This window comes from Acanthopagrus latus, chromosome 5, assembly GCF_904848185.1.
Source record: "Acanthopagrus latus isolate v.2019 chromosome 5, fAcaLat1.1, whole genome shotgun sequence".
Taxonomy (NCBI): Eukaryota; Metazoa; Chordata; class Actinopteri; order Spariformes; family Sparidae; genus Acanthopagrus; species Acanthopagrus latus.
This window is the reverse complement of record NC_051043.1, coordinates 14,204,829-14,313,975: the sequence shown is the minus strand read 5'-3', so window position 1 is coordinate 14,313,975 and position 109,147 is coordinate 14,204,829. Positions and strand designations below refer to the sequence as shown.

At 41.6% G+C, this 109,147-nt stretch overlaps 9 protein-coding genes and 4 long non-coding RNA genes across 17 annotated transcripts in view; 5 read left to right on the top strand and 8 right to left on the bottom strand.

The window, feature by feature from the left end:
- Positions 1-20,476: 20,476 nt before the first annotated feature.
- Positions 20,477-21,600, top strand: LOC119019905. Its single transcript, XR_005075184.1, has 3 exons — positions 20,477-20,577; positions 20,719-20,796; positions 21,323-21,600. It is a non-coding gene; the product is annotated as an uncharacterized LOC119019905 (long non-coding RNA).
- Positions 21,601-23,290: 1,690 nt separating this feature from the next.
- On the bottom strand, positions 23,291-28,158 carry ptrh1 (peptidyl-tRNA hydrolase 1 homolog; the record flags this gene model as incomplete). Its single annotated transcript, XM_037097729.1, has 6 exons — positions 23,291-24,752; positions 25,139-25,184; positions 25,460-25,559; positions 26,298-26,517; positions 27,711-27,839; positions 28,141-28,158. Coding segments are annotated over 6 exons (792 nt in total), but the record flags the coding sequence as incomplete, so codon positions are not given.
- Positions 28,159-29,542: 1,384 nt separating this feature from the next.
- LOC119018928 (natterin-3-like) lies at positions 29,543-32,013 on the bottom strand. 2 transcript variants are annotated; one of them, XM_037096962.1, is made up of 3 exons: positions 31,986-32,013; positions 30,827-30,935; positions 29,543-30,712 (listed from the first exon to the last, which is right to left on the bottom strand). In XM_037096962.1, the coding sequence occupies exons 2-3, from the start codon at positions 30,933-30,935 to the stop codon at positions 29,622-29,624; spliced, it is 1,200 nt and encodes a 399-aa protein (XP_036952857.1). In that variant the 5' UTR covers positions 31,986-32,013; the 3' UTR covers positions 29,543-29,621. The 2 variants fall into 2 exon arrangements, with proteins under 2 accessions (XP_036952857.1, XP_036952855.1); XM_037096960.1 differs by lacking the exon at positions 31,986-32,013 and having other exon boundaries at positions 30,827-30,987.
- Positions 32,014-34,735: 2,722 nt separating this feature from the next.
- Positions 34,736-37,359, bottom strand: LOC119019557 (natterin-3-like). The gene is made up of 3 exons (XM_037098286.1): positions 37,326-37,359; positions 36,521-36,614; positions 34,736-35,942 (listed from the first exon to the last, which is right to left on the bottom strand). Exons 2-3 carry the CDS (start codon positions 36,612-36,614, stop codon positions 34,858-34,860), a joined length of 1,179 nt encoding a protein of 392 aa, XP_036954181.1. The 5' UTR covers positions 37,326-37,359; the 3' UTR covers positions 34,736-34,857.
- A 2,021-nt stretch (positions 37,360-39,380) lies between these two features.
- Positions 39,381-43,654, bottom strand: LOC119019688 (natterin-3-like). Its single transcript, XM_037098483.1, has 3 exons — positions 43,370-43,654; positions 42,916-43,006; positions 39,381-41,646 (listed from the first exon to the last, which is right to left on the bottom strand). Exons 1-3 carry the CDS (start codon positions 43,379-43,381, stop codon positions 40,496-40,498), a joined length of 1,254 nt encoding a protein of 417 aa, XP_036954378.1. The 5' UTR covers positions 43,382-43,654; the 3' UTR covers positions 39,381-40,495.
- Positions 43,655-46,209: 2,555 nt separating this feature from the next.
- On the top strand, positions 46,210-49,085 carry LOC119020324 (natterin-3-like). The gene is made up of 3 exons (XM_037099595.1): positions 46,210-46,317; positions 46,628-46,718; positions 47,508-49,085. Exons 1-3 carry the CDS (start codon positions 46,303-46,305, stop codon positions 48,572-48,574), a joined length of 1,173 nt encoding a protein of 390 aa, XP_036955490.1. The 5' UTR covers positions 46,210-46,302; the 3' UTR covers positions 48,575-49,085.
- Positions 49,086-55,555: 6,470 nt separating this feature from the next.
- On the top strand, positions 55,556-58,666 carry LOC119020325 (natterin-3-like). Of its 2 annotated transcripts, XM_037099597.1 has the most exons (4): positions 55,556-55,753; positions 56,127-56,217; positions 57,236-57,312; positions 57,526-58,666. In XM_037099597.1, exons 1-4 carry the CDS (start codon positions 55,751-55,753, stop codon positions 58,288-58,290), a joined length of 936 nt encoding a protein of 311 aa, XP_036955492.1. In that variant the 5' UTR covers positions 55,556-55,750; the 3' UTR covers positions 58,291-58,666. The 2 variants fall into 2 exon arrangements, with proteins under 2 accessions (XP_036955492.1, XP_036955491.1); XM_037099596.1 differs by having other exon boundaries at positions 57,236-58,666.
- Positions 55,985-59,824, bottom strand: LOC119020328. The gene is made up of 3 exons (XR_005075286.1): positions 59,709-59,824; positions 56,350-56,392; positions 55,985-56,189 (listed from the first exon to the last, which is right to left on the bottom strand). It is a non-coding gene; the product is annotated as an uncharacterized LOC119020328 (long non-coding RNA).
- Positions 59,825-62,506: 2,682 nt separating this feature from the next.
- On the top strand, positions 62,507-66,490 carry LOC119020323 (natterin-3-like). The gene is made up of 3 exons (XM_037099594.1): positions 62,507-64,083; positions 64,440-64,530; positions 64,850-66,490. The coding sequence occupies exons 1-3, from the start codon at positions 64,069-64,071 to the stop codon at positions 66,016-66,018; spliced, it is 1,275 nt and encodes a 424-aa protein (XP_036955489.1). The 5' UTR covers positions 62,507-64,068; the 3' UTR covers positions 66,019-66,490.
- LOC119020326 lies at positions 64,337-68,032 on the bottom strand. Its single transcript, XR_005075284.1, has 2 exons — positions 67,835-68,032; positions 64,337-64,496 (listed from the first exon to the last, which is right to left on the bottom strand). It is a non-coding gene; the product is annotated as an uncharacterized LOC119020326 (long non-coding RNA).
- Positions 68,033-72,537: 4,505 nt separating this feature from the next.
- Positions 72,538-76,122, bottom strand: LOC119020327. Its single transcript, XR_005075285.1, has 3 exons — positions 76,057-76,122; positions 72,804-72,846; positions 72,538-72,683 (listed from the first exon to the last, which is right to left on the bottom strand). It is a non-coding gene; the product is annotated as an uncharacterized LOC119020327 (long non-coding RNA).
- Positions 76,123-83,671: 7,549 nt separating this feature from the next.
- Positions 83,672-91,730, top strand: LOC119019799 (protein FAM163B). Of its 2 annotated transcripts, XM_037098684.1 has the most exons (3): positions 83,672-83,975; positions 89,425-89,540; positions 90,583-91,730. In XM_037098684.1, the coding sequence occupies exons 2-3, from the start codon at positions 89,448-89,450 to the stop codon at positions 91,024-91,026; spliced, it is 537 nt and encodes a 178-aa protein (XP_036954579.1). In that variant the 5' UTR covers positions 83,672-83,975; positions 89,425-89,447; the 3' UTR covers positions 91,027-91,730. The 2 variants fall into 2 exon arrangements, with proteins under 2 accessions (XP_036954579.1, XP_036954580.1); XM_037098685.1 differs by lacking the exon at positions 83,672-83,975 and having other exon boundaries at positions 89,353-89,540.
- Positions 91,731-97,466: 5,736 nt separating this feature from the next.
- The window catches only part of adamtsl2 (ADAMTS-like 2), a 20,885-nt gene continuing 9,204 nt past the window's right edge, over positions 97,467-109,147 (bottom strand). Inside the window, exons 8-20 of one of the 2 annotated variants that reach the window (XR_005074897.1) lie at positions 109,079-109,147; positions 108,778-108,953; positions 107,815-108,118; positions 105,253-105,616; positions 103,588-103,691; positions 103,106-103,232; positions 102,795-103,008; positions 102,029-102,184; positions 101,204-101,374; positions 100,677-100,853; positions 99,764-99,908; positions 98,725-98,912; positions 97,467-98,237 (exon numbers count right to left, since the gene is read on the bottom strand). The exon at positions 109,079-109,147 is cut by the window's right edge and continues 12 nt beyond it. Coding sequence is in view for 1 of the 2 variants with exons in the window: in XM_037097040.1 (XP_036952935.1) it covers positions 98,785-98,912; positions 99,764-99,908; positions 100,677-100,853; positions 101,204-101,374; positions 102,029-102,184; positions 102,795-103,008; positions 103,106-103,232; positions 103,588-103,691; positions 105,253-105,616; positions 107,815-108,118; positions 108,778-108,953; positions 109,079-109,147 (2,135 nt within the window). In the remaining variant the exon portion in view is untranslated. Of the gene's footprint in view, positions 98,913-99,763; positions 99,909-100,676; positions 100,854-101,203; positions 101,375-102,028; positions 102,185-102,794; positions 103,009-103,105; positions 103,233-103,587; positions 103,692-105,252; positions 105,617-107,814; positions 108,119-108,777; positions 108,954-109,078 lie in introns of both variants that reach the window. The other variant, XM_037097040.1, reaches the window with a different exon arrangement.

Here is a 109,147-nt window from a genome sequence, read left to right as displayed (position 1 = left end):
AGCAAAAATGTAAATCAAATCCTTGCCCCCAAGCCAAAAGAAAGAAGGGCAACCTCTCATAGTTCACACAGCTTCACATCAAAACAGTGTTGTAGCATTTTCCTTAGTTTAAAGATTCTTTGTTCATTCATTTGTTTGTGCTGAAAACCTCTAGAAACACGGGGGAAAGACTCTCCGACTGAGTTACATTTGTGACAGCTATTGTTGTGTCTTATGTATTTGTATGCATTTGTGTATTCATTAGATTGAAAAAGCTTGGAAGCCCTTTGAACATGAGGAACTAGCTGCTAACAAACATCTCCTAGCTTGCCAGCATGAGCCATCGAGGCAGTCACCGTCGGTGTATGTGTTCATGGGTTTGGGATGATTGGCTGTACAGGGAGGAATGAGCTGAGGTGTGTGATTTTTTTTTTTCTTTTTAGAAAAAATAGAACTTAAAAACACAGATTTCATGTCCTGTTAAAGCCCGAAACAACAGAATATTTACTTTACGTGTCCAGGCTGATCAAAACACATCCCGTCATAAATATTCTGTATTTCAAAGCTTTTCCACTGATGTTTTATCAGGACTTAAAGGGGTATTGAAGCCTGAAAACTGGTGAAGTATTGATTCATGTTTAACTCCACCTGTCACAGATGGAAAATGAGTGCAGCTGCTGTTTGTCACCTACTCTGAGCTCAGAGCAGGAAGCAGAGGAGATGTGATCTCTCTGACAGAGACGTAGCTCTGCTATCGGCTTCAGCTGGAAATTAATAGATTCTCTATCGGAAATGAACAGGTGTCAGAGGTCTTCAGTATTCTGGATATAAATGAAGAGCTGAACAGAAGCTTGAAATGCTTCCTCCAGAGTCGCCCCCCCCCCCAAAAAAAAGAAAAAAAAGTTGTACCTTGGACTGCTGACAGAAAATTGTTGTTGTGTTCAAGATTCATAGTATATCTTTAAGGATCTTCTAAACGGTTTGTGTCTAAACCCTCAACTTCTTGGCACCCTAAAGCTAAAAATGTTGTAGGAAGATGCTCTCAGGCAGGAAGATCTCAGTGATGGGGAACAGGAACAGATTTGGTCACTTGCTGTGATTCAATCTGCCCAGCTAGAACTTAACTGTGTGAGTTTTTTTTTTTTTTTTAAGCTCAGCCTAGAAAGTAATTTTAATACCATATGGAAATAATAGGAAACCTACAGAGCAGCATTCGGGTCAGAGTAAGGTTTTCCCTACTTTCCCTCTCACAATACGTTTTGCACCCCCTTCCGATCCATGATGGAGTCAGAGGACAGAGATGGCTGGCCAACTCGTGAAAACTCATGAGGACAGAGTTGAGCTGCTATATGTATGTATGTGTGTTTGGGAATAATGAGTACAACCAGCTTAACAAATGTTATGTGACATTATGTTATCTCATACCAAATTACATTATATTGCATAACAGCAGTTTACCATAACCATGAATAATGTCATGTTTTGCACTCCATTAATAGATAAGTTTACCCAAAATGACAATTCTGTCATTATCTACTCATACAACACTGACAAAGTCGGGTGAGATTTCATAATCCATGAAACATTCCCGGATCTTCGCAGTTTAACAATTTTGCAGCTTTCTCCTAAACAACTCAAGTAGCCTAGGTGGGGCACTTAAACAATAAAATATCTCCATAAAGCTTGACCAGCATATTCCTCTAAAAGCTCCCAAACCAATTTAAAAAGATATTATTTACTTTTTAAAGCTGAAATCCTCACTGTGTCTGCTGAGATAAAAGCGCAGTGGAATCCTGTCTGAAGTCGGTGCTGAGCTCAACCGTGTGTCCAGGTATAAATAATGTCTTTTCAAATCAATTGGGGACAATGCATAACACAAAAGTGTCTGCCATGAAATCATGATTAGGATTTTTGTGACACTCATCACAAGTTTCAGGTGGATCCATGTACATGGATCCTAAAGATTCGAGATGATATCATGATCTTAACCAAGGTAAATCCTGTATATTACATTTTTTGACTGTTTTTTGAACTGAAAATATATTTTCCTTACCTCAACCTAAGTACTTTTCTTGCCTAAACCTAACCGCTGACTGGATGGTGTGATTGTCTTGGACTTCGATTGCCCACCATCCACTCTGTCCAACTCCCTGTGACTCCAGCAAAGTGAAGTTCATTCAATCAAAGAAACATAATGCCGATACCGAGCGTAGTTGTGCTGAGAGTAACAGCGCCAATTGAAAATCCATGTACAGGAATCCTACAGATTATAATTTCTGGCAATTTCACAGACTGCCGAGATACGACATTGAGAGTTAATACATCTGCCACATTAATCCATTATGATGAAACTTTGCAGCATGTGACTTAATTACATCACATGATGTAGCACTAATCTGCATGACACAAGTGTCAAGTGAATGTAATGTAGTGTTATATACATTACTTTGTTTTCCCTAAGTCAGTCGTTCTGCTGATTAGGGTCTGGGGAAAGGAAGTGCTGTTGGTTTTTTCAACTTGAATCTTAAGAATGAAGGATTTGTAGTTTAAAGGCTATGACAGGCAGAAACAGGGGCGTCCTGGTGGCCTCGAGGTGTAAGACACTGACCATGTAATTGAAACACCCCCCCAGGGACCTGAGAAATTCTCCCTTCTGGAAAACTTGTCAGAGTTTGTTGCTTATTCACAACAGGTCATTTGCAGCTTTACACACCTTTAGCAAACCGCTGACAAACTTCATCAGCTACATTGACACAGTTCTCTCCGCCAGCTCCTTTTGTTTGTTGAGGTCAAAATGTTGACTTGTTACCTGCCGGATGAGTCCGACCGACCAACAGTTTTGGAAGCGTCTCCTCATCCTCCGACGGCACCCCGTCGTCTCCTATATATGCCACAACTTGCCGTGATCCCGCCGTGATGACTTCATTAACGCTCCCTCAAACCCACCCACCACCACCACCACCACACGGGCGCTGCGAGGAAGAGGAGGGGTTCGAAGGTCAGCTTAGAGGCCTCTTCACCCCAGCTGCTGTATCGTCATCTCCATGCTCCAGGACAATGAGACACCCACATGCATAATAATGCCACGATGACCACCACACACACATACACACACACACATACGAACACACCTCTTCTGACCTCTGAGCCTATTTTCACACGCTCCGGGCTGAACAGCTGGACCGGCCCCTCCTTTCTGCTATAGGAGAGAGTGAGCGAAGGATAGCTGAAAATGGGGAGAGAGAGAGAGAGAGAGAGAGAGAGAGGGGAAGTTGAGGGATGATAGCAGAACGAGGTGTTGGTCCAACTGTCTACTTCATCCACTTTATTTTCTTCTTCTTCTCCTTCTCCTCCTCCTTCTTCTTCTCCTCCCTCTTTCCTCCCATCTCCTCCTCCATCACAAATCGGGTGTAAAAAGCCACTTTCACCTCCTGCTTTACCTCCTCACCCCTTCCCAGCCCTCCCTTCCTCCTCCCCTATACTGGGGGTGGAGGGGGAGCAACAATGGGACGCTGCTCCTTCTCCCCCCTCCCCCCCTCCCCTCCTCCCTCTCCACCCACCTCCACATCTGTGAGTGCCCCTCTGTCTCGTCATTCTTCTCCCTAACCGCTCCATTATTGGGCCTCTTTCACTTGTAAATGTGGCCAGCGATACTTCTGATGGGTCTTTTATGCACGCGGCCGGGGTCAGGAGAAAGGTAGGGGCAGGGGTGGAGGGGGGGTGTATACAATGAGGGGGTGGGTCAGGGTTGAGGGTGGTGAGGGGAGGAGGGTGGTTGGTTTAGGGAGTCTTGTGCTGTGTTTGCTCGCAGGCCGGAGTGTGAGGGGACAATTGTGACAAAGAGTTAAATCCTTTTTTGTGTGTGCAGTCATTTGGGACGGTTGGGACGGGCCCAGCTCTCGCCTCACATTCCTGCTGCCAGCCGTCCCCCCGGCAGGACGGAGGGAGCAGGCAGGCCTGAGGTGGAGCGATGACCGGAGTGAAGGCTCAACAGTCAGAAGTTGTGTATGCACCCCAGAAAAGGCGGATGTGTCATATTTTAAACAAATTAGCGCGTGCAGAGGCGATAGCATAGCATAACGAAGCATAACAATGTAATCCATAGCATGCAAAATTGAGGAGCCATTACAACAGGTGCTCCGGCAGTATGTTGACGGTTTTGGGGTGTTTTATGATAATTTGAGTCTGTCTCTGAAGTCGTGCTGTACTAAGCCAGAGCAATGCCTTTAGCTAAATGCTAACGTCAGCATGCTCACAATGGCATTATCAACATTAACAACCTTAAATATATTTAGTTTTATTTTCCATCAAAATCCATGCATTATTCCCTGAGAACTGTATGAAAATGTCGATAGACACTCTATCTCACAATGCTAAAGTGCTGCTATGTAGCTGTGGGAGAAGAAATTCAAAGTCAGAACTTAAGTATTTATAGTATTAATGAGGTAAAAATAAGGTCCCCAGAACACTGCTTGAAGCTAGAAAGGTGGCAGGGTCTGGCACACATGAGCAAAGTAAAACCGTATAGAATTGCGTTGTCCTTCAATTTAATCTGTTTATTCAGTTTATTCCGTCATGACAACAAGAGTTTGTTTATTAACTTTGTTTAGGCGTAAAACAATCTGTCAATGGATATCTCTCTCTTCTGATTAGAATTTCATCCCCAAAGCTACATAATGCACCTTTAAAGAAAATGAGAAACAAGTCCTGGATCTGTTCCTTTATTCTGATCTGCACCAAAAGTTCATGAGGTCCATTCTGGGCGGAGATCCATACTCTATCAAAGTTTCTGGAAAAATATGTTCTGTAGTTTTTGTGTAAACCTGCTGACATATGTATGGATCCTACATATTCAAACAGCATTTTGACCTCACTTGAAAATAAAGAAATATTGCATACAAATCTATTCATATATTAATCTTTTGAAAGATATTTTAGCTATAAGCATCTGGTGGGTCGAATCAAACATTATGGAGAGCCAACATGGCATCCCTGCACAAGACATTCTTTGAGGGAAGTGGGGAAAGCTGATGGAAAAAGGAATAAGGGGCAGGTGTGTGAGCAGGAAGTCAGCTCAGGTGAGGAGAAGAGCTTGGGACAACTGTTGGACAGGAATCTGAATCCAAATGTTTGAACTTCCAGGTTCTTGCACACTTGCAGACTTTGCGGATGCATGGCCATGAAGTCTGCGAGTGCTGAGGGCTGTCCGAACCCTCAGCTGATCCAGTCCACATGGAGGCTCATGCGGAGAGTCCGCTTGGAGTGCAGACTTATGTCGATTTTACAGATTTATGCAATATGAATGTTATGTAGGTTTTTCCAAAAGCTGAATTGAATCATGTACAGAAATCACATCACTGTGTTACAGAAATATGTAGTGCAGACTATGGAAGTGATCACATGCACTTTATTACTGAGGTCATTAGGCTTTGTGTCTTGGTCTTATAGTCTCACACCCTCAGTCTGAAAGTCTAGCGGGGATGTCGGGGTCTGGACTGGCAAACAACAAGAATAATAATGTAGGTGGTTTCAAAATAATAATAATCGAAGGAAAAATGACAAAGTTGCTACTAATCATTTTGCAGTTACTTTCTTTTCGAACTTTGCGGATTCATTCAACTCTAAAATGTTTTTTTTAATCATGTTGATGTTGTCTTTACTGTATAATTTTTCTTTCAAAATGCTTTTGCAGGTTAGTTCATACACTTAAATTTTAGGAGATGGTGTTGTGGGAGTGACTGCTGTTTTTATGGTGATTGCATACTTGCATACTTCTTGGTTTTTTATGACTTTATAAGTATCTGAAATAAAGTGAAGCAACTAAAATACCAGTTCAAGCTAATTTGCAAACACCAAGGCTGTGTGGAGAACTGCCGTAAAACAGACTGTCACGTTCTCCTCGGGATGACTTGGAATAACTTTTGTAATCCCCTGACTTTTTAAATACAGGGCCATCATCAGGTCAAAATGTTAATTTGTCCAATGACATTCCCATCAGGCTCTTGTGTTTAGTGCTGATTAGAAAAACCAAATGGTGAACTCTGTAAACGTTATTCCTGCTTATGGTCAGCATGTTGGCATTGAGTGTTAGCGAGCCGCAGTCAGTAGCAGTTAGGTCCAAGTGTGGCTGCTTGTGGTGTGTTCCATTTAAACTGGGAAGGTAGACTATCCAAGTTCCTAGTCGACAATTTCAAATGGAACGTCCCCTGAAGTCGGACACACCTCACCATCCTCCACTTCAGTATCCAAGATGGCTGTTCTGTGCATCAACAGCTGTGAATATTTTGCAGGTTTTTTTTTTTTTTTTAGCACTTCTGTCTTTTTAATGCCTCGTGAAATCAGTCATCTACACAGTACTGTCCATCTTCTATCTGTGGACATGTTACTTCGTATGCATAAAAAAAAAACAAGTAATGCTATGTTATCAACTGATATTGCTAACAGAGGCTAACCTGAACTGTCTTCCCAACTTGTACTGGAACACGTAATGTATTACTCTACGCAGAAGGTACTACTGTAATGTAATATATCACTTTATAATGAAGGTTACTAGTAATATGTAATCTATTGCATTTTGAAAGTAACACTGCTGATAACCCATACACTAATGTTAGAATTCGACCACTTCCTAAAATCACAGATTGATTACATCCAGTGGTTCCCACTTCCCTTAAGATGCACGTTGATATAGTAGAATTAACTTACACCTCCTTATCATGTCATGTGACAATATCTTAACATTAGCTGGGGAATGTTTGAAAGCTAATGTTGGCTGTTGCCTAACAGAAGCTAACAGATTATCAAATTGACCTCCAAATGTGAACCAAGGTCCCTTCAGATCTTCACTGACAATCACCTTTTCAGTTGCTTATAAATCAGTAGGCCTTAGCGGTGAAATGCTAGATGCGTTAGATGTCTCTAAATCCCATGCAGACATTTAACGAAGACAGCAATTTAGATTCAGCCTAATTTACTGACAGGGCACCAGAGACTTTAATCTTTGACAGTGTTTCACTCCTACTCCAAAAAGTTCTGCTATTTTGTATGAAGTTACCTTAAACGATGTGTGTGATGTTATGTGACAGTATATCGTGTAATAAGTGTGAAGTTCCTTTTTGTGACTTCACGTCCGTTGTTTACTTTGTTGTTGAGTAGCCTCCATGGTGTCATGGCCTGATCAGTCTTATGTGAGATTATCTGTTATTTTAGCTTCTGTTCTGACCTTTGCCACACACACACACACACACACACACACACACAGCAGTGGTACACAGTAGAGGGGTGGTCTCAGTGGCAATCGAGTCTCCAGGACAACAGGTGAACAAAGGGGACGCGGCAGGGGGAATGTGAGGCGAGGAGGGAGGCTGAGTGGTGTTGAGGCGGGTGAGGGGTGACTCCTGGAGAGGGCTGATGGGAGATGAGAGGGTAGGGGGGTCAGGCTGACCTTGGCCTCTGTGCGGTGGTCAGATGGGGTGCGGAGGCCACCGGCCGTGAGCGAGGAGGATGAAGAGCGGGGAAGGATAAAGGCTGTGACGCCTCTCGCTCTCTTCAAACCTGAGGTGATTAATGACAACACACACACACACACACACACACACACACACACACACACACACACACACACACACACACACACACACACACAGAGCACCCAGGCTGACCCCTGTGAGCCTGCTGCTCAAACAGCGGTCCCGGGTCTTCTGCATGGTCACTTTCCCAACACTTCTGATTGATGAGCGATTCCTTTCCCACCACAAATTATGGTAATGACGCTGAAAGAGACGAGCAGCCGCAACTCTGCAGCTGCTCTGCACTCTCAGATCCCACCCAACAAACCTCAACCTCAAAAGTAGATTGAGTTAATGGCATTTTTATATTTTCAGGACTTATGATATGATATTATTGTTTGTTTGATGTTTTAGAAGTCAAAGTTTGATGAATCATTAAAAAAAAAAAAATAGTAGCAGGGTTAGGGTTAGCAGTAGCAGCTTTTCTAATTTTTCCATTTTTCTGTATCTGTACATAACAAGGTACAATAATTTAAGATAATTGGCAAGTTTCACTAAAGTTTCCAAATGATACAGTTGAATTTATATTCACTTGCTAAGCTGAGCACTTGAAACTTTGAATTCAATTGTTTTCACGACTGTAAGATCCTAAAATTGGCTTTGCCTTCAGTCTAAACACAGACAACGGAGCATTTCAAATTTGCTGTAAATATTTTTTTTAAAAATGACCACATTTTGCAATCTATATATTGCAAAGCTTTTCATTCATGAAAAAAACCTAAAATAATATTTAAATGAAATAGATTGGTTGGAGTATAATTTGTCTTTGTGGAAGAAATACATGAGGTAAGTATGGCACTCAAAGGACTAAATGAGAGATACACAGCACTTGAAGATGTTGAATATTTCTCCTCCTCACACTCCATGGTGAACCCATTTGTGTTTATACTGTACATGAACATGTTCAAACTGTCCTTTTTAATTCCTGGCCACCAAATGAAACAACAAATGAAGGGAAGTCAGGCTGGACTCGGATTCTGATTTTTTTTGCAATGTGACCTCAGTCTGAACTGTCTTATCAGAAACTCATGCAACTTTTACGTCACGTGCACGACTGTCATGAGCAACAGACTTGTGTTGAAATTTTGGATGGATAATTAGAAATGTGTCTTTCTTTCTCCTCGTTCTTGCCCTCATCATTTTCGTAAGAAATTTGCTGCCTCCACTGCAGAGCAACTCATAAATGGAACCATAAACGCTGATTTCAGTTGGTTCCATGTTTGCTTCATGACACGATAATGTTTTTTTTCGTGTATGAGGGTCAGTTCACACTGGAATGTGACACCAGTCACATTCAAAAACAGCATCACACCAGCCATGACAAACAACAACATGCTCATGCACCAACTCGTGAGTGTACAGCCGTCTTGGGTCTAAACACTTCAAACTCAGCTTTTCGTCTCAAATACACACCTGTGAAGTGTCCTGACTGCACCGTTCATGGACACATAAACACCTGACTGTGCTGTAGGGACCGGTAAAAATGTGAACAGCCAAACAAAAAGTCAGATCTCAGCCAGCACATGACCATACATGATGTGTTCATGCTGGATCTGGGGTGTTTTAGATACACTGAATCAAGACCTGGTTTTTGAGAGTGAGGAAGTCCTTCATTGTTACTGTACTCTTGTGATTTTCAAGATGTGAGAATAAGATCGACAAGTGCTAAACTGGAAGAGATCAATTTATGATGAGCCCTGAGACAAAGACCAGCTCTGGTTCACTGAGAAGGTGCAGTGAACTGGCCTCTGTTTGGACTTTCTGCTGCGAGCAGGTGAGCTGTAGAACAAATATCTCCAGTTTGTTCCTGCACTGCTGCCGCCAACCATAGCACAGAATGCCACAGAGAGATTTCTGTTTGCACTCAGTTTTGTGAGGATTTTTTTTCTCCTCACTGCAAAGAAACCTGTTGATGTTTTTCTGCGTCTCTGCTACTCGTTATGGGAAATATGGACAACAGCGGAGACATGGTGACTTCCAGCAGAACACCCAACATGTCCTCCTCTGGCCGGGCATTAAGTGTTGCTTAAAATAAATAAAGCAGGCGATTGGCTGGATGGAGGCGGTGATGTCAGAGCGCCCCTGCTGAACCGCAGCTGTGCGTCCTGCAGCTGGGGCTGAACAGTGGTGCAGTGTGGAGGGGGGTGGTGGTGGGGGGGGGGACTGGTTGCTGTTTGGTACCAATAAAAGGGGCAACGGGGGGAGCTGGGGTGACGGGACGGCAGCTCGATCAGAGACGAGTGCAGACATCCGAGGTGCAGACGGCGGCCAGGAAAGCACGCAAACTCACGCTCGCACACGTTCGAGTCATGTATGAACCGAAACGTTGTGTGTGCCATTCCAACATGGCCGCCTGTTCTGCAACACGCAGCAGAACAAACTGTGCTGGCGAGCAGAGCGCCACTGACATTTTGCAGGAGGTGATGGGTCGGTGATGATGATGCAAGTGTTTGTATGTGTGTGTGTGTGTGTGGAGGTGGGTAGGGGAGTAAGAAAAGGGGGGGGGTGCTACATCATATGGACATCTGCAGTCCCCCGCACACCCCCAGCCCCCCAAACATGAACTCATTTCAGCCTAGCTAGTGCACGGTGGCAATTCGCCTCTAATTGTACCTGTGAACAACCGACCACTGTAGACAGTGTATGATGCACGTGATCGCTGTATGCAAACATACACAGGCACACGTGCGCGCGCACACACACACACACGTATACATACAAAGCGTCACTAAGAAAGACATCACATGTCCCCGCGGAGTCACAGGAGGTCATTTCCAGCGATGGACCTTCAACATTCTTGCACGTTTCTCAGACGCCTGTGGGATGCTGCTGCTGCTGCTGCTGCTGGTGTGTGTGTGTGTGTGTGTGTGTGCGAGTGCGTGCGTGTGTGATGGGAAGGAGGGAGGGAGGGATGCTGGGAAGAAGGTCGTGATGTGACGTCACCCCTGTGATGCTCCCATACCTCCTCCTCCTCTCCTCCTCCTCCTCCGCCCACATCCGGTCCCCTCCCTTCATCTTCTTCTCCATCCTCCCTGGCTTTTTACGCTGCGGCGGTTGGAGTGTGTGTGTGTGTGTGTGAGTGTCCCAGTGATGACACAGCCTGGGTCACGTGACTGTGGAGGTGGTGGTGGTGGTGGTGTTGGGTGGGAGGAAGAAGAGGAGGAGGAACGGGGGAGGACATGAAGGAGGAAGTGAGTGACCCGGAGCAGAACACAGCAGGACGAGAGAGCTGCTCGACGGCGTCCAACATGGAGGCCGAAACCGGAAGAGGAAGCTTTTTCAAGCGCTTTAACGCTGCGCCAACGTCCGTAATCACATTTATCTTCAATGTGATCACTGACCCCCTCGTTCAACTGACATATAGACCTCTGATAGACACGAATCTGTGATTTTTGGGGCAAAGATGTCTACTTGCAACAGGGGAAATGCTTTTGGGTACCCAAATTGTTCAAATATAAAAACAAAATTGCCAGATTTTACTCTGAATACACACACAGATTCATTTTGAGCCTTTGTCATGCTGCAGAGGCTTTGTAAAGTCTTAAATCAGAGGGAAATTTAACCTCAAAGGAGGTGATTTCCTGAGACTCAGAGGAAATCTGGCAACGTGGAGACAGAAAGAGCAAGGGGTGAGGGTATATTGTACTGAGATCGTACACAAAACAACCAGGATTCATACATTTTAAGACTTTTAACGGACTGAAAAAAGCCCAGTGATCAGTCTATACCTCATCAGCAGATGCCAGCGAGGTTAAATGGCTGTAATGATCTCTCTAATCATTACACTGCTCCCCTAATTGTTTCCTCAAGATATCTTTGTCATCAATATCATCGTCGATACTGATCAATCCCTCGTCGAGGCGCCTGAAGTAACCCCCTCCCCGCTGGAGCAGAGCTTCAGCTACATCCACACTCCTGCAGCGGAGGTTTTATGATTTTGTCTGGTGTAAAACAACAAGGAATTCAGACTGTCTTTCTACTAATCGATGGGAAATAAACAGAGGGTGCGGTTCGATTATTTGAGTCCCGCTCCAAGCTGCTGGCATAATGAAATTTTGTTCCCTTGCTGAATCTTTAATCGCCCAATTCTGCTCATAATATTCACACAAATTCTCCTGAAACCCTTATTTTTTTTAGCTTTACAACTATCATCTTTTAAAACTGACGCAGTAAGAGAGTGGTTCCCAACCTCTGGTCAGGAATCCCAGCATGGAGTCACAAGACAAACCTGTGTGGTTGCAAGATTTAACAGGAAAAAACTGATATCTGTCTGCTGCACAAATTAGTTATGTTGAAAATTTTGAAGTGACTGGATGATTATAAATCACCCCCCCAAAAAAGAGACTCTCTTTGTTCAAGCTGGTGGCAATAATAATGGATGGCAAATAAGATATTGTCTTGTTTTTAAGTCAAAATGGCACATTAAAGGTGCACTATGTCATTTTGGGGAAAACATTTTAAGAGGAGAAATTTTTTTTCACACAACTGAATAAATGAACTGACCAATTTCATACTGTTTTATTGTGTTTATATGTGGCGGACCCTGCCACCTTTCTAGCTTCAAACAGTGTTCTGGGGACCTTATTTGCCTCTGAGAACAGCTTGTTTGTGCAGTTTATGTTAGTACCTTGTTCATATTGTAAATATTTAAAAAATGTCTTCTCCACAAGTCCACAGTGCCCCTTTAAGAAGAGATAAATGGTGCTTCTTCTTATTTTTATGTTTCTACAGTTTAATATTTGGTCCTTAAATTAAGACTTTACAATTCTATTTTGTTTCAGAGATCTTCTAAGTTTTTTCTGATGTTACACTTTGACACCATCAGTTACTTCCAGACTTCAGTCAAAACTTTGCCAATTTAAGACTGTTTTATACTGAAGCAAAGTTCCTGATTGGCTTCTTGTGTTTACACACACACAAAAAAAAAAAAAAATGCATACAATATATTTATGTGTGTCAAAGCAGCTTGTCACAAAGCATCAATCTAATGTTTAATACCAGCTCTCCTCATGAACCCAAATCATTCTGACACCAGTCTCCCCAGTTTTAACCCTCAGACTCAGCCATGATGGGGCGTTCAGTGGCACTCGGTCAACAGACGACCTGTGTGTTTTTCTCCTTCCAACTTGGGTGGTGGTGTTTGGACTCAGCACACACACCTCCCCGAGTTTTTAATCCACTGCTCTGAGGCCGAGCGTTGTCCTAGAGCTGCCCGGCTCCTCGGGCAACACGCTGAGAGCGGATTACAGCAGCAAATTAGTCTGAGGACACCAGACGCATCCGAGCCGGGGTGATGCTGTGGTGTGAAAATCAAACAGACCCCTGTCCCAAAACCCATGGAGGCCAGAGTCAAACTGAGCGTTTGGTTTACCCTGCTGCTGACAGCTCTTCACATCCCCGTCATGACACAGCTCAGACACTGACACACAGTGAATCTCTCTAGAGGATAGTTCCTCTGATTTACACATTTAAATCTCAGTCTGGAAAAAGAGAAATTCAATCTGACACATTATCTAAAGTTTTAAACTTTCTCAGTATGTTTTTACAGTACCCACAGTGTGAAGTTAAATTATTTTTTTTTCTTTTTTACACAGTCCATCCATTGTTTGGGGACTGAAACTCATTTTTCTCTGTCATCCTACCTTTAAAAACAGACATTTTTTATTTTATTTTTTTTAAAAGGTAGAATGTTTCTATCCAATCTTCTGATACCTGATGAGTAATATCAGGATGGTCACATGACTACACATCCAGAGGAAGCTAAACATGAGGCCTGTTGGACCTAAAAAAAAGAAGGCACTTAAACCAAATAAATATATAAATAAATAAGAAAATCTGTGGGAAAAAAAATCTTTCTTTACAAGCTCTGCGTTTAAAATCTAAATTAAAGAACACATTTGTTTTTTTTGTTTTTGGAAAATCTGGATGCAGATGAGATCAAATAAACCGGGAGGGATGAGGAAAAGAAGCAGAAGAAAAAAAAAACGTGGAACAATACAAATAAAATCTGATGCCTTAGATGATCATTAATTCTTTATTATTCATCAACAGTAGAATCAGTACAAACGAATTCCGTCTTTATTGGCTTGTAATGGCATCCTTTATCAAAAGGATAAAGGGCTTGGAAAAGGTCACGGTTTGTTAAACAAAATTAAAATGATACATTCCTGAAGAATTATGCAAATTATAATCCCCAAAACGCCAACAAAAGGCGGCAACAAAAGCTCACCAGTGGAGCGACAATAAACCTTCCCTGCGAGGTTTTCAGCAGGAAAAGTACGAATAAAGAGAGGAGCTGTGGAGCTGGGCCTGCCTGGGAAATATTAGTTTCACTCCAACAACTTAGAAAAAATGTCCCAGCTTGTAAAATACTTAATCATCACTCTCTATTTTTTTTTCTCCTGCTGCAGGCCTGAAAATGAAACCAAATCTGGGAAGAAGAAAAAATAAGTGAGTGTTTGGGTTTTTTTTTCTGCTTCAGTTCATCAGTTAAAGGAGCCGCAATAAGAGCTTAAAGTTCATTTAAAATAAAAATAAAAATTAAAAAGGAAACTGGAGTCAAATTAAAGGTGGCAACATAAAAAAAGCCCCCCAAAAACATGTACCCAAAGGATCATGGAGAGGATGATCATGTGCTGAAAATAATGGATCGAATGAGCAACATGCAGAGAATGTGAAGTCAGGGTTTGTTTTTTTATCCGGTGGGAAAAAAGAGAGGATCAGAAGTGCAGGAGCGTCCAGCAACAGATGTCCAGGCACAATTCTCGGGTTTGGAATTGAAATTTCACAAGAATTGCGTTTGGACAATCAGCAGCTAGAGCTCAAAAATACCCCCAAATCAAAATCAGCTTTAAAAAAACAAAAAAAAAGCGAACATGGAGAAAAAAAAGGAGGGAGAAGCAGCACAGTGTCACATTCATAAAAAAAAGAGAAGTGAATCTTATCCTCCATCACGATTAAAAAAAAAAAAAATCCCAAGTCACCAAGCAAGCGCGTTCACACTCAGACACAGCGCGCATCACAGGCCACATCAGCCATGTTATCCAATTACAGCCGCTAATTAGCAGCAGCTCTCCAATTTATAGGACATAATTCCCCCAACAAAAAACAAAGACAAACCAGCAGCCGGAGGAAGGAAAAAAAAAATCCATTCATAAATATCACAGAGAGAACAACTTTAAGAAGAAAGAAGAAGAAAGAAAGAAGAAGAAGAGAGCAGTTTTTTGCCCAAAACTCCTGTCCGCCATATCTGCACCTGTTAAGACGCATCTCTCTCCTCCATCCTTCCTTCCTTCCTCCCCCTTGTAAAAAAAAAAAAAGAAAGAAAAAAGCTCCAAAAAATTAAGATAAAAACAAAAAACAAAAAAACAGATGCAACTACCGTTTATCACCTTTTTCCTCGCACAAACCTGCAACAAGAGAGAGGAGGGAGGGGAAGACGAAGGGGAGATGTGTCTGCAGGTTGCCTGATGCACCTGCTCCTCCGCGTGTACTTCCAGGAGAGAGATGTGGAGCGGCGCGAGGGGGCTCCTCCAGCGGCGGCGAGGAGAGGCTGCTGGACGGAGGGAGAGATGGAGGGATGGAGGGATGGAGGCAGTGCTGGATGGATGCTCCCCCCCCCACACCACCACCACCACCAGCACAGCACCACCCCGGATGGTCGCAGGGAGGACGGGGGTGCGAGGACGGTCACGCCGCCGATCCGCCGCCGCCGCCGGCTCCCGATTCCTCTGTCGCTCCTCGTTCCTCCTCCGACCTTTTTCCTCCTTCCCTCCCCTCCGCCGGCCGATTTGAGGGGGCTTTTTCTGGGGCTCCTCCAACAATAAGCCCCGGTGCGTCCGTGTCACCGAGAGAGAGCTCGGGAGTGGGGCCGGTCCGCTCTTGGTACTGAGATTTGAATAAACACACACGTTCACACACACACCGCGGGGGTTGATGATAAATGCCCATTGTGCCCGGAGGAGGAGGAGAAGAAGAGGGAGAAGAAGAAGAAGAAGAAGAAGAAGTAGTAATGGATCTGCACTGAGAGAGAGAGAGAGAGAGAGAGAGAGAGAGAGAGAGAGAGAGAGAGAGAGAGAGAGAGAGAGCAGCTGCGAATGAAGGACCAGCAAACCTCTTAAAGACACAACGGCCTTATTTTTCCTCTTTCTCTCTCTCTCTTTTGCTTTTTCTTCATTTTCCAATTACAATCAAAACACTGTTAACCCCCCCGACACACACACACACACACACACACACACACACACACACACACACACACACACACACACACACACACACACACACACAGATGACGTTTCCCTCCTCGCTGCTGGTGTACAGAGACAGTTGGAGCTCTCAGAGGTTTCCCTCACTGATGATGTTATGGTGGGAAAACAATAACAACAATATACAAAAAATGCACACCAACCCAGGCTAACGAAATCTACTTCTTCCCACGAGGAAACAAAAATCAAACATGTCCTGTTACTATTTGACTGAAAGTATTTTTCTTGAAGAGATTTCAATCTGTAAAAACAAACAAACAAACAAACAAACAAACAAAAAAACCCACAAACCTGTTTTTATTTCGTTTGATACTTTTAAGTAAAATGACAAAAATAAAATAATAAATAAATAAATAGAAATGTGAAAGGGGCATGGGTGTAGAATTTCAAACTCAGAATTTTTAGCATTTGCAATATTAATGAGGTAATAATACAAACTCAGAGATATTTAATTTGCCCATAACTGAATAAACAAGCTGTCCTCAGAGAAATAAGGTCCCAGAACACTGTTTGAAGGTGGCAGGGTCCGCCACATAAAGACAAAGTAAACTAGTATGAAATTGTGTTATATTTTATGTTTAGTCAGTTGTGAAAACAAGAGTTTGTTTTATTTAGTTTGTTTAGGCATAAACAGATATTTCTCTTCTCATTGAAATTACATCCCAAAACTACACAGTTAGTTAAGTTTTTATTTGAAATTTAGAATAAAAACATTCATTGACTGATTTCTTAATCTGAAATAATGGTACAATTAGTTTTAATGAACTTCATTCATGAGGCGATGAAGATCATGTGATATGAGTGAAAGATCCAGAAGTGCTGGATGTCGAAGTGAAACTGTGTGTCAACTGAATAAAATGTATAATCCCTCAAAAACAATATATATATATTTTTAAGTTTAATCAAATGCATAAACACATAAAGTGTGAATATGAATCAAACAAATTATGAGAAAGACTGATTATTATCCTTTATTAAAGTATTTCCTTATACTTACAGATTTTCTTTTTCTTTTCGTTTTTTTGTACAATGATTTAGATGATTACACCTCCTAAATATCTGTAACCAAATTATTTGACCAATGTTTGAATTAAAATGTAAAAGAATTATAAATAAACAAAATCGAGTGAAACTAAATATATCATTATTTTGTAATTAAAATTAAGAGCTAAGCTCTGCAGGTTATTGCCTAACAGGATTAATAAAGATTGCAATAAAAAACAACAAAACAGCTACATCAATCAAACTCCAGTTCAGGATGTTTACTTTTCTTTCTTTTTTTAATTTTTTTTTTTAAACGAAGCTAGGCTAGCAGTTTCCCACTGCTTGCAGTCTTTATGCTAAGCTAGGCTAAACGCATCCTTGACCTGTCTACCTCTGCTGAGATGAAACTGCACCGACTCCTCTGCAGCTTCCAGCCCCAGAGAAGACGGTTAGTGTTAGATTACCTTAACATGACTCATTCAAAATGACCCAGTGTGGGTAATATTAAAATACTTAATCACAGGTTCAGCTCCTCTGAACTTTTCTATCAGACGCAAAATACAAATGTGTTGAAGGTGCCCAGGGGTGAGGTGAATCCAGGGTCAAAGCCAATACTTTATTGATTTCCCTCATGAAATCAATACTGATTGCAAAGATGTCCAAGCAGATGATACAGATGAGGCCGAATGATGTTTACAGGATGTGACAGTCAAGCTGAAAAACTGTGTTTCTGAAGAATAGAGTTACATAATCAGTCAGCACAGCCTTCTTGTGCTATTCTTTTTTTTAATATTAAAATTGATTTCTATACAGAGAGTCTGTGTCTCACTCTTTTGTTCTTTTGATTTATTTGCAGCATAAATCGAAAAGAAAAAAAAAAATAAGAAAATTGAGAATGTGTCTGGAAAATGTGGAGGGGGACTCCACAGTTCAAACACTTCCAGGACTACAAACTGTCCCCCTCTGCTGAGAGGAACGTTTCACCGTCTGTTCAGTGTCATGAAGGAGGACGGAGAGCTGACCTGAACCTGCATCCTAAAGCTGTTGGATAAGTGAAGTGAAGTAAAACGTACAGTCTGCCCCTCTGAGACAGCTGAGAAGAAGCAGAGAATCGCACAAAAGAAAAAGACTAATGTCAATACAAGTACCTCAATGTGGTGCGTTACTCGAGTAAATGTACTTAGTTACATTCCATCACCAGTCAGTGGTGTTATGTCTCAGATCCATAGCGTATTGCATTGTAATTCAATTGAGTTAAAAGGTCTGAGTATGCTTCAAAGACAGTTATTGCTGGATTGTCAAAGCCTTGATGATCATGTGACCTTCCAATTACCTATTATATTGTCCTTAAGCTAACCATATTTACAGTAGAAATATCAATTTTCACATGTCTGACTGTTTTGTAGAGGTCTGTCACCCATATCAATATACTTCTTATGGAGGTAATACATATTTCTCATATTTGGCTGAGAATGGGAAAAACAACCCTATTTTTCTTTTTTTTTTTTTTTACACTACCTGTGTCTGAAAAGGCAGGTGGTGTGTACACGACACCTCCACAGCATGTTTGAGGTTTGGGAATGCAGGTGGTCACAGCTGAGTAACAGGAGCAGTGCTACATCAACTACTACTTCCTGCACTGGCGGTGGACGGACACGGTGAGCTTCAGAATTGTCCCATATGAATGCGACTTCCTGAGATGCTGTGCTTTGTGAAAATGTAGATAAAACGTATTCAGATACTGGTGTCGTAACACAGAAAAAGCTGCTCACCGTGAAAGAATTTGTCATTTGAAGCATGAACCAGTAAGATATATAAATTGTGCAATGACTGGTATCTGTGCTGGCTTTTGAGACCTCCATCATGGATCCCAGGGTGATAATCCAGCATGTGAATCTTTACCATTGCACTATTCGTGAGCCGTTCTGTGCAAAACTATCATCTTAAAGCCAAATGTAAACAGTTAGACAAGGGGTTAAAGGAGAAATTACCCAGCAGGCTTTGCCTTCAGGGCGATGGTGGACCCTTCCTTCCCCTCTCATCAGACGTGTTAGTGCTGTCCCTCTGCCCCGCTCGGCTCTGTACGGTGAGTTAACATTTCCGTTGCTGGGAACATCTTTGCACGTTGGATGCTCATTTGCCTCTTAAAGGGCCCCGCTGCTGCCTTTTCATGGCCCTGTAAGAATAATTTAGTGCGGGAGGCCCGAGATCACTGGAGATTATGGCTATGAAAGGGGAGAAGGACGCGTTATTAATGCTTGCTCATCGGAAAGAGACGAATGAGAAAAGGATCCCCAACGGGCCTGGATTCACTGTAACACACGGCTCTGCCATGGGAAACCAGGACAGCTTCAGTCCTTTCTGTGATGCAGGAGGGGGGAAGAAAAGAAAGAAGCCTCATGAAAAAAGGAGCTGTAGTGATAATGAAAGACAACTACGGGTCCCTACTGGGACATTACAGTAATACACCAAGAGATAAAATACATTAAGGTCACTATTAACTACTATTCAGTCCCTACAGAAATATTATAGGGACATCATGGGGGATACCTTAAGACCAGTGGGCATAATCATAAAATGAAGCACAGAAAGGTCATTTTTCTGGACCACAGGGACACTATGAGTGAACGGACTAGTTTGATTTAAATATAATGCAAGTGTAAGAAATAAAAATGTATTGATGGGCCAAATGCACCAAATTTCAGCCTTACACACATTGACAATTATAGGACCAAAGAAACAAATAAAAATCACACAATATGCCCACAATATGCCTTAAAAGTAACATTAATAAACTATGAGATCACAATAAAGGCCATTATTATTGGGGAACTTCGGCGAATAGTGTTGCACTTCTATAAATCTGAGGGAATTTTGGTGAGAGAATGGTTAAAACAAATAGCTAGCAGCAAAAGTTGAAACATCCTGACTTTTAGTCAAGTGGATCCAAAATGATTAATCCTACATTTACCATATTACAACTGAATCTACACTGTAGAAAAATACCAACACCGATTAAACAGTCACCTAAAAACACCAGCTGTGTTACTCTACAACCACAAGGACTCTGAGGACTCAACTGCTAGCCGAAAAAGAACTGTACAGCCTTGTCACCGTCTGGACCTTCGACTGGAGCTTGTAAAAAAGGCCATCACAGATAAGATAGCTAGATTCTGTATATGGCTTTTGCTTTATCAGTTGCCTTCACACTGATTCGACTGAATCACGTTAGTTTGAATTTGCTGAACTACATTTTTGAAAAAGTGACGCCAAAGTGTTTCGAGCTTTGAACAGTTTGTAATGCTGGACTTTTGTTGTTTGAAATTCAATTGCTTGTAACCTCTGAGCGAATATGCCAATATGAGATAAACTGTTGGATGACCGTGCTTGCAGAAACAATGTCAAGTTGAGATTAGACCAATACATCATATCTACATGCTGGTCTTTGATATCAGCCCACAAAAATCTTTTTGCCAACAGTGGAGAGAGTGAAAAGACGGTGGCGTGATTACTCTACACTCATGGGGCCCCCATGGTGCTTGGACCTCCGTTTGGGAGCCGTTGATGTCTCCAGTAAGGCTACACTTCAACTCAGACACAGGACAAGAGTCGCTTGTCTTGTCTTGTATGTCAACCACCACTAACACCACATGCCTCTGTAGCAGGCTGGTGGTGCAACGGGTTGTCAAGGTAACGACAGTAGTTAACTGTGGTCAGGAACTGGTCTCGGGACCCCGGTGCCATATGGAACCAGGATAAACCGGTAGCACGAAAGACAGGTCAGCCATGATAGTGCGAATCGCTTCAACAGATGAATACAAAGACAGGATAGCTGGGTGAGCTCATCACTACCAGGTCAAAGATTGTGTTTAAAGCTCACTGTCTGTCCCTCGCTTTGTCTCCCGTTTGATGTGGGCTAGGTAGTCTACAGTGGGGGTATTTCCTTTGTTGTTGAGAACAGCTGCCTGCTTCTGCCGGAAACATGCAACGAGACTGAAGTGAGTAAGTGCGAACGACGAGAAGATAAAAAGCTTAGCTAGGCTGGTGAGACCTCTCTCTTTCACATTAGGCATGTCTCTTGATTTAGCGTTTCTTACTTTGGAATGAGTCTCCTGCATCTACAGTAACATGATCTCGCTCCCAACTTGTCAAATAAAGCAGCTTGGTCAGTGGCCTTAAGCTTCAAGCTATGACCTCTACCTGCTCATCTGGCAGATTTGCATGTGAAAGGCTCTGCAGTCAAGATAGTAATAATATGTACTATGCAGACTTTAAAAATAAAGCTTGCTGACAAGCAGTTCACATATTACTCTTCTGTATTGTTATTGATGTTGTCAGAAAGTCACCGCTTGGTTAGGTTTACACATAAAATCACCTGGTTAGGTTTAGGAAAATATATTTTGGAGTCAGTAAATTCAGTACCCTATCTTTTGTAATTGAAGTTCTTTTGATGCATCACTCATGTACCATAAGTTATGTCATTTACGTTTGTTAACTTACATTATGTAAAACTCTTGTTTCTAGGTCAAAGCACCAACTGTGGTGTTTGGAAGAACCCATCCAACCATCCACTGACTTGGACTTTTCTCGCCCCAAGTAGATACGCTATAGGGGCTAACTACAGGGTCAAACTCTAACAGCTGAAATCAAGTATTTGATGTGTTGGGAGTGTGAATGGGCTATCTGGAGAGGAAGCAAGTCCCTCAGAGTTTGACATATTTATACATTAGCCAGGAACGGACAACACTGAATACGTCTGCATACACACTTATGTCGAGCTACGGTCATAGCTTGACTGGGCCATCCAGCTGGACTACCACCATTGTCCCAGTCTACAAGCACCAGGGGAGAATCCATTTATTGACGTGAGTATGTCCGACTTGACCACGGTAAGCGGCGATACACACAGTCTCTGCTAGTTGCTACTGGACCTTCATCCAGTTGACCCATCACATACCAAACAAGTTAAGAAGCGGCAAACGGGCTGTACAGCAAATGACCACAACATGGATGACTTTTTGCCGCTGTACATCACAAAATATACATTGTATTAATACCCTCATGGTTGTCTTCTCTTGTTTTTCCCGGCTTCCCACTATGGATTTATGCCATGTGTCTGTGGTGCAGACTTCCAAAGGTCACTTTAGGTCCGACTAAGGTCTCCGACTTTTTTTTTTTCTTTTTAACATAATGTAAATGTACTGACTGGCTCTAGAAAGAGAGCATTTTTAACATTTTAGCTGCCACTGTAGTTTCATCATCTAGTTATTTCATTCTAGAATTGTGGACCTCGCCCTCCAAGGAGCCACACCAGCAGCATGGTTAGATTATATTGACCAGAGTTTGAAGAGTGTACAAGTGTCTATGTTATACTAACATAGCTCTTTTTAATTAGCCTCCTCAGCATCTCAGTGAAGTCAGTGGGCTTGTTTTGTGTTACTGCAGAGTTAGCACATATGTGGGAAGACCCCCCACCAGGCCACTGTTAGCCCTGCTATGCCCGGCCATAGAGCATAGGGGGAGGTTGGGGGTCTCTTTCGTGAATTAAGTTAGGGTCTCCTCTAAAGACCCAGGTGTCCAGCCCCACTGCTGACCTCTGACCCCTGCAGAAGAAGTTATTGAAGCCACTGGTGAAGCCTCCTAAAGCTGACCAGCCAGGAGGGGCTGGGAAAGTGGCCTGATGAAGGCAAAGGGTGGCTCGACGGGGTCACAGCAGAGAAAGACAGGGGGTTTTAAAAGGGTAAAGGGTGAGGGGTGTTCAGGGTGTGTGTGTGTGTATGTGTGTTGGTGGGGGGGATCATGGAGTGAAGAAGTTTCCTTTGAGCCCCCCCTTCCTCCTCCTCAGGTCCACAAGTGTGTCCCTGCAGCTATTGTGACTCTGAGCTACAGCAGGACAGAAGGCCTCAAACAAACCGGGTCTAAACAATGTTTGGCCCCTTTTGTTTCTCGCCTGCCTTTCTTCTTCAGCCCTCCATCGCAATCTACTGGCCTCCTTTGTATTGATTTCCCTCATTCAGCAGCTCGTCGGCCTCTTTCCGCTGTTTTATATGCTCTTTTCTGGCTTTTTTTGTCCACCACCTCCCCCACCTCCCCCTCCCTCCTCTGGCATTCTCTGCAGTGTGAGAACGCAGTGCGCCTCTTGACTGGATGCAACTCATTAAAGACACCTAATTGATGAAGAGTGTAATTAGTGTGACAATCGGAAGGGGAAATCAATATGTTTTTAGCCAAAAGAGCCACATCAGGGAGGACAAGATGGAAGAGAGCAGCGTGTGAGGAGAACCGTATGTTTGGGTGACAGCAGCTTGAAGAGGCTCGCTTTCACTTTTAGATACAAAAGAGGAGAAATTGAGCTTCAAGAAAAGGGTTTTTGTTTTTTGTTTTTTCCCAGTTCAATTCTCGACTCTCAACTTGTTGGAAGTGCATCACACAGAAACAACCCTATTGTTTAGGCTTTGACCTTAAAATGCACACACATTAACACACGGAAGGCTTGTTTATGTTCAGTTTTATGTCATAATACAGACAAGTGGCATTTCTAGGCATTGTTCGCTTCACCCTTCAACCTTCTAACTTGCCTATAATGTTGATGATAACAGCAGCTGTTGGAGAGATGTATCCTCCAATTTTTAAAGTGAAATACAGTCAGTGTGTGAGTGTACCACCCTTGTCCCCTGATGATACATGCGAGTGTCCAACCATCATTGCTGTTGTTAACAAACTAGTGCTGCTGACGCCATCTGCTTATCACAGATCCATCAGAATCACAACACAGAAATAGTTTGTTCATCGATACCTGAAACTCTCTGATGGATAATGGCAAAAAGAAGCAGACACAGCATTGCCGCTGCTTGTTCAGATCACTGGATTAGGTACACAGTAATAACTGGCACTGATTCAGTAGGTATCAACATTTTTTTTCCACATAGATCTTCTCTCCTCTGACTCATAGTGTCTGGACAGAAATGTAAGCTCCCTAGCAGGAATTACCACCTTGTGTATGAACAAAATTTACAAGTGGTCTAGAGCCGCTGTATGAGTCATGTACTGCTGGCTTTTGAGTTTAAATGTTATTGAAATCATATCAAATCCCAAATTCTTGACATATTTCTGCACAGCAGCTTCTACAGTTCAGTATCAGCCTCTGCTGCAGCCACAGTGTAACACCACCGATCCATCCTTTGACTGTCTCAACACCCTCCAACACCATAGGTCTAATCCATCAGTGAATAAATATCAGAGGAAACATTATTTCTCTCAATTATTGATACTGGTACCAGCCTAAAAGTGAGGTATCAGTCAGATTCCACTGCAGACCTCCACCAAGTCTACACAGCCTTCTGATTTTGTGGTTGTTATCATTGTTAACATAAAAGTATAGAAATCTTTATTCTGTGTCTGTATGTGCATGACATTCGATAGAGTAAAATCATCCTTTATAAATAAATACACACAAAATGAGCTCTGCAGGTCGTGTCATACATCAATTTTGTACTTTAATCCTGTTTTGTGGTTACTCTGCTCTTGACTTCATCTTTTTGAGCTGTTATCATGCTCTGTGGAAATGTGGGTCACCTCATTTAATTTCAGCCAGAGAATAAATACAGTCATGATAATGTTCTCCTCTCTGTAATGGATCCTGTGTTCTCCTGTTTATGTTGACAAACTCGGGGCTTCATGTCTGAGCAGCAGCAGAGTCCTTGGCTGGAGAGTCTGAGCTCTCCCTCTCCTTCCTCTTCCATGCAGCCTGTCTGCCCCCTGCTGGTGAGGAGGGGGACTGGGAGTCCGGCTGAGAGTCCTGCTGGAGGAACTGGGAGAGTAGGGTATCCACACTTTGGGCAAGAACAGAGTCCAGAACCTTCCGCTCCTCTGCAGAGAACCGGCCCAGGACGTGACGCTCCACCGAAGTTTGCCCCGCTGGCCGGCCGATCCCGACCCGAAGTCTGGGCATCACCTGCAGGAGGGACATGAGAGTGTCATCATCACCTATCCTCACTACGCAATGATGTGCTTGATTATATAAATCATTATGTATTTGTTTCAGACATTTTTGTGGCAAAATTTCATCAATGTACATTCTTCAGAAAATGATGCCTAATTAGTCTGCAACACTTTTTATGCAGGGCATGTGCAATTTTAACCACCCTACACTCTACATGTATGTATGAATATATAGTACACTACACAGTATATGTATATATTATTGTTTTTTGAACCAGTTTTAAGAATTAATTAATAATAATTAATAATAAAAGATAAAAACACAGGAAAAGAGTAAAATCTGAGTGAAATCAGACAACATGCAGTGTTGTGAAGAGCTGTGTGTAAACAGTCACTTACATCAGTTTGAAGACAGTCGACACAGGAGCGGACACCATTATGACCTCTGTGAAGAAGAGAGTTCATTTTAAATTCTCTGTGATTTTAAACATGTTTTTTCTTGCACATCAAACTCTTACAGTAAATATTACATTCAGCATTTCTCTTGTTAATTTTTGCACCACCTAAGCTTCAATCATGTCTTGGAGGGGACTTGATCCACCAATAGTCAGGTCTGTTGCTTAGTGTGATACAAAGCTCGTCAAATAACATTTCTTTTACTGTTCAAGACCTTCAAACGTCCATATCAAGTTTTATCTGAGAGCCACAAATGAAACCGACCTGGCACTTCCTCCATGTTTGATGGCAATCTTCCCTAGAGGTTTGTCCAGTTCATCGTGGACCAGCATGATGTCCTCAGGCCTGATGCCGTATTTACGAGCTAGAGGAGGACGAACAGATACTTCAGAACATTCAATGTGGAACCATTTTCATCACTTGACTTTCATAAATGTCTAAATATAAAAAGGGACAGTGGAACCCAAAATCAAAAATACAAATGTATCAGTCTAGATTGTTTTAGGGCGAGTTATCTGCCTTCTTTTTAATATAGCGGAACTAGATGGCTAGTGGTTCCCATAGCACCCCAAAAATGTGAAGATATTTTTTTCCATCACTAACTGTAGTAACAATATGTGAACACTTCAGTTCAAGGGTTTCTCTTAGCTCTGCATGAAGATCTGTGTCCAGATGTTGATGTGAACACTTCATGAAAGCCATTTGTAGTTTTCAGCTTTGGCGTGCGTGTACACACACGCTATGTGACGTCAGTGTGACTCTCCTGTTGCGGATTTTATTTCTGTTTAATTAATCATTTGCCCCACAAAGGCAATTTATTGAATGGCAGACAGAAAAATAAATCAAATTTGTTAATAGAGCACTTTGAACAAAACTGATTAGTGTCACAGTGATGAGCAGAGAGGACACAAAGGTAGTTTGTTCCTGAGCTCACCTCTGTCATAAACACACAAATGAAAATAAACACACAGACAGTCTTACATATTGCGTAACACTCAAAACAAAATCAGTCTATTGACACACACACACACACACACACACACACACACACACACACACACACACACACACACACACACACACACACACACTGTGACCTCACCTGCTTTGGCCACTGACACGCCGTTGATGTTCATCAGTAGCCTGGGACGGAGCAGCACCACATGTGTGTGTTCTATCTCTGACACGATGACCTCAGCCGACACGTGCTTGTCGCTACGCCAGCAGTCAGCCAAGCTGAACCGGGTGGCGAGCGCTCCGAGCACCGCCATGCCGACGCTGTGTCTGGTACTCTCCATCCCTGGGTTACCCAGCCCCACCACCTAACACACACAAACACACATAAATACACACATCTGCAACACTGAACTCGTGCAGTGGAGCAGCTATTGGTTGTGTTTGTCATTTTGAGGATTTTAGTAATTTGATTGTTGACTGTGTTTTGTAATGACCTTTAAATTGGATCAGGTAGTTACACTGGGTTGATGACTCTTATTTTATTCCACTGTGCCATAGATTCAGTTTATTCAGATTACTGGGTCTCTTCCAATGACAGTGTTCATTATTTTTAAAACACAGGAGATGAACAGATGGATTATTGCTTGTACAATGTCAGTTCTCTGTCATAAAAAGCCAGAGAGAGTTTGATTTCAGCTGAGGAGGCTGACATAAACACACAGAACACATTCTGTATACAACCACTGCCTTGTACTGATGGTACTGATCCACTGGCAGCAGTAACAGCTCTGTGAACAGAAATACTATAGTCTACATTGTATTAAACTCTGGCTCTATGGCTGCAGACACACTGCAAACATTGTGCTGTGCCTCTGCACACTAAGCTTTAATTCCTTTTGACTTGAAACAGGACACAGTGAAAAGGCACATGTGGACATCAACAGACAAATAAGGACAATAAAAATGCCACCTTATTGTCTCTACAGTCCCATTATTAAAATAAAACATACATCTCATACTATACAATTCCTGTTTTGTACTTTACCTCAGCATCCATCAAATTCATTTTTGTTTCTAAGTTCCTTGGACCAATTTGGAATGAAGACAAACCCCCTGGTCACTTTACATTATTAGTACAGTAAACACAGAGATCTAGCTGAACCCCATTAAATTGGCCCCCCAGGGACAAATAAAGTTTTTGAATTGAATTGAAAATACAGTCAACGTAATGATGCTTTGCTTAGTGATATGGTTGAAGTTGCACAGTTCAGTATTTAATTTTGGCATTTAGCATTAATTTGAAAACAATTTATACCGAACTGAATAGTTGTTTATACTGACACAGAAATGTGTTCAAACTTAACATTATGGGACGGATACTTTGTTTAATCAGCGAATTGTCACATTTTTAAATGGAGTTTGGTAGGAGCTGTCAATCCAATGAAACTGACAAGCGAATTTAAGGTATAAGTGAACATGTGGTAGCCAAAGTTAAGTAAACATGTAGCCACAACGTAATACACAAACTGTAGATGATGTGTGAGTTTATTACACTTACCATCCTTCGCCTGCCTTCTGTGTGCATGTCTGCTTCAATGCCCATGGCTGGCGTAAACAGCTCACTCAGCAAAACTCGGTTTACGACTCGTGTTAAAAGTCCTCTCATTGTGACAAAGTTCATCAGTGTCTTTAAAAAGAGTGACAAATACCGGCACAATTTACTCAAACCTGCGACTTTCTTCAATCGGCCCATGAAACAAGACTGTCTGCTCTTGTTATTGTGTCAAATTTAACGTTTTCTCAGTGATTTAGAGTGATAAAACAGTTCCTGTGACAATAACCTGAAGGTTCATTGTTTTCCCAATGAGATTCACTGTGTCTGAACTGTTAATATAAACTGTTTCATCCCATTCATGATAAAAACTATGTGAAGGTAACTTTAACTGGTATTACATTACTATGCTAACCGTTAGCATAGGCTACCGTACCTTGTTGGCTAACTCAAGTCAGCAACACATCAACAGACGATGACAACACACGATAAAACTGTGGCTAACACGGGACACGGGTGACATTGACAGTTTGTCATTTTCAAACTGACTTATTCTCAAATATGAGATGACATTAGCCTCCCATGGTCACGCATTTCTCTCTCTGTCACACTCCAGGCAGTCAGTCAGTCAGCGAGTGTTACAAAGACAACATGACTGACCTGGCTGTATCTACTCTGTTGGGCTGCAGCGCCATCTAGCTTGGGGACTGTGAAGTACAGTATAGTTTACCCAACACCGAGGGGCAATGTACAGTAAATGTTATATCTGTTCAGAGGCTGTACTGAACACACAAAACACTGTTGTATTCAGATTGCTGTGTATTTCTAAGAGGATGCTCATCACCACAACCTCAGTTCTCCTGATTAACTCACTTTCGACTAATCAGGAGCCACCAGTGAAATCATTGGCTTTGCTTACTCAGTATTGAGGAAGACAAATATAAAAGAACAACTAAATGTGTAGGATATTTATTGAAAAACAAAACACAATATTGTATCATGATAAGTCTCATAACAAATGTCACTATTTTAACTACTCTTTAAAGAATAAGTTCACCTCAAAATGAAAATTAAGTCATTACCTGGGTAATGAAGAGTTATGGCAAAGATAGAAGTTTTGTAGTCCACAAAACATTAATAGAGCTTCACAGCACAATAGTGTCACAGTACTCTCCCAAAACAGAAGTAGATGGGGATTTGTTTTAAAAAGTATAAAAAAACAGCCTGTCTGACATAGTCCAAGTCTCCAGAAGCTTGCTGATCCCAAATTGATTTGAAAATATGTTTTTACATCCTCTGTATGAAACCTTGTTGTACTTTAAAGGTCAGTTTGTTTATTCAGTTTATTCAGTCATGAATTTAAAGAGTTTATTTAGTTGATTAAGGCATTAAAAAAATAATAAAAATCATCCAAAGAAGACCTAATGATTAACATTTCTTCACCAAAACTACATAATGCACCTTTAAATAAATATCGTATAGGATTAATCAAATGATAAACATAGATTTAACCAATCATTGTATTGTTACCTTTTTTCAAATGTAATTTAAATCCTGTGTGTTTGACCATTCCCTGTAAATATTCTTATATTTTGTGCTGCCTTTGACTCTGGTTCTAAAAGGCTGAAAAAATGTTTGGAGTAATGACAGTCAGTTATTATGAAATATTCAGGCCACACATTTCAAGTTTTTAATGCAAATGTACTTGAAGCGATTTAATATGTATAACAGTCTTGTAGCTGGACATGTAATAAGCAAATTAATTATGACTCTGCGGGCCCTGCTATCAGTACCTGGCCTCAAACTTTTCGATTAAAGGAAGACAACAAAAAGGAAAATCCTTGATAATTTCAATTGTATTTTATTTAGAAACTTTCAACATTTGCTTTTGGAGCTGTAAGTTCTGCAGACTGATCATCAGTCCTGAGGAGGGGAGCAGGGAACAGCGTCAGTCACCGGCTGACACCTCTCCACCACAGCATTGATCTCGCCGACGCTCACGCCGTCGTAGGTGCCTGTGATGTACGTCCAGTGGGTGTCTCCGTTGTGGTTGGTCCTGCTCAGCCTGCCAGTGAAGGGGATGTCAGCCGTCATCTTCCTGCCTTCCATCCTCACGGCGCAGGAGTGGTTGGGTGGGACTTCCAGATTCACAGAGACGGCATGGCTGATGGACTCCACCATTTTGGTTCCCTCTGAGAAGGTGACCGTCTGCTCCTTGGAGAAGTCCACGTTCCCCGGGCCGAGGATGGGCACTTTGGCCGTCATGGTGGAGACAGAGCCGTTGCGGGTCTCTCTGCCAATGTCCCAGGTCTTCTCCATCGTGGTGGTCTTCTCCAGTTTCACCGTCTTCTCCACATTTCTGCACTCCAGGTTGGTGACTTTGGCGAACTGCAGGGCCTCCGGCGGATGGTGGAACAGCTCCATCTGGTCGATGGCGTACTCCACGTGAGAGATGTGCTGGCTGTAGCTGTCTCTGTTGATAGCGAGAACCTGGTAGCTCTTGTACCAGTATTCATCACCCTCCCAGGGAAGGAAGAAGGCCTCATGTTGGGTGACCACTTTGCCAAGACCGTACTTGTTTTTGCCCACATAGATATCAGACTTGGGGCAAGTTTTGACAGCATAGTGGGGGACAGAACCGTAAGAATCTTCGACCCACTGCAGGAACTCAAAGTGGTCCACATTGACCAGCACTTCAAACTTGGATGACCTGTACTCTCTGTCGGCGTAAGGGTACTGGCAGAAGTCCCCTTTGCTGGGAGTGTAGAAGCCGGCCTCGCAGTTGACTTTGCACACGTAGTCGGTGCGCTCGGTGTAGCCGTTGAAGATGGCGACAGCTCCATTTGGGAGGGAGCCGTCCCAGGCGACCCACTTGAGGTTGGTGTGTTCACCAAACATGGGGGGGGATTGTGACGTCGTCTCAGCTTGTTGGATGTCTCTAATCAAAGCAGGTTTGGTGACTTCCCGGGAAGGGAAGACATTTTCCAGTGTTGGGTTTAGCCATGCCTCTACACAACAAGACAGAAAGGAAGTAAGTTAAGGCTGTAAGTTTGGTACAAAAATCTATATCTTCAACTCTGTTTGAGTGTCTGACTAGATCCAACTGTTAGGATGTGACTCACTGGGTCTCTCCTGCCCGTCCTGCAGCTGGGAGATGTAGAGCAGTGGGTCAGCCTGCAGCGCTGGGCTGCACAGCTGCAGCACTGCGAACACAACAGCAACACACCACATCTGGACACACAGATGAGTTTCATAAGAGATCATCAAGCTGAATGATTTTCTTGTGTCATTCCCTCCTGAAGCTGATTAATTTTTCAGAGAGTTAAGTTGAATTGTTTTGAAGTAACATAACATGAAATACATGTTTCTCATCACTTTGTTTTTATTTACTGATAATTAAAAAAAAGGAAAAGAAAAAAAAGGCAAGTGAAATTCACCCAAACTGCAAGCTCTGAGAAGAAAAAAAACACACATGGCTTTCCTGCTATTCTGACAGTGACAGTTCATCATATTTTTACTTTTCACTAAACAATGTTTCCGTTTCAGCAATTTCTACAGTGCAACAGTTGAAATGTGCAACAGTTATTTGTCACACCTGTGTTTTCCAAGTCATTACATCATGGCAAAAATGGCAAAAATACAATTGGTCTTTGGCACCAAAACTTCTTTGTCAGTTGTTTAAGTTTTCAGAGTGTAACTTCTTCCTGATTTATAGACTTATCTAGACGTATCTCTCTTTTTATTGCATTATTTGAAAAGGTTGTGGGGAAAAAAAATAATAATATTTTTGTTATTTATAGGCCGCTGAAGGTGACTGTGCCATTAAGACAAAACACAAAACTAAACTCTGAGGATGATGCTGAATTTGCTCCTGGCAGTCAGTAAAGTTCAGTAAAGGTTAGACACTGTGTAACACTCCTTTAAAAGATATGTTTTCACAGCAGACTTTTAAAATTGTAAAATGTGAGTTCATGTCAGAAAATCTGAATTTATGTATGAGAGGTATGCTCCCATATTGCATAGAATTTGTCCTCAGAGAAAGAAAGAAAATGAATGGTAAGAAAACATTAAGACTACACAACTAACAGAGTCTACAACTTTGTTATTCTATAGTTCACAAAGATGAAATGTCCTCAGAATGAGTGCTAATTTCAGATTAAAATATTTCAGATTTCTTTATTGTTGATTATAAATTTCATTCAGGAAGCAAATCAGACAGTGAAATGATGCAGATTGAGCCAACACCAGCACTTCATTCAGATATAGAGAAGCAGTTTTTACCTCGACAGGTTCCTCCTGCAGTGACGCTGCCGGCACTATGTGCCGAGTTTTAAAACCTCCCTGCAGACTTATTATTGCCCGTAATAAAACAGGAGAGAGAGCTGCAGCAGCCCGTTGACCCAGTGTTTACACTCTGCTGCTGCTCAGGGTTAATCTGATGTGTTAATGTCAGAAGAAAGACTCAAAAGTAAATGAAACATTCCTAATTAAGAAGCTTGAAATTCACATAGGGGAGGTTTAATGAGCATGTTTCACTGCTGTTAAATGCATTCTCAGTGGAAGCTGACCAGTAGCACCACTGTCCACTGATATCAGTGGCAGGTTCAATGCCTTGCTTATGGACGCATAAGAAACAGTGAGAAGGAGCTCTTCCAGCATGGTCTGGATTCAAAAGAAGGACCTAATTTTTAAAAAATTAGTCCTGTTTCTAATAACCTCAATATTATGATTGTGAATCAATCATTTGAAAACTTGTAATGTTTAAAACAAAAATTGATTTTTGGAAGAAATACCCAACAAAATACCAGCTGATGAGCTAGTTTTTCCCTACACCTTGGTGAAGGATAACGTTTTTAAACATTTTCCATATCTCTGGTGTCAGTCTAATACACCATTATACAAGCTAGGTTGGCTCCACACACACACACACACACACACACACACACACACACACACACACACACACACACACACACACACACACACACACACAAACTGGATAGGTGGGTGTGTTTTTAGACTTAGTTGCCTTCCTGATAAAGCAGAACAGCTACAGACAGTGGGGGTCCTCGTGCTGTTTTGACCTGTTTTGTCCTTGACTCGAAATGAGGCCGTCTACCTGCAGCCATGGAGGAGTGTAAAAGAGTGTCTATACTGATAATGATAACAGGATTCTTTATTGATCCTTGCTCACAAAACAGTGCTCCCCCCCAATCTTCTCTTTGTGATTTTACTATTTGATGAGCCTGTTCGAAGTCCTTCATAAATAAATTTGCCCGGAATGAGAGACCCGTATCTGCTGGCCGATAGAGGATTGCATGATGTCCAAAGTGCTGTGGTGCTCTTTCTCCATCGATGTCAAGATACTGTATGTTTAGATAAGCTCGGGCTAGGAACACAGTGATTAGATCCCCTGTAATAGTTGGTCATTGATTAAGAAGGACCTTGTTACGTAATGTCGCCGGCTGCCAAGATTAAACGGGAGCAGGAGCCGCTCAACACGAACATTGTTCCGCGCACACAGCCCCTATCATTGAAAATCGCTGATGTCATGGCCATCTGTGTGCGTCCTTGAGACAGAAAGTTATTATGAATACATTTATTTCATACTGAACGGGGACTCTGTGTGAAACAAGGCTGTGTAAAGGTCACTTACAACTGCACTGTCACGGCCTTAAACCGCTTCAGCAATCAGCTGAGAGTGAATGTTCAGTTTTCTTATTCCACTCGGGAATGTGACAAGCAGGGATTCACTCTGATTCACAGCTCATGTTATTCTGTCTCTGTGACCATCCTATGTTCACACAGTGGAAGCTGAATATGTGAAACAAGGCAGGTTCTTCTTGTGGATGCAAAGTCTAAAAGTCATCAGTCTGACTTGCAGTTTCAACAGAAATAATTAATATATTCACTGTAATAAGCTGAACGCTGAAATCAGAATTTTGTGGGTGGGAAAACAAACATTCACAACTTTTTTTCCCAAACAACCTGTAGAAATCCCTTGAGACTATTTAAATGAACAAGATTATAAGTCTTCAGTCATGCAGCTATGTAAGGCTGTTCATAGGCACGGCACTGCTTTGGGCTAATGCTGCTGCCAAAAGCTATTACAGTCACACTGATGAGGTATGCTGATATCAAGCAGGATAGTCCTTCCAATGTTTACCATCCGAAGTGAATTTGTTAGCATGCTAACATTAGCTAATACAAGAGACCTGAAGGGACTGTCATTAATGTTGCAGGTATTTGGTTATAAACCATTAAAAGATTGGACAAACTAATAGTTTGATGTGAATGCGGTGCCGGATTAAAAGTCTTTAATTAACATTTTTATAAATTCATCCTGAGGGCAACATGAATTTCTGAAACAGATTTAACGACACCACTTGTTTTTGAGATCAATACTGCTATCACTGGAGCCATCCAGCTCTGACAATGGGGAATTTACTGACGAGAAAACATGGATTTAAATACAGCCCACATATAAAATATTTACTCAAACTTTGAAAGAATACCAATGGAATCTAATCAATATATTTTCCAATCCCAACTGCAACCCCACAAAAGAGAGGGAAGAGCAACCTGTAAAATATTAACCTGTTTTCTGGTCCTGTCCCATGCTGGTGAAGATTTGGAGCCAAGTTTTGGTTCTAATAAATATTTTGGAGTTTTTATTGCAAATGAATGTACTAAAATATTTCAATTTATAGCAGAAGTCCTGCATTCAAAGTTCCTTTTATCAAAAAAAGTGTACCTCTTTGCAAAGTCCCTTTCATAGTATCAAACTGAAATAGAACATGCATCATTTATTTTGTAGGGTAAATATCTACACACATAAAATAGGATTGCTCATGTGAATTGGCAGAAACTGAGCAGTTTGCAAATGTATGTAATGGTTCTTTTGTTTGAGTTTGTTGTTTAATTTAAATGTAAAATCATAAACAGAGAAACGTCATTAGTTTCATGTGGTGGTAAAATGGAGGAGGGATTCTGGAGATAATGGAAGTTTTAAAGAGCCAACATAAGAGACATTTTCCATTTTCCACACACCATGTGCTTTGTGTTATTTTATTGTGACACGTTATTTGCTTACAATTTCACAAAGATCAGATGTTGTTCAAACATTTCTTTTGGTGTATTTTCAGTCAGTCTTTCAGGGGCATGGCAGGGCGTCGACCACAGGTTCACAGCGGTCCACTACGGCCCGTACTTCTCCAATCTGGACTCCATCATATGTCCCAGAGATGGATGTCCACTGGGTCTCCCCGTTACGGTAGGTGCGGCTGAGGCGAGCTGTGTAGGGGATGTCGGCTTTCATCTTGCGTCCCTCCATGCGGACTCTGCATGAGTGGTTCGGTGGGACTTTGAGCTCCACAGACACTGAGTGGCTGAGTACCTCCACCAGGGTGGTTCCTCTGGAGAACTGGAGCGTCTTCTCGCCGCTCAGCTCAACACCTGCAGAGCCGATGAGGGGGATTTTAGCTGTGATGCTGCCTGTGATACCCAGCATGGTGGAACGGCCAATGTTCCAGGTGGTCTCCACCTCCGAGGTCTTTGAGATGGTGACTGTCTTCACCACTGTCTGGCACTCGTTGTTGGTGACCCCTGAGATGCGCATGGTCTCAGGAGGATACTGGAAGAGGGCGACCTCATCAATGGCGTACTTGACGTCAGTGATGTGTTGGGTGTAGGCATCCCTGTTGATGGTCAGGACCTGGTAGTTCTTGTACCAATACTCATCACCTTCCCAAGGCAAGAAGAAGGCTTCAAACTGAGGAACAACCTTCCCAAGACCGTACTTGTTCTTCCCAACATAGATGCCAACACCGGAGCAGGTCCTGACTGAATGCTGGGGCACTGAACCATAGGAGTCTTCCTTCCACTCCAGAAACTCAAAGTTGTCTTTGTTGGCCAGAATCTCAAACTCAGCAGCATAGTACTCACGGTCTCCATAGGGGTAGCGGCAATATGGGCCCAGGCTGGGGTTGTAGAATCCGGCCTCGCATTGGTACTTGCAGACGTAGTCGGTGCGCTCCGTGTAACCGTTGTAGATTGCAACGGCTCCGTTGGGCAGAGAACCGTCCCAGGTCAGCCACTCCAGGTTCACGTTATCGCCGAAAATGGAGGAAGGTAGACCCTGCTGCTGCTCCAAGTCAGCAGGAGTCAGAGGAGCTGACACCACATTGTTACCAGTGGGCTCAGGCACCAGGCCCTCCAGCTCTGGGTTCAGTAAGGAAGCTGTGGAAAAGAGACACACAGAACATTTACATTTCAAATCACACTGCACATACTTATCTTTTGCAGTCGGGGCTGCCCAAACTTTTTCTTTAATAATTAGGGATCCTACATATTTAAAGAGTATTTTACGTCACAATAAAAAAAATCAGTATGAACATCAAATTTAATATTAAATCTTTTTAAGGAATAGCTTTTCTCTCAAAACATCTCATGGGCCAAACTGAACCTTATGGTGGGGCAACTTTGGACTGTGAGCCCCACTTTGGGCAGCCCTGCTTTCAATGTCACAATTATGGCTAAAAAACAACTACAAATAATAATCTCAGCAATTCAAATCAATCTCAAATTGTTTGCCAGGAAATACTGTTAGTGTCAGAGTAGCAACGCTGCAGTGATTTGGTCTGTTGTAAGGAAAAACTAATGTAACTCAAAATGATGTCTGAGGTCCCGACACCAAGGCTCAGACTGTCTGGAAAGTCTGAAAAAACATCTGCTTCAGTATCGATTTAGTCAGAGGTGTAAAGCCAAGCTAATATCTGTATCTTTATCTCTCTATGTAATAAATATGACATGTTTACTTTTTCTGTGCTGCGCACTCTTCTTCACAATGTCCTGCAGACTGGCTGATGACAGGGCCAGCAGGGCCAGCAGCAACAACGCTGACAGCTTCATCTGGAATTAAACACAAAACATTGTCAAGGCTTTAAACTCAGTGTGGAGTAAGTTTGTATGTTCCTTCTTATGTCTGATGTATAAAACATATCATTTAAAAACAGAACAGGTAGTAAACAGGATCTGAACATCCTTACACTTTGTCCATAAAATGGATCTGCATTATAGACATAAGAGTGGATTATTGCATGATTTTTCTAAAACCACCTTCATCCATATACCTCGGCCCAAATCATTTTGCAACTGCAAGCATGATCTCTCTCTTTTTCATGGTAAACATGTTATCTCAAACCTCTGTTGCAAGGTGCTAAATGCCACAACATATAGCAAATAGTTTAAAAGGAGTTAAACTGACTGTGTCCATTTGGAACTAACTGTAGGGTCATTTAGGAAGTATGTATATAACAGTAAACATTTTTCTATAATTAAACTAAAATATGAAATATTGATAAGTAATGATGTTAATTAGATAGTAAAGTAGAACATACTCTTTTAAGTAACCACACCAAGAGGCATTCAAATGGTACATTTCTGTTCTGGAGACATTAATTTAAACCAAGGTTTTACTTGAGATTTTTACAAAACACTGGAAATGATATAATCCAAATAATACACAATGATGATTAGAGATTATTGCCATTTAACCATGATCATCAACGATCGTCCTGAGTCTGACTGACTGAAGGTGAAAAGAGACTGAGCAGCACTCACCCTTACAGTCGCTCCCCACAGAGTCCACAGCCGGTCACCTCCAGGTTTATATACACTGGTTTATGGCTCAATCATAAAGCACACTGTGCACTCTGTCTCACATGGATCAATAAACACAAAGTGGTGCAGTGGATTTGGTACCAGCTGAAGGCGACTGGTGTCATTGGAATTCATTTTCCTTCAAAAATTACTTTTTCACCCAATTTCCCGATTTCCGTTAAACCTTGTGCATGGATTAATTGTTGGCCAATACATGAAAATGAGACTTTGGCAGATCTGAATCTATGATTTTGTCAATAGACAATTACTGTCTAAGCTTTTGGACTAAAAACTATTAAACTTCATCCAAATAGACTTGTAGGAACAAGAGGTAGGGGAAGACCTACTACTGCATTATCTGTGGTGAGGGACACGTCTCAGTGCAGCATCTTCTCACCTGAAGACACACACACACACACACACACACACACACACACACACACACACACACACACACACACACACACACACACACACACACACACACACACACACACACTCATCCTTGTAAGTTGTCTCGCTATCCACTACAAGATACTGTAAGTAGTGGTGCATGCCTGAAATGATGTCTTTAAATGGGTCAGTAATTTGGGGAATTGTTATACATTGGTGGTGGATTCTGAACCCCTGAAATCTTTATGTATTTCAATACCCTCTAACTGTAACAACCCATGTTGCTAATTTAAGATCAAAATAATGATTCCAAGTTAGAGGTGCACTATGTGGTTTTGGAGAAGACATTTTAAATCAGAAGAGAGATCTTCTTTGACTGATTATTTTTCTGCTTGAAAAAAAAAATCTCTTTGTTTTCATGGCTGAATAAACAAACTAACCTCAAAAGGACAACATCATTTCATACTGTTTTACTTTGTGTATATTTGGCAGACCCTTCCACCTTTCTAGCTTCAAACTGTTCTCAGGACCTTTTCCCCCCCTCTGAGAACAGGTTGTTTATTCAGTTACGGAAAATATTTTGTATTACTTCTTAATTGATTGGAGTTTGAACTTCTACTCCAAAACTACATAATGCCCTTTAAACAACAGAATATAGAAAAAGTGTGACACTGAAAGTTTAAAGATAATACTGAATCACCCAGCTGTAGTCATCAGATTAAGGGATAAAATGTTGTGACAATTTATCTTTCAAGCAGCTTGTATAGACAAAACTTTAAGAGAAGAGATTGAGATGAACACCATTAAAGCCACACACAAAATTGGGTGACATGCTTAACGGCACCCCAAAATCCCCACACTTTCAAATTCAACACACAGTGAGGTCAAGTTATCATTTTATTAAATACATCAGGCAGTGTGTCTCCAAAAATAAGAGACCTGTGGTGAAAGGTTCAGACCTCGGCAGGTATCACTGACAAACATCTGCAACTGCTCCTGTTGAGCTGAGAGCAGTTTCAGGCTCTCATCTGCAGCAGAGAAGAGAGACCACACCACAGTGGGTTGATATTATCGATCGGCTTCCAGGTGGGAGCAAACAGCTTGAATAGGCTTAAGATGATAAAAGGTGATGGAAGCCACATCTGAAGAAGTCTAAGTCGATCCGCACCTTTATTTTATTTACAACACCCTTGCTGCTGTATTCATGCTGGCTGCTCTCATGACCCATTATGAAATGAGGGCAGATAAATCCAGGATAAGATTCAGGATTATTAACAAGTAGGTGGGAAAAAAAAGAGAGAGACTGATAAGTGAGTGACTTATCAGTTAGTTTTGTCCTCCAGACGATCGCACGGTATCAATGACCTTCAGTGTATCACGCATTTATTGTGGTGTCAAATGTCATCTTGTCTTCCAATAAACTGATGAATCCAAACCAACTAATACAGATTTCGTCCCCTCACCATGTAACAGTGCTGCTCCTTTTTCCTTTAATCATTGTCATGATTTAAGTTTAGTGAGCTGAGCTCTCAACATCAACCCAAACCTCACAAGAATCCAGTAGTATACCAAGAATACCAAAAGTGTTTGTGGTATCAAAAAGGGACCTTTATTTACCTCAAAATAACACCCTCATCATTTTAAGGATTCAGTGTCTTGCAATAGGATGAATGGTGTCTGTCTCAGAGTCATTTGAACAAAATGCCAATTTCTACATAATGTTGCTTAAAAAAAAAGGAGGCTCTCAAAAGTGCTGTTGTCAGTTTAACAGCAACTTCAAAACTTAAAATAAAAGTGAAAAGCTGAGTGAATGAGTAAAGACTTAGATTTTGTTATAAGGCAAGGCAAAGTAGCTTTATTTATAAAGCACATTTCAAAGTCAAGTTAAAACAAGTCAGTTCTGTTTACATAGTGCACATTCATAACAACAGGTATCTCATGAGACTATTCAATTAGAGGAGCTCCTGGACAAACTCTTTAATTTACACTCCAAATTCTCCCATGAGAATATACTGCTTCACAACACAATTATATAAAACTGTCCAAAAGAAATAAATCTCAAGTGCTCACAACCCAGATTTTCACCCAAAAGAAACAAACAGAGGGCCAACGGATGGTGTTGATGCCCCAAAACACACAACCAACTGAGCAGGGGAACTGCAGCCCCCTTATATACTCTCCCTCAGCTGACTGATTGCAGCCAGCTGAGGGAGAGCATGACAGGTGCACCCAGTAGCCTCTGATTACCTGTGACCTGGATCTTGAGAAATCCCTGTTAATATCAGGCTATTGGGGAATCTCTGATCTGTCCATAACACAGGAAAATGATAGAATATAAGCATGTAAGAATATAAGCAAAAGAAACTGAATACATGTGATGATCTTTCAGTGCCACCTGCTGGATATGTCAGACATTACAGGTCTATATTCATTGTGCTTTATCAAGAAATTCCTCTCTTTAAAGCTATTCTAGGGACTATTTCTTCTGCAGAAATAATCTCTGACTAAAACTTCTCATACTAGCAGGGATAGACACATTGCTGTTGAATTGTTTAACTTAACTCACCGAAGCCCATGTATGATTCAGCTCAACCAAAAATCTTTTTTCCTTATTCTATTTTTAGAGGCTTAAAAATGTAAAAATCATCAATTAATAAATGAGAAAACTGGAAAATATTAGAAGTAAAATAACAATAGATTATGTTTTCTGGTTCCTCTCCTGTCAATCATCTCAGGTCTTAAGAATCTTTGGATTCTTCATGGTGCTCCTGTGACCACTGCACTAAGCTACCAGGACACTGGTTAACGTTTGGCAGAGGTTTACAGCGGTCAACTATCGCTCTGACCTCTCCAACCTGAACACCGTAGTAGTTCCCTGTAATGACAGTCCAACTGGTTCTCCCATTTTGGTAGGTGCGTGTCAGTCGGGCTGTGTATGGGATGTCTAGCTTGTAATTATATCCCACCATACGGGTTGTGCAGGAGTGGTTGGGTGGGACTTTGAGGTCTACGGTAACAGAGTGCAAATTTTCCTCTATCATGGATTCCCCCTTTAAGTACTCCACTGTTGTCTGAAAACTTACATCAACTTTTTTTTCAAAGAGAAAAGGAAGTCCTGCGCTGACTGAAATGTGGACACCAAAAGTGTTGGAAAAACCAGTGTCCCACCTGTGTTCCACTGTGCTTGTCTTTGAAAGCGTGACTCCTTTCCCAACTTCACTGCACGCATAGTTGGTGATGGTAGAGAAGCGCATGGTCTCTGGAGGATACTGGAAGATTACACCACTTTCAATCTTATACTTGACATCAGAGATGTGCTCACTGATCACATCCTTATTGACTGTCAGGACCTGGTACCCCTTCCGGTAGTAGTACTCTTTGTTTTTCCAAGGAAGGAAAAATGCCCTGTGCTTGGGATGCACCTTCCCAAGCCCATACCTGTTCATCCCAACATATATGTCACCCCCTTTGCAGGTCCTAACTGCATACTGAGGCACTGAACCAAAGGAACCAGGCTTCCACTCAAGAAACTCAAAGTTATCCTTATTAACTAGGATCTCAAAAGGGGAACAACGGTAGGCTCGACCTGCGAAGGGGTAGTGGCAGTACGGACCCATTCTGGGGTTGAAGAAACCGGCCTCACATCTGTATTTGCAGATGTAGTCGTAACGACGAGTATGACGATTGTATATGGCAACAGCTCCATCGGGAAGAGAGCCTTGCCAGGTTTGCCATTTCAGGTTGGCACTTCCAAAGTCGAAGGGTAAAGGCTGACTGCGTCTGCTCGCAAGCTCCACAGGAGGAAGGAGGAAGCCTTCATCTGTTTGCATCGGATCACTACCATTGATTTCAGGAATCCTGTCTTCCAGATCTGGGTCCAGGTATGAGACTGTATTAAAAAAAAAAAGTAAAATACACCGATCAGCCAAAACATTAAAACGACTGACAGGTAAAGTAAATCACATTGATCATCTTTTTACAATGCAATGTTGTGTTGAGAATAACCTGGGTCCTGGCATTCATACGGATGAAACTTGACACAACCAAACACTGTTATAAACCAAGTACACCACCGCATGGCAGTAGCACACCCTGATGCTAGTAACCCCCCTTGAAGGACAATGCTTCTTGCCACACCATAAAAAATGCTTACGAGTGGCCCAAGGAACATGACAATAAGCTCAAGGTAGCGACCTTCTGGCTTGGTGTAATGACTCTTTAAAAACCAAGAGGCTACATTTCTGCTAGTTATGTTGGTATTGCTTTTGACCGTAAGGTTTTATGTATATTTAGCATTTAGTATGTGTTATTTAGTATAATGGTTGTATACTATGTCTAAAAGTAATATTACAGGTGTGTTAGTCAAAAATCATACTGTAAAAATAAAATAGATCTATTACGAATAATGGATAGTTTGACCAGTTTTATTAAAAAAAAAAGAATAAACTACTGTAAAGTTTGTGATGCTTTTAACATCCAGACAGAGGTCTCGCTCCCTCTCTCTCTCTCTCTCTCTCTCTCTCTCTCTCCCTCTCCCTCTCTCTCTCTCCCTCTCTCTCTCTCTCTCTCATATATATATTTATATATGAGGAAGTACTTTAAAGTTGTCAGGGCACATAACAGTCATCTCTGCAGCTATCTTGTGAATTTATCACCGTGCCATAATCAGCCCTGCTATTCCTCTGTTTGTGTGATTTGTGATATGATCACTTGTCCTTCCTTAATTTGAATTCTGCAAAATTTCAGCAAATTACTAAGTGCTTTACTGCAACATTGTTTATCCGTTCATATCAACTGCACAGTCTTGTTTTATTCTGTGTGTTACATTTAGGGCATTTAGCAGACACCTCCAAAGCGACTGACAGTAATTCATACATACATTCATACACTGATGGCAGTGGCTGCCATAAAAAGAGCCGACCAGCAGTTTGGGGGTTCAGTATCATGCCCAAGTACACTTTGACAGCAGGGGATTGAAACAGGGACATTCCAATAATAAGACTCTGGCTCTACCCCTGAGCCACAGACAATGTTTTAAACATTGACAGAAACAAAATTTGTATTAGCGAGCACTGAAAACAAACAAATAAATGATAACTGAAGACAGATCAACAAGAGAAATTAATAACAATAATAATAATAATAATAATAAAATTACCATTTATGTCTTCTGTGCTGTTCATAGTATCAAGAGAACTGGCTGAGGACAGAGCCAGCAGGGAAAGCAGTAGCATCATTGACAGCTTCATCTGGAGTTGAAACACAGAACAAATTCAGTGAGCTCAGTTTCTAATAAAATCCTAAAACACTGGTGACGAATTATCGGCAACAAGGAATCTCGGCAGAATCATGTAATATATTGTCTTTCTGCAAACTGAAAACATATATCATTCACAATAACAAGTATGAATGCAGTCCTGATGGCTCAGTCACATTAGTGGGATTTAACAGAACTTGGGATTTGCAGAGAAAACCCAAAATGTTTTTTATGAAAAAAAAAAAAAATTCATTTTTGAATACTACATTATTTATCATCTATTTACAAAAGAGCAGGCATGTAGGGCTGGCACTCAAAAATACACTAAGACAAAAACACAATGAAAAGTACTCACCATCACTGTCATCTGAATGTTGTTCACCTTCTGTTGACTCCAAATTTATAAGGGAGCATCAGTTTCATTTTGACTCAGCTCCTCTACCATTAAACACTGATTGGTCCAATGAGGTTAGAGAAACAATCACTGAGAGGTCTTTTATCATGTCAACAAGTTGTATAAAATAAAACAGATCTGTGGTGGCCTTTCACTACAGAAAAGTGGATTAAAGGGAAAACACTGACAAATTAAAACTCAACCTGTATTCTAAAATGTTTTGTAGATGGTAAACATCTTCTTTCTTTTAATAAACTTGACCATATAAACTACAAATCATGTTTCTATATAGATCTTTATTATATATTTGTCTAACTAACTCCAGGAAAAGGATATCTGTATAGTATTATTGTACTGAGCATATGCATGTCAAGTGGGGTTTTTGTAATAATCCAGAAGTAAAGCAGAACATTATGTTACTGATTACAGTTCAGGGCACAAATGAAGTTTTCTTGTGAATAAGATTTATTTTTTTGCACTTATTCACCAAACAATTTACCACCTATAACCCACACACTCACACGTCCATTTTGTGCTCAGTTGCTACAGTGGATTTTTTTCATCACGTTCCATGCAAAAAAATGTATGAAATGATAAGTAAAAGTAAAACACCCGAGGGGCCACTTCCCTTTTCTTTTTAACATTTAGAGAATTTTTACACTGTCGTATTAGTACTTTTACTTCAGTACATGATCTGAATACTGCCTCCATCACTGACATCTCCCTAAAACCTAAAAAACTGCTAAACTACCAAATCTTGTTCAGAAACTGTTCTGGCTGTGTTGCTTGCTGGTTTTCAGTTGAAATCTGTTCATAAAAGAAAACCTGTGAGAAAATGTTAAAACAAGTAAATCTGGTGGATGAAAGGCCTGAGAAATGCATTTAACAAGAGGAAGGCCACAGATTAACAGGCACGTGCTGTATGCAAGAAAAGCCTTCAGGCAGAGGCTGAAAAACATGATCATAAATCATGATCAAATGAAATCCTAGATGTTAAAATGATATCTAAATGTAAACAAGCCTCCCCTACCTTGAGAGATAAATGCATTTCCTTATTCCCTTTGTCAGTTACAGTAAGTACAGTTAAATTAGACTGGTAAATTATTGATCTACAAAAGAAAAGAGAAAGATAAGGCGGTGTTAGACACACAGCACAATCATTAACTAGTATTGTTTTTTTCCAGGTTTCCAGTTGGATTGTTGTGCACCATCTGAGCCCCACCCAACACCTCGAACTGCCTTCTGTGCATTGCATTTATCACCTCCCACCTCCACCTGCACATCCAACACAAGCGCCATTGTTTTACAACCCGGTCCCTAGGTTCTTGTATGTCAGTTAATTAACAGCGATTAAACACAGCTTTATTAAGGATTATATACCATGTTAACATAATAAAATTTAAAAAAATTAAAAAAAATTAAATAAAAGTTTGAATTTAAGTTTAAGTTTGACTGTGCGAGGTTCTGACGTCCACTGAAGATACAGTTGAGCAAGAGCTGCATCAAGTATTCTTCTTCATGTATGAATCAGTCACCCTGCGTGAACCAGCACAAGTCACCCAGGAATCATCCACTGCATGGGATGTAAAATAAAGACATATAAGACAATAGCCAATAGTAATAAATTGTATAACATGTTTCCTGTTCATTGTTGTTTGCATTTTCTTTATCAAAAACACGTCTCTACTCTCAGCTCATTATCAAGCTTTGCTGATAACAAGCCATTCATTTGAATCAGGTGTGTTGGAGCAGGACAGGTTGCCAACAGGACCAGGACTGACGTCTCAATCAGGACTCATTTCCTTCGATTTTGTTAAAATTTCTTTAAAAACAGCGAGTAAATATTTATGTATGTAAACAAGCACAAGGGGAGTTCTTTTTAGTAGACTTCAGGGAAGCGTAACAGAAAATAAGTTGCCCTCTCACTTCCATGTGATAAGGCCAGATGGAATAAAATGTGTGGTCATGGTCAGTTTGCATATGGACAGCGAAGACGTGTCCCCAATATTGTACTCAACTTAAAATCAGCTTTTTTTAAATTACAGTGTTTGTATTGCAGCTGTGAACTCAGTTTTTTAAAAGGCAGTCATAAACATGAGGAGGCAACTCTGGTGCTGAGAAATGAAGCCAATATGGAAGCACCAAAACTTGCAGTGCCTCAAATGGCCACTTGAGCCCGAAAGCGAGACAATCCACAGAAAAGCCCATGTTAAAATGTCCAATTTTACAGCAGAAATAAACAAGTGACTGTTCAAAAAAACACATTTTGGTCACTGAAGCAAATGTGTCCCAATCTTTTTATAACTCACTTGTTTACATTATATTAAGGCATAAAGTTGCATATAATTAAGGGTGTAGCTGCTTTGAGAGAGCTAGCTGACTGCTTGCCTTCAACTCAGCAAAAGTTAATTCCAGTTACTGAATTGTTTTTTCTTGTATTTGTGGTATTGATGCATTTGAGATTTTTTAATGCAAATATCAGATAAATAATATGGCTGTCTCTGCAGGTGACTGGGCAAAAAGTCCATTGTGGAGGGACAGAAGCCGGTGTCTTGGATTGATGAGAGACTCTTATTGTAATGTAAACTAACTCTATTATGTGTCTGCTGAATGGAGGAAAACGTAACGTTAGCCTATGATACTTCATTGACGTGGGGGTGTGGGGGGGAGAAAAGACACTGCAGGCTAACAAAAAGTATCTGCTGAACTCTGTTCAGATTGAACTCACTATCGTGTGGCTTACGTAAAATATATTCTGTCTGATTGGGGCCACAGGTGTGGTCACTGTTTACCCATCAGGTGAAAGTGAAAGTATGTAAAGTGTTTGTTCAGTGACTGGGCCATGAAGCAGCTACAGTATAAAAGCCTGAAGAGGACTGGAGGTACATCCGTTGATGGACACTGGGATGGTGAGTACTTTTTATTGTGTTTTATGTTTTCAGCTCAAGTTTTTTTTTCAGGTAGTGGTAACTTTAATCAGTGTCATATAAAATTATGACTCAGTTTCAGAAAATATTTGGACTTTAGTTAAGGCTTATTCTGACTTATTTCCTGTACCCTGAGATAAAGAAGAGCTGATTACATTTTTTAGTCTCCATCAAATTCTGTACTTCTAAAATGTTTTCCTTAATCCTCAAAAACAAATGTACCGTGTGCAGACAGCCCAGTCTTCATGAAGTGAGCACTGAACGAAGATGATGTTCTGTGTTTTATCTCCAGATGAAGCTGTCAGTGTTGTTGCTGCTGGTCCTGCTGCCTCTGTCCTCAGCCACGCCTCTGGACCTCGGAGACAACACAGAGCAGAGAGATGGTAAAAACACATGAGATTATGACTTTGGGAAGATGTTGAGGTGCATGTTGGTTATACAATGATGCAAATCGCTCTAAAAGTCACAATAAAATAAAAAAAATATATTTCTCCTTGTCTCTTCCTCCTGATACAACATGAGGATGTTTGGCTGGAGGTATTTACTGACCGATTCATGCTTTGGAGCCACCCGGTAATATCAGGAGAGTCTGATTTCTCATGATTTGCCGCGTCCATGTTCTCCTTTATACTCAGATCATAGTCACAGTCCAAGATGATCCACGTTCTGTCTCACTGTGCCTTTATATTAACACATGACAATACTTTGACTTAAATACCAATGTCAGAATGCCAAAATGTGTCTAGAATGTTTACCATTATGTGTTAGCAAGCCAACATTTGACAATTAAAACTAAAACAGGCTGTAGCTGAGGAGGTAGAGCGGGTCGTCTAGTAATTGACAGGTTGCTGGTTGAAAAAACCCTGGCTCCCCCAGCTGCATGTCGAAGTGTTTTTGAGCGAGTAGTGTATTGCAACCTCCTTAAGATTAATCCTCTTGGATCTATGAATGTGTGTATCTATCCAATAATTGGGAGATATTCCAGTGTGAATAATGGATATTGGAGTGGCCAGTTGCTGATCTCAGTGTCCACAAAAAAGAATAGAGTTTTTTAAAAAATGTGCTTTTATAACTGTTTTGCTTCATATTTTCAAATGTTTTCTTTCTGTTTTTGCCCTTTCTCTCATACTAATACAAATCCTTGTCTCAACTTTCTCCATTTCTTTATCCAGTCTCTGAGTTGACCGCCGATGGATCAGTGCTCGCAGATCGACCCCCTTTGACTGTTGCCAAGTTGAGGCAGAGGAGGCAGGTTCAGTCTTCTACTCCTGTGTCTACTGATAGCTCTAACCTGGAGTGGGTGATTTGGAACAACTCTCTCCCTAACGATGCTGTTGCAATTTACAATGAATATGTTGGTCGTACTGATTATGTCTGCAAATTCCAGTGTGAGGCTGGCTTTTATAATCCTAGTGAGGGTCCTTATTGTCACTATGCCAAATCAAATAAAGCATATCTTGGTTCCCCATTTGAGATCCTGGTAAACAAAGACAACTTTGAGATCCTGGAGTGGAACGATGGTTCATATGGTTCAGTTCCCCAGAATTCAGTCCGAACCTGCCCTGGGGTGAACATATATGTAGGGCAGAACAAATATGGACTTGGGGAAGTGTCTACTCAGGATAAGTGCTTTTACCTACCTTGGAAAGGTTCTGAATATTGGTATAGAGACTACCAGGTTCTGACCATCAATGAGAATATAGTTAGCCAGAAGATCTATGATGTCAAGTATATCACTGATGAGTCTAAAACCTTTCAGTATCCTCCAGAGATCATGCGTAAAACAGTCATCAACAACAATGAATGCAGCACAGTGACTAAAACAGATACCCTCACACAGTCATATGAGGCGCAGCAAAGGTGGGACATTAACTTTTCTTTCAGTGTGGGTGTTAGTACGACCATCGAAGCCGGCATCCCTCTTATCGCCGAGGATGATGTCACATTCAGCACTGAGGTGGCTTTCCAGTACTCTAAGGGGAACACTGTGACAGAAACTAACACAGACACTGTTAGTGTGGAGATCACAGCCCCGCCAAACCACTCCTGCACTGCTACTATGAAGCGCCTTAAGTACAAACTTAACATCCCGTTCACAGCACTCTTCAGCCGCACCTATGGTAACGGGGAAATCCACACGATGTCTATCACAGGAATGTATGACAGCGTTCAGACAGCAGAGATCCAGGCTGAGATGGACCGATGTGAAGTTCTCAACAACTCCAAGCCTTGCACATGAAATACCAAAAGCCACATAATGTGTCACATAATGCATCTCTATATTTGATGTGGGGGTTGGTAACCAGCTCTTGTTCCTGGGATTCTGTGTAATTTAAATGCTTTTAATGAAGACACTTTGAATGGAAGCTAATGAATGAATGTAATATAATGAGTAGAACATAGAAGATATGATGTTTAAAAAATTGGTGCCTTAATGAATTGTTTTGTTTCTAATATAATCACCTGACATTTCAAAATTCTTTTGTTACTCACTTGGTTTCATTGTGCAGTTTGACACTAGAAGGATGTTTCACCTCCTGCAGAGAGGGAGAAGTTTCAGCTCACCACAAATCTTAGTTTAAAAGCATTTATGACAGTGGTTTTGACCACGTTTTGTATTACATATATAGGGCTTTGAACTCCTTTTTGTACATTACTTTTAAATAATCTTTTATTTTTTAATCCATATTGTTGTTGCTGTACACACTTTGTAAATTGGCTTTAGAAAAGTTTTAAACAGGTAAATGATGTTTTCTGAGGTGAGTTTCAGCATTGTTTCAGCTGGGAGCAGATCCTACATTTATTTTGTGCATTGCAATGTCAGATATTGGTGTCTAATAAAAACACATCCACAAATAGATGGCTGTTTTGATAATAACTTTTGTCAGTTTTCCAGTATAAGCACATTCCAACCTGCTTAGATTGAGTAGTGTGGACTTTAGCTGTCAGATTCAATTTGTCTTTGACAGACCAGCTGTTTTCAGTACTTAAATACAGATGTGTGCATGGTAGCTCTCATAAGAATACTCATCACCTGTCCAAGGAAGGTAGAATGAAACGTTTAGACTCACCACACTGTCACCTTAGTGGCATAAAGGAACTTGTTGCCTGGACACGATTTCCTATTCAGCTGAAGTATAGTGATCAACAGGCGTGTTGCTAGACCTGGGCATGCAGGGCTATAGCCCCAGAAGTTGTGAGAATAGCACCGGATCTCTGTGCCTTGAAAAACAAACAAAAAAAACAATCAAATATAATTGCCTAATGATGAAAATAGCCCCAGAGTGTTTTATGTGATTGCATATCGAACAGCCAGCAGCCACACATGCAACATTGTCACCAGCGCAAATTGCGTAGAAGCTGATCTGGCTTTCCTCATGGAGTTATTCCAGTGAATTATGTTGAAAACGTTTGCGTTGTTGACAAAAAAGCCACAGTTTGCAAGCTGTGCTGCTATGTGCGTGTACCATATTCTTCCACTGGCAGCACGACGAACATGGCAGGGCATCTCCACAGGCACCACCATCTGTTAAACCAACACCTGTAACACAAACTACTCTTCGGTCTTCATTTGGAATTAAAAATCAAGAACTGAATTGAACCATGACCGTAGAATCGAAAATTTAATCAAATTGAGGATTTGGAGAATCATGACACCCCTACTCATTACTATTGTAAATATTACAATTCTGAGTTGAATATCTTCTCCAAAACTATATATCGCCTCTTTAATATATTACCATGAAACTTCCCCAGTTGATTATTTACATTAAGACATTTTTTTTTTGTATTGAGTTTTCTGTGTATGTTTAAATATGCAAACGAGGCATTATCTAATTAAATATGCACTAATTTGCATACATTTCCAGAACATAAAACTAAACATTGGATAAAGCCAGGTTTCATTTTCTTGACACATTATAGCCAAAGGTTTTTACAGAGGGAATTTTGGATCTCTTTTATCACTCCAACAATCAGAAAATACTGTCAACAGCCATATAAAACAATTGAACAAACCCCTCTGTTAAAATCTTCAGAATATAGATAGGAATAAAACTGGAAATTTTGGTGTATATAAGTGCTGCTGAAGTGAAGATTTTTGGCCCAGAATATGAGAAAAAACTAATTTTGAGAAAACAGTCTTTAAAGATATGTACTGTATAAGAAATCTATTACTTACTATAGATGACATTTTTATAATAAAATTTCATAGGAAACCACATTTCTGGGTTTAGTATGGGTCATATAGGGGTTTCCAACTTCCAACTCTCCATATTCTGCATAAGACTCTTCTGCACTTCACCTCGACAGCACATAGCATGACTCCCTGAGGCATTTTGTGGGAAACATAAAATTATGAAACGTGGGTGTTGAAAGTGGATATTCTGAAGCAAAATTCATGACAAAATGGGTTGTTGTACTTGCTTAAGAGTTTATGTAGAAATAATGCTAAAAACGTGCATTGGAGAGGATCTAGAAGAAGTTCCCTGCTAGCTCTCTGCTTTAATGTGCATTTTGTGACGAATCTCCTTTCACCCTGTGAGTTTTAATTCAATTCAATTCATTTCAATTCAATTCCAAAAACGTAATTTTTCCCTGGGGGGCAATTAAGGCATAGCTGTAGTAGGAGTAGTTGTATAATAAATATAAATATAGACTAAATAAACTAAATAAGATTTTTTCAGTATTTCCATGAGGTGCAAAGTAGCATTGAGGAGGGGTGGATGGGAGTTTAGGATCTGAACAGCCTTGGGGACAAAGGTTGCTCTCCTCCTATGTGTCCTGCAGCCCGGGCAGTGGAGCCGCCGTCCTGAGAAGGTGATGGAGAATGTAATGACACTCTATGAAGGAGTATTAAAATGTCAGAAAAAAGGTTTTATCGACCCCCAAAAAATGTTGAGCTTCCTCAAGAGATACTGCCACTGCTGGCATCTTCTGAGAATCTCCTTAGTGTTGGAGGCTATTGTCAAAAATTGTGCCCAGGTATTTGTACTTTCCAACCAGCTCTACATTCCTCCTGTGGATCGTGCTGACAGCAGCTGCATCCACCTCACTCTGCTTGCTGGAAAAGGTCACCACCATCTCTTGGTGTTCTCCGTGTTTAACTCCCGGGCCAGTCTATCACACTACTCCACAAACTCATGCAGCACTGAGCAATCGTGATGTGAGGGGCCTGAGAGCAGGGACAGGAGAACCTTTCACAGCCACATACCCCTTCAGACATCTGACCACCAGCCATTTACTCCCTTCCTGTCTGTAAGCAGACAGGTAGTGGGAAGCAGGTACAGCTGTAAATGGATGACGTAGCCAACTGCCTAAGCTGTCGGTTTCGGGGACATACCTGCGCAGTTGTGCAGCCGGATCACTGAGATAAGCGATTATGTCACGTTTCACACTGTCTGTCAAACAGAGTTCAATTGTGCACAAAAAGTCATGCAACGACAGAAAGGTCTCTGTTTTGTTGTTCTCCGTGCAGTTTAACCAGAGGTTGAACTTCTTTATCATGACCTCAACTTTATCTTGCATGTTGAATATGGTTGCGGAAACCCCCTGTAATCCAACATTACGTTCCAGATCAAGAGATTAAGGCAAGAAAAAATATCGGCCAGATAACCCAGGCGTGTAAGAAACTCTTCACCATGCAAATGCTCAGACAAATGAAAGTTATGGTCACTGAAGAAAATCTTAAGTTCATCTTTGAGTTCAAAGAAACGTGTCAATACTTTGCCTCTTGATAACCAGCTTACCTCTGTGTGAAGTTGTAACTTCTCATGATCGCTGCCCATTTCACTGCATAATGCAGTAAATATGTTCAGGCCTGGGTTTCACAAAGGTCACCATTTTCACTGTTGTGTCCAAAACATTCTTCAGGCTGGCAGGCATTCCCTTGGCAGCAGGAGCCTCTCAGTGGATGCTGCAATGAACCCAAGTGGCGTAAACTTCACTAGCTCGTATGCGATGTAGTAGCTGTTTTAAAACGTCCTCTTGGCCATGTCACTGATGCCCTGAGAAACAGTGTCGTTTGATGACATCATGGTCTGTATAGTTTTTTTGGCCGTTCCCCACCAGCATTGTCCCAACCATGTCCGTGGCAGCAGGGACAGTGAAGTCCTCCACAATAGTGCGTGGCCTCCAGTTTTTGCCACACAGTAACTCACCACGTAAGACGCTTGAAGCCCACACCTATTAACGGTATCTGTCTCCTGTATGCAAGTCTTACTCTGCGTTCTCATAAAATCGCCTGTGGTCGCTCACATCACATCACTGTTGTCGCCTGTGTGGCAGTAACTGCAGCGACTGAAGTGACAAAAGTGACCGAAGGGGCGGGTCTTTCAAGCAGCAGGCATAGGCCTATATAATAATCCATCTATTACATCGGTTCCCAATTGGCTGCGGGTGCACCACTGCTCATTAGCATAAAGTTGAGTGTCTGTCAACTTTCGTTGCTCGCGTTGCGTCGCGCACGCCGTCAGTCGTTCCTCGTCGCCAGCATACATTGAAAATGAATGGTAGCTGGTCGCTCAAGTCGCTTTTGGTGTGAACGGACTATTACTGGTAGAAAGTCTTCTCAATTCTTGTCCAAAAAACTTGTGTGGCTTATTTCTCAAATGAGCATGTTTCGTTTCTAAATGTCTGCGCAACAGTGCAGGATTCCTTGAATTTTGAGACAGTACTTTTGCACATATAACACACTGTGGCCAAGTAAATCCACCAGTACTAATACAGGTGAATCCCAAAGCAATGTAGCTGTCACCATATTTGCGCCTTTTTGACAAGGTGGTTTCTCTGTTCCTTGCTGCATGCTTTCCTGCATCAGGAGGCTCTGCATCCGACGCCTCATCGTTGTCCTTGGCTATGCTAGCAGCTTGGCTAGCCACAGGTGCATCGCTACTAGCATACTGGTTAAAGGTAGACCTTGAAGGGGAAGAATAACGTGGGTTGTTGTCGCTAGAAAGTGCACCTTCGACTGTGGGCTGCCTGGTGATAGCAGTTGATGTCACTCTGGAAGGGCAATTTATCCTTTTAAGCCATTTATCCATTTTCAGTGGTTAGCCAGGCATCGGCGACCATATGTTCATTTTGGCAGTGCAATTAATTCACTGAACACTAGAGGGTAGCCTACAGTATGTGTGTTTTTTGGCAATGTGAGCAGGCACCCTAGATTATATGTCTACTTATAGGGCACTTTCAAAATGTAATCAGGCTGTTTGCAAATCATGTATTTTATTTATTTTTTACATGTACCCCCTACATTACATTGAGTACCCCTGGGGCAAGCGTACCCCAGTTTGGGAATCACTGCTGTAGAGGATGAAGAACAGAGGTGAGAGGAAGCAGCCCTGAGGGGAGCCTGTAGCGGTGACAAAGACATTGGAGAAGGTGTTATTATATTAACCAGCACCCTCCGTTACCTGTTGGTCAGAAAGTCTGTAATCCACAGGGTAAGCTGGTCATCCAGGTGGAAGCGGGTGGAGAGTTTCTCTGAGTATCAGACAATAGCCATAGTAAAAGATTACTGACATGTTTCCTGTTCCTCCATCAATGTTTGCATTTTCTTCAACCAAAACAGGTCTCAACTCTCAGCTCTTCATCGAGCTTTGCTGAAGTCTGATAGCAAGCCTTTCATTTGGATCAGGTGTGTTGGAGCAGGACCGACAGGACCAGCACTGAAACACATTTCCTGTGAATCTTTTAACACCTAGTAAAATATTGATGTTCTTCACAAGCAGGCACAAGGGGACTCAATTTGGTAGACTACAGCCATAAAATGAAATCAATGAAATCAATATCAATCATATGATTTAATTCTGATACCTCCTACACAGCTAATTTAGGTATGCTATGTTAGCCTCTGATTGGTTGAAAGGGAGGGGGATTCAAGGCTAGCATCAGATGCCGGGAAGGGTTGTGATGCAACTGCCAATGTTAAGGCCAAACCTATGGTCTTGAAAATGGTTAATTTATTAAAGAACACAGAGAATTAAGGCAAGGTCAGTTACCTGCTTGGCAATTAATTTACATTTTGTGATAAATCTCCTTTCCCCGGTGAGTTTCAGAATGGATGTTGATGCTGCAGTAACTTTATGACAAGGTCAGGGTACAAACCAAGTTGTAGAGTATTCATCTCCGTTAACACAACATCCTCGCTGGGGATTTTCCCATGAGGAAACACACAGTATCAAGGAAGTCTTCCATTGTAATATCAATGCTGAACTAGGATCCCTAAAAGTACTCTTGAGCCAGTACAATGACTTATTTTGTCACGAATTTGGCTCTTTGTGTCACATCTTGATTCAGGATCAGTTTTTCATCTGAACTACAGGTGCCGAGGAGGTTTCAGTATCTCTGCTTTCAGCACCCATGTTTTACAAGTTTATGTTTCCAAAAAAATGCCTCATAATAAAAGTTATGGAGCCAGAAATTCACTTACAGTTAGCCTTTACAGTGTTTGTGTTGGAGCTCTAAACTCAGTTTTTAAAACGTCTCTTGAGCCACTAGTCAAACACTAAACATAGAAAGGCAACCTCTCGTCCTGAGAAATTAACCCAACATGAAAAATACCAAAACCTGCAGTTCCTCGAACAGCCACTTGAGGCCAAAAGTGAGTCAGTCCTCAGAAAAGCCAATGTTAAAATGGCCAACTTTACAACATGTTCCTGCTTCAAAAAAACGGTTTTGGTCTCTGAGGCAAATGTTTCCCTTGATGATAACTGTACAGGGGGTGAATCTTTATATATCTTGTTTACAATATATTAAGGCATAAAGTTGCACATTATTAGGGATGTAGCTGCTTTAAGAGAGCTAGCTGTCCGCTTGGCCTCAACTCAGCTAAAGCTAATTCCAGTTACTGAACTGTATGTGAACTACTATGTGCAGACTTTTTTATGCTAATATCAGACAAATAATATGTCTGTCTGTGAAGATAACTGTCTATATCAAAAACAATAAAATACTATTATAATAAAATGCTTACATTACCATAAAATGAAATATAATACTGAGGTAGAAGAGAAAGGGTAAGTGGATTGACTGCAATGATAATTTAAAACATTATTTATGTGTTATGGAGTGTGCATTATAAAATCTGATAGCACCTGAAAGGAACAATTTCCTTGCAGCAGTGTTGGGTCTATCCAGGGGGGAGAAGGCTTCCTGCAGCAGGTAGATCATTGCATCGTTTACCACAACTTTGTTCAGATTGAGCTCACTATCTTCAGATTCAGCTCACTATCTTGTGACCGATGTAAAAGGTATTCTGTCTGTTTGGGGCAAATAAACCACAGGTGTGATTAATGTTTACCTGTCAGGTCAAAGTGAAAATATGTATGGTGTTTGTTCAGTGACTGGGCCATGAAGCAGCTACTGTATAAAAGCCTGAAGGGGACTGGAGGTGCATCAGTTGGTGGACACTGAGATGGTGAGTACTTTTTGTTGTGTTTTATGTTTTCAGCTCAAGTTTTTTTTTTAATGTAATGGTGACTTTAATTGTAAATTTGCATCAGTGAAAATTATGAGTCAGTTTCAGGAAATATTTTAACTTAAGTTCAGGGCTTATTTTGACCTTCTTCCTGTACCTTGAAATGATTGAAATAAAGAAACATTTTATTATATCTTTAATAAATTGATAATGATAAAAAAAAAATTTCATATCATTATCATATAGTAATTGTGATTCAAATGCTTAGTCTGTATTAAATTCTGTATTTCCAAAATCTCTTTATGAACAATCTCCTTAATCTTAAAAAAACAACTGAACAGTTTTTTGATGATGTTCTGTGATTTATCTCCAGATGAAGCTGTCACTGTTGTTGCTGCTGGTCCTGCTGCCTCTGTCCTCAGCCACACCTCTGGACCTCGGAGACAACACAGAGCAGAGAAATGGTAAAAACACATGACACTGAATTTGGGAAGATGTTGAGGTGTATGTTGATCATAAAATGAAAGGCACAGTGAAACAAAAAAATACATTTTCTACATGTTGATCCTATGTGTTTTTGTCAGTTGTTCAGTTACCTCATCTTTAGTGCAAACAACAAAATCCCTCTCTTTCCTCTTCCTGTATAAGCACAAGATATTTTTGATGAGTCATCAAAAATATCATCAACATTTACATAAATGTAACCAATCAAATGTAATTTGGAGTGACAGACTCACCAGCCCATCACATTAAACATTAACTAGTTGGTCGTGGCAGCTTGCAGAGCAGATTAATATCATGGATCAGTAGGGTTTTATGTTCAGTTAGCAATAACATTTATATTCTTAATGTTAATTTCTTCCTGTCTCTTACTCCTGATACAACATGAGGACATTCTGCATGGAGATATTTACTGACCCATGCACACTACATTATATTTTATATTTTCATGTTTATATTTTTGTGTGAAGGGAAACTTGCAAATTAAGAATTTCATTGCCTGGTGCAAACTATGCGTATATGACAATAAAACATCTTGAATCTTTAACTATGGAGCCATCCAGTGATAAAAGAAGAGTTTGATTTGTCATGATTTGCAGTGTCCATGTTCTCCGGGCTATAGCTGAAGAGGTAGAGCGGGTCATCCAGTAATCGACAGGTTGTTGGCTAGAAACCTTGGCTCCCCCAGGTGCATGCGAAGTGTGCTGGAGCAGGATACTGTATTGCAATCTCATTAGGATTAATCCTCTTGGATCTATGAATGTGTTTATCCATCCAATAATTGGGAGACATTTCAGTGTGAAGAGTTAATGGAGCTACCAGTTATTGATCTCAGTGTCCACAAAAAAAAAATAGAGGAAAAAAATGTGCTTTTAGGACTGTTTTGCGTCATATTTTGAAATGTTTTCTCTCTTTTGCACTTTCTCTCGTACTATTGCAAACATTTCCCTTGCCTGAACCTTTACCCATTCCTTTACCCAGTCTCTGAGTTGACCGCCGATGGATCGTTCATAGATCGACCTTTTCAGACTGATGAGACGTTAAGCCAGAGGAGGCAGGTTCAGTCTTCTACTCCATCTAGCTCTATCCTGGAGTGGGTGATTTGGAACAACTCTCTACCTATTGATGCTGTTTCAATTTACAATGAATATGTTGGTCGTCTTGATTATGTCTGCAAATTCCAGTGTGAGGCTGGCTTTTATAATCCTAGTGAGGGTCCTTACTGTCACTATGCAAAATCAAACCAAGCATATCTTGGTTCCCCATTTCAGATCCTGGTAAACAAAGACAACTTTGAGATCCTGGAGTGGAAGGACGGTTCATACGGTTCAGTTCCCAAGAATTCAGTCCAAACCTGCCCTGGGGAGGACATATATGTAGGGCAGAACAAATATGGACTTGGGAAAGTGTCTACTCAGGATAAGTGCTTTTACCTACCTTGGAAAGGTTCTGAATATTGGTATAGAGACTACCAGGTTCTGACCATCAATGAGAATATAGTTAGCCAGAAGATCTACGATGTCAAGTACATCACTGATGAGTCTAAAACCTTTCAGTATCCTCCAGAGATCATGCGTAAAACAGTCATCAGTAACAATGAATGCAGTCCAGTGACTAAAACAGATACCCTCACACAGTCATATGAGGAGCATCAAAAGTGGGACATTTCCTTTTCTATCAGTGTGGGTGTTAGTACAATCATCGAAACTGGCATCCCTCTCTTCATTGAGGGACGTTTCCAGGTCAGCACTGAGGTGGCTTTCCAGTACTCTCAGGGGAACACTGTGACAAAGACTACCACCGACACTGTTACTGTGGTGTTCACAGCCCCGCCAAACCACTCCTGCACTGCTACTATGAACCGCCTTAAGTACAAACTTAACATCCCGTTCACAGCACTCTTCAGCCGCACCTATGGTAATGGGGAGATCCACACGACGTCTATCACAGGAACGTATGACAGCGTTCAGACAGCAGAGGTCCAGACTGTGTTGGACCGATGTGAAGTTCTAAACAACTCCAAGCCTTGCACATGAAATACCAAAAGCCACATAATGTGTCACATAATGCATCTCTATATTTGGTGCGGGGGTTGGTAACCAGCTCTTGTTCCTGGGATTCTGTGTAATTTACATGCCTTTATTGGAGACACTTGGAAGCCAATTAATGAATGCAATGTAATTAGTGGAAAATACAAGATTATGATGTTTTAAAAATTGGTCCTTTAATTAATTGTTTTGTTTATAATATAATCACCTGACATTTCAAAATTCTTTTGTTACTCACTTGGTTTCATTGTAGTGCTGGGCAATATACTGGTGCACACCAAATACTGGTGTATATTTTCATTATGATATGAATTTTCAATATACCCCCATACCCCCATACCGTGAATTTGATTACATAACATTCAGAACGCTACGCTGCATGACACTGTTTCAGACCAGACCGTTTTTAATGGTGCACTTCTAAACAGGCATGGTGCAACTGCAAGGCTTGGTGAGGGTAAACAGTAGTGTTCTGGTGTTATGTTACGGTGAAGATGGCTAGGACAGACATTGCAGTTAATGGCTTCATCAGCAGATGTCAAAATGAGCAACTGGAAAGCCGCTGAGATGCGGGAGATGCTAGCTCTCCTCTGTCTATGTAAAGCTCTTATTTTGAAGACAAATTTGTCCTGCTTCCTGTTAGTTGTCTGTTGCTTGAGGCAGCTAACGCCAGACCCTCCGCTGCACGCCTTCTTTAATAGCTGGGTTTTAATATCGCCGTGTGTTTGACTGAGGAGGCTAGAATATGGGCCACGGGTCTATAATTAAGTAAATCTATCCAGTGTCGCCACATTTCTTCCAATGCATATGTTGTACGTCACTTTTCACACCCAACTTCGTGCTTCACGTCACATCACATGTTTGTGCCTACCCCAGTGGCAGCTTTTTGGGAAAGAAGGAATGTTAAACCTCCCTTTTAGATGGACAGGATTTTAGAAATAATGAGGTCATAATTGCGGAGGGCCGAACATAAGCAAAGTTTCAGCGGGTGGGTCCATAAGGAAATGTGTATTTATAACTGACGCTGTGTGTGTGTGGGGATGTATACCGAGGACCGGTACTTTTTGCTCCTAATTGGGTCGGTACCAGGGTACCATTAAGATTCTGGACAAATGGTACTGTTATTGGTACTTTTTTTTTTTTTTTTTTACTTTTTTCTAAATGATTTTTTATCAGCTTTTGACATGGATGGCTTTTGAACGTCTAGCCAACAGTAATGACTACAAACTTAACAACAAACTACGTGACTTGACGTAGCAGAAATGAAACCGGTTGCTGCTGCCAGGCGCTGCGGTCTTTAGCATTAGTCAGGCTGCTAACTTTACTTTGTTACAGCAATCAAACACACTGCACTCCTATAGCTTCATAGTATGCGCACACTCCAAGTGTTTGGTGAAGTTGCTTACCCCGAATTTCCATTGGATACTGTATTACAGCTCCGATCCGGTTTTGCCATCCGGTCACCCCCACCGGTTGCATTAACGTTAGTCCGCAGTACGGTAGGCAGCTGGGGTCGCGAGGCCGAGGAGTTCCCGCAACAAACACATAATCACTGTCAACCGCAGTTATAGGTATGTGTTTTAAAAACAACAACAAGTGTTCCCAAAAGAAGGACATTAGAAGAACTTGTGGTTGTCTCTTTTTTGAGATTTGTGTGCTGGCTCAACACAGAGTTTTATTTTGAAATGTAACGTGATGTTATATTGGTATTTCTGTGCTTGACTTCCCATCTGCTCGGTGCTAAATTCAGCTGACTTGCCGCGTTGTGCTCTGGCATTCGCCAGACTTTTATATCTGGTCCTGGTCCTGGTTATGTGTTCAGGAGTATTTGTAATTGCATAGTTTCTGTTCTGTTGGAGCTTTACTACTACCATGTGGTAATAAATTAAATAATAAATACATTTTTACACAAAATTACATGTTGTAGTATCGATAACAGTATTGGTATTGATAAAATCCTAACAATATCCATCCATAGTGTTGACCAAACTTGCTGGAGAGAAAATCGAATTACTGGCCGCATGTACACTACCGGTACGCTAGGTGGCGCTGTACCCATTTCCACTAGCGGTAACCTGGCAAATAAATAAATAATTTCAGTATACCCTCAGCTACATCTGTGCCAAATTTGGGGTTTGATGGGGCACCATTTAGCTCGGTTGGCAGCGCGTGCGACCCCCATGCCGAGGCCCTGCAGCCCGGGTCCCTCTGCTGCGTGTCACCCCCCCTCTCCTACCCTGTCTCCTGTCACACTCCTCGGCTGTACTGCCAGAAAAGGCCAAAAAAAAAACCTTAAAAAAAAAAAAAAATTGGTGCTTGTAGATGAATTGGTGGAGCAGTGGCGTGTAAGGCCCATACTATAGTCAAAACTGCTTTTTTAGACAGCGGCCATATTGGAATCGGAGGATTAAGGGGTCCAGGTGCACAGGGTCATAAATATTAACATTCCTATGTGTTTCCCATGAACAATTAAGCTGAAACAGATATCAAGTTTGTATTTGTTACTCATTTGGTTCAAAAGTATAGCCGGAACCCTTTTCAGGCAGCGGCCATATTTATCATATATCAAGGGTCACTTGCTCCGGCGCCCTAGCTAAATCATTTCAATGTGACCTGAGCTACATCTGTGCCAGATTTAATGCTTTTAGATGAATTTGTGTGAAAATGTGCTTAAGGCCCCCAACTATTTGTCAGCAGTTATCACCTTCTTTTTTTTTCCGCCGAGAAAAAATACAGAGGACATGGCCTTGGTGTCCTCAATGGTAGTTACGGTCCTGATAGGGCGGCAGAGTGCAGCCTTTACCCTTGCAGCAAATGTGCCGCCTTTTCTATCTAAAAGGGGCGAGTAATTCCTCTCTCAACCAGTAGAAAAAAAAAACTGTGATATACCATGAAACCGTTGGTTCATTTTTGGTCATACCGCCCGGCACTATTTCAATGTGCAGTTTGACACTAGAATGATGTTTCACCTTTCACCAAGTTCCAGCTTCAAAATTTTAGATTAAAAAAGTCCATTTAGTTATTTTAAGCACTTTGTAACTTGTGTTTAGAAAAGTGCCAAATAAATAGAGTTTTACTGAATTAAACAGCTAAATGCAATTTGGTTGTGGTTAGTGCTGTTAGTGTTGTTTCCTTTGTCAGCTGCTCCTCCATTTCTTTTGTGCATTGCATTGTGGGATATTGATGTCATTGTGGAATACTGATGTCTATCATCCACAAATAAAGTTTTCCCTCTACAATGGCAGTTTTAATAATCACTTTTCCACTATGAGCACATTCCTACCTTCTTAGAATGAATTAGTAGTGTGGACTTTAGTCATCAGATTGTAATTTAGCAATCACGATGATGGGAGCACAAATGTCCTGGCTTTTCTCAACCAGATTGATCGTTGACAGACCAGCTTTTTTCACCTCTTAAATACAGATGTGCACATTGTAGGTCTTTTAGATTACTCATGACTTCTCAAGGGACAGTAGAATGAATCCATTCTTTCAAAAAATATATCGAACTGGAGGGTGTTATGATTCCAGTTTTATATTCCCGTGGTAGTGATAGTGGCAGTCCTGACGTGGTCTAAACATAAACAACCTTTAGAGTCACCACATTGTAACTTTAGTGGTGTAAAGGAGCTTGTTGCCTGGACACAGTTTCCTACTTGGCTAAAGTGTTGTGATCAGGACACTGTTTACATTCACAGGCAGCAGAGGGCAGCAACTCATTGACAGAGAAATGAAGGTTGACAGCGTGGTTCTGGACAAACATTTTGCTTTCACTGTATTCACTTATTTTATATATTTGTATATATTTATATACTTATTTTATTTGATTTTAACATCATTTCATTTTGAAGACCAAAAACACATAGTCCATCTATTTCTATTCATCTATCTATATCTCTCTGTCTCTTTGTCTCACACACACATACTCTCTCTGCTCTGATGTTTCTATACAACATGTAACACAGCTGCTCGATCATTTTCTACTTCACCAGTTTTGTGATCACTGCAGCCTGAATAAAATGCTGCTGTCACTTTTACAGGTCATGGTTTATTATATTGACGATGGAAATGAGCCATGGTGATAATAATATCACAAACTGTTTATCAATATAGCATTTACCTTCCTTGAGCAGTCAGAGTTTAATCAAATGATTTTTGATCAACTAACATCTTTATTGATGAAAGGTGGTCAAATCGCTGTTGCTACAGAAATCTGAGATACAGCAAATAAACACAAACATGACAAAAGATTTAGGTTTACACACAACAGCAACAGGAAACCTGCATGTTGACCTGCTCACAATGACAGTGCTAGCAGGTTTAATGTTCACCAGGTTCACCATCGTTTGATTTGTTTGCATTTTCCCCAGAGGCCACTCACAGTATTAAAACCAGGTCCCAAGGTTCCTGTGTGTCAGGTAATTAACAGTGATTAAACACAGCTTTATTTAGGATAATATACCATGTTAGCACAATATAAACTAAAATAAATAGAGAACTAGAGGACCAGATTCAGTTAATATTGAATTTTAAATTACATTTTAGGGGTGTGCTATGTTGTTTTGGGGAAGGAGATTTGAATCAGAAGAGAAAGATCACCTTGTTTTTTTTTAACACACAACCAATTCAGTTCCTAACAAGGTTCCTTCTGTGTGTGTGTGTTTGTTTTTTTTTCCTCATTAGACTGTTTATGTCTGATTGTCACTGCAGGACAAACAGTGAGCTTATGTATTCATTGTTATTGTTTGTCTGCTGGTTAAGGGTTCCTGCTGGCTGTACAGCAAATTGCCTTGCAGGGGATATTAAATAAATCTTTGACCCTTAATTCTCATGGTAGCTGATGAAGGTTTTATTTGAAACGTTTTAAGACTTTTAAAAACAAGATCAGACACATGGAACACATGTAAAAATGCAATAACACCGTAAAATGATGCTAGAAGATGTTGTGGGTAAAAGAAAACAGTCTTGCAGCCTGAAGTTATTTGTGTTTGGAAAGACGCTGATGACAGTGAGAGGAAGAGAACGGAAGAGGAAATGACACAAGCAATTGTGCCCACTGGGACTCACTGACATCACAGATTGGAAGTGAGATTTGTTTTCAGACTCCTAACTGCCAAAATATATAAGCTCACAGGATGATTGAAGACCAGAAGTTTGTCCAACGAACAAACAAAGGCTGTGAGTTCATCAATGGAGCACTGTGCATTCACTTCTCTAATATATCTACGTGTAGGGGATAACACAGACTTACTCAAACATATATTTTTTATATAATCTTGTTAAAAAATGTCAAAGGTGATTGATTTTACAGCTTTTTAAAAGTACAATTCAAGTGCATCAGCCAGCACACTAAACACTTCCCTTTCCTTTACTTCTGCTATGATTTGCTTTTGGACCCTTTCCTCTGATCCCTGACAAATCGCATTCTGAATTTGGAGGCTGGCATATTTGGCATTGCCACATGAAAGACTCTGCGCTGACCCCCTCCTATACTGTTAAACATAACTGTGTATGGAAGCACTGCTTCCAGAAGCTGTAACATATAATTTGGGCATTTGGGAAGACTCCAGGGGTCATCATGGCAACATTTTGTGCTGACAGACGGGATGTTATTTTGCTCCTCCATGGAGCGAAATAGATTAATAACTCTGGGTGTGGTTACTGTTAACCCTTCCGGTCAAAGTGAAAGTATGTACAGTGTTTGTTCAGTGACCACGAAGCAGCTACAGTATAACAGCCTGAAGGGGACTGGAGGTGCATCAGTTGATGGACACTGGGATGGTGAGTACTTTTTATTGTGTTTTTTCCATGTAGTGGTGACTTTAATTAGCATCATTTAACATTATGACTCAGTTTCATACAATATCTGGACTTCAGTTCAGGCTTTTTCTGAAGAAGAAGAAGAAAGCATTTTATAATAGTTTTAAATGATGTGAATAATGATAAAACATTATTTGATGTTTTTTATCAAACAGTTGTTTCCATTTTTTTGTCTCCATCAAATTCTGTACTTCCAAAATCTTTTATTACTTGCCTTAATCCTCAAAAACAAATGTACCATATGCAGACAGCCCAGACTATAGAGTCTTCATGAAGTGAGCACTGAACAGAGATGTTGTTCTGTGTTTTATCTCCAGATGAAGCTGTCACTGTTGTTGCTGCTGGTCCTGCTGCCTCTGTCCTCAGCCACACCTCTGGACCCCAGAGACAACACAGAGCAGAGAAATGGTAAAAACACATGAGATTATGACTTTGGAAAAACGCTGAGGTGTATGATGCCTATCACTCTAAAAGACACAGTGAAACAAAAAATATATATTTTCTACATTTTGATCCTGCGTCTGTTTGTCAGTTGTTCAGTTACCTCAAGAGTTAATAGGGCAGCCAGTTACTGATCTCAGTGTCCACAAATAAGAATAGTGGAAAAAAAATCTTTTATAACCGTTTTGCTTCATATTGTAAAATGTTTTCTCAATGTTTTTGCACTTTCTCTCGTACTAATGCAAAAATTCTCCCCGTGTGAACCTTTCCTCATTGCTTCATCCAGTCTCTGAGTTGACCACCGACACATCGATGCTCATAGGTCGACCTCTTCTGACTGTTGCCAAGTTGAGGCAGAGGAGGCAGGTTCAGTCTTCTACTCCTGTGTCTACTGATAGCTCTAACCTGGAGTGGGTGACCTGGAACAACTCTCTCCCTATTGATGCTGTTTCAATTTACAATGAATATGTTGGTCGTATTGATTATGTCTGCAAATTCTATTGTGAGGCTGGCTTTTATAATCCTAGTGAGGGTCCTTATTGTCACTATGCCAAATCAAATAAAGCATATCTTGGTTCCCCATTTCAGATCCTGGTAAACAAAGACAACTTTGAGATCCTGGAGTGGAAGGACGGTTCATACGGTTCAGTTCCCAAGAATTCAGTCCGAACCTGCCCTGGGGTGAACATATATGTAGGGCAGAACAAATATGGACTTGGGAAGGTGTCTACTCAGGATAAGTGCTTTTACCTACCTTTGAAAGGTTCTGAATATTGGTATAGAGACTACCAGGTTCTGACCATCAATGAGAATATAGTTAGCCAGAAGATCTACGATGTCAAGTACATCACTGATGAGTCTAAAACCTTTCAGTATCCTCCAGAGATCATGCGTAAAACAGTCATCACCAACAATGAATGCAGTCCAGTGACTAAAACAGATACCCTCACACAGTCATATGAGGTGCAGAAAAAGTGGGACACTTCCTTTTCTATCAGTGTGGGTGTTAGTACGATCATCGAAGCTGGCATCCCTATCTTCGTTAAGGGACATTTCCAGATCAGCATTGGGGGGGCTTTCCAGTACTCTCAGGGGAACACTGTGACAGAGACTATCACTGACACAGTTACTGTGGTGTTCACAGCCCCGCCAAACCACTCCTGCACTGCTACTATGAAGCGCATTAAGTACAAACTTAACATCCCGTTCACAGCACTCTTCAGCCGCACCTATGGTAATGGGGAGATCCACACAACGTCTATCACAGGAACGTATGACAGCGTTCAGACAGCAGAGGTCCAGGCTGAGATAGACCGATGTGAAATACTCATCTCAAAGCCTTGCACACAAATTGCAAAAAGCCCACATAATGTGTCACATAATGTGTCACATAATGTGTCTCTATATTTGATGCTTTTATTGGGGCAGGTTGGTAACCAGCTCTTGTTCCTGTGATTCCATGCCTTTATTGACGACACTTTGAATGGAAGCCAATTAAGTAATGTAATATAATAAGTAGAAAATACAAGATTATGATAAATTTGTGCCTTAATTAATTGTTTGGTTAAATATAATCACTGGACATCTTAAAATTCTTTTCTTACTCACTTGGTTTGATTGTGCAGAGTTTCAGCTTTTGAAGAGGGAAAGAGTTTTAAAGCAGGTATGACAGTGGTTTTGACAATGTTCTGAATTACATAAATAGTCTGGGCTCTGATCTCCTTTTTTGTACATTTTTAAAACATCTTTTTATTTTCGAATCCATATTGTTGTTTTACACACTTTGTGAGTAGGTTTTAAAAAGTTTTACTAACTTAAACAGCTAAATGCTGTTTTGTGATGTAAGTTTCAGTATTAACCAAAATGTGTTTAATTCAGTTGCGAGCATTTCTTTTGTGCATTGCATTGTGGGATATTGGTGTCTATTAAAAACACATCCACAAATCAGTGTTTTGATAATAACTGTTGTCAGTTTTCCACTGTGAGAACATTCCAACCCACTTAGAATGAGTGTGTAGTGTGGACTTCGGCCATCGTGTTCATGGTAGCTCTCATACTGAAGCTTAATTGGCGAAGTTTCAGGAGCAGGACCACACCTCAACAGGACTTCCGCATTTCTATAAATAACCACCTGACCCTTTCCTCTGCTTCGCTCTCGTATTCTGCACCCCATTCCTCTCTCCCTGTTTCTTTTTCTCTCCTCTCCTTCGTAGGTCCATGAGGGGGTCCGTCGCTGCCCGGGAGCGGCGGCGGATTCTCTTCAAGATTCCCCACAACGCACTCGAAGAACTCAAAAGAACCAAGATCTTCGACACTTCGTTTTCCTTTGTCACTAATAAATCCTTAAACATATCTCGTTGACGGTGTGTCCTTGCTAGTGAATTGAAGCTTAACTGGCAAAGTTTTAGGAGCAGGACCACACCTCAACAGCGCCGACTTCCGCATTTCTATAAATAACCACCTGACCCTTTCCTTTCTTCTGCTTTATTGATGGGAACGGCAGTTCTTTTTACTGAACTGAATCTCTGGAATCCGTTCAGTAAAATGATTCGTTCAAAAGATTCGTTCACCGAATAGTTCAGTGCTCTCCAACTCCCTGAACTGATAAGCAGCCAAACTATCCGTCATTCAGCTAATAATTCAGCCCTGAGGTTCACGTTCACTTACTGAGGGACGGTGCGCAATCATTCACGGGAGACGCAGTGCTGCTCTGAGTGGTATACATGCACTAAAATTATTACACGGTGAAAATGTCCTCTGTGCACAGTAAAATCACCTATCATGATGCTACACGGATGTTAGCAACACAGCGCTAATTTTAGCAGTACCGTTAATGCACGTGTATCATCTCCTCTGCCCTGGCTGAGTGAGAGACACAGCGCCACTTTCAGCACAGTGCGTGAAAGAGAATCACGTCCTCAGTGACAGTTCTCTGCCTGCAGTAGGTTCGCGAATCATGAATGAATCACAGCGCGAACGTGATTCACGTCCTGGCGTCCCTCGTTCGCGAACGACCTGCTGAGGACGTGAATCACGTTCGCGCTGACACTGAATCAGCGTGAATGTGAATCACGTTCGCAAACTTGAGTGAGGGCAGCTGCTGAGAATCACGTTCGCAAATGTGAGTGACTTTTACTGTGCAGTAAAATCACTAAAGATAGTGCTACACGGATGTTAGCAACACAGCGCTAATTTTAGCAGTATTGTTACTGAATGTGAATCATCTCCTCTGCCCTGAGTGAGTGACACAGCGCCATTTTCAGCACAGTACCTGGATGAGAATCACGTCCTCTGCGTCAGTTCTCTGCCTGCAGTAGGTTCGTGAATCATGAACGAATCACAGCGCAAATGAGAATCACGTCCTGACAGTTCTCTGAGTGAGTCACGGCAGTTCCACTCCCAGCCGGCATGATCGCGGTTGAGCTCAACTGAACTGAGAAAGGAACTAATCAGTCCATGAAGTGATCCCGTTCACTTCGCTCACTGAAAAGATCCGTTCGTTCGAACGACACGTTCGTGACCGACACAACACTACTCTGCTTCGCTCTCGTATTCTGCACTCCCCACCCCCACCCCTATTGAGCTGAAATGTAGTGAACAGGACACCGTTTACAGGCAGCAGAGGGCAGCAACACACTGACAGAGAGATGAAGGTTGACAAAGTGGTTTTGGACAAACATTTTGGATTCATTGTATTCACTTACATTTGAAGTATTTGTTTCTTTCTCATTCGTTTTCATCATCATTTTATTTTTAATTATTTTAAACACAATGTCTACTCTTTCAAAAAGTAAAAAAAAAAAAAAGAAATAAAATAAAAAATAACAGCCTGGCAAATTAATTCAAAACAAATTTGCCAAACTTGAATGAGAACGAATAAAAAAAATTAAAGCTAGTCATCTAAATAACCACATTTAATAAGGATTTCACGTGAGCAAGCATTTACTGATTGAGTACAGCAACTTTTCTTAATATTGGACACGAGCAATAAATCCCAAAAACATGTAATGTTCATTATTTAGCTTTAATTTAACAAAGAAACATAATAGAACATAAAACATAGTGCATCCATGTTGTGTGTAACAGGCTGAGGGCTATAGGACCGTCAGTTCCAGTGCAATGGTTTCATCCAGCAGCTTTACTGCAGCTCTCACTGGCACTTAACTAGAGATAAATAAAACATCGAGTCCATCCTTTTCTACCCATCTATCTATATCTCTCTGTCTCTTTGTCTCACACACACATATACTTTCAGTTCTAATGTTTCTATGCAACATATAGCGCAGCTGCTCGATCATTATCTACACTTTCACCTGTTTTGCGGTCACTGCTTTCTGAATAGGCCCATTCCTGGTCCAGGTGTTATGATATATGTATGGCTGGCTAACGTATGCTGATACACACTTCAGCAAAGTAACACTGAGGCTGATGGCCCACCCAAAAATCAAAATTCAGTCATCGTCTGCTCGGGCGAAATGTCGTAATACCACAAAAAACTTCTCTGGAGCTTCACAGCAAATTAATAACACAACTCCTAGAAAATGTATTTCAAATTAAAGGCGTTCACCAGGCTATGAAACGATATCATCGGAAGAGAAATTTTAGTTCTTGTTTCAGGGAAATCTTGTTCGAGGTTGTATGTTTTTAGTTATGTGGTCAGATAAATCGGGGTCAAATGTAGTAAAAATATCTTTCAAAAGTTCAGTAAGTCGAAGGTCACGTTCAGTGTGCTGTGTATGTTTGATGCAGAGCAAGGAGACGTCACAGCAGCAGATTTTTGCAGACTGGTGCAACAGTCGAAGGTCATGAGAGAGAGAGAGAGAGAGAGAGAGAGAGAGAGAGAGAGAGAGAGAGAGAGAGAGAGAGAGAGAGAGAGAGAGGCTGCCGTGAGTTTTAGGCAAGCCTGCACTTTGCTGTGCCCTTGAAGGTCCTGTCAGGCTTCATTTCAGCTGAGCGAGCTGTTCTGATTGGGGTGTTTGGATGGATGGCTGCCTGCGCTCAGGGTGACAGTGATCAGGCAAAGAGCTCATTAAAGGCAGCCGAACTACCAGGCTGAGCCCGTTTTAATGAGATACTGACAGTAACGAGTAGCTTTGAGCCCGAAGCCACTTCTCTTTGAGGTGAGTTATGTCACTCACACATAAATACAAGTGTATGCGAAAAGCAATACTTAGTTTGTGAAATTAACATACTTAGCAAGATATGTTAAAAGTTACCCCAAAGATATTTTTAATACCGGAAATATTTTCAAATACTCTTGATGTGGTTAATGAAAATGTACACCACAAACAACAATCATCATCATTTATACTTTATTTTTCGATAAATCTGTACTTTTGTCAATTTTATATTGAATCAATACTAGGACGATTGTTTTTTTGTTGTTATTTTCAGGTAATTTTAATGTAATGTTTCCATTGTTTTTAAAAATTATTCTAAATACATGTTACCCACAATGCAGCTTTGCCACTGAGTGACATCACCGGAAGGAAATTATCACATCACATCACATGCAGCTGGAACATTTCTTTTTTACATATACTGTACAGCCATACCCCAAGACCTGTGCACACACTTCAGAGGGTAACATTGGCGGAGTTATCCATCAAATATGGCCTCCCAGCTGCGAGCATATAGACTCGTATAGGTGACTTGTATAGGTGGCAGCACTTGTATGTGTGTTAGGGTTAGAAATTAGAATTCAATAAGCTTTGTTAACTGATGAACCTGCAGACGCACCTTGTCCCTTTCAACAGAGAGTCAGGCGGCGCTCAACTCATTTTTTTTATAAACACTTGCTCGCCTGATTTAACTAACTAACCTAGCACTGACAGATGTATGCCACAGAGCACATTCACGTTAAATCTTTAGCTTCAAGTGATATAACATCTTTATAATGGGCAAGCCCACATTATGTTTGCTGAATCTGCTCCAGCGAGCGAGGTGTGGATTGTAATTGTGCCCGTGGTTGCACGCCCAGTTGAGCACACAGGACAACGAGCGCCCGTTGTCATATCAGAGGAGCGAAGCTGCTGTGTTCTCCATGAAAAATGCATGGCCTTTAACTTTGAGTACATTTGCATTTGGGAGCCTCATCTTACCTGGCATCTCACGGCAGTATGATAGCATTTGCCTCTTGGTGTGTGTGTGTGTGTGTGCGTGCCTGCACGTTTTCAACATCACAATGTGTCTATTAAGTTTTATTAGTCCCGTCAAAGTGATGGAAAGATGTACCCTTTCCTGTTTAACTGTCAGAAACAGAGCTGCTCTGGATTATGTGAAGTCAACTCGTAATAAATGCTCTCTACATTCTCTCCAACTGGTACCTGGAATGCTATAAAGCCTGAAATTCCTCCACCAGTATAACACATACATTTCAGAGTATGATCTCTGTAGTTGCCAATGTCTCAGCAAACTCAAAAAAAGATACAGAGTCTGGAACAAATGTTGATGAAAGCCGTGGCTCCTTGGCTCCAGCCGCTCCATGGCTCCATACATATGCCTCTGAAGCCCAGCGTTGTGTTGTGTTGTGAATTGTGTCCTTTGCTGCTACCTCTCCCTGTCAGACCCTCCTGTGTCTCCCGTGACCCGTCGACTTCATGAAAGTAATGAATGCTGACCTGCTGTCCCCTCTGGGCCCAATCTGCCCACCCTCTCTCTGCGTGCCCTCTGATTCATCTGCTCCCTTCACGCTGATGTTTATGTCACTGGCTATGCTAATGTCCCGAACAAGATGCTAATAAGGGCCAATGAATATTCATTAGCTTACTGGACTACATTCAGGATGACAGTCGGGAGCTGAGACGCAGTGTCATTGGAGGAAAAGGTACGTCTAAACTTTGCGACTCCTTTGTCGAAACTTCCTGTCAGACTGACTCACCACATGCCCTCGAGGCTGATAAAGAGGTCGCTGGTTTGATTTCCAGACTGAAATGTCTTAGCAGCGGTGGCCACCATCGCATCAGAACTATTTATCTGACATGAGCCAGGTGGAATATTATCATCAATCATCATCATCATCATCATCATCATCGCAACAGACAGTCAACCAAATTAAAAGGACTGTAACCTTGACTAAATTTACTGATTTCACAAAAACTGTTGGGAACTTTTGGAATGCAAGTACACACCTGAACATAATAACAGTGGGCAAGTCATTTTTTCTGTCTGTAATGGGAACTCAGCACTAGCTTCCTTGTATCCCCCCAATCTAATGAAAGTTAATGACATGTACTAAAACAAAAAAAGAAACACATAAATTAAAGTGATTATTCACAAACAGTATTTTTACAGTTGCTAAATCACCATTAAAAGACCTTATCATGTTTTACACTCAGTTATTATTTTTTATTTATTCATTTTTTTACAGATCTGAGCAGAATGATCCCAGAATTTTTGAAAAGAAGCTGATCAATAAGCTTATGTGTCTCCTGGTGCAAGACAACATTGTTCACTGTGGTGTACAATAAAGAAGCTTTTAACAGTATAACAACCAACAGTGTGCTGATATATGTAAAATGATATTGTAACCATGTCGTGATCAGCTCACAGTGTGAATGTGTGCGATTCTAAGTGAAAGCGTTGTTGTCGGCAAGCTTCTGTGCTCAGAAGGTGACAGTTGTTTCTATGACCTCTATTTTCATGCAACCTCCAGAGATATGCGCGGTTTGTTCAAGCGTTAATAACTCGCTATATTTTCTTACACCTGGGCCCCATTTGCATAATCTTAATAGCCTGACCTTGTGACAAAGTTTGTAACCTTCATTTATTCACAGGAGACTTTCCAGCATTGTAACTCTTCATATAGTTTCAGAACCACGGCACCGAGGGCTGCTCAGCTCTGCTCCTGCTGGTCTCTGGAGCCTGACAGCAGCAGCAGCAGGAGGAGGAATGCCTTGCTGAAGGGCACAGGAAGCATTGATACTGATGACGTGATGATTGAGATGAACTGTTGTCTCTTGCTTGGTCTCTTCTGCTCTGTCATGGTGTCTGTTGTGGCTGCTGGGGTCGGTTCTGTCGCCCATTCCACCTGCAGAGCTGAAAATCTTTCCTCACAGGGGTCAAAAGCAGCTGTATCCATTTAATGCAACGTTATGCTTCTACTCCACAACATCCACAAGCTAAAAGAGGGAAAGGGGATTTTTGAGTCATTGCTTCCTGAAATATAAGTCTTTAAAAGTCCTGAAAGAGGCGAAGAAACGGAGGCAGACCCATTTCTGATTGCTCGTCTTTGGACTCACCTGTGATCACAACTCGTGCAGGTATACTCGCCATCTGCAAAACCTGATGAGGACAGCCTTGTTGAGATATTGTTTTTTTGTCTTGTTAAATAAATAAATGCATTTAAAAAGAGGGGGAAAAGTGTGCTACTTCATCCTCAGTTCATCATATTAGATTGTTTCAGAGCACTGCACCTCATCATACATGTTCTAATTTCACCTTTTCACAGAGACAAATTAAATTCAGTGCAGCTGAGGAGATTTGTTAGAGTTGAACCTCAGTGCTTGAACCGTCTCCTGCAGTACAGTGGGACAAAAGAAGAGACTGAGGTGGCGCAGGGAGACGGGGAGGCTCTCTCAGGTGCTCTCAGGCTCCATATTCAATAAAAGCCTCTTCAAACAGAGATGCTCTCGGCGCGCTTCAGTGGAGACGAGCCGGAATATTCTTTGAAAAAGCCTTTTTCTTTTGCTAAAAGTGGGGTCAGAGCGTCACAGAGAGGACCAAACCATCAAATAGAAATCTTTGTGTTTCATTATTAATAATGCTGTTGGTACTGCAGGAGGAGGGGGAGGTGTCTCGGTAAGCAGTTGTGATATGTTGTACTGGCTTACACAGAGAAACTGGGAAAACTGCATGTTTCTACGTTACTACCAATATATCTGTTTTTATTTTCTAAATTAATAAGAGCCCACTTAGTCTGAACAAAACCCCGCAATATGAAATGTAATGTCACAGGTAAAGATTGTGCTCCAAATACAAAAAATACAAAACTATTGTTCTGTCACAACTTTAATGTTGGGCAAACAATGTTTTGGAGAAGCTATCTCATTGTTGAAATATTTTGTCATTTAACTCTTTGCTCTTTGAAAAATACATGCAGGAGCACTTATATGCTCTCTCACATTACCATTTTCTGCACAAACTGGTGCATCCTGCAAAAAGTTACAAGACTCATGCTGTAACTGTTTTAGTATCCTGACTGAAAGAACTCTGTGTGAACTGCGGGGAACATTTAGATGTAATAACATCTGACCAGAATTAGATCATGTGGGATTATAAAAAAAGGCAAAGCAAAGGTTGACCACACAACCTGGCAAAGTAAGTGGTGCTAGAGGCCACTCGTAGAAGCTAGTATCCGTTAAGCTGACTGTTAAGATGCAACTGGAAGTGGGAACATATACTCCAGTCACAATATCTCTCTAATCCAGACAGCTAACTAGTGTGAGTGTTACTATGGATCTCACTGGATATTTTGTAAGATTCACCCTACTTTGCTGCTGATCTGCCTGTGTCTATTGTTTTTGTATGATGAAAAGTCTCTCAAGCTTCATGGTCCTGGCCGTTCATGCTAAATAAGACAAGCTGCAGAGCTGCTTTGGTGGTTTGCTGGACAACAAGAGGAAGGGAAACCGGTTGGACACATGCTAACTGGTTGGCAAACTGATACAGCGGATATGAGATGTAGGCTCCTTAGTAACCACAGAGACATGTAGGCTGTTGCAGCTGCAGTGTCTTTGTGCCCACCCTGCAAATACATGGTTGCAGCTCCTCTGCATGCCACTCTGGCAGCGAAGAGCAGCTCCAAAGGATGAGCAGAGGAACAGCAGAAGAACAGGGAAGAAGGTCAAAGAGGTTGGTGTATTTACCAGGGAAAGTAGAGCTCATCAACAAGTGTATCAGAACCACAAGGAAAAAACAGGCCTTACTGGAGCACCACTATGAATTTACAGTTTGAGTCGAGCGTTGCATGAGGCCATCGAATGCAACCGGTCAAAGGCAAAGTAGGGAGGAGCTTGCTGGAAATCACACAGGATCCATGATAACATTCAACTTGACAAGTTAACAAGTGTGGCATCTTTTGTGGAGCATATTAAATGCCAGCAGAGCTTGTCTATCTATTATATACAGTTTCGAAAATTCTGGTTCTCTTTGTTATCCTGGAGGTTCGCTGGTCAGCGGCTCAAATACATGTGCCAAAGTGACACAAAAGATTTGTGCATTTGGAATAATTTTCTCCCTCTGTATATAAAACAATTTGGATGACATCAATGTATATGAGCTCTATTCTGTATTTCTTACGTCTTTTTATTGTACCACCACCACCACCACCACCACCAGGTTGCTATGATAAAGAATTTTCCCCTTTTGAAATTTTAATGAGCATTTTATTAAAATCCAAACAAAAAACTACGAAACCACTTTTCAAAGAAGAAAAGATCCTGTAACTTCTGTGATTCAAACATATGCTCCTCCATCTGAATAAGTAGAAATGATTCATTATAACCCCTGAGAGAAAAGATTGTTTGGCTGGTTGCATTAACAAGGAGAAAATGCTGTGGCGAAATCAGTATTTCTGTGGTAGTGCATATCAAATGATGCCTCAAGAATGTATTAAGAGTGGGATTCAACATTAAATTGATGAAAAATGAGCAAAAGATTGAAAATGTATCAAAAGCTTAAAATTGCCTTGAAGCCTGATCTGTCAGCTAAAGGTCTACAAAGCTAACACCCTGAGGGGGGTTTATGTGGGTTTTAAAAATTACATTACACAACTTTAGCCACTGGAAACAAATCAAACAAAGTAGGAACAGAAGCTTGCATCTGAAGACAAAAGAAATATGGGTTCTTTCCTCTGTTTTGTCTGAAGGTGAGAGCCTGTTTGTGCAGCGTTCAGGATCAGACGGCTGTTTGAACAAATCCAGACACCGAACTCTGCTGCCCGGCCCGGCCGATGACGCAGGGAGAGGGCGCGGAGCGGCAGCCTGACATCACGGGCCGTAACATGAGGATAACTCTATATATTTTATAAACATTGGGGTTTGGTGGGAAAGCTGGTGAGGGCTAATTCAGCGGATCACGCTAACATCACATTTCCCTCGCCCCAGGCATTTTCAGGCGATCCAGCTAAGCTCACCACCGCACTTAGGGCCTTCACACCGCAGCAGGTAGCCGTCCAGGAGTGTGACCTTTCACAGACAACCTGCAGGCTGATGAAACGATAATAAAGCTGCTGGGTGCCAGAGGCTCCCTCGGACGGGCCAGGAGCACCTCTCGCACTGGAATCCCTAGACTAAATAGACGAAACAGTAGACACCTGTAGGCTGACAGGCCCGATCAAAGAGGGAAGCCCGCTCTGACGCTCACACAGCTGGAGGGGACATTTAGTGAAGTTCAGATGTTGTCTGTTGTCGTCAAGAGGTGGTGCCTACATCAGTTTGTCGTGTCTGAAATGTGATTGTGATATCAAATCAAAAATGTAGCTGGTAAACTTACCCAGGGACAGAAGCTGGAAACAGGGGTAAACAGGTGTGGTTGGTGTGGTTCCATCCAAAAGGTTACACAAAATCTGCATACCAGCAGTCCTAGAACAGGACACCCAAAAACGAAAAGTCATTCAATATCTGGTCAGCGCCATGCAGGCGGAAATTTGGGTGAAGTTTCAAAGTCCACAAAACATTTTTGGAGCTTCACAGCAAGTTGCAGTATTCTACTAATCTCCTGAAGCAGGAGGGGACTTGTTTTAAAACTAAAATGAATATATATTTTAAAAATCGGCTCTGAACAGCTTGTGCATGATACTCGTGAAGACCCGTTTATGAAAAATATCTAAAAAAGTAAGCATAGGCTATTCTCAGACATGACTAATGTCATTAATGTATCATCCTAATGTGATTCATTTTCTTCTGTCTCCCCCTTAGTTGCGCTGACTGATCACTACTTTCCGGCTGTGGATGTTGTCACATGCTTTGCTCTGTTTGACTGCATGTAGCACACCTTAAAAGAGGTAGACTGTTGGTATAAAGCCTGTCATTGGGTGCCTATGTACTCTCCATCACTTGGTGACACACAACAACCTCCAAGCTAGCGAGGCTCCATCCAAGTGACTCCAAACCAGCTTGCTGCTGTTTGTCATTTCAGTGCCATGGCTCGCCTCCCCATGTGCAATAGAAGTTTCTCCAGACACTCTTCTGCAGGGGCACCCACGCTGCATCCTGGGTTTTGTGCCACCCAAGACAAATGTGTAATCAGGAACATCTCATGTAGAAAGTGGTCAGTATTACGATTCAAGGATATTTATGAACTAATTGTTACCTAATGATTCATTAATAGTCTGTTGTCCAGTAATTCATTAGTCCTGAAATCAGTTATTCAGGAATTACTCATCAACAATTCATTATCTGACTCATTCTTCACTCCTGCTTAAGTCACAACTCACATTTTTGGGTACCTTATTGTAAAGTGTTACCCACCTTTTCCAATTCACTCACATACCTGAGATTCAAGGGAAACATCTATCTCTTTGACTTGATCCAATGACATTTGACTCAACAAATAAGATTGGCCTCAGATAAATGTAAACACCCAGCGAACCGCTTCATGGTTGAAGTGTAAATGCACTGAGACAGTTTCCATGCACAGTAACGGTAAACCTGAAGTAAAACTGACAATAGCATGTTTCTAATGACAAAATTAATATTTTCTGTAACCGTTTCACTGAACTCCAACATGGCTTTGTTCTTGTGATTTGTTTGGACAGTATGTTGCTTTGATTCAAACCTGCGGGCCGATTTGTCAGCACTGAGACTGAATGCCACAAGCTAAAGGAGTCATCTCTGCAAAAAACACATAGTTTAAATGAGGGCCGAAGATATGTCAGAGCAGATAATGGCCACAAAGACATGTCAGTGATGTACATTATTCTTTGTGCCACTCACTATACAGAGGAGACTGAAGGCTGTCTGTATATCTGATGTGTTTACTCTCCTGTCTCTCATGTCGTTCACTCAACCCAATCGCCAGAATAAAAGGTTTGCCAAGTGCGTATCTTCAAAACCAAATATAAGTCAAAGCTTTACGCTTCTTCACATTGCAATTTTACATTTGTTCGGGTCGAATTTTCTGTTCCTCTCTTGTTACAACATGCTGATGCTCTGCACTTGGTAAGGGTTAAGTCATGGTTTGGCTTAAAATACTTGCCATGATCACAGATGGAGATGGTCCAACTGCAATTGAAAAACAGCCAGAGAACTAAAACTAAAAGCTCAAAAAGATACTAAAACCTCCCCAGAGCATAAAGCTGATGTTGATTCTCAGTAGGTTCAGTACAACAAATAGAGGTCCTTTCACATTACACAGTCATTTAATTTGATGTTGACATATCTGCCAAAGTACTAGTTTAATTATTCATCTCCACTTCGTACCCTGTGAAGCAGAGCAATTAAACTGTCACAATCCTCTCCGTCAGTCAAGTTAAATGGTGAGATAGTCGGTCGTCCCTCTTATGTAAAACTATCTGTCCTCCTTTTATGTTGGGTTTAGAAAGAAGCCAAGTGCTGATGGGCTTTATGTTGAGGAGAAGCAGAAAATCAGTAAACCCAATGATTAGATAGGATGAAAATTGTTATTTTATTTTGGTCACCTATAGTGATATCCATCCGTCTATCATTTTTTATTCATTTATTTATTTATTTTAAACAGATTAATACGAGACATGAACATATATGCTTAATAAGTTCCAGGTAAGTCTGTCAGGTTCAATGAAGCATGGTGAGACTTTTTAATGTTGTGCTGGTTGTCATCAGACAAAACATAGTTTAAATCAAAGTTTATAGAAACTGGCCAAAAGAAAGAAATCTTAAACACACTCAACCCAGATTTTTACCCCAAACAGAACGTACAGAGATCCAGCTGATGGTATTGACTCCCTGAAAACACGCAACCACCTGAGCAGAGGAGACTCTGACCCTCTTACATACTCTCCCAGCTGACTGATGGCAGCCAGCTGAGGGAGAACATCACAGGTGCACCCAGTAACTTCTGATTACCTGTGACCTGGATCTTGAGAAATCCCTGTTAATATCAGGACCTCGAACAGGTTTTTTGACGTGGCACCAAAAACACATTTTATGTATTCCGTATTACACATAAGGCACCAGCACATCTAATACTTTCAGCTGTGCTTCATCGTGTCATGCTGAAAGCAAAGAGGTTGGACCCAAATACAGGAGATCAATGGATGAAGTTTTACGGGCAACACAATAAATACTGAACTAAAGACTTAACATACATCTTTGGGCCCGGAAGAACACCGGGAGCAGGGGTGGTCTTAGGAGGGTGATGCAGAGCAGGTGTGGACGGAGAGACGGAGGATTTCACCTTGTTGAGCAAAAAACAACTGACCCGAATTGGTTTTGTGATGTGGATTGACACAATTGAACAGACACAGAGAAATATGAAGGGTTTATCATCTACAAGTCAGCCATCCTTTTACTCCACATCATAGTGGTTTCACAGCCAAGAGACTTTGCTCCATGGCAGCACAGTCAATAAAGGGAAGAGCCGTGAGAAGTTTGATAACTGGTGTTTGTTCAGTAATGTAATCATTATCTTTGGAGAGAAAGGAAGAAAGAAAAGATCATGCCTGTAAGATCAAACCTCTAACTTCATCTGATGCTTAAATAATAACCATATTAAAGTGATTATCATTTTATAAATCAAGCTAGACTTTTTAAAGTACATTTGATGAATGAACAAATAGACAAATGCGGAGAAAAGTTTAGCTCACAGCAGCGATGGTCTGTCAGCTCTTCTATCCGAGGCTGCAGCTCATATCTGTGATGGAAGTGACGCTTCCTCTCAGCGATCTGAACCCCGAGTAAAAAAAAAAAAAAGTTTTATGACTCCCCAGCGTCCTGCAGTGCCACAAATCAATAGCCACTCCAGCCACAGAGTTTAGTGGTCCATCAAGACGTATCGAGCCTCTGTTTTTTTTTCCCCCAGCTATCTCTCCTGATGGATGGCACATAAGCGGTTATTGCTGTAATTATGTGAGAGAAACCCCGAAGCAACCAGCAGAGGCTCCAGCAGTGCAACATCCTGGAAGAAGAGACACATTTGACAGAACATCAGTCTGATGTATTTGAAACTTTGTTGAAACCAAATAAGTTCATGCACATTGTAAATAAGAAGTAAGACAAAGAAAAAAATCAATTAAAGCGGGTACAAGCATGAATTGAAATACACTAAGGGGGAACAAAGTGTTCATTTTTAAGGCACTTTCATAAAGAGTTACGGGTGGAATAGGAAGTGAAAGCGATAAACGAAGCTCAGAACACACTCGAGAAACTAGCAAAGATGTGATATAAAATGGCCATTTCCTAATAAGGGGAAGCTCGCCCAACTTTTTATATACAGGATGCATTGATGGGTGCTATAAACATCACAGGTAATAAACCTGAGAGCAGAGAGATAGACAGCTTCCAAGAGTACAGGCATGTAAGTCACATCACCAAGATCTGTGAGAGACAGAAAAAGAACCTCAGCAGTCATCTTCCCACAAAACATATGAAGGTCAGTTTTATATCTTAACAAAACAATATTTTGATGTAATTTGTTGAGCAGTTTGTCTGTATGATATTTTTTGAGCCCAGATAGTATTTATACTCTTTGACTCTCTTTGGCACACTAGACTAAAACCCAAATGCACGACTTGAGACAGACCAGGTTCAAGAAGGCAAAACTCTTGTCTGGAAACAGGTTCGGTACACAGGGGATCACAAGGAGAAACTGTGGGACGTTTGCTACGGGGAGGCAAAGACGGACCGGCACAGAAGAAAGGGAGCAGCCGGACCAAATACACAAGTGAGCAGGGGATGATGAGGTATGGGTGTAACATATCAGGAAGGGGCGGACAATCACAGTGCTGGGAAAACATGGGAAGGAAAAGATCTGAAATGAGATGAGAGTTAGACACCAAAATAAAACAGCAAAACAGAATTAAAACATAACAATCTCATGATGATTAGACTGGTGTTTTTCTACTCATTAAGGCCTATTTTAAATCAACAAAGGCCGAAATTAAATGTTTCAGTCGTTGACTTCTCATGTACACACACTGACACTGTCATAACTGAATAAATAGATGAAAAAGGGGGGGGGGGGGTTTGATACAGTGAAAAGTTCAAATGTTCAACAGTTTTATAAAAAGCAAGAATGAAATCCTCAGTTGGATACATGTTTTCAGTCGGTCTCCAGTTTGTCGTGGAGCTTGTTGTGCTGATCCCGCAGCTGTAAACAGACTCTGCGTGGGAAGCCGGAGGGAGGTTGAAACATCCCGTCGGCCCGCCGGCTTGCTCGGTTGCTGCCATGTTCCGGTTGATGTTGTGACTGAGAGAACAAGAGCCGGGATCAGTCAGAGTGTGTTGAACACGGGGCTTGTCGGGATGTGAGAGATACAAAGGAGGAACGATGGCATCTGGTGGGTATCATGACGTGTCACATTAAGGATTCTGCGGCTCCTCTGTGCCAGTCAGGATTATGAACTGGAGTGGAACAAATGCTGGAGGACTCAGATCCTCTCCTGCTTGAGAAGAAAGAGGAAGCAACGCGGTGAAAGAAGGCAGAGAGGAAAGAAACTACATACTGTACATTTACAGAACATCTATCTGTCTATCCATCTGTCTATATCAGGTATCTAAGCTCTGTGTGACACAGTGAATGCATGGTGTGTATCGGACTGTGCCTCATCAGTGCTGACCCGTCACCTGACCTTGCCACATGTACACAGTCTCCACTGTAAGCTGATCCATCAGCCCGATGTGGGAATCAATGCTAAGTGGATGACTTACACTGAGACCCTGTTTGTCTTATTGAGCGGTGGCACTGACAGGCAGTGGGAGGACAGAGGTGGAGGGGTGACAAAGTCAACAAGGAGCTGCTGACTGTTTCTTAACGTCGCTCTTTGTATATTCATCCAGCCAATGCTGGGAGGACCACGGAGTCCACCTTCATTCATTCATTCATGCATTTTTGGACGCCGCAGCAAATGACAGATGAGGTCACGGAGCGTCTCTTTGTGTCACAAAATACAGACCACCACACAGACGGTGGAAGAATTCCTCAGACTCCCTCCACTGTTTTCCAGTCGTGTCTGTGAAGTTCTGCAGTGTGGAGTTCAGGTTAGACACTGAAAGTTTGTTTTTGGTGCTGGGAGCAGCCGCTTCCTCTGAGAGCAGCTGGATGCTGAAGGTACAAGGTACAGGGTTCATTTATTAATCATACTACAACACAATGAGATGCTGGTTGTAGTCCCACATTGCTACTCAAAAAACAAAAATTATATAAATGGATGAATAAGTAATGACTCACAAAAATAAAACTATTCGTCACGGTGGAGTGTAGAGGACGAGTTCAGGAGTCTCACAGCTTGAGGAAAGAAGCTGCTCTGTAGTCTGGTGGTACGGCAGCAGATACTTCTGTATCTTTTGCCAGATGGCAGCAGGTTGACCTGTGGCTGGGGTAGGGGTGGGCTCTGTGCAGTCACCACTGCAGAGCCTTCCTGTCCTGGGCCGTGCACAAAGCATGCCATGTTTGTGATGCTTTCTATTGAAGTTAACGAGAACTTGATGCTGGAATTTTGCCTCCTTATATATCCTTTGGAAAAAGGGCCCAGCAGGAGCCGCAGCTATGAGGAGAAATAGCCTCTAACGTCTCCACTCATTAATATTACACTCCCTTGTCTGTACAATACAGTGGAATCTCAGCCTGCTTTAACCTCTAAATAATTCACGCAATAAAATCTTTTCTTTCTCTGCCTCTCGTGGACTCGTCTTTTCTTGGTGCCGCTCAAAGTGGAGAGACGGAAGCGAGAGAGGGTTGACAGAGAGAGGTAGGCTGCAAGCAGGGAAACAGTACAGCAGCAAGCCAATACTTATTTTACTGATTCAGATTTTGTACATATTTGATAACAGATACAGAAAACAGCCTGAACATTCTGGTATGAGAAATTCCACTTTTCACAAAATTGATTTATTCTACAAACAGGAGGGTCACCCTTCTCTCGTGGTCATAGTGGAAACAATTAGCTCATTCTATCTGTGTAAAGGTGTGACTACGAGGCTAAAATTGGGGGTGACCATACTGGAATAATGCAAAACACTGTTGAAAACATCCGTCCTCGCAACCGTTGCTGTAATTAGCAACACTGCTCATAAAGCTTTGGATCCTACAGACAGGGTTGGGTACTGAACTTTAATTTATGGCTCCCACCAAATTGCCTTGATACTTAAGGACTTAATGTCATCATTGTCAGTGAGCCAATAAGCATACAGCATGCAACATGTTTATTGTACCAAAATCTAATACTGTTGGTAAATGGCTGATGAAAGTTTTTTTTAAACTCTTTTAAATGTCTTTTCAACGTTTGTGTGACATCCTCACAGGGTTCAACATTTAAATGTTTACTGTGACAACACTGTAAGGATTTGTCTTGGACATCATTTGATAATATTGAAAAGACGTCACAACAAACTTTTATTCTGACTTTCCACTGAACATCGTTTGGATATGTTTCTGTGAAGATGTGACTTGGGCCTGTTAATGTGTAGGGCAGATGGTGAAGGTGACCACTGAATAAAGGTGCAACTCACCAAATTCACCTGAAACGGCAAAGTTAAGGTGATCAAATGCCAACACATACTGTAAATAAATACCCTTTAACAAGTAATTCAGTAGGATAATCTGAGATTAAAGAGCCCTCCTAAAATTTTTAATTAAAAAACTGAGACTACTTTTTTTATTCCTATTTCTCCCCTGAAAACAAGATCCTTCCCCCACTACCAGGAAGAAACCACCTGAATCAATGAATTGTGAGATGAAGATCTGGAATGCTTTTCAGATTTGAAGCGACCTGGTTGCATCCTTCAGGTACTCTTGCAGCGCGCGCTCCTGTGACGCACGGTCACATCCAGTCAGGTCAGCATTGGAAATGAATGCGCTGCAACACAGACAGGATGAGACCGGTTCCGTGCAGAACATACATCCCACAAATAATTCTCCCAACATCTCTCCCTCCCGCGGTCACCGGTGCGTGTTTGGATCTTCTTCTTCTCATCGTTTTTCTCTTTTCATGGTTTTGCTGGGACTAAAAGAAAACCTGGGCACCTGGATAGGAAATATTTCAGAATTGTTCATTTGACCATCTTTTTTTAACAACTGCAGCCTCTTCTGAGGCAGAAAATTTATAGAAGAAAACAACGAAGGAAGCAGCTTCTCGTGAGGTAAAACTTTTGCCACATTTTCTCTTTTCATACGTCTCCAACTGCGGAACGAAGACGCGAACAGAAGAAATGTGAAGACAGATTTCCCCCCTTCTTTGACGCACCGAGACAGATCTCTGCTCCTCGTTCATACAGGTCAGATGTGTGTGTGGATGTAAAAAAGAAAAAAAAAAACGCCGCTGTTAGCTGAGAGTTATAGGTTTGGTTACACCTCTTCAAACTGAAACTCGATTCTCCGCCCCGCCACTGGAGCTGGAGGTGCTGCGGGAGGACGCTATGGGACGACCCAATTACTAATGTGATGGGTAAGATTATCAGCTGTTTGTGGGGAACTGCTGCTGCGGCTGAAGGAGCCGAGTGGGTGTAACAAAGTGCCAGAAAAACGGTTTCTGAAGACGTTTGTGCCACGGCGCGAGAAAGCTGCGTAAAATGCGCTAAAACATCCGCACAAGTCTGCAGACAGCTTTCCATTAGAGGTTTTGGGATTTGTTTTGTTTTGTTTTTTTAAGTTGACTGATTTAGTTCAGACAAACCTCTTTGCTGTATCCTGAATGTGTGCGTAATTGGCGGTATTGCTTTTACGCACACGCATGAATTGCTATCCAACGCGCGTTATGAGTCTTGTGTTGATATACGTCATGGGCTTCAGTGTGTGTGTGTGTGTGTGTGTGTGTGTGTGTGTGTGTGTGTGTGTGTGTGTGTGTGTGTGTGTGTGTGTGTGCGTGCGTGCTGATGAATCCACACCCCTGAAGGAGGAGGCTGCTGGAACTTATTGAACGGACAGAGTGAAAGTGTGAAAGTTAAAGTGAGCCTGATCACTTTTTTTTTTGGAAGCCACCTATGCGCGTAAATTCGAAAGTCGCACCAGACTGCCTCCACATCGACTCTCTGCAAACTGCAAAACAATCTGTGGTTTATTGGTGTAGGATAGTGATGACATCACACCTTCAAACCTGCACAAAAAGCTCGAGTGCACGTCCCAGTGTCACGTGACTGTCCTGTAAAAAGCCATAGGTATGACCTCATCATGAGTCTGAGTCCCTCAAACTGTCACCTGCTACATTTTAACTAGACAACTCAAAGGTCTCATTCTTGTCTCAGTCATTCACTTCAACTTTCATGTTTGAGTCATCAATTAAATTGTTCGTTTTAGGTTGTCTGTAGATTTTATTTCCCAAAATGAAATTCCGAAGTCATCTCTGCACTGTCAGCGATACATTCTGGTGAAGAAATACCGATTGCTGTCTCTGTTGGTCTTAAAAGCAGTCAAGTTACGATATATTTTAATTTGACTGCTTTTAGGCCAGAAAACGTACCGAGGACATGACCTCAGTTTCCATAATGGTAGCTATGGCGTCGACTCAACTTACAGTTTATAGTCACCTCCTCTGTGATATAACACTCCTGTAAGGACATTTGGCATCACATTCTGCACTTTATTTTGGTTAAAAGGGTCCAAGAAAGGAATAATCTTATTTAAGATTTTTCAAGTAAACATATGTGTTTTTGTTTTAGTTTTCATGACATTTTATTGTCAATTTCTTTGGTTGTGAAATGGTTTGAATGTGATCAGATGTCCATACTGTAAACAGAGAAAGCACATTTATGCCATTTATGTTTATTTACATGTTAATTCTATTTTTGTCAAATTTTTTCAGGCCCGTGTGTTGAACTAACCCCACACATGTCTCACAATAATGTGATGTGCATTGGAAACAGGTTGAAATAAGAAAATAAGAGACTTTTTACTGAATAAAGTAATATAGAGTTTTGTTGCCGTGTGTGCTTTTCCTACTTCAGATTTATCGTTTGTATTTATTCAAATCTAAAGGAGGAAAAGGAGTGTTGTGTTCAGTTGGCTGGATGAATGGATGGATGGACATATGCTGATCTTTGAGTGTGCGTCTCGTCCGGTGATTTGTGTGTGATGCTGACTTGCTGTGTGGGTGTAAACGACTCTCCGGGTCCTTGGGGATGCTGATGTCCAGGGCTCGGCTGCTATGGAAACACAATGCGATAGCCAGTGATGAGTTGCTCCTCGGGGTGCTGATGAGCGGGAGGCAGGCTTTTGGCAGCGTTTGGTTGTGTGTCCGGAATCTCTGGGTGGTGATAAGTTCGAAGACGGACGTCTTCATTGCGAGGGGCTCTGCTGCTCTGTGGCTCATACACATAAACTTCTCTTTACTCTAGCTGCCTCCAAGTCAGAGCAGCAGTGTTCTTATATGTAGGTGTGGTGGCATGTAGTCTTTTCACATGTTTTAGTGATGAATTGTAGCTGCCTTTTTTTCAATCAGCACATTTTGCACCCTCTAAACTTTGCTGTAGATATTCAGGAAATACAAACTCAGACAGAACAAGCAGTATTCATCAGCAGGCAAATTAGAAACGGGGGCTGATCGCCATATTTACTTTCATGTCTACTTTCATGTTGTAGTTGGAGATGAAGCATTTGAATCATTCTCTCTAGTCTCTTCATCTCTGCCTTGATGTTCATAGAGGCTGCTAGTTCCCATCCCAGCTCACCCGGCTCCAGTTCTGGTGCACATTCTGGCCTTGCAGCTGAGCTGCTGTGATAGCACTCCCCCAGCAGAGTTACGAGCAGAGTCGGCTAGCAGAGCTAAATTTTAGCTGTAGCTAGAGGACACTCGGAAAATCACAGAGAGTTAAGGGTAGAGCAGCCAGAGGACGTCAGAGAGAAAACCAGGAAACCAATGTTCATGAATCGATTATCAAAATGATTGGCCACTAATTTTCTTGTGATCGACTAACTGATTCATCGCCTGATCGCTGCAGCTCTCCTTTGGCTGTCAGTAAAAGTACCTTCATTTGACTCTGCACTGCAGTAATGTGCTGTAGCCGGAGAGCACATTACACAAATTAGCCTGTCGATTAGTCTACAGGTAGATTTTCCGCATGTAATGTTTCCTCTTATTCATTTAGAGTCCACTGATATCCTTTTCCGCTCAGCTATCTTTGGCATGTTAAACGTTGGCATGCATCACAACTTGACAGTCCTGCAACATGACAAACACCTGCCGACCCTCGTCACACCCACACAGGAAGCAATGAGTAAATAAGGTGATGATGACGACGACGACGACGACGACGACGACGATGATGATGATGATGATGATGATGATGATGATGGCTTTGCTTCTGTCACTTCTCTTCACACGTGACCCTGCATCTGCCTGCCAGCACATTTTTTAAACAGTGCTTCGGTTCATTGGATAAAACATGAGGGAAAGCTGAATATTAGACATTCATCATGTAAAGTGATATTAGTATTCTGACATCAGGGATGAGGGATTTCACTCTTCAGTGGTATCTTTGACTACTAAGTACTATAGGGCAGAGGCCCACAGGGAGAACTGGTTAAATTTCCATCTGTCATCACATTAAAGGTTTGTTGGTGACCCTTTAGTGATTTTCTTTCTGTTTGCCAAGACACATTTTATTCTAGTTTGGGACCAGATTTAATGCATAAAACATGAAGGGAAAGTGAATAATAGAATGTGACTTGTCCTCATTCACACACGATGAAAAAGAGAAAACTGAAGAACTTTGTGTCACCTTTTACCAAGAATTACTTCTCTTTCTCCTGCATAAATAAAATCCCACATTTCTCCCTTTTGGTGGCTTTTATTTTATATGTACTTCTCTCTCAGAAAAATTCCAGAGACAGTTTTATCTGGTTCATTTGTAATGCTTGTATATCTAGGAATTAGCTTGTTACTTCTATTAAGACTTTTTCTCTTTCCCTGTCAGTCCCTTGACACTGACTAAAATCTAGTTGACAACTTTGCGAACACAGACAAATATCAAGTAGCCAGACTCAAAAAGTCACCACCATTTTTTCACCATTCTTTTTGTGAATAAACTGGTCACGTCTCTTTTGCAACACATCCTCATACGTTAACGACTGAATAAGTCCATTGTCAGGATCTCCCAAATGACGCATATCACTGTTCCAAAAACAACATGAACTTTGCAGGGCAACAGTGTCAGGCCACTGACCAACCTTGTATGGTGGCAGTTTGGTAAGGCTTAGGCACTAAAACTACTCTGTTAGGTTTTGGAATTAAAGTACTTTAGGTTAGGTGGCTTATTTAACCTGAGTGTCCATCCCCAGCTTCCTCCCTATACAGCTTTATCACTTTGCATACAACTTCTCCTCACGTCCACCTTCCCAGCTGTAATTGTTACTACAGCTGCTGCCGCGCAGGAAGAGAAACAATACACCAGCATCAGTCCTGGAGGCTGCGGCTCTGCAGGTTGGAGAGCAGTTTAGTGTTAGCAGAGGTTTGCACTCAGCTGACTGCCTCATTGTTTAATCGTCAGGCTGCTTTGGGAGCACTCAGACTAAAAACTAAAATATGCAAAATGTTTAATGGAATGCAGTTAGCCCATGAAATGCTAAACATAAACTAGAGGATTATTTACATCTTTGTCTCATAAAAAATAAATCTCTGTGAGCCTTGAGGGCTTGAGTCTTGAATTGTTCTCACCCTCATTAATATCTCTTAACTTCTGTGAGTCCTGACTCATCCGAATCTGAAGGCACATACATGATTCAGGTCGGTTTGAAACAGTGCAAATGAAACTTTCAAAAACATGAATGTCTGCCATACATCTGGATGGCCCTTATAACTATAGATCTTACTTGACATGCCGTGCTAAAGCATGTGTAAAGACTTGAATAAAGTGAGTAAAAAAGCCATTGAACACTAATAATCATCATTAAAAAGTGCTAAATGTATAGTTAATTAAAGATTCGTTAATAGTTGTTTCACTGATAACCAACAATGAAATAAGTTTACATTCCAGATGTGGTGATTACAGAGGAAGGAGATCAGACCTGCTAATATTTGCACTTGGCTCGCTCTGAGTTCTTAATGTGCGCCCAGTCGTAAAAGATAAAGGATCAAAATTGATCAGCAATATTTTCAGTAATGGCTGCTGGCAAGAGAAACCATTTTGGAGCTGTACAGTAGAGACATAAAACTTTACAGCAACATCATTATCTCTCTTCCATCCTCTTCCTCTTTCTCCTCCTCATATTCCTCCCGCTTACCTGCCTGACTTCCCTCACCTCTTCCCCCAAATTTTGCCTTCTTCCTTGCATTCTTTTCTCTCCCATGAATCTTCTAATCCCTTCTTCTTTTCTTCTTGTTTCTTATCGGTTACTCATTTTTACCTCTCACCTAATTTTCCTTCCTCTTCCTCCATCTCCCCCATATCTGTCACAGTAACCTCTCCTCTCTGCACCCATTTTCCTTATTTGTTTGTCTTCGTTTTCCTCTTCCCCTCTCCCTGACCTTCTTCCATCTGTTCCTCCATCTCTCTCCTTACTGACCCGTGCCTCTCTCTCTCGTCTTTCTCTTTCCTCATCTTCTCCCCCACTCCCATACTTTCCCTCCTTTTTACTCTTCTCTGGTCTTGCCCCGTTCCGTCTCTTATGTCTCTCCCTTGTTTCCCCCTCTTATTTTTTCTTCCCCATCCATAATTTCCTCCTTGTTGTCCTCTCCTTTGACTTTCCTCCTTTCTGTCCCCATCCTCCTTGTCTTACTCATCCGTCCTGCAGGCTGTTGATGGAGAGGATTTCGAATGTCAGCCGGGACAGTGGTCATCGCAGGAGGAATTCTGGCTACAGTCATCTTACTGACCATTGTCGCTGTACTGTGTTTATGTAGGTTGCAGGTATGACTCTTTCACTATTGACTATTTTAGTGACTATGCAGCCTTTCCAGGCTGCTGATTGTATGTAGCAGCAGTTTAGACTTTCATCTTTTCCACAAGAAACACCTTCCGGTAAAAATACAAAAGCACAAAGTACAATGAGAATTTAACTGAAAAGGGTCTTAACACGTAGTTGCTGCACCTCGGCACAGCTCTGCTTTGAGCTCAGTGTTAATATGCTCAGAATAATTGCCAGTGTTAAAGTGGAAATAGGCAACTTTTTAACTTTCCCCCCAATTTTCATGTGGTATTTCTGTTGGCACCGCTATCATTAACATATCTTTAGCAACATGGCAACAGCTAGTAGCCCGGCTAGAAATCAGAAATTCAGAAATGTCTGTATTAGTCTTGCAAGTGGAAAAATTTGTGCGAAATTTGTGCTACTGTCCGAAGCAATAAACAATTTGACCTAGAAATTGGATCTCTTGAATCATTCAGGATCGTCTAGTAGGAAAAATGCCTTGTTTGAGCTGTCTTGTGTCCCGCTGCTTAGGGTAAACAAAATCTTGACAAAGTCTCTTTACCTGGGAATAGCAACTAGGGAAAACAATTCCACTTCTAGCTTTGGTTGTGCAGTGGCAACAGTTTCCTTTGTGCTGTAATGGCACCTTCATTTTGGCAGGAACCAATCTATATGCAGATGATATCATTTTATTTACAGCCATCGAGTGCAGCAGGGATGATGTGTTTTTGTAGGGTAACCGGGAAATTGGCATCGCCCTGATACCCTCATTTATGATACCTACATGTTTTGTTTAGCAAGATAATCTCAATGAACACCATTTGAATGATTTTTCAAGCATAAATGAAATCCTATAAACTAATATTAGGCTACAATCGAAGCACACTGGGGTGCATTACTTCAACATCCAATCAGTATTTACTTCAGAATGACAGATAGTGGCAGAAAAGTCTATTGGAAGTTTAACGATTAAATAACTTGTCCTAACTTTGACGGTGACTCTGACCTGCGGTTCTCTCTTATTGTGATTGATCACTCAAGTATTACTGCTGTAAGAGGGAGGAGTCTGAGAAGGGGGAAGAGGAGCAACCAGAGCTTGCCACCATGTCTCCGACACGCCCTCTGGCTCTGTCCGCTCCCCCTTCGCCTCCGACGCCTGAGCACTTTGGCGAAGAACCGGAGACGTACCCCCCCACCTTCCTCACCGAGGCCAACGGGCCTGCCAGCTTCTCCCCGACACCGCCGCCGCGCAGGTGCCACCGCTCACACGCCTTCTGCCCGTCCTGCGCCCGCTGCTCGCTGCCTTTCTACCTGCAGCACCCCGAGAGGCTGTGCAACGGCGGACGCAGGATCAGCTACAGGACTGTGCAGCAGCATGACCTGGATCTGCCAATGGACCTGGCCAGCTTCTACCACAAGCTCAACCTCATCCGCTCCGTCACCATGAGGGAGGTGTACACCCACAGTGTCAGCACCGATGTCTAGGAGCAGACAGTGTGGAAGCAGCGCCGCCCTTATGGCCCGGAGGAGAGGTTGATTAATGCAAACTGACTGAACTAATATATTACGTGTTGCCTGGAATGCAGCGATAAAATTGTGCTGTCCTGACGCACTGCAATACTGAGGGCTTTTGGGTGATGTAATCAATCCCCTGGCAGCCATATTGGAGGTCTGCATCTCCGGAGCAACTGCTAACAGCTGAATGCATGTCTGAACAGAAACATTTGTTTCTGACAGACATGAAGAGACTAACTTTTGCCAGTTTTGACTTAAAATTGGCTCATTTTGTGACCATTACATTTGACTTGTGTGTAGATAATTAGCTAATTAGCTAGTTAAATAGTCAACCAACATATGTGTTTTAAGCAAAGACAATGACCAATTTGAGTGTTTGTGAGGAAATTGAACACAGGTTTTGTTTGTTTGAATGAACCACAAAAGAGACAGAAATTGAAATTAAAATCGTGTTGAAACAGGACGGTTACAGAACGATGCTAACGCCTAGTTAACAGTTTGTTCAGGCTAACTGAGTCTCTTTTAAAGGGTGAGTCTGTTCAAATTTTCAACAGATCCCATGGGCAGACCAAAACCATTAATGAATGTATCTACTAAGTATTGTGTGTGCATCAAACCTGATATGTCTTCTTCTCCTGTGTCATAGAGCTCCATTACTGTCCAAAAACTATTAAAAACACATCAATGAACCACACTGTTGCACTGGGTGACATGTTCCTTCATTACCATTAGCTCACACAACTTGGTTTATAGTGTCCTAATCGCACTTGTCCTGCTGCCCTAAATGCTCACAAGAGCACCAAATGTGGATCCGCTGCTAAAAAGAGGCCCCAACAAAAGCTCTATCTCCACACTCATGCTTGAAGAAAACTAGAGTGACCAGCTGTTTACGTGAATTACTGGGCCATAACAGTAAAACTACCGTATGTATTTTGGAGGTGCTATATAGATTTATGTCTTCAGTAGGAGCCAGTGGCCTCGGAGGAAGTTCTGACAGACAGGCCAACACATTGTTGGTTTTGGTCTTTTCATGGGATTTGCTCAGAAGAAAAATATGGAGTAAAACTCACCCTTTAAGTTCCAAATCAAGAGCGCTTTGGAGAGGAAACAAAGCTAAGGACTCTTCTGTTTGCTGAGTCTGTAGCTTCCATTTGTAAACTGTTCACATGTAATCAGACTGACCTCACAAACAGTCACAAAGACCTTTTTTTAATAGAAAACCAATATTTGTGCACAACCCATTCTACAACAGATCAGTACTCTGCTCCATACTGAACATACAGTATACAATATATGTGTACTTTTGCAGTGTACTTATATTGCCACTTGACTGTGAAATATTTATGCAGTGGAAAAAAATGTACAAGTGGATATGCCCATAGACGAAAATGTTGTTTTGTTGAGGTGTTTATTTGTGTGGCAGCAACTGTATAGTGTCCAATAACTGTTACGTTTCACATTTATTTCTTTCACTGTGGAATTCCTCCACTTATCAATTCATTAGAGACGGGTAGAACTTGTGAATATTTTACTTTAGGTGTGAGAGGCTTTGAAAGTTGTGATATGTAAGAAGGCTTCCTGTTGAATTCTCGAAACAAATAGGGGGCTGAACAACTAACTATAGCTAACATTAGTTAGTTAGCTCAGTTAGCCGTGCAGTTTTATGAGTGTTATTGTTTTCACTGCAAGCACATGAGCTTTTGATCAGGATGGACCAGGACTAGCTGGTTAGCATGCAGACTTTTGAATATCACTGCAACACATTACATATACGTCAAAAAGTCAAAACTGTTATTTTCTTCACATTCTGTTGATAATTTTACATTTTTGAATGTTTTCAACAAAAATTCTTACATATCGCACCTTTTAAGATTTAAAATGATTGCCAAGCATATAAGAAGAATATTTTTTCCTTGGTATTAACAATCCAGTTTCTGTGAGCCCGGCAGGTTTTGATGGGGAAAGAAAACTATTTTCATACAGAAATAAATTCAAGAGCAGAAGTCAAAAAACTTCACATTTCATGCACATAAATGAGACTTTGAAGGGCAACTCCACCACATTGACACATTAAAGTATGTTTATAGGTCTTGGGGAGTACTACTGAAAGTAGTAAAAAGTAAAGCCTTTTGTGCCTCCAGTGGAAGCTGCATATGATCTGATTAACTGCCTCCAGTAATGCATTATTGGTAATGTAGGCAGGTCTTGAAATGCAATAATGCATAGAACAAAAGAGTGATATTTCTGGTTGTGCTGTAATTTAGATAATCTGTTTTCAAACTACCCATAATGAGTCCAGCGGTTTTGTAGGTGTTTAATGCGAAACCAAAATCAATGCTGCTTTTGGAAACCAGGAAACTCGGTGGCTAAGTTGCATTATGGGTAATGTAAGCAACACTGCTACTTGGCCACTGAGAGACATCACTGGAAGAAATTAATCAGATAACATACGGCTTCTTATGGAGCCACAAAACCCTTTTTACTACTTTTTCCACATATGTACTCCCCAAGACCTGTAAACACACTTCATCGTGTAAAATTGACAAATTGGTGGAGTTACCCTTTATGTACACTAAGTAGTATTTTGTGCCAGATCATTAGTTCTGGTTTTAAACACTTACCAAGCTCAGTTAAAATCACAATTTTTATTTCAAATCAACATTCGATATAAAAAAATGTCGTCATGTATTCAGCTTTAAATGATAAAAAATACATTCCCCATTTGTTTTAAAACCAGGTGAAACATCATCAAGTCAGTAATTGAACTGACATCATCCAAAATTGGGATCTAAAGTAGTTTGATCCTAAAAACATTACATGAAGATTCAGTTTTATTAAAGTCTGTGTTCACTTGAGTAGATTTGTCAACACAACGCTGTATTTTTCTGCCTGTATTGATATTAATTGAGACAGTGGTGAGCAGCTGGTGATGCTGTCAGGATGTGAGTGTTTCAGTGTGTGAATTCCTGTTTGTTTGCAACGGTGCAGAAAAACGAATAACATTTTAAAGGGCTTTTCTGAAGCATTCAACGATCCAATGACTGTGATTCCTGGAAGACATTTATCTCCCATTGTCACTGTAGAAAGATGCTGTGCTGTGTGCGATGGGTTTTGGACTTTTCACTAGGTATTGAGCATTTAGGTTAAAATACAAAAAAAAACTGATCACACATTTGTTGGTATTTATTAATGACAGAACAGTAGATGAGTATTTGGTATTTTACAAGTGTCACATCGGAAGAAAGACCAGCTTCTCCAGGAGCTGCAGATTGTTTTTTTCCTTTATCCCAAAATGAACATTCAGAAGGATTTAAATCATAATAATACACTGCTTAAAAATGAAATAAGCTCTGTTTATTGTTGTAGAATGTTATTGTCTTTTTTCTGTCATGTGAGACTTTTCCCTCTGAGTGTTTCATGAAGTTTGTTAAGCCTTCCGTAGCAACACATGAGTGTGTCAGATGGATGGAAGTGCAGAACCTGCAGAGGGACCTGATAACCCTTTTGTTAGGATGAAGCAGCAGTTAGCGTGGCTGCACTCTAAAGCTGGGAGGTTGTAGGTTTAACAAAGAGCTGAAACATTCAAAATTCATATTTACCTCCCATATGAATGACTGAAATGAGGTTGTTGGTGCTGTGAGGTGGAATTGTGTTTGTCTTTCTTTTTTAAGGCTTCTCAGATGACATAAACTGTAAGTGTAACTGCCTGGTCTGACACAGTTACCAACATAACAGACAAAAATGTTGTAGTCTGAGCTCGCTGTTAGAGTGATGGGAACAGAAAGTGTATTTAAAAAAAAAAAAAAAAAACTTTCTATGAAACTTGTATTTGTGATGCATTATAACATATTACGAACATATCCGAAATACATTTCTGATACGTTACAGACGTTGCCAAGTTTCAAGTTTTCATTATTGTTTATAAATTGTCATGAAAGGTGCAACGTGTACGTTTTTTAGTTGTTCTGATTATATGCTGCCTGATATTTGTTTGTAGTATGATGTTATCTGGTAGCCAGTTCTCACATATTGCACCTTTAATATTAAGAGCTGAAAACTGAAAACTATGATTTTACAGCTCTATGGGCTTCATAGTGTTGCCACTTATTTTTCAGTTTATTACGGACATTTCAATACCTTGAGCAGGACATATGTAATGCTTTATATTCAGTAATTGACTTCTTGTACTGCCTTCAGTGGCACAAAATTGGCGAGCACACAGTAACTTCCATATATATCCAGAGATATGATCATGATTGGAACAAACCACTTTATAAAACTGGGCAGTGGTTTACAAAGCATATTGTAACATTTTGCGAGCGTTAAGTGCGTATATTAAAACTTCTGTTTCTACTGCACTTGTGGTGAAAGATCACCTTTTGTTTCTGGTCGTGTTTCCTTCTTTATTCTCCACCAGTCTGTATCTTAATATACACAAAACGATGCTGTTATTTCTATCTCTTGAAAATTTGATGTTTACTGCAAGTTTTAGATACTGAATTCATGCTTCTCCTGATCCAGCAAGATCCAACCCGTAAATGTTTTAGCTAACAGAAGTAGCTGGGGTTAGAGTTTGCATGTAGACACAGAGGAAAGACATCGTGGGAGTCTCAACTCAGGGCAAATAGGTCTCTGAAAAATAAATATCCACCCCACTGATAAGTAAAGTCTAAGACATGAATCCATTCAGGGTGAGTTGGGGGATTGAGCTGCAGGATCTACACTTCCAACAGTTCCTTAAGAAGAATGAGTGCAGAACCACTTTGTTATTCAGTGCGTGGACAGAAATAGCTGCATTTGTTTTCCTCTCTGCTTCAGTAGTTCATGCGTGTTTCTGTTCTCCTGCAGTTCATAGGACGAGAGGTTCGTTGCCGTCACACTGGCCAGCAGGGGGCGTCAGCTGCAAACCTGAGTCTACTGTAGCTGCTCTGTGTGTGAAAGTGACTTCATTTGCAGTGTTAATAAAATGATGCAAATCTCTGTGGTATCTGTGTTCTACCTTCTGGGAGACGTCAAATAAAGAGCAGCAGAGAGGGAGTTCATTCAGGACAGATTTTGTTCTGTTTGGTTGTTTTTTTGTTTTGTTTTTTTTTTAAAATCAGTTTTGACCCTCATTAATTTCACAGTCAACTTGTTTGCATGCAAGGGAGCCTGAGGGTAGAGAGTGGAGGTCACTAGAGAAGGATACACAGATTACAATCATTACAGCGTTTTAATGGATTCATAGCTGTGATGCACCGCCACAGTTATCTTGACATTTTCATCATCGCAACCTCCACTTTCAAGTGCAGTCATTCCCTCGAACGCTTTTCAATCGAGGTCATAGGTGTTTTAAGAACCAAAATTGCTAAGTGTTACGGTTTTGATTAACTTTTTGTTGAAATGGTGTGGTTTAAAGGCTAATTTTGCCAATTTTACACATTAAAGGTGCACTACGTAGTTTTGGGGAAGAAGTGTTAATCATAAGAGAAAGACCTAAAACCAAATAAATAAACCAATACTACTTTAATGTTTGTTTACAGGTCTTGGGAGTACTACTAGGGTTGAAAGTAGTTTTAAGTTCTTGCCAGTGCTTCTATGTAAACCTTCATCGCTTGATATTTGAAATAAGCCAGCAATGGTTGGTTTTGAATGTAGGTGAGTGCTCCTGCATGTGTTAAAAAGTAGTATAAGGCCTGCTGTGATCACAGGAAGCTGCATGTGAACTGATAAATTGAGGTAGCATTGCACACCTATAACACTGCCGGCGTCATTTTGGACAGTTTATAAACAAATCATCGCCGTTTCTATTCAACAACTCACTCCTTCTAGTCAAAACCTGGTGCCTATATTACCCACAATGCAATTAACCACTGATTGACATCACTGAAGGCAATTTTTAAGATTGCATGCAGCTTCCTGCGGAGCCACGGCTTTGTATGACTTTTCACATCTACTTGTACTCCCCAAGACCTATAAACAGACTTAAATTATGTTGAATTGGTGGAGTAACCCTTTAAGGGAGTGTTGATGGCCTGGGCATCAGGGCGCCACACCCAGGCCTGTCATCTTCTCTATAAGTGCCCCCTGTAAAATCATTTTATTGGATGATTTATATGCCTTTGTCCCTCTTTTGCTGTTTCATTTATTCCTCATTATTTAGTGTAAAGTGTCTCAGTTGGTTTGTGTATCATAATTGTTTTCACTTTTCAAGGAGACTTACATGGCGAGACCACCCTGCATAAACAACGGTTGAATAAAACTATTAAATCCTCTCCCTCAGTCTCCCTACTGTCAACATGCCTTTGAGAAAGAATATATGGGGGTACATGATAAAGTTCATGGTTCAGCTTTTACCCCCATGTCTTCATAAATACTGTGCATGATTTTATATAAAAATGACAGGGGCAGATGTGTTTCATTTACTGTTATTTAATTGAAATACAAGTCAGTACCATTGGGACTTCACTTTATTATCAACAGTACACAACACTTTGTTTTGTACAAAGAGGTATCAGTTATATAAAAAACACAGTACGCAATAGTTAAAAATGAGACATACATGTACACGTCTGAATACATTTCGACCGTACTTCAAGTGTCAGGAATGTGTCTCTCTGTGTCTGTGTGAGCTCTCTCCTCCTCCGTCACACACACAGACCAGAGCTGGCATCAGTTGACCCGATGAGTAACCATCGGCTGGCATCAGGAGCGTCACGATAAATGAAAATGTGCTATGACTAATAAATATGCTTCCACATCCTCCAGGCGAACTGGCGTGGCGCCAAGTCGCAGGGGGTGAAATGGAAAAAGGAACTTTTTACATGCCAGACACCAGACTGAAACATAATTAAATAATATTTCATAAACAGTATCTGTATTAAATATTCTAGTCATGCAGTATATTCTGTTGAGAAATAATTTAATACATCTCGTCATTGCAGCGATGAACACAACAAGAGGACGCCGTCAACTGATGGCGGGCGTCTGTAAGACCGTTTGAGTGCTGACTCCACTTTGTCTCCAGCTCCATGTGTTGTTAGAGGAAGACGAATGATCAATAACAGCCGATAACAACTGGCTTTACGGGCGAGACACAGTTTAATCATAATGAGAATAGCGATTGTGCTCATGTTATACTTTGTGTTGGTGTGGAGGAGTGGTGGGAGGGGCGGCTGTGGGCCCAAAATGTGAATAGTTTTCTGAAAGAAAAAAGAAGTTTGGTTCCTGAATCTGTTTTCAAATGTTTCCGAGGTCTTGAGACGAAAGGCTGCAACAGGTTTTTTCATGTTTCACTAAAGACCCACACACGTAACTTTTAATATGTTAGAACTTCTCTCCACTCAAGAAGCATCTAATCAAATCTAAAAAAATCTAAACTGAGTGCTAGAGTAGTTTTGCTCAAAACACAAACAGCTTTTTGCCTGGTTCTCTATTTATTCCAGAAACACATTTCAGTCAGAAAGTTTGGAAAGAGAAAATGGAAAAGAAATAAGAAAACGAATAAATAAATGACAAAAGTGTTTTTGTTTTATGTGTAAATATTGCAGTTAATGTTGCATAAACAGGACTGATTGACCCTATTTCATTTGAGCAAAGTCAGTTTCTTACAAACAGGTAAGAGCCTCCAACTTTCAGCTTCCTCTCACTGTTTCATAGTGACTGTCGACCACATATACGTAAACGTACCCCTTTCTTTCCTCATGCTGGAGTTAGAGCTGGGGTGGAGCGGGGCAGTGCTGCCCTGAACTAGGAGATCGGAGGTCGTATGGCGCGGCAGGAGTGGCAGCAGGCCTTGCTGTAGTACCAGTGGCTGCACAGGTTGACCTTCAGCGCCAGCAGGCAGTTGGTGGAGGGACGATCCTGGCAGCTCTCATCTGTGACACAGTTTACAGACGGTGGAGCTCATGTTAGCAATTTAAATCAGTTCAACCTTAACCCAAGCTAGGTGAAGAAAGCCAAAACAATTCTGTTTCAGACTGCTTACTCTGTTCTTTTTTAAAACAAAAGCCTTGATCATTTAGCAAAAGACGCCAAAGTTCTCAATCTTAAAGGGAAACTACACAAAAACTACTCTAGCACTCAGTCTTTTTGTCTTACAGTGTGTCTACACAGGAGGTGCTACAGCCATGTTTTTTAGTTGTCCATCTCAAGCATGTCTGAGGGAACAGAAACAGATCTGTCTGCAGGGGCCATGTAGTGATCTCATGTATTCCACTAGATGTGGGTCAACACAACCAGAGGCGTTTCAAGTCTATTTTAATCATATCTATTTACACACATAGCTGTAGTGATTATGTGTTGTGTGCTGTCTAATATCCTACACTCAGTACTGTGCCTGAACACATCCTGTGTAGACACAGTGTCAGTCTCGTATTCGTGGCCATTCTGACTATGATTCATGCTACGCTTGCTCTCCACACCACAACTGTAGACATAGACATGAACATCAATGTGACATAAATCTGTCTCCTGTTGAAATGTAACTTGAATTAGTAGATACGCCACTGTAGCTAACTGCATATGGGTCTACTTCCTGGGCAGGTTGCTGGCTGACTGCACTTGGACTGAGACAAATTGACAGTGTTTCAGTTCACAGTGAATGACTTTCATTGGTGGCTTCAATAAACTGTTTCTGGAACATGTGGATGCTATTTTCTAATATAATCAAAAGCATTGTGGAACAAAATCCACCAGTATGTGTGTGTTCCTGTTCCTGAGGTGTTACCTGGCGGCTCAGTGGGGCAGGCCTGCAGGGTGCAGGTCTGTTTGGCCACCGGTTTGGTGAGGGGGTCGCAGCCTCGGACCAGCTCCCTGCCCTGGTAACACTTGACGTCCCTCATCCTCACACCCACACCGCACGTCTTCGTGCACTGAGGAAACACAGGAGCAAAAACACAGTTGTTACACTCAGAAGAGCTTACATTTGTCCGTTCTGTGTTCAGATTGGAGAAACCTAACAAAGATGTACAAACACAAACTTAGAAGAGAGAGGAAGTGAGTAAACTAGTGATTTTTACTTTACCTGAGCAAGAAGCTGACTTTCAGCTATTAGCACGAGTAGAAATTTAGTTTTTAGTGACCAAAAACATTGACCAATATAATCTCCTAAATGAACATGACAACCTCTCCATGCAGGCAAACTTCAATGGTGTAGAAATGTGTGACTGGTCCTTAACGTGGCGCAAAGTATATATATTCTAAGTTTTCTGGTGTGAAAGAATCTTCGTTATCATTGAACACACTTCTTCCTCTTCTTTGGATATATATATATTTATTCACATTAACTTGTAAAAGCTCTTTGTAAACATTTCTAAAATATTACATACTGAAAATACCTGAGAAGAAGTTTTATTCCTGCTCTGCTACTTGAGAAAAATGACACTTTTGCACACATTGTTGAAAACGAGCCACCACATACACGACTCACCATGTTAGCAACAAACATAAACTATTTAGCCAAAATTTGGGGAAATTCTGAGTGTTGGGAACACAGTAGACATACAGACATGGAGTGGATGAGGCTGCAGCGATGGTTTGATTGGTTTCTGTGGATGTTTTTGAACTTTTTCCTGAATGTCAATGTAGTAACTGCTGCGGATCCAAGCTAACTAGAGCTGTATGTTTTGCGTGGACCTCACCTCAGACCAGGGGGTGGTGTACCATTTGAAGCACGGCCTCTCAAAGCAGGTGTTTTCCTCTTCAGGCTTCTCGCTGCCTCCACACGCCTCTTCATCAAAGATCTGGAACTTTCCTCCACTGATGCCGACACACATGACGGTCCTTCGCTTCACGCCTCGACCGCAGGTCGTGTTACACTACAGACAAAAACAGAAAGCTCTCACACTGTTTCACAAAGCAGTTACCAGCACTCCTCCTGCTGACGTGCGTGCTTCTTTTGTCCATTAAAAAGCCCAAAAAGAACATGATTTTCAATTTCTATTAATATCAAACAAAACAAAGAAGCAAATCCTCGAATACCATTTGATAGATGGAGAATGTTTGGCATTTTCTGCCCAAAAAATTATTTAAACAACAAGAAATTGTCAAAAATGTTTGTTCATTTTCTGTCTATCAACACATTAATAAATCAATGTGTTAGTGAAAATGTTTCAGGTCTACTAATAAACAGTTCAGTCCTCATTTCTGTACTGTGGCAAAGCCTCACCATCTCCCAGTCTTGGCTCAGCCAGTGTGGAGCACAGTCTCTCTCCCCACAGGGGTGGATGGCCAGCGGCTTGTCCTCTCCAGAACACTGGTTCTCAGGGACCACGCGACCCTCCGGAGCCTTACAGTACACGTGACGCACCATCTTGCCCTGGCCGCACGACCCCGAGCACTGCAAATAAAATAAAAAGGATTTCAGGCTGAATGATTCATGATCGAGAGGGGGCGTTCCTGTTGTCATCACCGCCTGCTTCAAGCCAAGTCACGAAGCTGAGTCAAATGTGTTTGTCACATGAAGTCAGATCAGGTCGCCTCACATCATATTAAATTAAAGGGAAAGGACGCCGGGAGCTTAATCATTTAAATGATATCGCAAACACCTCTTGATGAAAAAAAACGTAAAGCCGAGTACATTAAAGATGCAAAGGGTGCATGTGCTCACAGGTGGTTAGCCGTCACACAGGGAATAATACTTTTCTTTGTGTGAAGAAAATTTCCCATCCGTGCATTTTTGTGTCTGGTTGGACTCCATAGTTGTAAATTAGACTTGCGACTTTCCAGGCTTTGACTTTGAATGGAACATTAAGCACTACATTTGTCTGTACAACACAACATCAACCATAAATTCAAACCGTGGTACTTAGAGCAGTTTCGAACTGAAGTGAAAACAGCTGGGACAGGCGAGGTGTTCTTTTGAAACAACTAGATGCTTTTGATTCAGAGCAGGGATGGTGATAAAAACACAAAACACACATTTAGACAGACTGTATATGTTACTGTCACTCGTGTATACTGTGCCATGCATATGGAGAGTAAAGACACTCACAGGTCCCCACTCGGACACGGTCCAGTGGCGTTCGCAGGGTGGACCGGTGCAGTTTTTGATGTTTGCCGGTTTGGTCATCGGGTCACACGGTCTGGTCTCATCGGAGCAGCGGACATCACGGGTCACCTGGGCTTTACGGCCACATTTAGCAGGACACTGGAGAGGGACAGAATCATGATGAAGGTTTAACGACTGACAACACAGGTGACTCCAGATGTTTATCTTTAAAGAATGTAACAGGGTAGTATACAGGTATGAAAACACTGCTTTAAAAATACACTGAGAGCAGCTGATTTAATTGGATGTAAAGGTGTAAACCAACCCTGTTTTTCTCCAAAGAGAAGGAATGATTAGTGAGATTTACATTTGACTCATTTCTCTGTGTTTTTCAAAACCTGCTGGCTCCAATCAATCCAAGGTTTTTTGGTGTCTGGTGAGTGTCACTGGAGAATCAATCAGTGACCACAATCAGACCGCAAGACTGCAGCAGACAGCTGCTAAACCTGAGATTGACAAGAGCAAGAGAGAGATGTCGGCGCTGCAAGAAAAGGGAGCCCCTGATGACGGAGGTTTGTCAAAAACAAAGAAAAGTGTGAAACACTAAAAACTGATGGCTCAGTCACAAAACTTCATCAACTGTGACCAGTCGAAGCTACGAGAACTGTGAGAAACACACGCCTCCTCTCTTTGTAGACGTGCTCCTTATGTTTTAAACGTTCTCTGTGTTTTATTCTCAGCAGGGTAAATCTGCACAGACGTCTCATACCTCGCTCCACTCGGCCACCTCCCACTGTGGGCCACAGGCGGGGCTCTTGCAGGGCCGTCTCTCCACAGGTCTCTCCAGGTCAGCCATGGTGCAGAGGTCACTGTAGACGGAGCTGTCCAGGCCCGGCGAGAGCATCTTCCAACAGCGAACTTGTCGAAACTGGAAACCCTCCCCGCAGGTTCTCGAGCACTCGCTCCAGCTGCTCGCCTCCCATCTGAAAGACAAGACACGCATTGCACAATGTAGTGTTAAGCAGCTTGAATAATTTCTGCTTCCATGATTTTTTTTTTTTTTTTTCCAGTGGATCATACCTGGGCTGACATTCTCTCCCAATACAGAAGTCGTGGACCGGCTCCGGTCGGGTCAAAGCATCGCAGTACATGTCGTGCACCTCAATGCCGTCATAACGAATGCATGTGACAAAGGACTTTGACACTCCTGGGGAGTGAGCAACAAACACGGCAAACTTATTCAAGAAGAATATTTGAAACACAATAGAGGTGGTTTTTTTGTGAATGAAAGAAAAAATGAAAGATATTATGGAAGAAATTATGCACACAAGTAGGAAAGCACACACAACAGATTGAGTTTGCAGATGCAAAAATTCAAGTTTTGATGTTACTTTTAGGATGGTAAGGCTGTTCCAGCACACAAGTCTTTACAAACCCAATTCCAGGGGAGTTGGGATGCTTTGTAAAATGTAAATAAAAACAGAATGCAATCATTGGCAGGCTAACTGTGTTTACCAATATGACCGATGGCTGTCAAAGGAATGACATTTGTCTGCATGTACCTATAGAGCAGGTCATGCTGCAGGGCTCCTGAGAGGACAGTTTCCAGCGGTACATGTCAGCGGCACTCAGCTTCAGGTTCTTCGGGTTGAGCCTTTGATTTCCCCTGTTGACACAAATAAAACACACAGGGGAAGGAAAACGTGTGGCAGCGTCCGTCCACGCCCAATGCTCTTTAACTTTTTAGCCATATTCTTGTGCAGTGGTGAAGTGGTTTATACTGCAGAAGTGTTTTGAGCAAAACTCTCACAGACTACTACATTTTCTATAGATGCATTTTCTGTCAAATATTCTTCAAAGGACATTTAAGGATACCCTGTCATATAGACACTTAAATGCACACAGACACAGACAGAAACACACACACACACACACACACACACACACACAGACACTGTCTCCCAGGCCTCAGACAACCACAGTGTGACAGCTGATTCACAGCCTGCATCCTGGCAGACTCACTTTGTTTTTTCTTCACATCACATAAAAGTCATGTGCACATTCTTGTCATAACACCGGTCGTTCCCCTCCGCCTCGGCCAGACGTTTATTTGAAAATCACAGGCACTTTGAGTTATACCTCGCCGGCATCCCTCCATGTAAGCCAGACTGATTCCTGCACATTATTTTCTCCCCAGAGGTGACTCCAGTCTGACCGCACACTTTCCCCCCTTTGCATCATATTTTTCACTTTTCTTGCGAATACCTTGAATTATTTGTTTCTAAGTGTGGCTATACCCCCCCTCCTCCCCTCTGAGCTCCTCTGCTCCGCTCGTTTCCTCTCCTCTCCCTGTCTCTCAGAGGAAAGGGCGTGTCATCGTGTGTTTTATAGCTGCTGGCTACAGAACTGGTGAAGCCATGTTTGGACACAGACCTGGGAAGCCAACATGAATTATAAATATGATGAATGCAAAACCTGCCAGGTCTACCTGTCTCACTACCTTACTGTCTGTATATCTACCTGTCTCACTGCCTTACTGCCTGTATATCTACCTGTCCGCCTGCCTCGCATCCCATATGTTTACGTTACTGCCTGTCTGTCTCACTACCCTCCTGCTTGTCACTTTACCTGTCTGTGTGTTGCCCTGCCTGTATATTGATGTGTAACCTGCTTCTCTCTCCTTTAACCTCTAACTGCTGACTGCCTGTAAGTCTGCCTGTCTAACTGCTTTACTACCTTTCCATCTGCCTGTCTACCTGCCTTATTGGACGTCGGTCCACCTGTCTGTCTGTCCACCTGACAACGTGAATTTACTGCCTGTCAGGCCTACTTTGTGCATCTTTACTTACCCGTCTAACTGCTTAACTGACTGCATAGCTGCTTTATGGCATGTATATCTCCTGTCTGACTGCTTTACAACCTGTCTGCCTGCCTGTCTGTCCACCTGCTGATTCCTCCGGGGACGTCTTTAGAGGAAAACGAGTGTCCAAGCCACACAGCCTGCTTCTCATCCAGCCTGCAGTGTATTTACCTGAGCCAGCAGCAGGCCTGGGGCTTGATGCTGTCTGAACATTCAGGCCCACTGTGACCCGAACCTGAACACATCCAGACAGGACTCAATCCAGCCTGAGGGGAAACAGCCAAAACCTGGCTGAAGCAGAGTGGACCTCTGCTGTACATCGTCTCAAAAATCATTTGACTCCTCTTACCTGTCTGTGTAAGTTTACCTGGTTCTGTTGGAGCGGCTGGACGTCCTCCCTCCACCCTGCACTGTTTTGTTCTGGTTGGAACCATCTCCGCTGTCGTTACGTTTGCGACCCAGCGTGAATTCCAGCGTATCGTTGAGACCAAACGAACCGTCTTGCTCCAGGGTGCTCAGGTCCATCTCTGCCGGTCCCACCTCGGATGAAAACAAACCGTCTCCCTCTGTCAGCAGCTGATTGGTTGAGATGTTGATAAGCAGCTCATCGGGGCCAATCCGGCCGTCCAGCAGGACCCTCCAGATGAGGTTTGGGGAGTCTGGCCCCGTATCCAGGGGCCCACCAGCAGGGACTGGGATGGCAGTGCTGCCTAGGTGGCTGCTGTTTCCCTCTGATAGATCAAAGTGGAAAGATTTAGCTATTCTTGGAGAGCAATGTATTCATTTTATTCAAGCACAATCTGTGTTGGAGTCACTTTTGGTCACTTTTGCACCGATTTCATTTTTAGCTCAAATTGTTAAACTTTGCAGCCGTTTTCTGAGAGATGAACACAAGCTTTAAAAAAAAAAAAAACAAGGCAATATAAGCATCACAAAGACAAGACTTAGATACAGGCTAGTGCATCCTGTTTTCTATATTCAATGCAATAAGTGTAACTAAGCTGCTGATTCAGTGTATAGAAGGAAACAAAATTTTGATTGTGGGTTAGGGGTTAGGGTTCAGGGTTTTGTGAATAAATATGCACCTGTGTAAGTCGGCACTTTTCGTTTGACATTACAGATGAGAATTAAACATTTAAATATCTGAAAAAAAGTTTTGAAACACTGAGCAATTGAAAAATATCACAGGAGAAAGAAAACTCAGTTTTAACTCAGTTCAGTTTCAGTCAGCGCTCAGTACGGGGTTTGTAGTATGACGTCAGCCCGTGCAGAGAGTGTACGCTGAGCTTCTCAACCACCTCTCCATCTCATCTCACCAACCAAAGCCGTGGTGTAATGGACTCAACAGTCAGCTTAGTGAGTCGAGAGCCCGCAGGAAGGCCATTACCGCTCATGTTTGTGATGCAGACATTTTTCAAAGGGAGAAAACACCACGAAACTCTGAATTTTTCATCTGCCGCTGATCCTCTTTACGTGTCTGTACCATGAATAATGCAGAGCTCCGAAGGGCCATCTCACAGACACACAGATAAAGAGAGCTAGATGGAGGATCAGCTGTAAAATCTGACCTATTTTGTCTCATCTGCCAATGGGCCACTGAACCACCTTCTGATTTATTCTCTGTCTTACTTTCTCTTCCTCTCAGCTTTTTTCTTTCTTTTAGAGCCGAGGCACATGTCAGCATGGATGATATCATCCTATGTTAGATATACTGGTATTGGCATACACATATGTCAGCTACTAAGTAATAAGACATTACAAACATTTTTAAACTGTAAAAATCTCTACACAACTTAAATGAGTCTTATTAACGGTGCCTGTTAATGTCATGGATTTGTGTAAGAAAAAAGGAATCTGATCAAGATTATCTCAAACATTATCAATATCAGCGTTAAATCCCTACTCTCCTTTCTTTTAAGACGAACATTCCTGCTGTCTCCCTGTTACCGCGAGCCTATAAATGTCATCACTTGGCAAGAGCAGAAGAAGCCACTATGGATGAAGAATGGAAAAATGTTCTTCCTCAGACAAAATGCTCCACTTTCCTACTGTTTATTGGCACTAAGCTGCACTGTATTAGTATTATATCAGTGGTCTGGTGTTACCAAGTATCTGGTTTTATTAAAAACAAAAGCATTGACATTTGTGTCAAAGTCAGCGGGCTTTTGAATAGGTTTTCAGTTAGACGCCTGAAATAAGGTCTGTGGTTAAGAGAGGCTTCACATTCGGTGCTACAGTACAACATGAAATAAAACACTAGAGACCCTGCTTTTGAATTTTGAATCTTTTACATGTAATAAAAAGTGTCTAAATGAGACTACAGAGGTTGTCATGGACATAAAAAGTCATCACACCAAAGACAGAAACGTCCACTTTTTTCAGGCAGACTGTACTTAACTGTTAACTGTAATTCAAACTTTCTCACTTGCAAATTGATCAATATATAGTAAAGTGTGTAAAGTACAGTGTAGTAGGAGACTTACTGGTGGTGACATTGAAGTCACACGACCACATTGTAGTTAGTTTATAGCCAAACATTAGCTTTTTATGAAGCTTTATAAAATCTTGTTTGTCACAAAGCTTATTTCCTGCAATAATCTAAAAGCCAATGGAAAAATTCCATTTGGCATAGAAAAATATGTCACCTTCGCCACGATCTACCGTAAGTCATCTAAACAATTGTAGATTCCTTTGGACTAATCAAATGCAGCTTTGACCCAGAAAATAGCTCATATGTGATTAAACAAAGACAAATATCTCCAGCTTTATCTTGACCACTGACCATTGCTGGGGTCTATCTCATGTGTCTTAAAAATGTAATGTCTTTTGTGCCATTAAATGATTAATCAATTAATCAAAAAATGTAAATACATGATGAAAATAAACGTTAGTTACTGCCCAGATCTATGGTGTCACAAACAGCGCCTACCTGAAAATTTGGGAGCAGCTGCTGCATCCTGGTCACAGTCGATGGCTGCTGACTCCTCATACACCTCGTTGGTCTCTTGGCCATTCTGCCCCTCTGCACCTCCTGGCTGCAACTGGCCCTCAGGGACTGCCTGGTCATAAATGCTGCTGTTAGGGGCCAGCAGACGCCCCACCTCCACGGACACCTCTCCAGCTGAGGTGTCTGAACCCGTGTAGACAGGAGGAGGTGGGACAGGTGGCAGGGAGTCTCGGAGGACGGTGTATTCGTAGGTGATATACGGCGTGCGACCATTCTGGTTCCACACCTGGGCAACGCGAGGAGAGTCAGGTAAAGGTCAGGTTAATTTACAACACAGGATTCAGAACACAAAGACCAGACCAGAAGCCAATCAACTCAAACTGATTTCACAGCACTCTTAGGTTTAGTTTAGTGTATTAAAACCAGCTCCTCAATTGTTGGCTTACAGATAACTGGATGTAAACATATAATTCAGAAGGAGAACAGGATGTGGCCTGACTCATTGTTAACAGAGAACCAGTGGAGTTACAGTGATCGTCCAGGAGGATCTCTGTGTTCCAGGATCCCGCAGGATGATCTGTACAAACCTAGCCTGAGACATCGACGCTGTTTGGGATTCATGGCCACTGTCAAAACATATGTCCTGTTCTCAGTCAACCTGAAACACACACTCACTACTACAAATACACTGCATTAACTTCCCACACATTTGGCAGACCCTTTTAAAAAGGAGACAGTGCACACATTTGGGGCGTGTTTTACGACGCTGCTACAATTTCTACACTGCATCACCTCAGTGACCTTGTAATCAAACCTATGATGTTATGGCGAGTTTCTTTGGTCATTGATGAGGATATACCATCCACACACCACACAAAATAGTTACAGGTAAGTCTGAAGGCGGAGTTCAAATGAGAGAGGTGGACTGAGAAATGTGAGGTGTACCAGAATATTAATGGCCTGGTCGATGGGACCTTTGGCGACAATGTACTCAATTCCGGTCTCGTACACATCCATGGGCCGGCGGTACTTGAAAACGGTTCCTGCGGCGTGGAAGTTCTGGGGGCTGTCCACTTTGTAGGCGCCATTAAAGAAGAAGTTGCCCGCCTGGTCGGTCACAGCTGGAGAACATGATAGAACAAAAAACAAAAAACAAAACACACAAGGCAAAGTCCTGCAAGTTAAATTTTCCATTAAACATTTGTTAATGACAGTCTTTTGTATCAGGAAAAGAGAAAATACCCACCTAGAACATCAGCTGACTTCTTCCTCTCAATGATCTGGATGTCCCACGATCCCTCTGGGATTTGAGTGA

Excerpts from the sequence above, each read along its gene's own strand:
- LOC119020324 (XM_037099595.1), top strand. Across the intron at positions 46,719-47,507 it reads CAACACAGAGCAGAGAGATG|TCTCTGAGTTGACCGCCGAT; the intron begins GTAAAAACACAT and ends TTCTTTATCCAG.
- LOC119018928 (XM_037096960.1), bottom strand. The coding sequence starts at position 30,968 with ATGATCTCTTATGAAACTCATCTGTGTGTCCAGATGTGGTGTGTTGCT. Across the intron at positions 30,713-30,826 it reads GGACGGGCAGGAGAGACCCA|AGGCATGGCTAAACCCAACA; the intron begins GTGAGTCACATC and ends CTTGTTGTGTAG.
- LOC119020325 (XM_037099596.1), top strand. Across the intron at positions 56,218-57,235 it reads CAACACAGAGCAGAGAAATG|TCTCTGAGTTGACCGCCGAT; the intron begins GTAAAAACACAT and ends TCCTTTACCCAG.
- LOC119019799 (XM_037098684.1), top strand. The coding sequence starts at position 89,448 with ATGTCAGCCGGGACAGTGGTCATCGCAGGAGGAATTCTGGCTACAGTC. Across the intron at positions 89,541-90,582 it reads TGTGTTTATGTAGGTTGCAG|TATTACTGCTGTAAGAGGGA; the intron begins GTATGACTCTTT and ends TGATCACTCAAG.
- LOC119019688 (XM_037098483.1), bottom strand. Across the intron at positions 41,647-42,915 it reads CAGCACAGAAGACATAAATG|TCTCATACCTGGACCCAGAT; the intron begins GTAATTTTATTA and ends TTTTTAATACAG.
- LOC119020323 (XM_037099594.1), top strand. Across the intron at positions 64,531-64,849 it reads CAACACAGAGCAGAGAAATG|TCTCTGAGTTGACCACCGAC; the intron begins GTAAAAACACAT and ends TGCTTCATCCAG.
- LOC119019557 (XM_037098286.1), bottom strand. The coding sequence starts at position 36,614 with ATGAAGCTGTCAGCGTTGTTGCTGCTGGCCCTGCTGGCCCTGTCATCA. Across the intron at positions 35,943-36,520 it reads GAGTGCGCAGCACAGAAAAA|CTTCCTTACTGAACCCAGAG; the intron begins GTAAACATGTCA and ends TCTTTTCCACAG.